This window comes from Oncorhynchus tshawytscha, linkage group LG13, assembly GCF_018296145.1.
Source record: "Oncorhynchus tshawytscha isolate Ot180627B linkage group LG13, Otsh_v2.0, whole genome shotgun sequence".
Classification (NCBI taxonomy): Eukaryota; Metazoa; Chordata; class Actinopteri; order Salmoniformes; family Salmonidae; genus Oncorhynchus; species Oncorhynchus tshawytscha.
The window spans coordinates 38,432,768-38,576,946 of NC_056441.1; the positions used below are offsets into that span (position 1 = coordinate 38,432,768).

Consider the following 144,179-nt stretch of genomic DNA (forward strand, 5'->3'; position numbering starts at 1 on the left):
AATACATTCATCAATGATATTTGTTGGAAAATGTCTGGTTATTACCACACAAATACCTGTTTGTTAACAAGGTCAAAGAGGTCTCTTTCAGAATGATCCATAAGTATTACCCTGTGAATCATTACCTGAAGAAACTCAAAAAAGACAACATTAACTGTATTTTTTGTGTTGAGCATCCAGCAACAGTTTGCAATTGTTTTGGCATTGTCTACATGTAAAGAAAATATGGCAAGATATTCATATTCTTGATTACATTTTCTTTTTTATGGGAGGATGTGCTGCTCGGTTTCCTTAACTATAATAATGATAAAGAAAAAATATTTTACATCATAAATCTAATTGTGCTAATGGAAAAATGTAATATTCATAAATGTGAATTCACTAATTAAAAACCACTCTTCCATGTTTTCTATAAGGAATTTGAGCAATACATTAAGACCATTCTACATTATACTAATAAGAAAGCTGTTAAAACAATCAATGCGTGTGTATCTTTTAAGGTCTTTGTATAATCTGTAATTAGTTGTACCCCCTAGCATATGTTATCATTGTCTGTTTGTATACTTCTTGTATGTATAGAGATTTAACTGCAAAAATAAAGAAAACTAAATTTCAAAAAAAGTCTAGTTAGAACAGATGTTTACTGCCATCTAATGTTTGATATCAATACAACACTCTTTTATCAGGGTGGGGTGGGAAGACAGCTGAGCTTAAACCGAAAGTACGTTTGATCTTATTCAGGCTCCATTTTGAGAGGATAGAGAAAAAATCATCTCGAGAGAAGAAAATAATAAAGTAAGTAATCTCCTTCAAATGTTGATATTTGGTTCCGTTGATAACCAAACACAATTTAACATCATAAATATCATTATATTTGTATGGTCTATTTTTAGTTTAATACTGTGTATAAGCAATTTAAGCTGTTGATGACAATAGATGCAAATGCTATAGAGGCATAAATAGCATGATTGATGACATACAGCATGACTGATAAAGTATGGTCACATTTAATTTGCTTTGCTAAAACTACTCTTTGTGGAGTGAATTTGATAGCTACAGTAAATCTTTTTTGTTATTAAATGGAGATCTCTCAACAATCATTCTCACGATATCACATTGGTAATAGTCAGTGACAAGTATCACAGTTAAGCAGGGTTAAAGCTGGATGGGAGAACAAAGGGTAGCTGATGTGGATATAACATTGAAGATCTAACGTTGTTTTAAAGTTACAAATTGAAATATTTTATACAAGGTTTGTCTGTGTTGTTAATACCCTCAATATGCCTTAGCTAGTCCTTTTGTTCCACCCCCCACACATGCAGTGACCTCACCTGGCTTAAATGGTGCCTCTAGAGACAAAACCTCTCTCATCGCCACTCAATGCCTAGGTTTTCCTCCACTATACTCACATCCTACCATACCCTTGTCTGTACATGATGCCTTGAATCTATTCTTTCGGCACCCAGAAATCTGCTCCTTTACTCTCTGTTCCGAATGCACTAGATGACCAGTTCTTATAGCCTTTAGCTGTACCCTTATCCTACTCCAACTCTGTTCCTCTGGTGATGTAGAGGTTAACCCAGGCCTTTCCAGAAACAAGTCTCTCACAGTTGCCGCTTGTTATAGACCCCCCTCAGCCCCCAGCTGTGCCCTGGACACCATATGTGAATTAATCACCCCCACATCTACCTTCAGAGTTCGTACTGTTAGGTGACCTAAACTGGGACATGCTTAACACCCCAGCCATCTTACAATCTAAGCTTGATGCCCTCAATCTCACACAAATTATCAAGGAACCTACCAGGTACAACCCTAAATCCGTAACCATGGGCACTCTTTTAGATATCATCATGACCAACTTAACCTTTAAATACACCTCTGCTGTCTTCAACCAGGATCTCAGCGATCACTGCCTCATTGCCTGCGTGCGTAATGGGTCCGCGGTCAAATGACCACCCCTCATCACTGTAAAACGCTCCCTAAAACACTTCAGTGAGTAGGCCTTTCAAATCGACTTGGCCCGGGTAACCTGGAAGAGTATTGACCTCATCCCATCAGTAGAAGATGCCTGGTTACTGTTCAAAAGGGCTTACCTTATATCTCTCGGCAGGTAGCCTAGTGGTAAGAGTGTTGGGCCAGTAACTGATAGACTGCTAATCAAATCCCTGAGCTGACAAGGTAAACATCTGCTGTTCTGCCCCGGAACAAGGCAGTTAACCCACCGTTCCTAGGCTGTCATTGTAAATAAGAATTTGTTCTTAACCGACTTGCCTAGCTAAATAAAGGTTAAATCAATAAATGGAGGTTGTTTTGCAAGCCAATGCTAACTAGCATTAGCACAATGACTGGAAGTCTGTGTATCTACTAGCAGAGAGAGAGAATACATGGATGTTGATGTAAGTGCTGCTACTTCAGTTTAGTTACTCAGTCTAATATTTTTTCAAAAAGGAAGTGAATCAGTTGTTCTTGGTTATCAGTAAAATGGCTGATAGTTGAAGAGCGAAAACAAAACAGGATTTCTGTCCATGTTTGTTTTTATTTGATGGGTATTTGTTTGCTCAAGGTAATATGTGTCATTATTTTCTGTTTGGTTCTGATCCAGACATTGTGTCTCTGTAGTCTTTACAGTACGAGTTTTGATCCAGGATGTGTATATCACTCTCCATTGTGTGTTTTCTACTGTAGGTCTGATGAGAGAGGAGGGGAGTGGGGCACTGACTTTAAAATGAGTCTCTCTGTTGACCGAGAGGGGGGCACTGCCTCTAACATGAATCTCTCTGGGGTACATGACACTAAAGCTATGAGGTAGGATGTGTGTGTGTGTGTGTGTGTGTGTGTGTGTGTGTGTGTGTGTGTGTGTGTGTGTGTGTGTGTGTGTGTGCATGCGTGTGCAATTTAAAGAGTGACAAAATTGTTTCACATTTTCATTAGGCAAAATATATTAGAGACTGAAAGTATGTCTCTGTTGTGTTAAAGCCCAATCCATCAGGAGAGACCCAACTCCCCTGTATGCACCTGTGTGTCCATGAAATGTGACCAATCTATGGATCTACCTCTCACGTTTAAAGAGGGAAACCTTTCTACTGAAAAAAGGCAAGAAGCCATTGGACTTGGTCAATGTCAATTTGGCCGAAATGTCAACTTGGTCAATTCGTCTATAACACTTTAACCCAGAACTCAAGTCTTGTGTAATTAGTCAGATGCTGGATTAAGTTTGGGGTCCATACGTGTTAAGAGAACAGAGAGAACTATAAAAGTGAACTGGAACGAAGAGAGAGAAAATGCAACAAAATACCTCTGTGTTTTTTATATTTATGTTCCATGTTATACATCTGATTGAAGAATGAGGAGTTTTGTGCTTTTGTCAGGATCGAACATCAGAGACCTGCCTCCCCTGTACCCAGCTGTGTGTCCATGAAGAGTGACAAATCTATGAATCCACCTATCATGTTCAGAGAAGGAGATGTTTCCATTGAACAAAGGTGTGTTTTATTAATAGAACATAGAGTAGATAATGAACATGATATTGTCTATTTCATACTGATTGTCCTTTTTCTTGATGTTTCCTGCCAACCAGATGAGTCTCAGTGAGTATACCAAATTGACTGCTTTCTTTGTGCTTTTGTCAGGATCGAACATCAGAGACCTGCCTCCCCTGTACCCAGCTGTGTGTCCATGAAGAGTGACAAATCTATGAATCCACCTATCATGTTCAGAGAAGGAGATGTTTCCATTGAACAAAGGTGTGTTTTATTAATAGAACATAGAGTAGATAATGAACATGATATTGTCTATTTCATACTGATTGTCCTTTTTCTTGATGTTTCCTGCCAACCAGATGAGTCTCAGTGAGTACAACAAACTGACTGGTTTTCTTTGTGCTTTTGACAGGATAAAGCAGCAGAGACTAGACTCACCTGTACCCAGCTGCATGTCCATGAAGAATGACCTGTCTATGGAACCACCTCTCACATTTAAAGAGGAAAACATTTCTACTGTAGAAAGGTAAGAACCAGTATGACTTGGTTGATGTTAATTTGGTCAAAATGTCAACTTTGTCACTGTGTTAAAAACACTACTGATTTATTGTTGCTCATTGGAGTATTTTGCTACAGCTACTACTACCAAAGGTGTACTGTATTAAAGTTGCTCTGATCTCTTTAAATTTTTGTCAGGGTCCAGCAGGAGAGACCAGCCATCACGGCACCCAGCTGTGTGTCTATGAAGAGTGACCAGTCTATGGATCCACCTTTAAGGTTCAGAGATGGAGTTGTTTCCGAACAAATGTGAGATATCATTGTTTTACAGATTCATGTAATGATATGCTGACAGTACGAGGCTTGGCCACATCACACCGTTGCAATTAATTCATGCATACCCTCTTATGTGTTATTGCTTCTGTGTGCATGCTGAATGTACAGATGTAAGCTCATCTTTTGTCCACAGAGCCCAACAGGAGCTATCAAGACAGTTCAAGACAGTGCTGAGTTCAGATCTCCCTGAAGGCTTTGAGATGAACCAGAAGGAGCTTGCTGACACACTGGAGAAAAGTAAGAACTGTCTGCCTTCACTGTTGATTGCTCCATTATGGGGGATGTAGAAAATCTGTACATAGCATTATAACTCAAGTATGTGTTGTGTGCATTAATTTAACTTGTAAAGAAAACATTCATGCATTTATACAGGCAGTTAAGAGGGGATATGATTACATTTGACTCATTCATAACACAATCCTATGTGGACCTGTCACCTCGATAAGTTGACTTGGCAGGTGAAAGAGGAGACTCGAGGCCATGCTGGGCCAATGTAACACATTTCATCCTGGACTTTTTCTGGATGCATGCATTTACATTCGATATGTAAGATACAAGAGCAAGTTACATCTTAGATGCAAGGGCGTAGTAGCAAATGCATAGTACAAAAGGACTATGGACTGTGTTTTACTGACACAGAAAGTTACAGAGTGGGATCTCTGGGATCTGTTTTGTTTTGACCAAAGATATGTATGATTAACTCCATTCTTCCAATTTTGAATATCCTCTGTGCTTCTTGTTTATTCAGGTGAGCTTGCTTTGATTTGCCAACGGGAACTCAAATCTAATCTAAAGACGAAATATCAAAGTGCATTTGAGGGTATTGCTAAGCAAGGGAACCCAACACTTCTCAATAAGATCTACACAGAACTCTACATCACAAAGGGTGGAAATGGAGAGGTCAATAATGAACATGAGGTAAGACAAATGGAGACAACAACCAGGAAACAAGCAAGACCAGAGACGGCAATCAAATGTAATGACATCTTCAAACCTTTACCTGGACAAGACAGACCTATCAGAACTGTGCTGACAAAGGGAGTCGCCGGCATTGGAAAAACAGTCTCTGTGCAGAAGTTCATTCTGGACTGGGCTGAAGGAAAAGCAAATCAGGATGTCCAATTTGTATTTTCACTTCCTTTTCGGGAGCTGAATTTGATGAAAGGGGAAAAACACAGTTTGTTTGAACTTCTCGATCACTTCTCAATGGAAACAAAAAAATCAAGAATCTCCAACTTTGACAAGTACAAAGTTCTGTTCATCTTTGATGGTCTGGATGAGTGCCGACTGCCCCTAGACTTCAAGAGGAACAAGAGCTGTTGTGATGTCACAGAGTCGACCTCAGTGGATATGCTGCTGACAAACCTCATCGAGGGAAATCTGCTGCCCTCTGCTCTTCTCTGGATAACTACTAGACCTGCAGCAGCCAATCAGATCCCTTCAGGATGTGTTGACCAGGTTACAGAGGTGCGAGGGTTTAATGATCCACAAAAAGAGGAATACTTTAGAAAGAGATTTAGTGATAAGAACTTGGCCAGTAGAATCATCTCACACATGAAGTCATCAAGGAGCCTCTACATCATGTGCCACATACCAGTCTTCTGTTGGATCTCTGCCACAGTTTTGGAGAAAATGGGTGAAGAAGGGAGAGAGTTGCCCCAGACTCTAACTGAGATGTGCACACACTTCCTGGTATTTCAGACCAAACAGGCGAATGAAAAGTATCTTGCAAAAGAAGAGACAGGTCCACACTGGAATAAAACAAGCATTCTGTCACTGGGAAAACTGGCTTTTCAGCAGCTTGTGAAAGGCAATCTAATTTTCTATGAAGAAGACCTGAAAGAGTGTGGCATTGATGTCAGGGAAGCCTCAGTGTACTCAGGAGTGTGTACACAGATCTTCAGAGAGGAGTGTGGGCTGTACCAGGTCAAGGTGTTTTGCTTTGTGCATCTGAGCATTCAGGAGTTTCTGGCTGCTGTATATGTGTTCCTCAGATTCAGCAATGACAATGAGAATCTAATAGCCAAACCACAGTTAATCTTCAAAACATTTTGGTTCAGAAAAATACCTGCAATTGACTTCCACAAGAGTGCTGTGGATAAAGCCTTGGAGAGTGCGGGTGGACACCTTGATCTTTTCCTCCGCTTCCTTCTGGGCCTCTCACTGGAGTCAAATCATAAGCACTTACGAGGTCTACTGACAAAGACAAGAAGCAGCCCACAGAGCCATGAGGAAACAGTCATGTACATCAAGGAGAAGATCAGGGAGAATCCCTCTCCAGAGAGGTGCATCAATCTGTTCCACTGTCTGAAAGAACTGAATGACCATTCTCTAGTGAAGGAGATCCAAAGTTACCTGAGCTCGGGAAATGTCTCCAGTGAAAAACTCTCACCTGCACTGTGGTCAGCTCTGGCCTTTGTGTTGATGACTTCAGAAGAGGATCTGGAGGTGTTTGACCTGAAGAAATACTCCAAATCAGAGGAAGGACTTCTGAGGCTTCTGCCAGTTGTCAAAGCATCCAGAACAGCTCTGTGAGTACATATTGTAGAATGACATTTAAGTATTAATCATTAGATATTCCATTTAGAAAAATATATGCACTATTGAACAACATATGGAATAATACATTGATGTTTGCATCAGTATAACAAGATGACCATACAATTCTAGGAGACGGAAGATGAATCTATATGTCGAGAGAATAAACCAAATACCATTCTACTTCTACACTACTCGTGTTAAATTAACACTGTCTATGTGAAATCATGATGATCTCTCTGTCAGGCTGTCAGACTGTGGAGTCACAGAGGAAGGTTGTGCTTCTCTGGCCTCAGCTCTGAAGTCAAACCCCTCACACCTGAGAGAGCTGGATCTGAGTAACAATGACCTGAAGGATTCAGGAGTGAAGATGCTCTCTGCTGGACTGCAGGATCCACAATGTAAACTTGAGACTCTGAGGTCCGTATTCCTATTTTTAGTCAACTTGTGATAACTGTTCACTGGATCCACATGTGTTTATCAGGCTTAAATTGTTTAATTTGGCTCTATGCTCCAGCATTTTGGATTTATATTAGGCAACAGTACAGAATAACACTTTTAGGGGAATTTCAAACATATCTATCTTACCATTTAGACATAAAATATCTTTATTATGTATCTCCCCCCCATTAGAAGATGTCATAACTATTTGGACAAATTCACTTTTGGTATATTAAAGTAGTCAAAAAGTGTAGTATTTCATCCCATATTCCTTGCACTCTGTGATTACATCCATCTTGTCACTTGTTGGATGCATTTGCAGTTTGTTTTGGTTGGGTTTTGGAATATGTTTTGCCGAATAGAAACCGAATGGTGAATAATGTCTGGTGTCACTTTTATTGTGATTAAGAATGTAAGATGTTCTGAACACTTCTGCATTCATGTGGATGCTACCATGATTATGGATAAACATGAATGAATAATGATTAATGATGTATGACAAAGTTACAGAGGCACAAATGTCTGAGGTTAGCATGTTTTGTTTTAGCCTCTAACTTCTCACTCATTATTATTCATGATTTTTCTAAATCATGGCATTATTTGAATTAATTTCAAATCAAATCAAATCAAATTTTATTTGTCACATACACATGGTTAGCAGATGTTAATGCGAGTGTAGCGAAATGCTTGTGCTTCTAGTTCCGACAATGCAGTAATAACCAACAAGTAATCTAACTAACAATTCCAAAACTACTGTCTTATACACAGTGTAAGGAGATAAAGAATATGTACATAAGGATATATGAATGAGTGATGGTACAGAGCAGCATAGGCAAGATACAGTAGATGGTATCGAGTACAGTATATACATATGAGATGAGTATGTAAACAAAGTGGCATAGTTAAAGTGGCTAGTGATACATGTATTACATAAGGATGCAGTCGATGATATAGAGTACAGTATATACGTATGCATATGAGATGAATAATGTAGGGTAAGTAACATTATATAAGGTAGCATTGTTTAAAGTGGCTAGTGATATATTTACATCACTTCCCATCAATTCCCATTATTAAAGTGGCTGGAGTTGAGTCAGTGTCAGTGTCAGTGTGTTGGCAGCAGCCACTCAATGTTAGTGGTGGCTGTTTAACAGTCTGATGGCCTTGAGATAGAAGCTGTTTTTCAGTCTCTCGGTCCCAGCTTTGATGCACCTGTACTGACCTTGCCTTCTGGATGATAGCGGGGTGAACAGGCAGTGGCTCGGGTGGTTGATGTCCTTGATGATCTTTATGGCCTTCCTGTAACATCAGGTGGTGTAGGTGTCCTGGAGGGCAGGTTTGCACAGGTTTGCCCCCGGTGATGTGTTGTGCAGACCTCACTACCCTCTGGAGAGCCTTACGGTTGTGGGCGGAGCAGTTGCCGTACCAGGCGGTGATACAGCCCGCCAGGATGCTCTCGATTGTGCATCTGTAGAAGTTTGTGAGTGCTTTTGGTGACAAGCCGAATTTCTTCAGCCTCCTGAGGTTGAAGAGGCGCTGCTGCGCCTTCTTCACGATGCTGTCTGTGTGAGTGGACCAATACTGTTCCATCGATGTGGATCGGGGGGTGTTCCCTCTGCTGTTTCCTGAAGTCCACAATCATCTCCTTAGTTTTGTTGACGTTGAGTGTGAGGTTATTTTCCTGACACCACACTCCGAGGGCCTTCACCTCCTCCCTGTAGGCCGTCTCGTCGTTGTTGGTAATCAAGCCTACCACTGTTGTGTCGTCCGCAAACTTGATGATTGAGTTGGAGGCGTGCGTGACCACGCAGTCGTGGGTGAACAGGGAGTACAGGAGAGGGCTCAGAACGCACCCTTGTGGGGCCCCAGTGTTGAGGATCAGCGGGGTGGAGATGTTGTTGCCTACCCTCACCACCTGGGGGCGGCCCTACAGGAAGTCCAGTACCCAGTTGCACAGGGCGGGGTCGAGACCCAGGGTCTCGAGCTTGATGACGAGCTTGGAGGGTACTATGGTGTTGAATGCCGAGCTGTAGTCGATGAACAGCATTCTCACATAGGTATTCCTCTTGTCCAGATGGGTTAGGGCAGTGTGCAGTGTGGTTGAGATTGCATCGTCTGTGGACCTATTTGGGCGGTAAGCAAATTGGAGTGGGTCTAGGGTGTCAGGTAGGGTGGAGGTGATATGGTCCTTGACTAGTCTCTCAAAGCACTTCATGATGACGGAAGTGAGTGCTATGGGGCGGTAGTTGTTTAGCTCAGTTACCTTAGCTTTCTTGGGAACAGGAACAATGGTGGCCCTCTTGAAGCATGTGGGAACAGCAGACTGGTATAGGGATTGATTGAATATGTCCGTAAACACACCGGCCAGCTGGTCTGCGCATGCTCTGAGGGCGCGGCTGGGGATGCCGTCTGGGCCTGCAGCCTTGCGAGGGTTAACACGTTTAAATGTCTTACTCACCTCGGCTGCAGTGAAGGAGAGTCCGCATGTTTTCGTTGCAGGCCGTGTCAGTGGCACTGTATTGTCCTCAAAGCGGGCAAAAAGTTATTTAGTCTGCCTGGGAGCAAGACATCCTGGTCCGTGACTGGGCTGGATTTCTTCTTGTAGTCCGTGATTGCCTGTAGACCCTGCCACATGCCTCTTGTGTCTGAGCCGTTGAATTGAGATTCTACTTTGTCTCTGTACTGACGCTTAGCTTGTTTGATAGCCTTGCGGAGGAATAGCTGCACTGTTTGTATTCGGTCATGTTACCAGTCACCTTGCCCTGATTAAAAGCAGTGGTTTGCGCTTTCAGTTTCACGCGAATGCTGCCATCAATCCACGGTTTCTGGTTAGGGAATGTTTTAATCGTTGCTATGGGAACGACATCTTCAACGCACGTTCTAATGAACTCGCACACCGAATCAGCGTATTCGTCAATATTGTTATCTGACGCAATACGAAACATCTCCCAGTCCACGTGATGGAAGCAGTCTTGGAGTGTGGAGTCAGCTTGGCGGACCAGCGTTGGACAGACCTCAGCGTGGGAGCTTCTTGTTTTAGTTTCTGTCTGTAGGCAGGGATCAACAAAATGGAGTCGTGGTCAGCTTTTCCGAAAGGAGGGCGGGGCAGGGCCTTATATGCGTCGCGGAAGTTAGAGTAACAATGATCCAAGGTTTTTCCACCCCTGGTTGCGCAATCGATATGCTGATAAAATTTAGGGAGTCTTGTTTTCAGATTAGCCTTGTTAAAATCCCCAGCTACAATGAATGCAGCCTCCGGATAAATGGATTCCAGTTTGGATAGCGTCTCTCCAGTGAGCCATGTTTCCGTGAAGCAAAGAACGTTACAGTCTCTGATATCCCTCTGGAATGCTACCCTTGCTCGGATTTCATCAACCTTGTTGTCAAGAGACTGGACATTGGCGAGAAGAATGCTAGGGAGTGGTGCACGATGTGCCCGTCTCCGGAGTCTGACCAGAAGACCGCCTCGTTTACCTCTTTTTCGGAGTCGTTTTTTTGTGTCGCCGCATAGGATCCATTCCGTTGTCCCGGTTGAAAGGCAGAACACAGGATCCGCGTCGCGAAAAACATATTCTTGGTCGTACTGATGGTGAGTTGACGCTGATCTTATATTCAGTAGTTCTTCTTGACTGTACGTAATGAAACCTAAGATGACCTGGGGTACTAATGTGAGAAATAACACGTAAAAAAACAAAACACTGCATAGTTACCTAGGAACGCGAAGCGAGGCGGCCATCTCTGAAAACCCACATTCCTGTGGGTTTTCAGTCCAACCCTTTAGTAGTGTTAAGAAACAAATTTACTCCATTCATCATTCAGTTAGGTTAAACATCTCTCAACACACAACCAAAACAAACTGCAAATGCATCCAACGAGTTTGTATAGTCACAAGCTAAATTTGGACTACTTTAATACATTATACAAATTAATTTGTCCAATACTTACAGTGGCTTGTTTTCCCTATTTTGTTGCCTTACAACCTGGAATTAAAATAGATTTTTTGGGGGGTTTGTATCGTTTGATTTACACAACATGCCTACCACTTTGAAGATGATAAACATGTCTTTATTGTGAAACAAACAAGAGATAAGACAAAAAACTTAACTTGAATGTGCAGAACCCCCCCCCTAAAAAGTCAATACTTTGTAGAGCCACCTTTTGCAGCAATTACAAGTCTGTTGGGATATGTCTCTATAAGTTTGGCACATCTAGCCACTAGGATTCTTCAAGCCCAAACTGCTCCAGCTCCTTCAAGTTGGATGGGTTCCTGCTGGTGTACAGCATTCTTTAAGTCATACCACAGATTCTCAATTGGATTGAGGTCTGGGCTTTGACTAGGCCAATCCAATACATTTGAATGTTTCCCCTTAAACCGCTTGGACTGTTTACTCCAGGGCTGCCCAACCCTCTTCCCGGAGATCTACATTCCTGTGGGTTTTCAGTCCAACCCTAATTTAACACACCTGATTCTACTTATTAGCTGCTCAACAAGACCTTCACTAGCTGAATCAGATACACTAAATTAGGGTTGGACTGACAACTTACAGGAAAGTAGATCTCCAGGAATGGGGTTGGGCAGCCCTGGTTTACTCAATACAATCTCAATCTGATACCTCACCTTCTTTCTTTTTGACTGATACTGCTTTTTAAACTAGTCTGGTCAGTCTACTCAAATATTTGTAATATACATTTTTCTCTCTACAGCAATACTTGAATAATTGTACATTTTTAATAATGATACATCCATATATTAATAGATATGGAAGGTTTAGGGACAGTGATTCATCTGAAAAGGTTGAAAACAATATAATGCCACTTCACCACCAAAAAATACCAAAGTGATTTTGAAATGATTTAAAACTATTTGCAGCCTGTCAGGCTGTCTGGTCACGGAGGAAGGCTGTGCTTCTCTGGTCTCAGCTCTGAGGTTAAACCCCTCACACCTGAGAGAGCTTGACCTGAGCTACAATCACCCAGGATACTCAGGAGTCAGACTGCTCTCTGCTCGACTGGAGGATCCACACTGCAGACTGGAGAGACTCAAGTATGTAGAGGATTTATGTCAATCCATGTTCATATCAGACATGTTTGAGTTATCAAGTTAGTTATCATAATTTACTGTAAGCCAAAGATTCTTACCACCACTTCGTAGCAGTTGTGTGTGTGTGTGTGTGTGTGTGTGTGTGTGTGTGTGTGTGTGTGTGTGTGTGTGTGTGTGTATGTATGTATGTATGTATGTATGTATGTGTGTGCGCGCTTGCACATGTATCACTCAATGACTGTCTGTTCTTCTGCTCACCCCTACAGTGTGGATCATGGTGGAGAACACACAATGAAACCTGGGCTTAGAAAATGTGAGTGTTGACCGTTGTGAAGAATATGCCTATAAATAAGTATTTTGTTTTTTTTATCACTTTGGTGCAATTTTCACACGTATGTGGTACATTTTCACAACTCTCAAACTCTACAAGACTCAAAACAGGTCATCAAGAAGGAAGGTGTTTCAAAACTCTAAGCACTTCAATTGACAACACAAAATCATATTCCCTTTTACACCAAACGTAATCAGTGTTTCACCTCGAAATACATGTTTCACATTGCAACACATGTTCATATAAAGTAATTGCCTTTCACAATTAAATGTGCACATTACTTTTAATATGATTCTCTTCTCTTTTGTTCAAATACATTTTACTATTACTTAAACCGACTGCCCTTTAATTGATGATCACTTAAACGTTTGGTAAACCTATAGATTTTACATGGGCAGTGCAAGTGTATTGCCTAATGTGAAAACAGTGTAATGTGATGATATGTACAGTACTGAAGCATACTACATTCAAAGGGCAATTTTTAAACATATATCTTACAGTTTGTTCTATTGGATTAACTGGTTGTTAAAATAGCTAAATTGAGAGGATATCATTATGTTTTGGTGATTAAACCGATGTACTTGTCATATTTCACAGTACATTTATATTTTGGATCAATTGTTGTGTGGTGAAAGATGTCTACAACAAAATGAATGCACATTGAAAGGTTTTGAATGTAAGACTGGCTTTGTTACAAGTGTTACTAGTTTAGTCATTGAGAGTACGTCATTGAGAGTGAGAAAAATGTGTTTGTGTAACGTGTGTTCATGTGTGCAACCATGTTTGAGTGTGTGTAATTACTGGGAATAAGTGTGTTTGACATTACCATATATAACATATGATCATTCAACACGTCTCAAGTTACCTTGACTGCCTTTTTTAATACCTAGAAACATCAACTTTAAATGTATGAATAAGTGAAAAGTGAATTAACATTCTAATTGTGAATGATGATCATTTGAAAATATTGTGTCTTGTTCCCATCCCTCAGATGCGTTTGAGCTCAAACTGGACCCAAACACATTACACAGAAACCTCTCTTGGTCTGAGGTGAATAGAAAGGTGACATGTGGGAATGGGAGTCAGCCGTATCCTGATCACCCAGAGAGATTTCAGGACCGTCCACAGGTGATGTGTAGAGAGGGTCTGTCTGGGCGCTGTTACTGGGAGGTAGAGTGGAGTGGGAAATGGGTTATGATAGGAGTTGCATATAAAGGAATCAGCAGGAGAGGACAACATAATGACTGTGTGCTTGGAGGCAATGACAAGTCCTGGTGTCTGTTCTGCTCTGCTGAACATTACAATGCCAGGCACAATAATGAGAGAACTGTCACCTCCTCCGGCTCCCACAGAGTAGGAGTATATCTGGACTGGGTGGCCGGCACGCTGTCCTTCTACATGTATGGTATCTCCACTGATACACTGATACACCTGCACACATTCCACACCACATTCACTGAGCCCCTGTATCCTGGGTTTGGGGTCAGTTGGTCCAAATCCTCAGTTTCTCTGTGTCAGATAGCCTCCTGAAGTCACACTCCTATTGAAACACAACTGGGTGACATGATGGGTTATTCTTCACTCAAAAAAATTAAAAATAAAGCCCTTTTGTGCAGAAAGTCATTCTGATTAGCTGGGCCTTGCTCCCCAGTGGGTGGGCCTATGCCCTCCCTCCAGGTCCACTGTTAGCTGTGCCCCTGCCCAGTCATGTGAAATCCATAGATTAGGGTTTATGAATTTATTTCAATTGGCTGATTTCCTTATATCATCTGTAACTCAGTAAAATCATTGAAATTGTTGCATGTTTTGTTTTGCTTTATATATATATATATATATATGTATATATATGTTTTTTGGAATTTGTATGAATTGTTATGAATCTAATTCGTACAATATTATGTGAATTTGTGGTGCTTACGATTCCGGACTGCATCTTTAACAGATGATAATTAGATATGTAAATAGATGACAGAATGTTTCTGTTGACCGTAGCATGTTTGTAAAATTGTTGACGCAACAATCCTGCTTCTGTGTGAACTCAATTGCACTGAATGTAATTGTCACAGTCTAATGAGGTTAATAAAAAAGTGGAAAGAGGTGTTTAATTTATTTGATAAGAATATGCATTTAAATGAAAGTTTGCACACACCTACTCATTCAAAGGCATGTATTTATTTTTTACTATGTATTTATTTTTTACTATGTTCTACATTGCAGAAAAATAGTGAAGCCATCAAAACTATGAAATAGCATATATGGATTCATGTATTAGCCAAAAAGGTGTTAAACACCTCCAAATATATTTTAGATTCTTCAAAGTAGCCACTCTTTTCCTTGATGACAGCTTTGCACAGTCTTGGCATTCTCTCAACCAGCTTCACGAGGAATGCTTTTCCAACTGTCTTGAAGGAGTTCCCACATATGCTGCACACTTGTTAACTGCTTTATCTTCACTCTGCCGTCCAACTCATCCCAAACCATCTCAAATGAGTTGATGTCAGGTGACTGTGGAGGCCAAGTCAGCACTCCATCACTCTCCTTGGTCAAATAGCTCTTACACAGCCTGGTGGTGTGTTTTGGGTCATTGTCCAGTTGAAAAACAAATGATAGGACCACTAAGCGCAAACCAGATGGGATGGCATAGCGCTGCAGAATGCTGTGGTAGCCATGTTGGTTAAGTGTGCCTTGAATTCTAAATAAAAAACAGACAGTGTCACCAGAAAAGCACCCCTACACCATCACACCTCCTCCATGCTTCACGGTAGGAACTACCCATGCGAAGATCATCCATTCACCTACTCTGTGTCTCACAAAGACACGGCGGTTGGGAAAAAATCTCATATTTGGACTCATCAGACCAAAGGACAGATTTCCACCGGTCAAATGTCATTTGGTCATGTTTCTTGGCTCAAGCAAGTCTTTTCTCCATATTGGTGTCCTTTGGTAGTGGTTTCTTTGCAGCAATTTGACCATGAAGGGTGGATTCACACAGTCTTCTCTGAACAGTTGATGTTTAGATGTGCCTGTTACTTGAACTCTGTGAAGCATTTAACTTTAACAAACTTTTCCTCTGCAACGGAGGTAACTCTGGGTCTTCCTTTCTTGTGATCATCATGAGAGCCAGTTTCGTCATGGCTCTTGATGGATTTTGCAATGCACTTGAAGACATTTTCAAAGTCCTTGAAATGTTCCACTTTGACTGACCTTCATGTCTTTAAGTAATGATGGACTGTCATTTCTCTTTGCTTATTTGAGCTGTTCTTGCCATAAGCTACTCCTGTCTTATGTCAATAGTACTATCATCCAGCTTCACACATGCAATATTTGATGAGACACTATGAATGAATAAATAATATTGTATGGCTTAATGGAATCTGGATGACTCATTATTTGTTTGTAGCTGCCTGCAGTATGTGTTTGTGTAGTGTAGCCTATCAGCAGTAAAGTTTCCGTTCAATTCGGTAGAGTGATTGGGTCAGGAATTCCATCCATGTGTTATTCTCTTGATGTCTGATTGGGTGGAATGTATTATAGAATGGAAGCTCGGGCTGATAGTGAGGACTCTTGGAGAATGGGAGTAAGGAGAGGGAGATCAGTACCCCGTGCACAAGTAAATACATTATTGTCTTCTACTGAATCTCCCAAGTAGTTCTTAAGGGATTACAGACTGTGATTTTAAAATATGTGAAATTACGGAGATGGCTTTCACTTCGTTTTTCAGTGGTACAACATTGCTCTTTGTTCGTAAATTCACTCTGGGATTCCAGAGTGCGCTCTAGGCGTTCGTAAATTAAGAGCATTGTCATATTGTCCGTTTGTAAATTCAGAGCGTTTCACTCTCTGAGCGTTCAGAGCGTACACTGGATGCTGTGGCGGAGGAGTAGGGGTTGATCCAAGCGTTCTGACCTGACAACGGCAGTCAGACACCCAAGCTAACTGGTAAAGCTGGCTAGCTACTTCTAATCACAAATGAGAGAACAACTCACTCTGACCACTTTACTCACCATAGCAGAACTGGTTAGGCTGATGTCATGCTTTCTAGAGCATTGATGACTGTCACTGTGCTGCTGGCAATAATTTAATTATGTTGTTTTTTTGCCGACGTTTAATGACACCGATCATATTCAACTGGCGTTGTGCGTTCATAAATTCATCAGTTATTCTGCGCTCTGGCACACTCAGACGAGAGTGCTCTGAAATCGGAGTAGATAGCCAGAGTGAATTTTACGAACGCATCTCTAATAGGATGTTGGAGAGCTTATTGACAAGGTTCTGTGTGGACAGAAGGGAGTCTGTTTTTTCTTCCCTCAGTGGGAAAGCTGTTGATATGAAATGGTAGGTGGGTGAAATTCAGCAAGAAAATATAAATAAATAATAATATTTTTGCTCTATTTTTGTATTTGGCAAGCATTTATTATTATTATTATTGTATTATTATTATTATTATTTAGTATTTGGCACATGACTGAATTATCTTCTCCTACCTGTTGATACATATGCTTGCAGACATGGGACACTCAGTTGTTGGATATAGCTTAGATGGAGATCAGAATTTGACCTACAGTGAAGAAGTGGTCCCAGCTATACCTACTGCCAAGGTTTACAAGGTATGAGGAAGACGATGCTCTTCAGTTGACATTCTGAGGACCAATCTATTTTGATTGTCCCTCTACGTAATCACTTCATATTGATTATGCCTTCACTGAAAATGTGCCTTTCCTTCACAGAGCTCAGATGGAAAGATATCCTTGTACCAGTGTGACCTATACAAATTCTCCAGCTAAAGATAATTTGAACAGTAACCCATTTCCTAAAAAAAAATATATACCTTTATTTAACTAGGCAAGGCAGTTAAGACCAAATTCTTATTTTCAATGACAGCCTAGGAAGAGTGGGTTAACTGCCTTGTTCAGGGGCAGTATGACAGATTTTTTTTACCTTGTCAGCTCAGGGATTTGATCTTGCAACCTTTTGGTTACAAGTCCACCGCTCTAATCACTAGGCTACCTGTTCAAGAGTAACATTCAAGTTTAAAAAAAAAAAATGAATGTATGCTTTTTAACAGTGTCATTGAGGGTGAGTTTGGAGGGATTTTGGACAGAGGCTCCTTGGTGGCCATCAACCCATGGGACAGAGAAAAGTATGACCACATGAACTGGTCTTCCCTCTGTGATTCAACAAGAAAGCCCAGATTGCTTTGACACATAATAAGTTCTGTCTGTTGTTTCACTGTATGCTACCGGTGTGCAGCACTGATCATGTCGTTAATGGACAAGGACTGCCGATACCACTTGGACACTTTTTTTTTTATACAATCCTGTATTGTTCAAAGGTACGATATTTCTGAAATAAGAGCGGAAATTCTATTTGTCTTCCATTCATTCTAGATTCATGCAAGTGTAACACATTGATTCAAACATACAGTACAGTATGCATGTATGTAATTAACCTTCCATGACCATTCTTTAACACCTCTCTATAGGTTCTCCATTTTATGTGCCTGATGAGGAAGTTAACAGACTTTTCAGAGTTTTATTAACACAATTACATTTGTCATTGATAATACCTTTATTACTCTTACTGCCTTTTAAAAAATATCTATCATTGAACTGAAATTGATATTTAACATAGAAACCAATTGAATGGAATATAAGAAGATGTTGTACGAGAGAATTGTGGTAAGGTAATTTAATGGTATTTTCTTTTAATGTATTCCAGGGAGGAGTTGTGGTACTAAGCTTATACAGTCTTCAAATGCTCTCCCAGAGGTTAAGGATAAGGAATGGGGCTTGGATGTCTTCATATAGAGAGTTAATCTCCTCACACCAAAGGCCTCATAAACATGATTTAATGGGCTTCTCTGAGACTACAGGGAGAGATAGTGCATTGAAAATGATTGTCAGGATATTTGGTGTTCTATTATTATATTTGATGTATTGTTATTTGCTTTGTTGACAGTTTGGAAATGAATGTCGAAATATGCCAAGTCAATTCTTTCATATGGATAATGAACTGAATTTCCAGTGTTTTTGAAACGTCTGCCATTTTAATATAAAATTGCAGACATATTGTCTTTCGTTTTTTATTGTTAGATGGTATCATAGATATTTTGTCTTATTGAAAACATTTCTCTATAGTGAAGGCAAGGAACTTTTAGATACTCTAGATACATTAGATACTCCATAGTAATTGTTATGATGATTCTGAACTGTCTTGAAATGCATAGGCCACCTCATTGCAAACACCCGATTAGCCACACCAAGGTACTGCATTGGATTCTGCGCTTCTCTCTTTTCAAGTGCTGCCACATAGACCCGATTGGCTGTTGCCTAGATACTAGACCTACATTTTTAGTAAACACTTCGAGGGTAGCAGGGAGGAAGATGAGCTTTATGGTATAAAGGAGAAATGCCGAAACCACAAAAGGAAACGGTACGTTTGTTAAATGTGACAAGGTTGGCCCAATGTGGCAGTTGAGTTTTAGCGAATGTCACAATGTAGCAGTTGTACGGTGTGCTACAAGTAGAACGACAAAAACAGATGCAGGTGTAGCAGCTGCCTGAGAGAGCTCGAGGTCAACATTTTAACAAGTGTACACCTGTTGCTGCAATAGTGACGCTCGATCGTGAACGTGTCAATAATTCATTTTTGAAGTAATGACAATGGTTACTTCATATGACAGATCAGCATACCTCCACCTGGGCGATGGAACTGGAATGATGAAACCCAAGCCCTCGAGTTCATTAGGTAACGTTAATGGGCAGCTATAGCAGTAGCAAATGTTACAATACTTTCTGGACCCATTTCTGTGCAAACGTTTTCTCACTATTATTTGCGGGTGTATATGGATGTATTTTATTATCTAATTAACTTATCGTTGAGTATGCACCTGTTGATAAGTAATTGAACTATTTTCTCATCCTTTTATTTTCAGTTTTAGTACATCTGTGGAGGTAAAAGATAAGAGAAAAAAGACTAAACCTGTCAATTTTCAAGATCTTGCCAGCAAGCGTCCAGAGAGGTAGCTAGCTATTCATTTCTAGCCTAAGCCAACAGCACTTTTCCTATCCATGCTGTTCAACTAGCAATGATATTAATAGATAGAGCATTCATTATATTACAAGTGATATGTATCCTTGATTGACACATAATTAAGGGAATTACTGTGTCCTGAACTCTTTCAACGAATACTTTTCTGTCTATTATTTGTAGGCAAACGCAGTCATCGGCCAAGAGGGGGGGACAAAGCAGCAGGAAGACTGTGGGTCCTGCTCAACTCAATGCCTACAAGTCCTCAGTAAAACGGGGTCAGAGGGACTATGTGACCATTGAGGATGTGAAACGTAGGTGTTGGTCGGTCATACACAATACGGATCTATGTTATGGAACACATCTTTTACAGTTGATTAGTTGAATATATGGTCTTTCTCTGTCTGTCTGTCTGTCTGTCTGTCTGTCTGTCTGTCTGTCTGTCTGTCTGTCTGTCTGTCTGTCTGTACAGTATGTACAGTGCCTTCAGACAGTATTCATAGTCCTTGACTTCACATTTTGTTGTGTTACAGCCTGAATTCAAAATGGATTAAATCAGTTTTTTTCTCCCACCCATCTACACACAGTACTCCACAATGACAAGGTGAAAACATGTTTTTATGAATGTTTGCACATTTATTGAAAATGAAATACAGAAATATCTCATTTACATTCACACCCCTGATTCAATATATGTTTGCATCACCTTTGGCAGAGATTACGTCTGTGAGTCTTTCTGAGTAAGTCTCTAAGAGCTTTGCACACCTGAATTGTACACTATTTGCACATGATTCTTTTTAAAAATTCTTCAAGGTCTGCCAAGTTGGTTGTTGATCATTGCTAGACAACCATTTTTTAAGTCGTAACTGTAACTAGGCTTGAATGAATTCACCTTTCGGCAAGATAATAACCTAAAACATAAGGCCATATCTACAGCTGTAATCGCGGCCAAAGGCGATTCTATAAAGTATTGACTCGGGGGTGTGAATACTGTGAAATAGGTATTTCTGTATTTCATTTTCAATACTTTTGCAGACATTTCTAAAATTATGTTTTCACTTTGCCATTATGGAATAAGTCAAGGGTTATGAATAGCTTCTGAAGGCACTGTATGTATGTCTGTCTGTGTTGCAGAGGTGGCACTCAGTTTGCTGCAGGAGAATGATGCACTCCCCATTCCACTTTGCTTCCTGTCTGTGTTGAAGTAAGGAAGCACCCACTGCACAGTATATCTGCCTTCTCTCTCCCTCTTTTGTCTGTCCATCTGTCTCTCTCAATCCCTCTCTCTCACACACACACCTTTCTTTATGGCTATGTTTTCAATCCATGCTACATCCATTTGCGTACACTACCATTCAAAAGTTTGGGGTCACTTAGAAATGTCCTTGTTTTTGAAAGAAAAGCAATTTTTTTTTTGTTTATTAAAACAACATCTAATTGATCAGAAATACAGTGTGTAGACATGGTTAATGTTGTAAATGACTATTGTAGCTGGAAACGGCAGATTTTTTTAAATGGAATATCTAGGCGTACAGAGGCCCATTATCAGCAACCATCATTCCTGTGTTCCAATGGCACGTTGTGTTAGCTTATCCAAGTTTATCATTTTAAAAGGCTAATTGATCATTAGAAAATCATTTTGAGACTGTTGTATTGCGGGTACTATTTAATGAAGCTGAACTTACCCTAAACTTACTATGGAAATTGACTGAGAAGAGAACACATTCTCATTCACAGCAACTTCTTTGAGGTTTTGTGGTGGTGTGCAAACTAATAAAAGGTGCATTCACAGCACCAATCTTGAGTAGAAAGGAGAGGAGATGGGTTGAATGAGCCAATTGGAAGGTGGACATGATTACGTGACCAATGATGGCCATAATAGTATGAGGGCCAGGGTGGCAATGTAGCCAGAACACCAGGGTTAACACTTATACTACTATATATTGTTTATTTAGCCAGAACACCAGGGTTAACACTCATACTACCAGTTGAGGACTTGTGAAGCATCTGTTTCTCAAACTAGACACTAATGTACTTGTTCTCTTGCTCAGTTGTGCACCGGGGCCTCCCAGCCAGTTTGCGCTGTTCTGTGAAGGGAGTAATACACAGCGTTGTACGAGATCTTCAGTTTCTTGGCAATTTCTTGCATGGAATAGCCTTCATTTCTCAGAACAAGAAGAGACCGAGGAGTTTCAGAAGAAAATGATTTGTTTCTGGCCATTTTGAGCCTGTAATCGAACCCACAAATGATGATGTTCCAGATTCTCAACTTGTCTAAAGAAGGCCAGTTTTATTGCTTCTTTAATCAGGACAACAGTTTTCAGCTGTGCTAACATAATTGAAAAAGGGGTTTCTAATGATCAATTAGCCTTTTAAAATGATAAACTTGGATTAGCAAACACAACGTGCCATTTGAACACAGGAGTGATGGTTGCTGATAATGGGCCTCTACGACTATGTAGATATTCCATAAAACAATCCAGCTACAAAAATCCAGTTTCCAGCTACAATAGTAATTTACAACATTAACAATGTCTACACTGTATTTCTGATCAATTTGATGTTATTTTAATGGATAATTGTTTTGCTTTTCTTTCCAAAACAAGGATATTTCTAAGTGACCACAAACTTTTGAACTGTAGTGTATATTGCTTAGGCTTTATGATTGCCCTGTGTGTGTGTGTGTGTGTGTGTGTGTTTAGGAGCAGAGAGCTGGATGAGTTCCTGGCTGCCCTCCTGCTCTACCTGTCCTGTTACTTTGAGAGGAAGTCTCTGGAGAAGAAGCCCAAGCCTCTCATGGCGTCAGTACCATACTCATTGTGCCGTGTGTGTTTGTGTGTATGTATGTATGTGTGTGTTTACATTAATTACCATTTTATATAGACTTGAGACTCTTCATTCGCTTGTATTGATGTTTCTCATGACTTTGCCTCTCTATAATGTATTGATTTGTGTCAGTGAGCAGAGTATCACAGAGAAGCAGGTGATGGCGGAGACCCTTGCTAAGGTGGAGCTGGCCCAGAAGCAGCTGGCCTTCTGCTACTCCAGCCTGGTCCTGGGCCTGGGCCTATCCCAGCAGCACCACATGGCCTGTGGCAGGTCAGTCACCTCGCCGCCATTTTGGCTCTGCAGGGGCAAGGAGGGGAAGTGACGAGTCAAGGGAATAGATACTCATTTGGTTATTAAGCAGATACCTTAGATCCAACGCGATTGACAGTTAAAGCCTATATTCAGAACAATCTACGTAGATTATACACAACATCTAATACATCCAGAAATTGTGAGTAGTGGCCTAACCTCCATGCACAAAACATTTCACTTGCTGCGTTAAACTATCACTTTAAGTGCTTTGTTTCTACAGGAGCCGTGTGTCATTGACCTACAAAGACAGGCAGTTGTATGAGGTTAGTACCAATCCCCACAGAACGGTGATTTGACCTTTGCGACTGTGTATTCCAGAGGAGATGTTGACTCGGTACTGTTTAACCAGAGGTGGTGGTATAGTGTAACAGAGTTATTTTAGGGTAACTCAGCACCCTGTGTGTCTGCATCTAGTGCCAGAACATTTGACATTTTTAAATGTATTTTGGAAAAAAAGAATGATGATGTGACACAGACCCAGATGCAGCTTTAGCACCTTGAATTAATTACTGGCTTGCTGGCTGGCTGACTGGCTGGATGAATGATTAAATGAATGAACAGGCCTAAACATTATTATTATTATCTCCAGAGGATGGAGCCATCAGCATTAGATATTAACAAAAGACGTATATCAAATGCAACTGTAGCATCTCATCTCTGTAATCTGTCCTATCTACACCAGTGTCTGTACAGCTTCTTCTGCTACGTGGCGTGGGTGACGTTCAGTAGGAAGGACCTGAGGGGCATCCAGGAGGAGGTGGGGCGCCTGCTGCGTTCTGACACCTTCAACCCCGCCCTCAGGACCAGGATAGATGCCACAGAGGACAGCCTGGCCCAGGACTCCTCCACCAAAGAGGGACAGACTGAGCCCAAAGTGCACACACAGAGCCACAATGCCCCAGAACAAAGGTGTGTGGGGAGTGGTGGAAGGCTGGGGTGGTGTACACGTGGCTATCTTATCAGCTCCCATTTTGAGTCATTTAAAAAAAAAAAAATTCCGGACAATAGTTTCTGCTAGCCTAAGTGACTGACTGACATGATGTGTTGCAGTAAAGAACAAAATGGTTTAGGCTGCAAAGCCATCTCTGCTTGAATGCTGTCTATCTACCTCCCAGACCATAGGATTGACTGAGACAGATTCATGACTTGTCAGATAAAACGGCCTGTCACTCTTATGTCAGCTCCCAACATCTGACAGATGACTGACAGTTCTGTAAGCGGTTTCAGGTCTCTTGCTCTTATGCTGTCAGGTCCAGGCCAAGTTGGTCTTGAAGTCTGTACTCCATAAGTAGAACCAAATTAATCAAATGTGGGGAGTTTATTTTGTTGATATCTTCACAGCTGCTGTCTACATATTTGATGATTAATAGTACAGCTGTATATATTTTATAATATCTGGTATTAGAATGACATCCGCTGGCATTTTAATTGCATTAATTTTTTTCCCTGCTTAAGGAAATTCTACAGTTTGACTTGTGAGATGTTGTCCTCCCGCTGTAGGATTTCCCCTAATGACTCTTCACTCTAATGCCCGCATCTAAATCAATTAATATCTAGTGCCTAGGCCCTAGGGAATAGGCACCAATTTGAAATTGGTTCTCAGTCTTCTGATTCTCGTCCTTTGACCTTTAACCTTTGACCCCAGGAAGTCCCAGCGTCGTCCGGCCTTGAGTAAGATGGTGGCCCAGCGCTCCCCGGTCATGGTGTCCCTGCTGCCATATCCGCGGGAGGAGGCTCCTCATCTGTTCTGCCGCTACAGACCCAGGAAGCAGAGCCAGGCCAAGCTGTGTAACCCAGAGACCCTGATGGAGGAGCTCAAAGAGCAGCTGGCCTCTGTCAGGTAGCTAACAGTCACAGCACAGGGAGGGAATAACCCCATCCCAGATCTGTATGTGCTGTCTTGCCAACTCCTATGGTCATTGTCACACCAACTGTTGGCAAGGTCTGGGACCAGGCTCGGGAAGGAATATGTTTGCTATATACATTTTTAGTCATTTAGCAGACGCTCTTATCCAGAGCGACTTACAGTTAGTACATTCTTAAGATAGCGAGGTGGGACAACCACATATCACAGGCATAGTAAGTACAATCTGCTGTCCTAGCTTTAGGGGGAAGGTGCCAGGATAGAGAATGACTTGGACTGGGCTGAGCGGGAGCTGCCCTCCCGGAGCGGTGGGTGAACCAAGAGACCAGAGGTGGCAGAAGGGAGTGCTCAGGTTGGGGTGTAGGGTTTGAGCCTAGCCTGAAGGTGTGTGTGTGGGGGGCAGTTCCTCTTGCTGCTCTGTAGGCAAGTAGCATGGTCTTGAAGTGGATGCGAGTTTCGACTGAAAGCCAGTGGAGTGTGCGGAGGAGCGGGGTGACGTGGACGAACTTGGGAAGGTTGAAAACCAGGCGGGCTGCAGCGTTCTGGATAAGTTGCAGGGATTTGATGGCACAAGCGGGGAGCCCAGCCAACAGCGAGTTGCAGTAGTCCAGACGGGAGATGACAAGTGTCTGGATTAGAACCTATGCATGTCGCCACCTGAATGTTGAAGGGGGGAAGACGAAAAGTAGTTTTGTGTCATCTGCATAGCAATGATAGGAGAGAACACGTGAGGATATGACAGAGCCGAGTGACTTGGTGTTTAGAGGGAAGAGAAGAGGGCCAAGAACCGAGGAGGATTAAGGAGGGAGGAGAAGGTGGAAAAGAGTTTCATAGGGTTAGAGGCAGAAGCATGACATTTTGAGTGATAGAAAGTATATCAGAAGGTTGAAAGAAAATAACAAACTATATGTGTAAGAGATTGATAGTATAACATTACAAACATTCTATTGAACTTTAATTGTCCCTCTCAAATTGATGAATATCTCTTGTACATGAAGTTAACATTCACAGCACTGTATTTCCACACCCCTGAACTGTCTGCAACACTCTTAGACAAAATGGCTGTCACCATAACTCTTTTGGGTTCCATGTAGAACCCTGTGTGTAAAGGCTTCTACCTGGAACCAAAAAGGGTTCTTCAACGGGTTCTCCTTTTAGATAGCACCTTTTTTTTTCTAAGAGTGTATGTTTGAACTTTGAAATCTGTTTTTCTAGCTTTGGGATTCTGGGGAAGCCTCTGAGCCAGTTCAGCTGCACCACCCTTATGCCCCAGGGAGCCAACAACGAAGACGAGGAGGAGGAGGAAGATGACGAGGAGGATGACGATGATGAAGAAGACTCCGGCGTCCATGTTCAAAGCAGTAAGAACACCTTCGTGGCTCAGAGACCTGTCGCATCAGCAGTGGACCAACGCGGCAGCCTCAGCCGCGCCAATACAGTCATCTCACGGGCCACCACAGAGGGAGTGTCCTCAGACACAGAGTGAGTGTATGTGCGCGTCCCCCAAAATTTGACCAATTAAAAAAAAAAAAAAAACATATAAAATGATGTATTTTTAGTCACCGTGTTTCATAATTGGCCTTCAATTCGCATATGGCTGAATGTATCTCACCAGAGAAAGCATCCGATCGAGCGAAACGGCGCCCCTCTGTCTCAGTATATGTAGCCCATCTATCTGATGCTGTCTGGCCAAAAAGAGTATGCCATTGTTGCAGCCTGTAGCATTGAATTTAATAGCAAGGGAAGCTAGCAAGCATTTTGCCTCCCTTGATAATGTTTAAATAAAAAAAAAAAACAATCAGCATTGAGCTAAACTGTGTGAGCTCAATTGTGAATGGTCCTGGTGCACCAAAAAAAGTGTCAATGGAAGCTAGTTTGGATGTGACTTCACACCAATCACATTGCATCAAAAGCATTGACGAAAAAAGGTGCATTTTTGCATCTCGTTGTGTCGTTGTCCTCCGGTGGCTAGCTAAAATCGACCCTTTTATAAATGAGCTTGGATGGAGAAAAGGAAAAATTGGATGGAGATAAGGATTTGGACTTGTGGACTTACTGTACCGGCCAGTGATTATACCGGTGATTCAGATCCAACCATAAATTCATACGTTGTGCCCCTGGCCTGAGAGGGTGGAAGTTCAATATGTAGCTAGATGTAGTAGGCTAACGTTAACTAGCTGGCTCATCATTGCCCTTGAAATTAAGTTAGGCTAGCTGGCAAGCCTTTTAGCCATGTAGCCTAATCGAGGACAACAAAAACTAAAAGTGTGTAGGCTACAGTATGACAGAGAGGAGGATTGCATTGGCGTTCCTCTACAAGTAAGGTAAATCATTGTGTTTTTCTACTTGCGCACACACACACACACCACACACAATCAGGACCATGGACAGCCACATGTTATTTACCTTATGTTGATTGGACTAAATTGTTTTTGGTCCTGATCTTTAAGTTGTTACTCTGTTAGACTAAGCATTGGTGATTTGATGATTTGGAAGTTCAAATGATGGTGGATTTACTTTAGCAGAGGCCTCTGCTGTTTTTTTTGCCACTTGTGATAACTCTGTGGTTCTCAATCAATAATTGTTTAGTAGTCAGACATTTTGCAAGCAAAACATCAAGTTTCATTTCCTGCAGTTTTACAAATTTGACCATGGGGTGTTTTTAAAAAACATTTTTAAAGCAAGTTTGCTGCAATTATACACATTTTGCCATGGACCAAAGAGAAGATTTACCAATTTCAGGCAATTCTTCACATTTTCCCATGGGGCATAGAGAAGATTTAGCAGTTTTACATCACATTTTCTGCAATTCTGGAGAGTAATGTTTGCACTTAATATTTAATATTTTTTTGTGAGAGTGACTAATTAAATCAATGTGGGCCCCCCAGTTGGTAATTCGACCATGATTACTACAAGTTTAGAAAGCTGGACATTAGACTAACAAAAAATGTTAACTGACATGGACTTATTGAGTGACTGTCAGTGACTGACATAACAAGAGAGAAACTGCTGAGGCACAACTACATTTTCAAAATGGCACCCTGTATATTCTAACCTCAATTGAGTTCTTAATGATTTATTTTTATTGATCCACGGGCGACCAGTTGCCCATCCCTGCTGTAGGTCATCTACCTGTTTGTTACATGCAATATGCTTTGTGGACTTCACCAGACAAATACGGCTCTCTGGTTTTGTGATGAAACAAATGTGTGGTTGAATTTATTCTGCCCAGTGGTGTAAAGTACTTTAGTAAAACTACTTTAATGTACTACTTAGTTGTTTATTGGTGTATCTGTACTGCACTTTACCATTTTATATTTTTGACAACTTTTACTTTACTACATTCCTAAAAAAAATAATGTACTTTTTTTTTACTCCATGTATTTTCCCTGACACACAAAAGCACTCGTTACATTTTGAATGTTTAACAGGACAGGAAAAAGGTCCAATTCACACACTTATCAAGAGAGCAACCCTGCTCACCCCTACTGTCTCTGATCTGGCAGACTTAGTTTGTACATTATGTCTGAGTATTGACGTGTTGGAGTGTGCCCCTGGTTAGCAATAAAACAAACAAGACAATTGTGCTGTCTGGTTTGCCTAATATAAGGAATTAGACATTATTTATACTTTTCCTTTTAATACTTAAGTATATTTTTGCAATTACATTTACTTTTGATAGTTAAGTATATTTAAAACCAAATACTTTTAGAGTTTTACTCAAATAGATTTGACAGGGGTGACTTTCACTTTTACTTGAGTCATTTTCTATTAAGTTATCTGCTTTTACTCGAGTATGACAATTGGGTACTTTTTTTCCACCACTGATTCTGCGCACTTTGTAACTTGTCTTCTTGTTGTCTCTGCCTTTTACACTGAGTGTACATAACATTCACCCCCTCAATGCATGGACTCTACAAGTTGTCGAAAGCATTCCACAGGGATGCTGGCCCATGTTGACTACAATTGAATGGCACACATACACAATCCATGTCTAGCCTAGTGGTTAGAGCGTTGGACTAGTAACCGGAAGGTTGCGAGTTCAAACCCCTGAGCTGACAAGGTACAAATCTGTCGTTCTGCCCCTGAACAGGCAGTTAACCCACTGTTCCTAGGCTGTCATTGAAAATAAGAATTTGTTCTTCACTGACTTGCCTGGTTAAATAAAGGTAAAATAAACAGGGCTTAAAAAATGTTTCTTAAACCTGTCTCCTTTGCTTCATCTACACTGATTGAAGTGGATTTAACAGGTGACATTAATAAGGGATCATAGCTTTCTACTGGATTCACCTGGTCAGTCTGTGTCATGGAAATAGAATGGAAGAAGGTGTTCCTAATGTTTTGTTCACAATGTATATCACAGTGGGGTTTGACCTAAAATGATTTATAGAGCAAAAAACGCAATTATCACAACACAGGTTGTGATATGGCTTTTTTCCTGAATTGGCTTCCCCAGTGATTTTTATCCACACACTGTGTGTGTGTGTGTGTGTGTGTGTGTCTGTCTGTCTGACATCTCTGGGCTATCATTTGAAACATCATTTTGATATCCTGTGTTTTCAGTGTCCCCCAGTAGACTGTCTAAAAATGTGTTTGGAACTATTATGTGTCACCAGGTGGCGCTGTTGTCTGAGATATAATGAAATTGGATTTCCTCATACAGACGGTACAATGAATCCATTATTGTATACAGTTCAGATTCAACTCAAAGCTTGGGAAAATATACAAGGATCACAAAATACCATTGTATGTATTCAATGCATCACTATCGTTCACGACATTTGCAACTACTAAGTAAATCTCATGCTTCAGTATGTAAATCCTGCATCATCTGTCACATTGACATAGACAGTACATCCTCTTTGACGTAAGACCCCTTCCAGGACTCTTCCCCCAGGGTGACTTGCAAGCCTTCCAGTCAATGCTGCCTGCATCCTAACCTCCCATAGCAAAGGGCCATAGCTACTAAGCATGCTGCAGCAGCACCAGCCGCTGTGGCAGAAGGGGCTTTGCCTTCACCCTAATTGGCTGGGTAATCTGGGATGCCAGAGCGAGAGCTAAGCCTGCTCAGGAGCCTGGGGGATGGGGCACAGGGGACAGGGATAGAGGGGGACGCTGGAGAGAGGCTGGAGCGTGATTCCTCTATGGCTCCTCCTTTATAAGGGCTGGATCTGACCAGAAAGGCAGGATGGCAGGAGTCAAATCCCCCTACAGATTTCATTCCACCAGCCTTGGCAGGGGCCAGGTTACGCCGCGCACCAGACTCCGAAGTCAGAAGATCCCCTTAATAAGAAGTAAGCATGGGAAAGGAGATTGGCAAAGTGATAGAGGGTCACACTTTATATTAAGTTACACAGATACTGTGGGAACCGGCACCTTTATTTTTTACAATTCAGTCATTGTTTCAAGCCCTTCTGCAGATACCACGTGTAGCTAAGTGATGACATAGTGGTTGTCAAAGATTCTGAGTTTTATTGAGATAGTAGTAAAGGGAAAATGACACACGGTATAGGTAATAAGTATGGAGAGTAGCAATTCAATATGTAGGCCAAAAAGTTGCATGGCTGTATGCAAAGCTATCCAAAAAAAAGAGAAACCTAAGTTGGTAAATTCTGGTAAACATTATGAGTTCAGTATACTAACTCAGAGTTGTTGCTGCTGCTATGGTTAACATTTCATCTTAGAAAATCTTTGTCCTGAACCAATACATCATCTTAGTTTTGCTAGAGAAAAAAAGCAAATTCACATTCAAGAACAGCACCACCAACTTGATCTATTCTCATTAAGTGTTTCTGACTCATAGTTCAATAAATTCCCACAAAGCCTCAAGTCTCCTCTATTCTCCATGCATTAGGGCCCCTGCCCTGCTCTTTAGAATGTTGCGGTCATAACGTCTATGCCCTCTGAAATAGTTTGCAGTTGAAGCATGTCACCTCTTGTAAAGGACTAGCCATGCCTGTAATTACAATCCATATTCAACAATGACAGGCGATGTCAAGGGATTTCTGTTTGAGGCAGACAACCAATAGCAGAGCACCCTGCTTGTGATGATAGGAAAGAGGCTAGGCAAACTGTGTTTCATAAAGCTAAAGGTTATACAGTGATGCCTGTTAAAGGGTATAGAACTATCGCACTCCTAATTTAAAGAGTGTTATGTAAAACTCAGAAGTTTTGCCAGAGTCCTTTCTCAGCTGATAGTGAGACTGAGGTAAGAGAAAATTCTGAAAGCAAGGTGACAAGGCGTCTGTTGTCCCAGTCGTTAATCCCAACATGTTTCAAGCTGACCACGATGGTCACTGTTCCCAAGAGCTCCCAGGTAACCTGCCTAAATGACTATCGCCCTGTAGCACTCACATCTGTATTAATTAAAGTGCTTTGAAAGGCTGGTCATGACACACATCAACACCATCATCCCAGACACCCTGGACTCACTCCAATTTGCATCCCGCCCCAACAGATCCACAGATGACGCAATCTCAATTAATCTTCACACTGCCCTCTCCCACCTGGACATTAGGGGAAATGACATGCAGTTGAAGTAAGAAGTTTACATACATCTCAGCCAAATACATTTCAACTCAGTTTTTCATTATTCCTGACATTTAATCCGAGTAAAAATTCCCCATTTTAGGTCAGTTAGGATCACCACTTTATTTTAAGAATGTGAAATGTCAGAATAAAAGTAAAGAGAATGATTTATTTCAGCTTTTATTTCTTTCATCACATTCTCAGTGGGTCAGATGTTTACATACACTCAATTAGTATTTGGTAGCGTTGCTTTTAAAATGTTTAACTTGGGTCAAACATTTCGAGTAGCCTTCCACAAGCTTCCCATAATAAATTGGGTGAATTTTGGCCAATTCCTCCTGACAGAGCTGGTGTAACTGAGTTAGGTTTGTAGGTCTCCTTGCTCGCGCACGCTTTCTTTTTCAGTTCTGCCCACAAATGTTCTATAGGATTGAGGTCAGGGCTTTGTGATGTCTATTCCAATACCTTGACTTTGTTGTCCTTAAGCCATTTTGCCACAATGTTGGAAGTATGCTTGGGGTCATTGTCCATTTGTAAGACACATTTGCGACCAAACTTTAACTTCCTGACTGATGTCTTGAGATGTTCCTTCAATATATCCACAATTTTATTTCTTTGTGACGCCATCTATTTTGTGAAGTGCACCCGTCCCTCCTGCAGCAAAGCACCCCCACAACATAATGCTGCCACCCCCGTGCTTCACGGTTGGAATTGTGTTCTTTGTCTTGCAAGCCTCCCCCTTTTTCCTCCAAACATAACGATGGTCATTATGACCCCCCAAAAAATGGTTTCATCAGAACAGAGGACATTCCTCCAAAAAGTACGATCTTTACCCCCATGTGCAGTTGCAAACCGTAGTCTGGCTTTTTATGCCGGTTTTGGAGCAGTGAATTCTTCTTTGTTGAGCGGCCATTCAGGTTATGTTGATATAGGACTCATTTTACTGTGGATATAGATACTTTTGTGCCTGTTTCCTCCAGCATCTTCACAAGGTCCTTTGCTGTTGTTCTGGGATAGATTTTCACTTTTCACACCAAAGTACGTTCATCTCTAGGAGACAGAACGGGTCTCATTCCTGAGCCGTATGACAGCTGCGTGGTCCAATGGTGTTTATACTTCCATACTATTGTTTGTACAGATGAACATGGTACCTTCAGGTGTTTGGAAATTGCTCCCAATGATGAACCAGACTTGTGGAGGTCTACAATTTTCTTTTGAGGTCTTAGCTGATTTCTTTTGATTTTCCCATGATGTCAAGCAAAGAGGCACTGAGTTTGAAGGTAGGCCTTGAAATACATCCACAGGTACACCTCCAATTGACTCAAATTATGTCAATTAGCCTATCAGAAGCTTCTAAAGCCATGACATCATTTTCTGGAATTTTCCAAGCTGTTTAAAGGCACAGTCAACTTAGTGTATGTAAACTTCTGACCCACTGGAATTGTGATACAGTGAATTATAAGTGAAATAATCTGTCTGTAAACAATTGTTGGAAAAATTACTTGTGTCATGCTCAAAGTAGAAGTCCTAACCAACTTGCCAAAACTATAGTTTGTTATTAACAAGAAATTTGTGGTTGAGTGGTTGAAAATTAGTTTTAATGACTCCAACCTAAGTGTATGTAAACTTCCGACTTCAACTGTATGTGAGAAGGCTGTTCATAGACTACAGCTCAGCGTTCCGGTGTATGTGACAATATTTATTTTTCTTCAAGCTCATCACCAAGCTCAGGACCCTGGGACTGAACACCTCCCTCTGCAATTGGATCCTGGACTTCTTGACAGGCCGGCCCCAGCTGGTGAGGGTAAGCAACAACACCTCCGTCACACTGACCCCTCTACATGGGGTCCCCTCGGGATGTGTGCTTAGTCACCTCCCTGTTCAACCACGACTGTGTGGCCACGCACGATTCCAACACCATCATCAGGTTTGCTGACAACATGACGGTGGTAGGCCTGACTACCGATGGCGATTAGACAGCCTACAGAGAGGAGGTCAGAAATGTCCACATCAGTAAGGACTTAACATGGTCCACAGAAAGACACACATTTGTGAACAGGGCATGACAGTGCAGCGGCACCTCAGGAGGCTGCAAAGAGATCTTGACTGGCTGCATCACCACTTGGTATGGCGATGCATCATTCTCGACCGCAAAGCACTACAGTGGGTGGTTCGGACAGCCCAGTAAATCACCAAGGCCGAGCTCCCTGACATCCAGGACTGCAATATCAGGCAGCAAGGAAGGCCTGAAAAATTGCCAAAGACTTCAGCCACCCAAGCCACAGACTGTTCACTCTGCTACGGTCCGGGCAAACGGTACTGGAGCATTGGCTCTCGGACCAACAGACTCCGAGATAGCTTCTACCCCCAAGCCATAAGACTGCTAAATAGCCATAAAACTGCTAAGTAGTTCATTAATTAGTCAAACAGACTATCTGCATTGATCCTGTCTTGCACTGACTCTATGCACACTAACAAGACTTTATACAGTGCTTTCTGAAAGAATTCACACCGTTTTTCCACATTTTGTTGTGTTACAAAGTGCGATTAAAATGTAATTAAATGTCATTTTTTATGTTAAAGATCTACACAAAGTACTTGAATGTCAAAGTGAAAGACCATTATGAGAAATAAAACACTTATCTTGATTCGATAAGTATTTAACCCATTGACTGAATACATGTTAGAATCACCTTTGTCAGCGATTCCAACTGTGAGTGTTTCTGGGTAAGTCTCTAAGAGCTTTGTACACCTGGATTGTATAATATTTGTCTATTTCTCTTTTGACAATTCCTCAAGCTCTGATAAATTGGTTGTTGATCATTACTAGACAACCACTGGGTGTATTGATACACCATCCAAAGTGTAATTAATAACTTCACCATGCTCAAAGGGATATTCAACGTCTGCTTTTTGATTTGTACCCATCCACCAATAGGTGCCCTACTTTTGCCAGGCATTGGAAAACCTTTGTGTCTTTGTGGTTGAATCTGTGTTTGAAATTCACTGCTCGACTGAGGGACCTTACAGATGTGTGTGTATGTGTGGGGAACAGAGATGAGGTAGTCATTCAAAAATAATGTTAAACATTATTGCACACATACATAGTGAGTCCATTATAAATTCAGAGTGTAACACAACAAAATGTGGAAAAGGGGGGTGTGAATAATTCCAGAAGGCATCTCAAATACCTCTTACCCCTGCACATTGATCTGGTGCTTGTACTCCCTGTATAAACCTTAATTGTTTTGTATCTTATTCCTTTGTTGCTGTTTTTATACATTTTTGAAAAACTGCATTGTTGCGAAGGGCTCATAAGCAACCGTTTCACGGTAGTCTACACCCATTGTATTTGGCGGCTGGTGAGAAATGAAATGTAATTTGATTTGAGCGAGGACGGCAAATATACAAGCATATAACCTGATACAAAGATTGAATACATGGTTATTCATAAGGTATAAACCATGTTTGCCATTCACAACATGAGAATGTAACACAATTTAAACATAGTGCTCATTTATTAAGATTCAAACGGTCATTTACTGACATTCAATGCGTGATATGATTCCAGGATTCATAAAGTAGGCCTACTAATACTGGACCCCATATAATATCACTCTACCGTTTAGGAGTGAATTATACCAGTAGGGGGAGACTTTGCATCGAAATGAACCATAGAAATGGGCTGACCGGAAAATTCCTTGAAATGATCCTCTGCTATAGTGTTTCCTAAACTCGGTCCATGCCCTAGCACGACACAGCTGATTCAAATAACCAACTCATCATCAAGCTTTGATTATTTGAATCAGCTGTGTGGCGCTAGGGCAACAAAAAAAAATGTGTGTGCACCCAGGACCGAGTTCAAGAAGACCTGCTCTATTGGACTAAAGAGGCCCTCAGGAAAAACAGTTGGTAGCACAATTAAAATGTCAAGCTGTCACAGTCATTTCAGTAAAGTAACTTTGTTACAGAAAAATAATAGCTGATGATATGTCTGCAGTGATTTAATGGTTGTTTTTGCCTCTCCATTGGACAGAAGATGCAGATATTTATAACCCACAAATTAAGATGATACATGTTATCGTTGGCTAATGGCAACTGGACTTTTCTGGAACATTTATGTAGGCTATTAAAAGGTATATCACGTCAAAGTGTATTACTTCAAATAAATGTAGATGCAAGCAACAGGACCGTTGATTTGATGGCAATTCATTTGATGGCAGTCCGTTGATACTGTATGATGTACAGAGAGGCGAAGCTCTTGGCTTGAACAATGCTCCCATATGGTCGGAGTTACTGTCAATCATTGGACGTGCTCTCCCTCATATGACCTGTATTTTCTTGCCGACTCTCTCTGCATACAGCAATGCGGTGTAACCTGTGACATGGCCGAATCTTAGCGCGTTATAGCGGAACATCTGACTTGCGTTTCTACTATACTCAAGTGAATACAGGGTATAGTTGAGTCCGGATTCAACTGTGAAACATCCAAGTCAAGTGTCCTACGCAGCAATTTGACTCGAACTACATTTTTTTTTGTACGAAAAAGTGCGTGGAGGAATAACAAAACGCAACACGTATCCGGTGGGATTCCATTCTAGAGTAGAGAAACGCGAGGGTGCAAAGGGGACAGGGGGTTAGTCACAAACAGAAGACGAAAGGGAGAGAAGGAGAAAGATTTTGTATGTTTTTGCCGTATCGACACATTTTATTGAAGGAATAATGAGGAACATTTGGATAATTTTGACCCTCGGCATAACAGCCTTTCTCTCGGGGGAAAGGGTAAGTTTTAAAAGCGATCCATGTCGATTTGTTTGAGGAGGTAGCTGGGAAAGCGAACAACTTCGAATCTTTGACCACTCCACTCTTTCTTGATTGTTGCATTGTAACGTTAGAGTACTCGGAGCAATTGTAAATGTAGCCTATTCTTGTCCTGAATTTGACACGTTGTAGCCTATCATATTATAACTTAAGAGCAATGTCAATTCAGTTTCGGCCAGAGGTATTTTTTTTAAACTATAGTCAATATTATTTAAAATTGTTTGTTTTTTTTGGTCTGGGAACCATAACGTTACTGTACTTGCACGTCAAGTTTGTCGATGTTGACAATGTTTCAGCGTTCAGAGTTTGCTTTGATTGATACACATTGTTTTTAGAGTTTTAGTTTAATGTCAGTACTTAGTATTTTATCTCCTAAACTATCATTTCGATGTACGTGGAAGGTTGCTGGTCAAAAATAGAGGAACCCTTTCTGTATGGAAATGTCAACTAGCATAGTTTTACAAATCAGTGCTTATAAGCTATCTGTTATCATTTGGTCTTTGGGGGTAATATAAAACCCAGTCTGGTTCCATTTATGCGGCTTTTGTCGTTAACCTATGAATTGGCCATTAATTCTATCTTATTGTGAAATGCAAATAAACACTTTTGCTGCATGTAGCCTATCCAAATTGCCTAGCCTATTCATAGCTATGGGAAGTAGGGGTGCGGATGATTCTGCCGCACCCCCTGAAAATAAGGTGTGTATGTATGTATGTATATATGTGTATATATATATTAGTACCATTCAAAAGTTTGGATACAACAACTCATTGCAGGGTTCTTTATTTTTACTATTTTCTACATTGTAGAATAATAGTGAAGACATCAATACTATGAAATAACACATGGAATCATTTAGTAACCAGGAAAGTGTTAAAAAACATCAAAATACATTGTTTGAGATTCTTCAAAGTACCCTCCCTTTACCTTGGCAGCTTTGCACTCTTGGCATTCTCTCAACCAGCTTCATGAGGTCGTCAATTAATAGGTGTTAAAAGTTAATTTGTGGAATTTGTGTTTTGTTGTGACAAGGTAGGGGTGGTATACAGAAGATAGCCCTATTTTGTAAAATACAAAGTCCATATTATGGAAAGAACAGCTCAAATAAGCAAAGAGAAACAACAGTCCATCATTACTTTAAGACATGGTCAGTCAACACAGAACATTTCAAGAACATGGAAAATTTCTTCAAGTGCAGTTGCAAAATCCATCAAGCACTATGATGAAACTGGCTCTCATGAGGACCTCCACTGGAAAGGAAGTTACCTCTGCTGCAGAGGATAAGTTCCTTAGAGTTACCAGCCTCAGAAATCGCAGCCCAAATAAATGCTTCACAGAATTCAAGTAACCAACACATTTCAACATCAACTGTTCAGAGGAGACTGTGTGAATCAAGCCTTCATGGTGAAATTGCTGCAAAGAAACCACTACTAAAGGACACCAATAAAAAGAAGAGACTTGCTTGGGTCAAGAAACACAAGCAATGGACATTAGACTGGTGAAAATCTGTCCTTTGGTTTGATGAATTTGAGATATTTGATTCCAACCGCCATGTCTTTGTGAGATGCAGAATAGGTGAACGGATGATCTCTGCATGTGTGGTTCTCACCGTGAGGCATGGAGGAGGTGGTGTGATGGGGGGGGTGCTTTGCTGGTGACACTGTCAATGATTTATTTAGAATTCAAGGCACACAAGCATGGCTACCACAGCATTCTGCAGCGATACACCATCACATCTGGTTTGGGCTTAGTGGGACTATCATTTGTTTTTCAACAGGGCAATGACCCAACACACCTCCAGGCTTTGTAAGGGCTATTTGACCAATAAGGAGAGTGATGGAGTGCTGCATCAGATGACTTGGCTTCCACAATCACACAATCTCAACCCAATTGAAATGGTTTGGGGTGAGCTGGACCGTAGAGTGAAGGAAAAGCAGCCAAAAAGTGCTCAGCATATGTGGGAACTCCTTCAAGACTGTTGGAAAAGAATTCCATGTGAAGCTGGTTGAGAGAATGCCAAGAGTGTGCAAAGCTGTCATCAAGGCAAAGGGTGGTTACATTGAAGAATCTTTAAATATGTAGATTTCATAGTTTGGAGTTCTTCACTCTTTTTCTGCAATTTAGAAAACAGTGAAAGTAAAGAAAAACCTTTGAATGAGTAGGTGTGTCCAAACTTTTGACTGGTACTATATATTTATATATACATACAAATGGGGGGGGTCATTTTTTCATGAAAGTATTGCAAAAGTAGTGCACCTTTTCTGTCACTTTTAGAAAGCAGAGGGCATAGAGAGTGACATTTGCTTTGCCTGTCAGCTGTTTAGGCATTGCACTGATTGCTTTGAATTTGGTTTTGGCATTTGAACTTGGCCTTGTAAGCCCTGTTGTAATCGTATAGCCAGGGGTTGCTTTAATTGGGAATTGGGAGGTGGGGATCCCTCCTTTTTGGTGACCATTCGAAACCAAAAGCTGTTTTATTTCTATTACAATACAGGCTGTGATAGCTGTAAGCCTAATTGTTATTTTTTATTTAGTCTCCTAGTAGGCTAGTGCAATTTTGGTTTAGTGTAGGTCTATTGGTATGAAAATAAACAACTGAACAATTTTCTATTTAGAGCATTTCCCCAAAATACATGTCATGTTTTTGGCATCAAAGACAACAATTGTAGGCTATAACACATTTGCATTGTCATGCATTGACAGAATGATAATTGAGATAACCTTAATGATTACCTAGTTGGGCTAACTTTTTGCTGTATGCCAACATCATCATCATCCTCTTCCTGCATCCAAACCTGCATCCCTACCTGTAGCCTACCTGCATCCCTACCTGTAGCCTACCTGCATCCCTACCTGTAGCCTACCTGCATCCCTACCTGTAGCCTACCTGCATCCCTACCTGTAGCCTACCTGCATACCTACCTGTAGCCTACCTGCATCCCCACCTGTAGCCTACCTGCATCCCCACCTGTAGCCTACCTGCATCCCCACCTGCCTAGCCTACCTGCATCCCCACCTGTAGCCTACCTGCATCCCCACCTGTAGCCTACCTGCATCCCCACCTGTAGCCTACCTGCATCCCCACCTGTAGCCTACCTGCATCCCCACCTGTAGCCTACCTGCATCCCCGCCCTGCAGCCTACCTGCATCCCCGCCTGTAGTCCACCTGCATCCCCGCCTGTAGTCCACCTGCATCCCCGCCTGTAGTCCACCTGCATCCCCGCCTGTAGCCTACCTGTAGCCTACCTGCAGCCCTACCTGTAGCTAACCTGCAGCCCTACCTGTAGTCCACCTGCATCCCTACCTGTAGTCCACCTGCATCCCTACCTGTAGTGTACCTGCATCCCTACCTGTAATCTACCTGTTTCTGGTGTAATACATTTCTACCTCACACTATATCAGTCTTGCTTGTCCATCTTCCTGAATTAAAACATTTGATATTCTAACAAATCAATCTTGTTGGCAAATCATAAAATATTACAAAGTTATTTAGATATAGTGTGGATGTAGGGCTGTTTTTTTGTGTGTGTATATAATGAGCACCCAGATGCTGCGTAGGCAACACAATATCAGACAGAGACAAGCTGGCCCGGTGAAACATTTCCAATGTTGGCTACTAGGTTGCTCAAAAATGTTTCAATATTCTCAGTGCAGCCTCATTCATTGATGCAATGCTTCAATATTGGCAGAATGTTTCCCTTACCTGGTGAATAATGCAGACAGGCAAATACAAAAAATGAGCTGGGTGCACACATAAGGAACACTTTTGGTGGGTAGCGCACGAAACAATGACACTGTCATAGTACACTGCATGCACCGTTCCACGAGGGTGACTTCATATAGCCTATAGCACGGGGTCTGCATCCTTTTTCATAGGAGTGGCAATTTACAATTGATCCTACAATTTCTAAAAGGTCTGCGTGCCAGTTATGATTTTCAGATAAGCATTGTAGGCTACTCAACTGTGCCCAGAAAATGTCTAATTGCCCACAAACTGAATAGCCTAATTCCAGCTGCCTACTAGACAGAGACGCTGTTCATTCAGCAACACTCCACGGAGCTCCACTACGCCTGCCTGTACCGAGGCGTTGTATCACGGGTGCGTCCTTAATGTGTCGATTTCTTGGTCGAGTTTCTTTGTCTTTATGCGTCCTTGTCTATTGAAAGCCTAAGTAATTCCTTAGATGTATGCCTTTTTATTTCAATGCATCTGGCATAGTTTTCATTTTGCCGCCAGCTGTTTTTCGCTCTGGTTACCTTCACATTGATGTCGGCATTTGAAGTGGGCCTTGCTAGTGTGTGTTATGCATCTGTTTCATGTTGCACGGTATATGTATGCACTGTTCCATAAGTAGGCTAAATTAGTAAATGTAGCCTGTGTATGATGAGGTTGAGTCGTACATTGTAGACGACATTCCACAGACCCTTTAAACCTAATATAAACATAATATTGTGGTGATAATGACCGGGGGACGTTTTTGTTTGTTTTTGCTGTTCTCCAAATAGGATTTTTTTTGTGTTTTAAAAATGTGTAGAAGTACAGTAAATGAGCTTCAACTGGTGGGTGTATTTCGACACACCCCACTTTGCCATACAATAGGCTAAGCTGAACTGCCCACCGCCCACCCCCAACACTACTGACCCGCGGCTATGGACCTTGTTCATAAACTTAACCGGGAAAGTAACCTAGCTATAGTCCTATCCCTATGCTATGTTGTGTGGCTCAGCACGGTTTACTGCTTGGTTATCAGAGTCAGACAACTCCAGGCAACCCAACAAGATACTGTGATGTTTACATTCACTTTAGTGAGGGCTGAATAAGTTGTTTGATGCATTTCCATTACAGGATGTACCCCCCCAGTGTTTCCTAAAAGGCTCAGACGTTTCTGTCTCCATCTACACGGGCCTCACCCGAGTCACTATGCCATTGGCTCTGGTGGACCTCTCACTAAGGGGCCAAACGCCAGGCCACTGGTACTTTTCAGCTTTCGTTTACATAACAATGGCTAATTGTGAACTTTAACACTTCAGAAAGCAACTGTTTTGATTATGCAGAGGTTGATTCTGCTCTTCACTGTCACCATTTGCTATGAAAATAATTTCCCTATATAAAGGTGTATACACTCGTAACACTGGTGTTAGTCGAAAAGCAGCATTATTGTCCAACCTATTAGAAATATGTATAGTATACTTTAAATGATAAAGTCCAAACGGATTATTATGCGATTATGTTGTTTCTATATCATCATGTTTAGTCATTCAATTGGGGCACACTGTTTATCCCATACATTGGCTAAAATGCCAGCATGGATATCAGTGAGCTTTTGTGTCTCATGTAGTTGGTGCTGTAACTGAACTCTTATTCCAAGCTGTTTTCTCTGTGGCTTACAGACTTGTCACTTGGTTCCGCTCCTCTATGAATGGTTGTCCAATTAGCTGATTCAGACATCAGTGTTTTTAATGAGTCATAATTTGGCATGAGGTCACTCCCAGACTGCACGTTTTTTAATAGACGAGCCTTAACCTGAAGCCCTTATGTCTGCTTGACTCAAAGGTGTCACTCCCTTGGATGTGATTGGGGAGAAGTCTCACTCTATTGGATATGATTGGGGAGAAGCTCAAATCTCACAAAAAACACAAGTGGTCATGTTACTGTGCATTTTTGTTGTTTCAAACAATGTTGTGATCCATGGTTGTGTGGGCATGACAACTACAGGCCCAACTGCTCACACTGTAATGAACACGAGGGGAGACAGAGCGCTGGTTTCAAGCGCAGGGCGCAGCAGGTTTTTATCACAAAGGACCACATGAGGAGACATGTAGCTGGTTCCAGGGGCAGGCGGAAGGTCATACACAGGGGTCCGAAATGGCAACAGTACAGGCAGGGAACAGGCTAGTAACCTAGTCCGGGAGATCAGACAATACAGGAACAGGAAATCCGATAGGCTAAAGTACAGGCAGGGAATAGGCAAACGGCGTCGTTAGTTTTTGCCTACCTCACTATCATAAACATGAGGAGTAAATTACGGGAAAACACAGAGCTCCGAAAGACGTGTGTCACAAAAAAAAAACTAACTCCGTGATGGGGTGCAAAGAACTGAACTAAATAGTGTGTGATAATGACATACAGGTGTGTGAACAGGTGATTAGAATTCAGGTGATTGGGATCTGGAGCGTGAGCTGCATTCAGGGGATCTAGGTGTTTGAGGGTGTGAGTAGGAAGCAGACGTTACACACACATTAATTTCTATAGAACCATGTATGGTTGACTATCATAACCCCCCTCCCCTATCAATCTATCACTTCTCTCTCTATCTGTATTTCCCTTCTTGCAGTGAGGGGTGTAGATATCCGCCTCAATGAAACTCGTCACGTGGCATTGATTCTCAATGTTGACATGGCAATCAAGTGGTTTGGCTGATAACCACCAGAAAAATCTATGTGTTAATTAGAAGGTTGACGTTTATTGTCATGAATCTTGCCCTGGACGTAGAACTTAGAGATTTCCGCTAGATGTGCCGGCTGGCTATAAGTGACCGACCGGCTTGCTACAGTCTTGTGTAGTAAAATTTGAAATGCTATTTCTGAAAAAAACTAGAGACTCAGAGCTAGAAAATGTTATATCATACCTTAGGTAAGTAATTCTGCTTTTGAATGTTGATTAACTTGTAACCCCACTTTTGAGAAAATGGCCCTTGAATGTTTTGTTACACCTACTAGAGAGCTCTTTGTCTACATCCATTCAGCATCGTTCACACCCTCTTAAGCCTGGGCCCCACCCATCTCTTTAAGGATTCACATGTGAGGCCATGTGCTAAACAGAATGAGTACAGTAGTGTACTAAACAACCAAATATTTCAAGACTAAAGGCTTGTTCATGGTACGTCTATTGACATGTCTCTAGACAGTTGTCACACTGACATCATGAATTTTCAATTGTTTTATAAATATATTTTTTAAATTACTTTTTACCCCTTTTTCTCCCCAATTTCATGCTATCCAAATCGGTAGCTACAGTCTTGTCCCGTCGGTGCAACCTGCCAAGCTGCACTGCTACTTGATACACTGTTTGCTTAACCCGGAAGCCAGCCGCGCCAATGTGTCAGAGGAAACATCGTCCAACTGGCGACCGTGTCAGCTTGCATGCACCCGGCCCGCCACAGGAGTCGCTAGAGCGCAATGGGACAAGGCCATCTCGGCTGGCCAAACCCTCCCCTAATCCAGACGACGCTGGGCCAATTGTGCACTGCCTAATGGGTCACCCGGTCGGGGACGGCTGTGACACAGCCCAGGATAGAGCCCGGATCTGTAGTGACGCCTCGAGCACTGTGATGTGCCTTAGACCTCTGCGCCACTCGGGAGGCCCTTTGAACATTCTATTCTCGTCTGACATCAAACTTGTTGTCATTATGAAAAAGTATTAACACAAAAAAATGTATTTAGTATATGTCAAAAACATGCACAGGTGTAAAAGGTACAGTGAAATGGTTACTTGTATAGTGGCTAGCTAGTTAAACAATTAACCAAAATCCCAACTCATAATGCATGAATCTCCAGGTAGCTAAATCTAACCAACTAGGTTCAAGCTATAACTAGCAATACAAATGGCTCTGATATACGAATAATATTACTACACAGATCATACACATAACGTTAGCTAACGAGCCAACCAGCTAATATTAGCTAGTTTGCTAACAGTGCTCTTTAACTTCAATGAAAACTACTTTTTGACAAATTGTAGTGAGCTAGACTCTCTTACCTGTATACATGGATGAACGCTTTTCCCTCTCTGTCACGGATGCCATAGTTGCCCTTAGTTTGAAGATGTAATCCGAAGACAGGTGTTTTATACAACATCCTTCTGTGTGTTCTCTTATGACTCCCTCCACATATTTGCAGTCAAATGCCACAATTTTCTCCTAAGCGATCAAACTCTGCTTCCACCGGACATTCCGCTGATTTCAAACCTCGGTCCTCCAGAAAGTGGAGAGGATTAGTAACACTTTTGCAGTTCTTCGTGATCTCTTTCAGAAAAGCTGCGTTAGAAAGGATTACCTACACATACTGAGCAGCTCATGTTATATGGCAGACCAATCCAAACTCATCTCTCGGCATGTCCAGCCCATCAATTATCTCAGCCAATCATGGTTAACGGGAAGGTTCCTGTATTTTTTCCGTAGCTAAACCAACTAGGCTCATAATTTGACAATTGAGATCGTATTTACAAATGGCATACACGTTTGTTATTAAAGCACATGAACGTTCACATGTTCCAGAAGGCATTTCTTCCAAAAAACATATTTAGATAAACTATTTACTTTCAAATGGCTCTCCTGTGAAGTAGTGACACACGACATACACCTAGTTTCTTGAAACGAGTCAGATATCGTAAAAAATTCATGAAAACCAAAATGAGCTTTTTGGTCTAAATGTAAGGTTAGTGTTAGGCTTTAGGGTTAGCAGTGTGGTTAAGGTTTAGGGTTAGGTTTCAAATAAGGTTTTATGACTTTATGACTGTGCCAGCTAGTGGCCACTCTGGAGAGCTGCCTCCAGGGCAAGATTCGCTTCACACCACCCTTTTCAGTGTATTGCGCACTACTTTTTTAGTTACACTGAAATGTATGATCCAACAATCGATTGCATGCTATTATCTCATGTTGATGTTTTGAAATGTATTTAGACTCCGGGCTTTATTCACTCCATATCGCGGATGTTCAGCATTGCAGCGTGATAGAAATTTAAAGGCAATGTTCCCGCGGTAAACGCTGGATGTGTCGGCTCAATCAGAAATGACCTTTTTACATTTCTATCTTGCAACGCTTCAGCGATACAGATTAAGTAGAGCCCTTAGTGTCATGCAATGCAGGACCTCAAAGGAATAACTCCGAAATGGCCTTGGCCTTGGAATCTTGGGACACTCACGGACAATGAGTGGGGAACCACTGAAATGCCATTCTATACACTTAGAGGGACTTTGCTTCCAACAAAATAGGTGATTGTTTACAAATTGTATATCATGAAGCATTACACATCTATAAGCACACCATAAATGCATGAATACTTACATTAAGTTGTAATAATGCTATGTAGCTGTAAAGAGATGTTTTTGATGTGCTTATGAATGTGTATTGTGTGCTTTATTATCCCGTGCCCTTAAATAACACGAAATCAAGGGGGTCAGGGGAGATGTACTACACAGCACATCAGAGCTTCATTTGTTGGCGTTTTTTTTTTTTTTTTTTTTTTTTTCACTGATTTAAGTAATGTTGTGCCTGAGTAGCACAAGCTGCTAGCTGACCGCTGCATCACCCCACACCCCTGACAGCTCATCACCTGAGGCTGTTTGGCTTCGGCATAAAGAAGAGGGTAACAACATCGATACACAAACTGCATTCGCTAGCAGGCTCAGAACCACAGATGCCAGGCCTTTTTTTATTTCCTAGTTATACAATTTTTGAAGAACTTTATCGATATTCCTGTAGATTCTTGCAACTTTCTTTTTTTAAAATTTTGACCGGAATATTTGTACACCCTGCCTTTTGTGCAATTTTAGAACCAGGCTCTTTTAAGGTGAGTAGAGGAGGCCTTTATCCATCCTTCTTTTATAAAAGTAAGCTATTTAAGAAGAGCATCATCTCTAATTTAAGGCATGATAAATAAATAAAAATGTGTGTCTGCAGTTTTACAGAATATTCACTTTCCTTAGCCTCCCATCCCATCTTGAACATTCTAGTCTTTATCTGGGAGCAAGCCTTTTAGGTACATACAGCCACATAGAAACCAGGGCTAAGTTTGTGGACCGTGTTTTTATAAACCTAGCACAAATCAAATCAACGTTTATTGGTCGCGTACACAGTTTAGCAGATGTTATAGCGGGTGCAGCTAAATGCTTATGTTACTAGCTCCTAACAATGCAGTAAAATGTCAACAAGTACACAAATAATAATAATATCTTTTTTTACAAGAGATTTTGAAATGTCGGAACAAATTTTATTCACCTAAATAGCACTAAGTGTAATACTATACTAACTGGAATACTAGATTGCATATCTTTACATATATACACCATATCAATTTACACAATATATATACTAAGAATGATATGTACAGCAGTAGATACAGTATTTTCGAAGAATCCAGGAAATAAATCCATATGTTGTGTGTGTAAGCAGTGTAACTAAAATGCAATATACTGTAGTAATAATAGAATACAGTATTTAATTACACACTACAAAACCCCATGGCAAAATGGATAGAATTGCAGGAATTTAGCTTCCAGACCAGAGCCTGGAATATACATAGTATGTGAATGGTGTGTATGGGCTGTATGTGAATAGAAAAGGTGTGTACAGCAGTGGTTATATAAGATGAGCCATTACTAGAATATACTATATACATGTGAAGTGGGTAAAAAAGTATGTCAACATTATTAAAGTGACCAGTGGGAATAGTCATTGCTGTGTGCAGAATCTACTTCATACTCCTTCCGGGGGTGTATTCATTTGCTCCCTATCTGACAAACATTATGTAATCTCTAATGGATTCTACAGGCCGAGGCTCCTTGGGCCTCTGAAGGAAGGCGTCCATCCCTTGTGCTCTTGCTTCGTCATCAGCGACGCAGCCCTGGTTTGTCGACGCAACCCTGAAGCTAAGATTCTGCTTGTCATTACCGCTGTCTATTTGAGTTGCGCTGAGAACAGTTGCATGAATATTCCCTTTAAGACAGCTGAAAAGAATGAAGGCAAAAGTTTTTTTAAAGAACAGAGCGATGCAGCAACACACTCTGCTTTGTGGACACTCAAGAAGCGAGTGTTTGTGTCGGCGTCACGAACATCTGCAGGACGTATGTGTGTTTGTTTGAAAGGAACAGCTTCTCCCCCTCACGCCTCTTGGCTGGTTGGAAGGGATTCTTTCATGAGGCTGAGGTTGTGTGTTTCCAAAAGACAGTCAGTCCAGCCTTCTAGGAATGGGGAAAACACATTGGGGAGAGGCAGCACATGGACAGTGGTTTAACTTTGGCGCCTTCCACCATGCATGTGGCAGGGGCAGTAAGAAGCCACAATTTGACAAACTAGTGACCCCTCATCTTTCTCAACATGGATGTCAAGTTTTTGTTGAAAACAGTAACTCATAGCAGCTTTTGTTTATAAAGCAGTCTCTCCGCGCTCTCTTGATTAGCATAGCAAATGGAAAGTTCCTTCAGCGGATTGCGGTGGAGGTTCTGTGGTTGTGACGAAGAGAAGAGGGGAAAACCCTATTTTCTTTGCTTGTTCAATTTACTACCCTGCATGCAGCCTGGTGACACTTTTTCATGGAAGAGAACAGTGTGAATTTGGTTTCCCTTTTGGCGAACAAATCTCCCTCTATCTGGTGCTTTACTGCGGGGGAACGCGTGAGTCCGTCTGACTTGGGTCTGCCCCCCCCATGTGCCGAGCAGGATGGTACTGGATTGGGCTAGTTAGGACAGTAAGAGAGTTAAGTGTTTGGCTTGAGCACAGCATCACAGATCTGCCTGATACTATCCCCAAGAAATCTGGGTTGCCAAGAGTAATAACGGCAATATTGTGTCAAAAAGCTATTTGTGCTTTCCCTCATTGAAATGAAAAATGTATGATCCAACAATCGATTGCATGCTATTATCTCATGTTGTTTTGAAAGCTATTTAGACTCAGGGCTTTATTCAATCCATATCGCGGATGTTCAGCATTGCAGTGTGATTGCCTTTAAATTTCAATGTTCCCGCGTTAGCGGTAAACGCTGCATGTGTCGGCTCAATCAGAAATGACCTTAGACATGTCTATCTTTCAATCTGTAACGCTTCAGCGATACAGATTAAATAGAGCCCTTACTGTCATCCAATGCATTAGATACTTCACTGCAAGTAGTGAAATCTGAGCAAGCCTTAAGGTAAAATATCTTGAAATGATAAATACATATATAAAATGTATAAATACATTTTTTAAATAGCTAAATGATCTGCCAATGATTTTAGATGAGTAAAAACACATTTGTGTTGAGTGAGGTAAAAATGTACAGTGCATTCGGAAAGTATTCAAACCCCTTGACCTTTTCCACATTTTGTTACGTTATATCCTTATTCTAGAATTGATTGAATAAAACATTTTCCTCATGAATCTACACACACTAACCCATAATGACAAAGCGAAAAGTTTTTTTTTTTTAAATAAATAAAAAATAACTTAAGTATTTGCTATGAGATTCTAAATTGAGCTCAGGTGCATCCTTGTTTCCATTGATCATCCTTGACATGTTTCTAAAACTTAATTGGATTCCACCTGTGGTAAATTCAATTGATTGGACATTTGGAAAGGCACACATCTGTCTATATAAGGTCCCACAGTTGACAGTGCATGTCAGACTAAATCCAAGCCATGAGGTCGAAGGAGTTGTCTGTAGAGCTCCGAGACAGGATTCTGGGGAAGGGTACCTAAGCATTTCTGCAGCCTTGAAGGTCCTCAAGAACATCGTGGCCTCCATGAATCTTAAATGGAAGAAGTTTGGAACCACCAAGACTCTTCCTAGAGCTGGCCGCCTGGCCAGACTGAGCAATCGGGGGAGAAGGGCCTTGGTCAAGAACCCGATGGTCACTCTGACAGAGTTCCTCTGTGGAGATGGGAGATCCTTCCAGGACAACCATCTCTGCAGGACTCCACCAATCAGGCCTTTATGTTAGAGTGGCCAGATGGAAGCCAACCCTGAGTAAAAGGCACATGACGGCACGCTTGGAGTTTGCCAAAAGGCACCTAATGAACCCAGACCATGAGAAACAACATTATCTGGTCTGATGAAACCAAGATTGAAATCTTTAGCCTGAATGCCAAGTGTCACGTCTGGAAGAAACCTGGCACCATCCCTATGGTGAAGCATAGGGAGAGACATGAATAAACTGTGCAGCGACCCTCCCCATCCAACCTGACAGGGCTTGAGAGGATCTGCAAGGAACTCCCCAAATACAAATGTGCCAAGCTTGTAGCGTCATACCCAAAGAAGATTCAAGGCTGTAATCGCTGCCAAAGGTGCTTCAACAAAGTACTGAGTAAAGGGTCTGAATACTTATGGCAATGTGATATTTCAGTTGTTTATTTTTAATGTGCAAACATTTCTAAAACATTTTTTGCTTTGTCATTATGGGGGGTGTGTGTGTGTGTGTGTGTGTGTGTGTGTGTGTAGATTTAGTTTTTTTTCCAATCCATTTTTGAATAAGGCTATAAAGTAACAAAATGTGTAAAAAGTCGAGGGGTCCGAATACTTAACAAATGCACTCTGTGATTGTGTAAAATTGTGTTTTTACTGTTGCCACATCTCCTTGGTTTTCCAGGTTCAGTAAAGAGGAATACATTTGGGTGGACATTCTTTAATCTGGGCCTCCTTTCACACTCAAATCATATTTTAGGTGCCACGGAATTACTCTGAAGTGAATTCAGTCACAACTGAAACAACAATTGAACAACACTCTCCAACTCCTTGCTCAGACTTGGGCACACGCACGCCACACCAGAATTCAGAATTTACAGAGATCTTTGTTGGTTCACGGTTTCATAGTTTGTGGTCAAGCTTGTTGGTCTGCCGTTTGTATATCTGCTGCCTGCTAAATCAAACGTTGCATGGAGGCCTCTCCTTGTCCCTTTTTGGCTCTGTTCTGCTGTATAGACAAGGATCTGAGTGGGAATGTGCTCCATCTGTGGGGTGTTATCCAAAGAATGGGGGATATATGAAGGCATGACGTCAGTTTAACTTTTTCCATCTCTCTCCCAAGATTGCTCTGGAAAACGACACGGTGCATTTAACACATCTGTGCTCACTCATATTTACGAGCCCGTTTTATCAGTTCTTAAAAGCTCCTAATTGAAACCTGTACTGTGCTCCACAAAGCAGAAGAATGTACTTTAATGTCTGGTGTTTCCATTATTTTTCCATGGCTTGATTCTATGCAACACTGAATCAGCTGCCGGGTGTACATCTTGCACTCTAATCAGGGTGTGTTAGGGACCACAAATTATACCTTATAATCTCGTAATGTTTTCATGAGAAATCTCCCAGATTCCAAAGGCATTTGAGGATCTTCCGTAATGAAATGGATAGAAATGTCAAAATAACACCTCTCATTCGAATGCTGTGGTCATGTGTAAACCTTTCTCTTTTATTCAATGGTACTGCATTTAAAGTCCCTGATGGCGCACTCATGAATATTCAGCAGAGTAGTGGTTGTCATAGAAACAGTTTTATAAAAACAGGAAGTACTTTAGTTCTCTGTCGAGTTACACCTTACCGTAGGGAAATCCTTTTCAAACCAATAATTGCTCTCTAAGGCACAGCTATTTTTTTAAAACTATTTTGCTCTCCTTCTAGCATGTAGGGAAATTGCCTCCAATTCAGATTCGGTTCACTTGTACAAAGACATTTTCACCTTTTTTAAAATAGCTACATTATTATCCTTAATCCTAGCCGTGTTTAGAATACAGCTTCCTCCGTCTTCTAATTTGGATCTAGAAGACAACCATGATGTCATGATTGAAAGGAACTAGAAGCACAAGCCTTTCGCTACACTCGCATTAACATCTGCTAACCATGTGTATGTGACAAATAACGATTTGATTTGAAGACTCTTTCAAAATATTCTGTAGTTTGGTTCTCCAGGGCAGCGGTGGCAGGCACACTGTCCAAAGCCCTAAACTCTGACAACACATCATCAAAGACCGACAACGCGTCATTCAGCAAAAGGCAAACCAACAGTAATCAATGGCATGGGATAAACATAGTACAGGTCAGATGTAAAGCCCGGCCAGACGAGACCGAAAGAGATTCGGTGGATCTTTTAATTAGCGCAGGTCAAAATGGACCTCAACCAAGTCTTTGGCGTGCTCAGACGCATTAATGCACCGGTCCTGCGAGCCTGTTAATCTTTACTAATGCATTCTGTTAACACCCATCTATGTGCTAAACACCAACTGTAAACCTGGCGCAGCCAGATAGCCATGTCCAGTGTCCCGTAGCGCTCCCATAACAGAGAGAAACAACGAGGGCACTCTTATTCAACAGGGGAGGAGGCTTTAGGGAACCGTGTCGGATGGAATCCATTTTGATTTGAAATGCAAATGCCACTGACACGCTCATTTCTCGCTGTCCTTTTGAGGCGACTGCACAGTCCTAATGGGAGGAACATTTCAAGGAGAGCCTCCAAACAAACAAGAGTCAAATGGGTGGCGTTCCACAGTCGCACAGTTCCCCCCCCATGACGTCATGTGAAAGTGCATTTCCAAATCTGTCACCTTTTGATAGTGTGTGTATATCATATCTCTGTTATAATCGGCTCCCCGTTTTTTTTCCCTATCCCTGATTTCGGAGAGACAGGGCCAAGGTCATTGCTATTTGAATCTGGGCATTTTCATGCTATGCGTAAACTTGTTAGCCTGGCGTAACGGAGGAGGGAGGCTTGATGACTTTGATGATCATTTTTTTAAATCAAGTGATTCAGTGGCTGGCTGGAATGAGGGCCGACTGCCCTGACTCCAGACCCAGGATGTCCTGCAGAGACAGTTGAAGCCTCATGGCTCATTTAGCTTCACAGTTTTGTCAGCGATCACAATTGCTAGTTCCTGACGGAGGACAAAACAGTACATTTAGGAGATTCTGGTCTTGTGTGTGTGCCTCTTGGTCAAAAGTGTGTTTTCTGTGTTGATAAAGTTGGCTTCTCCAAGGGTCCAGAGGGGGGGAAGATGCTCCTTCTGCCACACAATCATTAATGATGGAGAAAGCAGCCAAGATGTGGTACTGGTAAAGGACCTATTTCTGTTTCCACAGAATGGAATATGAATTGCCTCCTCTTTCTCAAATATGAGCTCAGGGCTAGAGCGCTGCTTTGAACAGTCAGACAAAAGCTCCATAGAAACCAAGCAAACCCGCTTTTTGTAAAAGCCCTGATATTTATATTCAGAGGGTAGCTTATATGCCTATGGGTTTTTTGACTTCATAACTTTATTGCGCGGAATACAGAAAACAGAGACCGGACAATTCTGGTCTGTTACAGCTGTTTTACAAAAGTTGTCTACATAATGTGCTGGAGATGATATTGTCCAGAACCGTGTGAGTTGTTTACCCTTGCTTTGTGAGCTAACTGTGGCTACATTTGTTTTTCTGTTAATTAGCTAGGAATGCAATCCCAGCAGCTGGCATGCATAAAACATGGAGTGGAAAATGATTTCCCCTTTGTTGTGGAGTGGTTTGTTTCAACAAACATGGAAACCAAATCGGATGGAGCGGTGGTATTCTGTCAAGCGTCACACACACACACACACACACACACACACACAAACTCAACTGGCTTCCTCTCTGTAGAGTAGTGTTTGATCTCTTCCTGTGTACGAGGCCTGAATCGCTCCCCGAACGCCGGCTATAGCAGCTAATCTTCAGCATATGTCACTTCCTAAACTGATAATCCTCCCAGTAATTGTGTGACTGTGTGAAAGGTTAGTATGTACTGTAAGTGTGTGTGTGTGTGTGTCCCCCACGCACCTTCTTGTTAACAAAACAGGAAGAGGCCACATATTTAAAGCTGTGGCATCATTCAGAGCAGCTTTGTTCTATGAGAGTCTGAGGTTAAGGTCAATGTTTCAATATGTCTTCATGATGCACTGTTGAATAGTATGTGACTGTGCAAACCTATAAGGTAACTAGCCCAGCTCCCAGGGCCTTGTCTCATTAATTGGCTATTAGATGACTCTTGGCTTCCCACTCTTCATATGTTGCCACTTGGTTTGAGCATGCCTTTAGGGCTGTTATTGTTTCGATCTTACCTCCGTAGTGCGGACAGTGTATGTAGGTTGCGGTGAGGGCTAACTGCCCCAGTGTGAAACTTTAGACCCGTCTCTGAATCAGTGTTTGAACGAAGCGACGGGGCATGGCTACCCCCCCCCAAAAAAAAATGGCTAACCCTCCTAGTCCTGGATCACAGTCCCTGCAGGTTGTGCTGAGACCCGGGTTGGTGCTCCAGTCATTTTATTTTATCTTGTGCTAGCGTTGGTTTTGTTCTCTGCTGGATTAGCTTTGGATAATGGGATCAGGGATCACCACCTGCTTCTCTCTTCCTCCCCCTGCCGGTACTGGCTGTGTGTCGCTCCCTTCATCAACCTCTCAACATTCATTTTCCTCTTCATTGTCAGCATCATAGTCCGCATCGTCATGCCCTCAGGTACACTAACAGATAAACAGGTCCACACTGCTCTCAGAGGAACAAGTCATCACCGCTATGGCAACTCCATCTCCACTACCTCTCTCCCTCGTCGTTATTTCTTTCATCTGGGCCAATCTCTCTCTCTCTTTTTCCCCCCGTCCCTATCTCTCACAGTCCACCCTCTTCCTACTGTCACCCCCACCCCCCACCACCAGAGTGTAGTGCCCTCCTGACTCCCGTGAACACAAATCCTCTTAAGGGAAGGGTTGGATGGGAATTCAATTGCTGCACTGTTAAGACAGAAGCAGATCAGCCAGTGAAGCGGTGAAATCACCCCCCCATACACATGGCCCATATCTATCCAGATAAGGGCCCATTTGCAGCAGTGGAGCAGTGAGAGATGAACTGAGCTTTGGAGGAATTTGGCAGGTCATATTTTTTTCTGCACAAATAGATAAGTGGGTGGGGAAAAGGCCATATGTATAAATGAGCTTGAGTGTGGGTGAAAGAGCATGAACATTTTCGCATCCCACTGGTCCGTTCTTAAAGTTTTCTTCCTGTAAATGAAAGGAATAAGATTGCAAACTCTAAATACTATGACCTAACACATTTGGGAAATAATCTTACGACAACTCAACTTGCCTGTCCATGCCTGTAAAATTGGATAAATTATCAAATAAAATGACAACAAATCCTCAAAAGGCACATTGCGCCTTGGCTATGAAGAGACAACGAAAGCCCCCTCCCAACGAGCCACTTTTCTGCTTTATGTTGTGAGAAAGACAACATGACATTGTGGTCAGGTCACCTTTGAACCCCCCCCCACTCCTAGGAGCTCTTTCATGTCACAGCCCTTCCTGGCTGCATGGGGTTAATGAGCTGGCTCTGAAATACTCATGAGTTTCCTGTTAAGAAAAGGGTTAAAAGCCTGGATGGAAGCCGGACAAAGGCTCACCACACAACAACTTTTTTCACCACTCTAGCCGAGGCTTAGAATCTGGATTAAATTAAACTTTGAACCAGAAGCTAATTTATCCATCACGCCCCCCCTCCCTGGATGCCATAGCTCTTTTAGGGGCCCGGGGAATGAAACACAAAGGCTTTGAGTGATGCTGATTGAAGCCATGCCTTTATCCTGACACGCTGAAGGGGATAGCAGACTGTTTGAAGTGTGAATGAGAAGTGCCTTGTGACACAATGGCAACAGTGGCATGGATCAGAGGTATTGCTAGTTAGCATAGTGGTTTAGTATAGCTGGCTTACGCTGAAGCACATGGGTTGAGGTGACTGGTGACTTCTTTGGTCGCCTTTGTGCCTGAAATTCTTTCCAAGCATGTTGAAAAGGCTCCGAACGGGGATACAGCCCCACAATACAAATAGGTCACCCTTGAGAAGGTATTAGATTCATCTACAGTTTTGAAATGTTTTGTATGCCTTTTGGAGTGGGAGAGGCAATGAAAATAAATATAAAAATCTGTATTACTGTGTGGGCAGTATGGGGGGGGGCACGCATCAAAATACATATTGTACAATGAATTTCTCACGCACATGCCCACGCTTTGTTTACAAAGTGCAGTCAGCAGTGCAGAACATGGGTCCGGGTGATACCATATGGTCCCCTTGACTGCTTATATATGCCGTAGCAGAGGGATGAACCCCCTCCCCCCTCCCCCAATTTACTCATCCAGGGGGTAGCTAGCTAGCAGCACCTGTGTTTGTAGAGGAATGGTGGAGATGGCAGACAGGCTGTGGACTGAAAGGATGCATTCATCTCCTGCTGTTGAGCCCTGCAGAGCACCTGAAACACCCCGACTAATAGAGGGGTCAGAGGGGGGTCGGGGGGGTGTGGCTGGGACATGCGAGGGAGCATGTTTCCCTGTGTCTGTGTGCATGTGTGAGAACACATGCCGCTTCATTTGTTTGCCTCTCTGCATGCCTCTAGGTTTTTGTGCCAAGGCAGTGTAGGTCTGCCGGGCAGCTTCCCCCGTGAACCAGGTTTTTGTTGCTGTTTTTACGTAACTTGTTTTCATTGCGAAAACCTTGAATCGAGTCCTTGTAATACGAAACTGAATACTGTAAGGAGGATTTGGTTCACTCATTGTCCATGTCAAATTATACATTGCTCTTCTTATTCAAACAATGCAGTAATCGGGGGGTACATCTTTGGTGAAAAGTCTCCACCCTCCTCCATTCCCTCCCTCTGGCTCGTATTAAAGATATAAGGAAAAAGGCCTGTTTTCTCTCTCCAAGAAGAGGACTTGGCAGATCCTCTCAGCATTCCTCCTCCTCCGATAGCTTTTCATCAGGGAGGAATGCCTTTCAGTCACTGACAGCTCCCGGCGGAACGGTACGAATCTGGACCACACGCTGTAAGCCAGCCCTGTGTTCAGGAAGAATCCAATCGTACCCGAGTGTTGCATATCAAACCAAAGAGATGAGCGCTTTGAACAGAACCCAAGGCCTGTTTCCTGCAATATCCATCCTTCATACTCTCCCTAATGTGCACAGGCCCCATCGAGAATAGTCAAGCATACTGGGAGCAAAAGTATTAATTTCCTTTTTCTAGAAAAAGCCGGCCTCTCTTCCACCTGTAGGCTAAAAATCTAAGATATTATTAATATGCTGCAGGTGAAGTCAGAAAGGTGGAATCTAACTCTTTCGAGGCCATAAGGACATTTAAACATTTTCCTCCACACGGCCACCAGGGATTTTACTACAGGAATGGAAATCCGGTCTGTGTTATATTAAGATCAATGAGTCATGGTAGAGTTACTCGGACTTGGAGAATGAGCTCTTGGGAAAGTGTTAATTTTCTTCAGCGTGATTATATGGAGCCGACCGCGGGGCAGGCCTGCTCATTTTCCCCATGACTGAAATGGCCTCATCTTGCTTTAATGTGCCTCTAGCCAAAAGTGCTTCAGTAGAGGTTACCGTGTGAGCCAGTTTTGGTCCGGCTATTAATTAAAGGTGAAACTGATGACGCCGTTGGAATTGTGTGTGTGTGTGTGTGTGTGTGCGTGTGTGTGTGTGTGTGTGTTGGCTGCAGTAATTGCTCTTACCTGAGGCTTTGAAATGCCCCCTCGTGCTTTCTCTTTTGTGCGCTCTCCTTTTTTAACATTCTCTCACTTTCCCCCTCCCCTCATCAACCTCTCTTTTAGGTGATATGAGCCATGATTTATAAGGCCAATGATTAACTGGCTGGAGGAGTAATTCAGTGCCTATAACCTGAATAGATTACATTTTGTCAACCGCTATTCCACTATCATCCTCATAGTAATTTTGCTGCATGATATGTGGCCTTGGAAAAGGTCTGTTCCAGACCTTTTTAGTGAAAAGTTTTTTTGTGATGAAGTGCGTGTTGCTGAGTTAGTCAGGGATGTGTGAAATGAACGCTAAGCAGGTACAAAGGCAGGGCGAAAGAACAGAGTGTCTCCAACGACATTCAGACAAGTCAGAGCCGGTCAAAATGGTGAATTTGCGAACATGGCGTGGTACTTTTCCACTTCAGACGATATCAATTAGGGGGTCAGTGGTTTGCTGAGGATTGAGACTTTTCTAAGCCCCTTCCCCTCTCTCCCCACTCGTGTTGAACAAGCAACATCCCTCCTCTCACAGATCTGCCCTCTGGAGAGACCTACCGTTCATGTTTACACGGGCACCATTTTGACTGGGCCAGTGTTATTTGTGTGGATAGTGGACTTTATATATGGTAGTCAAGTAAGGACGTTGCTCCTGGATGTGGGAATTCTAGATTACTGATGCTTCTGAACTCAATTAGTTTTTTTTGTTATAGCAAGAGACTTTGGGGTTATAGAACATTAGACCTGTTTTTATACAGGCCTAAGCACTTAAAACCACCCTGTGCTCGTTTCTGTTCAGCCTTGCCTCTGTTACAGCTTCCTATTTCCACTGTGACTTGAGGGAAGAAACCTGCCGTGCTGCGGCAAATCTTTCAGTTTCCCTCCTCACAAAAATGACTCGCAGGTGAAGCCCATTTCCCAGCATATTGGGTTTCCGAGCTGACAAAGAATCTAGGGTTTCCTGTGCGTATCAAAAGATGTTTAACGGGGCCGAGGAATTTCCCAATTCCCAACCCTGGGGGGGGCAGTATTCCAAATGGTAGACTTGGTGTTCCAGAGAGGGCTGTGTGCAGAAAGAACTCTGTCACTTTCTACGAGCTTAGACGCAATAGAGCTGAGGTCTTCACTAAAAACTTTACATGTTGAAACCTCGTGAGCCACCTTTTGCTTCTTATTGTTTCACTCAAGGTTTACATTTAACTTTACATTTAGGTTCATCAGGTGCCTCTGGGAATGAGTCAAGCAGACAGGCTTTAATTGGTATGCGAGTAAAATGTTTAGTGGTCCGAGGTGAAGTTAATTAGCCGTAATGTGTTGCAGCGAGTGTGCGTTCACACACATTGACACACCGATACCAGAGCGAAATTGGCACATATGTCGCATGTTATGTTATATTGCAAAAATGATTGTGTCTTATGAATCGTGTTATGGCTTGTTATGATTCATGGTCTCATTTAGGTTTACATTCAGACCATTAGAATACACATTTCTTGCCTTATTTTATCTTGCTGAACTGCGTAAATAGGATTGTACAGGCAGGTAGGTTTACTCTATTGTCCCACAGCCAGGCTATCAGTGAGCGTCTGTTTTCATTGGAAACCTTGAAATTGACTTTCTTCCTCCCAGGATGTTGTCTCTTATTGGGCGTCTATAGGAAAAACATTGGATTTTTTGGGCACAGGCGCAAAATAAAAGTATTTTGACAAAATACTTTTTTATTTTGCACAGTCTGTACTATCAGGTTCTTTATGATTCTTGCCTCGTTATATTTATGCAGTCTGAGGTAGATTAACCGTCAGTGTATGTGAAGACAGAATTAGTCAAGCGCTCTGTTCTCTTTTGTGAGACATTTTTTGCGAAAACTCCTGAGCCTGGTCTTATTTTGGTCAAACTGTAACAAAGGTTCCCCCAGCCAGCTTATGCAGCTTGTGTTTGTTCACATATGGATGTAGTTTAAGGTACTTCGAGCTGCTTGACTGAACTTTGTCACGTTGTTTGTTTGGAGGACTAAAGCAAAGCTTTATGCATCAGAACTTGATGGCCTTTTTGGGGGTATAGAATGTCCTAGCATTATGGAAGAACTATCTGTCAAACGGTTCTCAAAGTACTGAGCATATTTACCCAGCAGTATGTGGTGAGCTGATCCAGTTCCATAGATCAGCAAGGTCTGCTGGTTTTAATTCTAGCACAGTCCCAGACAGTTTACTCAATCTTTATGAGGACATAAAGATCAGCTAATGCACCCGTAAATGACTACTCTCCGCCATTAATTTGATGATGGAGTCCAAACTGCGCCCCGGAATGAAAAGGTAACAAATCCACCTATAAGCTCTCCGCGTCAACCCAAGCGTGGCACTGCTTTGAAACGGGAAGGAGCCATAGCATCTAGATTACTTACTGAAATTTCCAAAGGAGCACTTCAACTGGGTTCATTTCAGTGTTCATCATTCAGTTTATTACGAGTGGTGACCGTTTTGGAATCTCAGATCAACCACCGATCAATTGTTCAAAAGCTAGTCCTAGATATACTGTCAATGCTCGTCTGTAGCTCTTCTTAGCTGTGTCTTTGTATTCCAATTAGGATTATAAAGGCTTTATATACTTTTAAAAAAATTAACCAGAAAGCCCTGTTGTGGATGCATTATTTATGCTGTTATGCATGTTGAAAAAGGAACATGTGGCAAAGTGAGCTACTAGCAACAGAGCCAGATGAACAGATTCTGTTTCCTGGATTTTGTGGTAAATGTCAACACACACACACACTCACCAAGCTACAAAGCTGTCCCCCGCACTCCGGGAATAGCTCCAGGGCACACAGTCTGGTTTTAGGGAGAGTTTGATTTGTGTCAACTTCCTGCAGTAACAGCCCCTCCCCTCCAGTGTCTCAAAGACCATCAATTTGTTTCTTATTATGATCCCAGGAGGGCAATAAAAGTTGAAGGTTCTGAAGAGCGCGAAGAGACATCCGTCCACCCAACTCCCCCTCCTTTCCTTTACCACCACAACCATTTGCTTAGCTTGTGGGGTCAGTTTTTGAACTCCCACTTCGTTGCTGTAGACTTGTAACCTTTATGAACTAATTTCTCAAACCCAATTACATTCGACAAACAAATCCTCACCAACAAACATCAATTATGAAGCCAGCTTGCTCCTGCCGGTTGTTTGTTTAGCATTAGCATGTGCTAGCGTTAGCCTACAAAATGGCCGCCAACAGGTGCCAACCTAGCAGTCCATTTGCTGTTGTCATTATCTCTTAAGACAAAAAGTGACACACTAAACACCACACAGAACCGATAATAAGAGTAAAATCTTCGCTATTGAAACACTGCATCTCGAATCCAGCCATTCTAGCCCACTCAAGCCAATTGCTCTCACCCAGTCACCTCCAATCCTTTCCTCCCAGCCAGGTCCGGCACCGGGAAAAGCCGTAGCCATCCATCCGTTCAGGGCCAATAAAAGCCACCTTGTAAATGTGCCTGTGGGAGAGAGATGGGAAGGAGGCCAGGCCAGAGTGGTGGCAGTATTGATCACCGTATGGATCCGTGGCTCGCTGAGTTTACAGATAAACTCACATCTACCTGCACTACTTTGTTGTTTAACAAAGAGACACTCAGGCTTTTTGTCCTTCAGAGAAATCATTGACTTTCAGGGTTCACGTTTGTTTTCCCCAATCCTGGGGAGAGGAGACATTTCTTTTGATTGTACAGTGGTACCCAATGGTCTTACAGAAGTGGACTGTAAGACCACTGAAGACTTAACTGTACTGTGAGGTACAATGACTGGCATCAGTGAATATCCTTAAGAAAGACGAAATGACAGCATAGCAAGTCAAGTGCTTTATGTGGTATTGGTTCTCTCAGGTTAACTCAAGTTTTTGAGCGGGAGCAGAGCAACAGACGGACAAGGAATGTCTGAGGCACTGTTTGCCCTCTGTCTCTTGCTTTCCACTCCTGTCAATGATGTAAGCCGTACTGTGTGTACGAGCCCATGCGTGTGTGAGCTTTTTCGTGTGTGTCTTTTTTTTCTCCCCTCTCTCCCCTGTTTTGGGGTGGGATAATATTGACCGTGTAAGAAGTGAATGCAATGTGTCTACACGGATTAGAGACTGGGCAAGATGGCTCACCCAAGTTACCCTACACTACCCCCATGACCCATAGCCACCCACCCTACTCTAACTACCTCCTCTCACGATAGCGCTAGCTTACTGCTAACTGCACACGCCATAAAGAGAGCCTCTGACTTTCGGACACCGCCAGCCATGGGCTTGGCGGTTTAACAAGCTTTTAGCAAAGCAACCTGCAGGTCACAGATTGTCTACTGCAGTGCATAATCTCCCTCTCTCTCTCTCTCTCGCCCTCCTACCAGTCTCTCTCTCCTCTTTCTATGTCACTCTCCCTCCTTGTCACTCTCGCTCGTTTCTGCCTCTCCTCTCTTCTTCCTCCTCCTGTGTGTTATATTTCTTTCCCTATGGACGTTCTCCATGGAGACTGACTGCATTCACCACCAAGCCTCCTGCTGGTCACTAGTTGTTCATTAGGTGCAGACAGACCGTAGCTCTGTTCTAATAAATGCCACAGTGCTGCTTGTTATCGCAGGTCTCGCTGTCAGTCAGGCGCTAGGCTAGGTGCTGCTTGTTAGGGTCTCGGGTAAGGATTAGGCAGCTACGGCTCTGACTGGCTGGATTCTTCATGGGCTTTTTTCCCCCATTCAAACCAGTGAAGAGAGATTGTATTTTTTTGTATCTGCCAGCTCTGTGTTAGTTAGGGTCATACCTGGAAGTGGACAATGACCCCCGGATGTAGTCATTAACCCTTTGGGGGGGGGGGGTGGTATATTTACAAGCACAACGTTTGTGTGTGTATGTGTGTGCGCTTGAGGCATTAACAGATGTCTGTCCGCACTCTAGAGCCCTCGTCTTTCTAAAGGAAGGAGTTATTTAAATAGCCCGCTCAGAAGAAACCCTTTATCTCTTGAGTTCAAATAATGCCAGTGCGTAGTAGTCAAAGCATGTGTAGATTAGGCTTTGTTTGGGAAGAGAACCCGGAGGGTGATTTTTATGGAGTCCCACTACACGATTACCACATCTTGAATGTCAGTTGCTATAATAGGCTAATTGCCGTTTACACGAGTGGCGTTGACCAGCTGAAAGAGATCCCGACGCTCTGTCTGGCCTCTCACTTTCTGTGGAAGGAAAGTAAACAGATAGCATGGCCTGGAAGGAGAAGAGGGTTTTTCATGCATGAGAGAATGGCCATAGAAATGGAATTACTAGTAGCCTAATTCTAGAAATTATATTTCTATGAGGAGGGTGCTCCTTTGTTATGGGGTTCCAGGCTTGAACTCCCAGCTTGTGATAAGGATTCAAAGGCAAGTCCTCCTGGAAGGTTAAACATGTCAATAGTGATAAGAGGCAGGAGTTTACGGACCATTTCCGCTCCAGAATGAACATCTGATTTGATTCACCCCTTGTCTTGCTCTTTGTGCCATGCACGCTACAGTTGTTTAGTTTCACTTTCTTTAGATTTGTGCTGTGTTGAATAATGTGGGTACACGTGTGGCCTCAATTGCCTCTATCTCATTAGGCTCTGTTTTTTGTGGCTTGATTTGTGGGCTCCACCCTTTGGTTCGTTAATTGTATTATTACTGATGTGTAGGCCCAGCTAGTGAACTGAACTGGGGGGTTGGTGAAACAGAATAGGCAGCGAGGTTAAAATAAAGTTGCTTTGATCAAATCCAGCCTTTGATCAGCCAGCTCTGGCCTGAATGCCTTTCTGTTGGAAAGTCATTGCTCCTTTTTGGAGGGGAGGCAGATATCGTTCTGTTTTATCATCCCCTGCCTTTTCACCAACCGCTCACCGCCGCAGACCTACCCCTTTGTGACGGCCGCGAGTGTCAGGCAGACAGACCTTCAAAACACACACTTTACCCCCACACCCCGAGGCATTTAGTTGCTATGTTCACTCATTCCCATAGGCTCAGTTTGCAGTTTTATACAGTCAGTTGTACACCTATTGCAATCAAAGTAAAACAGGCAACCATGCATAGATACAGACACACATATGCGAACGCGCACACACATACACGAACACACACAGGTTTTGTTCTTCTATCCTGGTGAGGACCGAAACAAAAATTCCATTCAAAACCCTAAGTCTAACCCTTAAAATAGCCTTTGTCCTCATGAGGATGTGGGAAATGGTCCCTCACATGGTTAGAACACACACACACAAAACAACACAAACCTACTTATCACAGCTTCCTTCTGAGAAATGTGTCATCCCTTATGTTATGTCCTCACTCTCTTTCTTTGCCTTTTCTGCAAAAGCAATGAGTGTAAAACTGATCCCAGGTCATTTATTTCTAGGTATATAAGCTGAACAGCACAAGAGCAGGTTTGAAACGTGACAAAAACATTGGTGCACCAAACCAACGAGCACCACCGCTACCACACAAGCACCAGCAAAGCAGGGATGATTTATTGTTGGCCCTCTTTTGTGGCCCTTTTTCTAAAGCAGCATCAGTATGGAGGGGACATCACACTCGGACTCAGACTGAGGTTGAATGGAGGTTGCCATGGGTCCTACCTAGCTATTCCACTTAATGCACACACGCACGAAGGTGCGCACTCACACACACACGACAATGATGGCAGTGTTTTGCCCATTGTGCAGTAATTTCACTGAGTTTGTACGAAGTTGTTGTTTGTAAAGGAAATTGCGGATGGATGACATTTTTATTTACTAGCATTCTATAGTCTTGAGGTGGGTTGATGTCTTTGCAAGTCACACGAACAGCATTGTTCAATTTCAGCTTTTCTATTGGCCAGTCCGATAAGCTGTAAAGACAAACGCACGCGCGCGCTTCTATGAACTTTTAACCCGGCAACGATGGTGGGAGGAGCTAGATGTTTAGAGAGGGGTTGTTTGACTCCGACACAGTGACCATAGTCCGGTGTGGTTTGTTGAGACACAAGTGGCCTCTGTGGTACATGGACTACGATGTTCAAGCACATAACGATGGGTCTACTTGGCAGAACATACTGGAGTGCTGTAACGACTAACTATCTTTGGGTCAACTATGGCTTTGAGTCAAGTGATAAGCCCTTCTTGGTGTTCACTTTTCATTGAAACGCGGTGCTTTCTGCCAAACAATCAGACCGTGGTATCCAGAAACGTGTTCACTGCTAGAAGTATTTCAAAGACAAAAGTGGTGACTATAAGAAAGTTATGTTGGACTTGCGCATTGAAAAGTGGCCTCGGGAACAGTCTAAATGCCCAGTACTTTGTCTAGATTTCTGTTGTTCTCCGGTTTCAGATAGCGGTCGCGGCCAAGTCGTCCTCCGAAGTGGATGACCTTTTCATTGACGACACAGGGTCCGGAGGTTACTACCCCGAGGACGACGACGACTTTAACTCGGGGTCAGGATCAGGTAAGAGTCTGGTCACAGTAGTCTTCGACTGGGTCGGCAGGCAGGCAGGCTGGCTTTTCACCCAGAGTGGGCATGTCTGTAGAACTGAGGTCTTACTTAGGTATTGAAGCCCCTTTTTACAAAACTTTTAACAACATGCAGATGGCCAAAGCAAAGCAGGCTGTAAGAAAGAGCTTTGATAACTGTGGCGAACACTGTGCCCGGGTAAAAATCATACCAGACTCACTTTACCTTCACCTGATCCCATTCTAGAATATCAGGAGGTGGTCTTGTCTGTTGTGATTGAATTATGAATGTGAACGTGAGGTACTTTATGAAAAGCCTGATTTCTCTTAGGTACAAACTCAAACATAGACTGACAAGCAACTGAAAGTAATTGAGTGCTGGTGAAGTAGTACAAACAGTGCTATCTCCTCATCTTGCTCTGCAGGCACTGCTGAGGAGGTGATCGAGGAGACGGTGACCGTGAGCACGTTGTACATTGCGCCCAAAGCAGTACCCACCCAGGACTCCACCAAAGACTTCACTCCCAGAGTGGAGACAGACACGCCCAGAGAAGACCTGCCTGGGGAAACGCCCTGGAAGCCAGTCAGAACTGAGGTGAGGGAACATGACAACCTTTTAGACCGGCCCACTAAGCTAACGATGGACCGGCCCACTGGGCATTTGCCCAAACTGCCCTAGGACCAGTCCCTTTTTTCCCCCGTATGGTAGATATTGAAAGATTGGAAATTGTGTGGTAGTCTGTGGGAGCCTTTCCCCTCCCAAAATAACAGTTGAACATGCATTGACCCCGATGCTGGAATGCTATACATAAAAGTAGTAATTGGTAATAGAGCCCTAATAACGCACTAATATTATAGCATTTTGCTAGACAGTGATCTATGCTCTTTGACCTCACCACAGATGAAGAGTATAAACCATCAGCCATAAGTCTTAACTCGTTGACATAGAATGTCATCAAATCCCTCTAATGCAGTGATGATAATACCCTCCAAGAGGTTCCTCTGGGGATAAGGATCAAGCAGTCATCTAGGCTCCTGATGTTGCTCTGGTTTTGTTGTACATTATGCTGGATTACTGAATCAAACAGTCATAATCTCCCGTTTTAGAACACTACAGAATCCGCTCTTGTTGGGTGATGGCCTAGATTCTTTCTGGCCTGGTTCCATTGTGGTCCCTTTCTCCTTCCCCTAATCCCTTACCGTTCAATATTTACACATGAAGACACTAGGGAGGTGACAGCAATACAGTGACGACTCCACCAACCCCTCCAATAGTTTTAGTGTGGCTTCTGCCATGTTGCTTTCACCTATCCAGTCTTTTCAGATCTGTTAACACGGAAGGTGTAGGGCAGGTGATTTTACTTGGCCCTGGTTTCGGAGCTAGAGACCCAAATATGGACCCAGGCATCTATGTTAGTACATAAACTATATCCCTTCACCTCTAGCTTCCATTCTCCTGGCCTTTTATGTTTGTAAAAAAATTTTTTTTTTTAAACGGTATACCACCATCGTGTCCTTCCATTCTCTCCTCCCAGCCCCCAGTACCCGTCACCGAGGATGTACGCAAGAACCAGATCACCAGCACCCCCAGCTCCCCCCTGGAGCCCATCGATGTTCGCTCGGAAAACCTCTTCCAGAGGACGGAGGTGCTGGCAGGTATGTACGGCAACAGCAGCACAGGGGTTCACCATTTTCCACACTCGTCGCAGGCAACAGTGTGCAGTCTTTACACCTGTGTCTACCCATCTAAATGTTGATTATGGGTTGTTGAGCTGTTGAATGGGACATTCTGTCACATCCAGGTAATCACACTGCCATGTTATTTCTGAATGTCTTGATTACAACGCTGATTATGAAGTAGGTCAGGTGGCGGGTCTGGAGCGTCGCTAAAGTGTGTCTGCTGCCCAGATTGATGACAAGAAAATCTGCGTTTGGATGTCTGGCGAGTTTTGTTGGTTGGATCTTTGCTGCATCTTTAGCATATGTAGCAACTTCATATATCCTCTGCCATATAACACCTAATAATCTGTAATATAATTGCTATAACATTGCTGTTATACACTGAGTGTAAAAAAAAACATTAGGAACACCTTCCTAATATTGAGTTGCACCACCTTTTGCCCTCAGAACAGCCTCAATTCGTCGGGGCATGGACTCTACAAGGTGCCGAAACCGTTCCACAGGGATGCTGGCTCATGTTGACTCCAATGGTTCCCACAGTTGTGTCAAGTTGGCTGGATGTCCTTTGGGTGGTGGGACCATTCTTGATACACACGGGAAACTGTTGAGCGTGAAAAACCCAGCAGCGCTGCAGTTCTTGACACAAACCAGTGCGCCTGGCGGCACCTACTACCATACCCCAATCAAAAATCAAATTTAGTGTTAATTCACTTCTACTGAAATCCAAACTAGGAAAATGATCTGACTGGCAATCGCACTTTCTGATGCTGTTTTCCTTTCAGTGTTGGCGATAAACATGTAGAGTGTTACAAATGGACTGGCACTTCAGTTCCCCTTTGTTCTGACATCCGTCTGATAGTTACTGTGAAAAAGTGACATGAATGAGGACAAGTAGGGGACGTCAATACAGTCATGCTGGAAATATATCCCACAAACATCCAACCAGTTAGCTGCCTTTGCTCGTTTGGATTTTGTTGTTTATTCCAAAGTTTGCAACGTAGAAAACATGGTTTAACTTGTATTTCAAAATTGCTCAAATTACTGGTCATGTAGACAGACATGTGAGGCCCTGACTTTTCGAACTGTCTGCTAGCTAGAATACTTTTTTCTGTTTTCAATTATAGTCATGTTGGCCACATCCACTAAAACCCTGGCCTTGACAGGGCTGTATATACTGTGGATTAGAGTAATGTAAAACTCTTGGGTTCAGGAGGCCCAGGCCCACTGTGTAGAAACAGATCTGGCTTGCTAACCTCCTCCTGTCCTCTCTACCCTCCTACCTTTCCTCATCCTGTCCCCTATGGCTCCCACAAACTCAAATGGTCTGTAATCTAATTTACATTTATCCGCTACACACCGAGGAGCCGCACGGTTTCTGGCTGTAAGCGTGCCAGATATCTTTTTACCCATGGGGCCGAGGCGCCGGTTCAACATGTGGAAATATAATTGGAGCAGAGGGGAGATTGTTTCGCCACAAGAGCCCTAAAACAGATTAAGGGCTGTAAAAAAATCTTATACAAGTATAATTGGAAGAATGATGAAATCCTATGTAAATAATTAGCATGCCGGAAACAAGGGCATGTCCTGGGAGTAATCTTGAGTAGCTTGATAGGGGGATTGTGTAAGAAAGGGCACAGTGCATTCAAAGTTCCCTCTCTAGATGCTATAAGCTTTAATGTCCTCCCGAATAGCCTTTGACCTCTAACCTCTGACCTCACCCTCTCTCTGTCCACAGCTGTCATTGCGGGTGGAGTTATTGGCTTCCTCTTCGCCATCTTCCTCATCCTCCTCTTGGTTTACCGCATGAGGAAGAAGGACGAGGGCAGCTACGACCTGGGAGAGAGGAAACCCTCTGGGGCAGCCTATCAGAAGGCCCCAACCAAGGAGTTTTATGCATAAAGCCCCGCCCCCTCATGAGAAGATTGACAAATCGGAGTGACAGTTTATAGCAGTCCATGACAACAAGAAAAAACCTGTTCAAATATACTGTAACAACAAAAAATAAAAAGTTAATTGAGGAAAAATTACATAAAGGAAAGCTTTTGCATAGAGTATTGTAATTAAGACATTTTCTTCTTTTTTTAATGAAAAGCCATTGCTTATTTTATGGCATATCTCAGTGTATTTAAACATTTTGTGTATTATTTGAAGAAAAGGCAAAAAAATATAAAAACCTTTTAAAAAATCTGTTACGGTGAGAAAAAGCTATTGCATCTGTCTTCTGTCAAAGGAGCTGTTTTTAGTCGCTGACTACTATTTAACTGTAGCAGTATGTATTTGTAAAGAAATGTTTTAAAAGTGGAAATAATTGAATATAATTATTCTGTATCAATCCTATAAAAAAATATTGTCCTAGCATGTCTGGCGTTGATCTTTAAAAGGTGTATTTCATTCATTTATATTTTTTTCTCAGATGTAAAAAAATATATATATATATGCCTTTTGTAGTTTTCATGAAGCTTTTTCATCTTCATATTAATGCTGATAACAGTCAATGTAAATGTTCCACCTTCAGGTTACAATGTCAATCAATCTAGTTGAACTTGAGCGTTTCATTTATTTTTTTGTTTGTCTTGTTTGTTTTCTTTCAATGTTTGTTTTGGTCAAAACCATTTCTTATACAGCATACATGTTAAAACACAGTAATCGGTCTTAAAAAGCTAAGATGTGTCAGGGGCTCAAGAAAAACACAAGACTTACTTTACAGTATGTCTTGTGGATGTTTTTTTTAACATTTAATTTAATTGCATACGACTTCTCATATTGCACATTCACCTCATTGCTTCTTTGCTGGTCTCGTTCAGCTCTGAGTGTTTACGATGTTTGGGGTTAAATTTGGCTCTGGGGCAATGTTTTCCCCTGGTTTACTCTGCCTGTCCCATCTGCCTTTACTCCTCCCTCTCATCCTCAGCATTCTCTCCATCTCCTCCATGTAAGCGGTCGGCCTCTCCCCTTTTTCTCACTCCACTGTGTTGCCAGTGTTTTTGTCTCCCCTATGTCGATGGTTTAGCCCGGAGATCCTCGATTCTCAGAGAGCGCGAGGTTGGTTACCAGGAGCAAGACAGAGAAATACACCATGGGATTGACCTGTTGTTGCCATCCTCTCTCATTGAAACAGTCACCTCTGCGTGAAAGGTACAACAGGTTGTGACGTTGTCTTTTGAGCTGTACACAAATGTGAAGTGGACGTCATCTGAACTCCCAACCACCCACATGAGGCCATCCTCCCTGCACCCCCTCCTCCCTCATTCCCTCCTCCTTTCTGCTATACCCTCCAGCTTCTGCCTGCAATCTCTTCCTCTCTCATATTATCATCATAGAAAAGATAGGTACTAAACTGCAAACCAAAACCCAAAGACACAGTATTCTCACCATTGCTTGAACTTATTCCCATTATGGCCACGTTACTCTCTCATTTTCTTTTCCTTCATTTTTATTTTTATAGCTTTTTATTTTATTAGAGACTTGACCATTGAGTCCAATTGCTTATTAGTATACAAAAAGATATATATTATATATATAAATGCATATTCACAAATGTTTTAAACCTTCAAAGTGCCTACCATTTGGAAATGTACTTGCTCTCTCGGAGAGCATAAGGAGATGCATACGTTACACCAGGAGGATGATGATAATGACTGGCATTCTGTGAGCACAGATGACTGTAATGGTCACCACCTCTTTTTTTTTTCTTTTTTTTTAAGTCTTACAAAAGCAGACAGTATTGTACCTATACGTTGAAACAACACTACTGAATAAACATTGTGGCCTAATATCGATCTTGTGTGGGCTTTATTGATCCCTGTGTCTTTTTCTCTTCACGGTTTCTTCTCCCTCAGGCCACAACCAATGACTGAGGAATACTGTATACTGGTCTCCCAAGACGCCATTTTACAGATGCTTATATCTCGGTAATGATTAACATCAACTATATATCATAAAAGCATCAATTACTTATCTATTAGCACATACTGTATATCACCACCCGATAACCATTAAATAAGCTTTGGGCTTTGATTGTCGGTGGTGATGGGTGAAACATTATCATTTTACTGAACTAATCTGATGGATTCTGGATTGAGATTAGTATAATGGGGATGTAAAGTGCTAACTGGGAGATTATCCTGCCTCATGTTTCCATATCTGTCACAGAGATTTATTTTTTACCTTTATTTAACTAGGCAAGTCAGTTATGAACAAATTCTTATTTTCAATGACGGCCTAGGAACTGTGGATTAACTGCCTTGTTCAGGGGCAGAACGACAGATTTGTACCTTGCCAGCTCGGGGATATGAACTTGCAACATTTTGGTTATTAGCCCAACGCTCTAACCACTAGGCTACCCTGCCACCCTAAATATACAGTAGTGCCATAGTGTTCCTGAGGCATCCGGATCTCTTATAGATGGTGAGATTAAGAGCAAGTAAAATCGTGGCTAGAGCGCCAGCACACTACAGCTACTGTAGCATGTGAGCAAGGTTTGTTCATTCAGAATGGGGTTATTAAGGCCTTAGTTGAGCAATGGTTGTGAAGACCCTGACGCTTCAAAGTGTTGAAATGGAAGACACCATATTTTGGTGTTTTCTTGGAAGACGTGGTAGGAAAGGGTGGATGTGTGTGCACATTAGTGGGTAGCGTGGGCATGTTTGTGTGTGTCTTTGCTCGCTTGATCAATGGGTTAACAGACCCATGCTATCACTAGTTAAAGCACGTGTTGTTTTGCTGTACGAATACACTTCTCTATACAGAACAAGGTCAGTACGTGTAAGTATGTGATATTTGCCCAAGAACGATATATGTACGACACATCCCAAAGAGAGGCATCTCAATAGGATAAAGCAATGAGCCAATAGGATAAAGCAGAGTCAATAAGAGAACGTCTCTCCAACTCTTGCTCAACAACACTGATCGATCCATTCCCTACACATCCATCCAGTTTCCCCACTTCTGGTTGTGTGCCTATGTGTCTGGGTGTGACCACAATTTATAGCCCCCTGAATGGTTGACTCTGTTGATGTTTGTGTTGGGGTTAGGGTCCGTGTGTGTCTATGTCAGAGTGTAGAACATAAATTCATTACCCTTTCAATAGGAGAGAGACTAGGGAAAGGGGTTTGGGTGGATGTTTTTAGGGGATAAAAACCACTACGTCTCTCTCTCCCTCTCTCTCATGCTCTGAGACAGAACTAATTCAATAAAGAGGCCGGCCATCAACTGTTAGTGAGCGCCAAACCATGCAGAAACTTCTAGGAAATGGAGTCCAAAGTAAACACGCTGTCAAGCCTCATAAAGACTCATGGCTGGAGGCTAAGCCGTGGCCGGCGTGGAGACGTAGCACCTCAGTGACCCAAACACAGCCGACCGACACTCCACTGGGCCACTGCAATGCACTGTAGTACTATATGGCCACAAACTGGGTCAGACATTACAGGATTGGATGTGTGTCTATACCAAACACCACAGGAACCTTACCGGACAACACCTATCATTGCCAAACGTCTGTGCCAAGAAGAGGTGGATAGAATGAATGGATACTAGGCATCTGTGGAGTTCAGTTCGAAGCTGTTCTGTGCCAAGTTGCAAGGTACCTAAATGACTGCATCACTGGACTGATACTTCACCCGAAAAGACCACACCGTTCTAATACCAAAGTCAGCTGAAAATGTGGTAGGAAGGTGTGTGACTGCACCACAGCCGCTCTCTGAAGCACACTGAGCAAACTGAGGCCTCTACCATTGAAGTACATAATAGTACTTATTGTTTTTGCTGCCACGTCCCCCATGCTGTCTGAACGCTTCTCTCGATTGCCCACGTTTCTTTATTCTCAGGATTGCGAGGAATTAGTTGAAAGAGCTGTTGATTTGTTGGAGGCACTTTATTGGACTCAGGTTTTGACAGGCGAGGAAGTGAAAAGGAGAAGGAAAAAAAGGAAGTCTTCCCCCGCAAAATGTTCCCTGTGGGGAGGTGAACTACTGTTTCCTCCCGGTTGATTGTACCAATGAGACACAAGACATTTATGGATAAGGTGAATGATGTCATCTAAGGTTGCACAACAATTTCTATAGCACATATATCATGCACTGTCTTTCTCCAGGCAAGACTTTCATCATCATTTGAACAGTTAGCTACTTGAAACTACGTTTAGTGTCAGAACCCTGTGAATAACACAGTTGGTGATCTCTGAAATCTTTAATGGCTTTCGTATTCAGATTAACCTACGGTAATGACAATATTATGCTTACAGATTTTGCTTGATACACAAGGGTTTAGAATATTTCTGATGCTCAGAAGAGGGCGGTGTAAATGTATCACACACCTGGCTATAACTCCTTTACTCATTGAACCATCTAAAGCACTGGGGAATAAATCTTTCAATAACCAGAAATATTGTATTTTCAACTGAAAGTAAAAGACGCAAAACAGATCGACCACTTCTTAGACTTACTATACTTTTAATGAGAATGACAGATCTATAACAGATCTTACATATTGCATCTTTTAATCTGGCAATCCAATTTGGTTCAAATGTCAAGCAGAAGTGTTAAAGAAACAAGTCTTTAGTCTCGTAAAAATAACAGAATTAGAACCTTACTCATAGAACTGCTGTGAGATGGAAACGAATAATAACCCTTGCTCACACACACACACAACAAACTCAATTTTCGAGAAATGACAAGCTCCTCAATTTGCTACTTAATCACTCCGGCTCTTGATTAAACACTGACTGATAATGAATGCCAATGTGCCACCTTGGTTCCCTCTGATAGGATTTAGAAATCATCATCCGCCCAACACGCTCGGCAGCATTCTCATCTTCCCCCTACCAAGAAACACGATAGTGCGCTTCCTTTTAATACTACTAGATCATTGGAGGCCTATTTTGAAAAATGAAAGTTTTGTTTTGATTAAGGCCTTTCTGATGGGACCGTTTATAATCATTATATTCTAATTAAGTCGTCGGCTCAGGAGAGAGAGAGAGAGAGAGTGAGAGAGAGAGTCATGGATTTGAGCTTAGAGCCCATGGGAATTTGTTGTATAAGTCACACTTGAAACTTGGTAATTTTGTAATCAGGGTTTAGTAAAGTTACAGGTCTCTAGTTCTAGTATCTGAAGCGGTGTTGGAACTACACTGTACCATAGAGCAGTGTTCTTCAATTCTGGTCATGGGGAACTTCAGCGACTGGCATCATAGACTAGACGTAACATTGCAAATGTACATCCGAAACACTCAAATTAGTATGATATGTTATTTTTGATATGGCACATTTGAGGAAGGGGATGACCATCCTCAGTGAATTTCAGATGTGATTTTGTGAAACGTTAAAAAAGTTAGACTTTTTAGATAAAACTACTACTAAATATATTCAAATGTCACAAAATAATTTATTAAAACACACTGTTTTGCAATGAAGGTCTACAGTAGCCTCAACAGCACTCTGTAAGAAAGCACCATGGTGTAGCTGGAGGAGTGCTAGTTGCCGTTCTCCTCTGGGTATATTGACTTCATTACAAAACCTAGGAGGCTAGTGGTTTTCACCCCCTTCCATAGACTCCCGCAGTAATTATGGCATCTTCCGGAGGACATCCTCCAACCTATCAGAGCTCTTGCAATATGAACTGACATGGCTATGGCTATCCAACACTGGAACTATTCCAAGTCAAGGCAAGATTTTGGATTTATTCATTTATTGCTACGGGTCCTGCCGGTGTAACTGCTAAACTGCTCGATGCTGACTATAAACTGTACAGCATGATTGTAGCCGGTTTACTAGCACATTAGTTCTAGTAGCTACAGTGCCTTGCGAAAGTATTCGGCCCCCTTGAACTTTGCGACCTTTTGCCACATTTCAGGCTTCAAACATAAAGATATAAAACAGTATTTTTTTTGTGAAGAATCAACAACAAGTGGGACACAATCATGAAGTGGAACGACATTTATTGGATTTTTCAAACTTTTTTAACAATTCAAAAACTGAAAAATTGGGCGTGCAAAATTATTCAGCCCCTTTACTTTCAGTGCAGCAAACTCTCTCCAGAAGTTCAGTGAGGACCTCTGAATGATCCAATGTTGACCTAAATGACTAATGATGATAAATACAATCCACCTGTGTGTAATCAAGTCTCCGTATAAATGCACCTGCACTGTGATAGTCTCAGAGGTCCGTTAAAAGCGCAGAGAGCATCATGAAGAACAAGGAACACACCAGGCAGGTCCGAGATACTGTTGTGAAGAAGTTTAAAGCCGGATTTGGATACAAAAAGATTTCCCAAGCTTTAAACATCCCAAGGAGCACTGTGCAAGCGATAATATTGAAATGGAAGGAGTATCAGACCACTGCAAATCTACCAAGACCTGGCCGTCCCTCTAAACTTTCAGCTCATACAAGGAGAAGACTGATCAGAGATGCAGCCAAGAGGCCCATGATCACTCTGGATGAACTGCAGAGATCTACAGCTGAGGTGGGAGACTCTGTCCATAGGACAACAATCAGTCGTATATTGCACAAATCTGGCCTTTATGGAAGAGTGGCAAGAAGAAAGCCATTTCTTAAAGATATCCATAAAAAGTGTAGTTTAAAGTTTGCCACAAGCCACCTGGGAGACACACCAAACATGTGGAAGAAGGTGCTCTGGTCAGATGAAACCAAAATTTAACTTTTTGGCAACAATGCAAAACGTTATGTTTAGCGTAAAAGCAACACAGCTCATCACCCTGAACACACCATCCCCACTGTCAAACATGGTGGTGGCAGCATCATGGTTTGGGCCTGCTTTTCTTCAGCAGGGACAGGGAAGATGGTTAAAATTGATGGGAAGATGGATGGAGCCAAATACAGGACCATTCTGGAAGAAAACCTGATGGAGTCTGCAAAAGACCTGAGACTGGGACGGAGATTTGTCTTCCAACAAGACAATGATCCAAAACATAAAGCAAAATCTACAATGGAATGGTTCAAAAATAAACATATCCAGGTGTTAGAATGGCCAAGTCAAAGTCCAGACCTGAACCCAATCGAGAATCTGTGGAAAGAACTGAAAACTGCTGTTCACAAATGCTCTCCATCCAACCTCACTGAGCTCGAGCTGTTTTGCAAGGAGGAATGGGAAAAAATGTCAGTCTCTCGATGTGGAAAACTGATAGAGACATACCCCAAGCGACTTACAGCTGTAATCGCAGCAAAAGGTGGCGCTACAAAGTATTAACTTAAGGGGGATGAATAATTTTTCACGCCCAATTTTTCAGTTTTTGATTTGTTAAAAAAGTTTGAAATATCCAATAAATGTCGTTCCACTTCATGATTGTATCCCACTTGTTGTTGATTCTTCACAAAAAAATACAGTTTTATATCTTTATATTTGAAGCCTGAAATGTGGCAAAAGGTTGCAAAGTTCAAGGGGGCCGAATACTTTCGCAAGGCACTGTATATTGACTATGAAATTAATATGGTGACAATGAATTATACTACGATTAAAAGGATCATGCTGTTTGTATGTGGCTGCTATGAAAGTAAACTGTGTTTGAGTGTGATCAGGGGTTTATTCATTCTGCTGATTCTGTTGAAAAACGTTTCTTAAACGGAAGCAAACGGAACGAAACAGGTATAATCATACCTGAATTTGTCCAATAGAAACTCATGCAGCCTATAATTGTGGTTGCCACCCATTTAGTGAGTTTCCCCCTCACTCCTGGCTCTCTCTTCTCTTGTAGCTCCAAGGCATAGCAATTGGTCTCCTCTACTATGTCTCCCACCAGCTCCTCTGTCAGAAACAACTTGAAGCACTCTGCCTCAGAGGGAAATGGCAAGGGTCGTTGCTCTCCAGACTGGGACTCATCAAAGCAAACAGCAGGGCCAGGAGGGGTGAAATGGCTGGCGGCCTTCCAGCTACCACAGACCTCCTGTACTTCATCCACTATTGGTCTGCCTCCATCACCACCAGCATTTTCAAAGGTACCTGGGACTTCGTCAGTAGACAAGGAGTCCTCAGATTCAGGGTTCTCAATGGCTACAAGGTTGGGGGGCAGCTCCTCACTGTCAGAATCTGATTCCTGACTTTCAGACTCATTGTCAGAATTGATAAAAATCTCCAGAATTTCAGCATTTGTGAGTTATCTCCTTTTGAAAGACATTGCTCATGCTACAGCTTAGCTACATACATAAACAACAACACTGAATAGCTCAGAGTGGGAGTCAGAGGTTACGTGATTGACTGCCGGCACGCGCCACTAGTATCAATAAATCACTATCATAAAGTGTTTTTGTGTGGTAATTATTTATATATTTACTGTTTTGTTTTATTCACGTTTTCAGTTACCGGTGACAAATCATGCATTCCGATTCTTGCATAGATTGTAAAGGGCACATATTATGTGTGTAAAATAGTTTTTTGACGGTTGTACTGATTATGATGAGCTTAGCTAATTCTAGCTATGTGTGGGGCCATGTTTGTTGACATACAATGCATTCTGGGTTCCACGTAATCGTCTGTTAGACCAAAGATGTTATAACAAAATGAGGTGAGTGAGGGTTCACAAATTTTTGAGAACTTCCGGAAATTAATGGTGGAATGATGTGTACAATGATAGACGACACACCCCCTTCAACATGCATACTATAAACAGACCAAACTCATCTTGTCTTCTCTTATTATCTTTGGTTTCTGTGAGAGAAAAAAACATGACAGAGAGCAGAAACTACCCATCGTCGGATTACTGATGAGGTGATTAATAATAAATAGCCATTTCTATTAGCTAATTCATTTTGTAGTTTATGTTAGCTGAGAGTTGTCTAAATATGACCGCTTGTGTTAAGTAAATCTTTCCTCAGTTAGCGCTAGGACAAAATGTAGCCTACATTTTTCCGGTTTGGATGATTGTGTTATGCTATAGATACTTCTGTGAATGTCTGAATAATGCATCCAAAAATAAACTGCTCACATTTGGACATAACTTTGTTATGTGTTTTTGAAAAATGTTTCTGAAAAAAAAACAGTGTGGCCAGTTTCGAATGTTGCATCATTCGAAACTGTCCGTTCTAGATAAGCGCTCTAAATAAATGTTCTAATCACACCGGTGTGATCGTATGCTACAGGGACCACTGTAGAATGGGTTAAACAAATCAAAATATATTTGATATTTGAGATTCTTCAAAGTAGCCACCATTTGCCTTGATGACAGCTTTGCACACACTTGGCATTTTCTCAACCAGCTTCATGAGCTAGTCACCTGCAATGCATTTCAACTAACAAGTGTTAAAAGTTCATTTGTGGAATTTCTTTCCTTCTTAATGTGTTTCAACAAATTAGTTGTGTTGTGACATGGTAGAGGTGGTATACAGAAGATATCCCTATTTGGTAAAATACCAAGTCCATATTATGGCAAGAACAGCTCAAATAATCAAAGAGAAATGACAGTCCATCATTACTTTAAGTTTCTTCAAGTGCAGTTGCAAAAATCATCAAGCACTCTCATAAGGACCGCCACAGGAAAGGAAGACCCAGAGTTACATGTGCTGCAGAGGATAAGTTCATTAGAGTAACCAGCCTCAGAAATTGAAGCCCAAATAAATGCATCACAGAGTTCAAGTAACAGACACATTTCAACATCAACTGTTCAAAGGAGACTGCGTTAATCAGTCCTTCATGGTCGAATTGCTGTAAAGAAACCACTACTTATAGACACCAATAATAAGAAGAGACTTCCTTGGACCAAGAGACACGAGCAATGGACATTAGTCCAAATTTGCGATTTTTGGTTCCAACCGCCTTGTCTTTGTGAGACGCCAGAGTAGGTGAAGGGAAGATGTCTGCATGTGTGTGTCATACCTCAGGATGAGTCCCAGATGTAGACAGTTCAAAATAACAAATGTTTATTTATGAAACAGGGGGCAGGCAAACGACAGGTCAAGGGCAGGCAGAGGCTCAGGAGACCGAAAAGATTTGGCATGGGTCCCTAGATCCTCAAAATGTTCTACAGCTGCATCATCGAGAGCATCCTGACTGGTTGCATCACCGCCTGGTGTGGCAACTGCTCGGCATCTGACCGTAAGGCGCTACAGAGGGTAATGCGTATGGCCCAGTACATCACTGGGGCCAAGATTCCTGCCATCCAGGACCTACAGTATATTATCATTGTTATTGTTATTTTATAGTGTTACTTTTTATTAGATTTTTTACTTGAGTTTATTTCGTAAATATTTTCTTAACTCTATTTCTTGAACTGCCTTGTTGGATTGTAAAATTTTTGTAAAATTGTAAAATTAAAATTGTAAAATTAAGCATTTCACGGTAATGTCTGCACCAATTCAATTTGATTGATGAGGTGAATAAAAAATATATATATTCATTTTAGAATAAGGCTGTAACATAACAAAATGTAGAAAAAGTTAAAGGGTCTGAATACTTTCCAAAGGCACTGTATATGACATAGACAAGCTACAGTAGGCTCAGACCATCCTTAACCATTGGCAGGGATCCAATTTAAATTCTTCACTCAAGCTCATGCACACCTATTGTTCTTTCTGTAACCCAACCATAGAGCATAACAAAAGACGATGAGAAAGGATTCAGAGGCGTACATGAGCAACCACAAGAGAAAACAGTTCCTAAGAAAATACATTATCCACTCCGAAGACCCCTTTCGTTGCCTGACTGATCTCTCTCCTCTTTTATCTCCCTCTTTCTCTCCTCTTTTTCCCTCCGTCCTTCACTCCCTCTTTACCTTCTGTCACTGTAGAGAGAGGGGAGAAAGAGGGAGAGAGAAGAATAGAGGGAGAGAGAAGAATAGAGGGAGAGGGGGTTTCTGGTTCCCAGGCGAGGTTTTGATGAAGGCTTTTGAAGTACGCCATGATTGTCCATGAAAGGGCCCTACGTCTCGCCCAAGATGCTATGCTCTCCATCGCCTTCTCTCCTTCTCCCGCCGCCTCTTTCCCTCTCGCTATCTCCATGATCAGGATATGGATCATGTGTTAACTAAGCACGCAGGACCCGTCTAATTACCTACAGGACTTTGGTGCATACATGTGTGGATAGAGGGTTGAGTCGTTGGGACACAGACGGAAGCAGAAAAGAGAGATGGAACCCCGTGGGATTCTGGGAAAGTGCTGCCGATTGTCCGACGACTGCGGTGACAGCGCTGCGGCAGTGGCACTTTGTTATCTCGACAAAGTGGGGTCCAGGGGCTATTTTACAGTACTCCCTCCTCTCTCCATCTCTCCCCTCCTCATCCTCCTCTTCCTCCTCCTCCTCTCCATCACTCCCCTGCTCCTCCTCCTGCTCTGCCTCCTCTCTATCTCTCTTTTTCTGTGTACTGTCCAATTACCCCTCCCCATACTTTGAACTACAATTAATTCCCATCCTAAGGCGCATATTAACATCATGTTATCGAGAATATTTTTTTATACTATATACTATATACAATTTTATTTTCATTTGAACTGAGGTAAATATGTGTTATCAATGAGAGGCAACTATATAATCCATCTCTATGGAAATATACAGTAAATTCAATGAATAATTGATTCTGCAATCTTTTTTTCTCCATTTAGGCTCTACGTATCATCATGTGATGTTGTCTTTAACCGGCTGGGGATGGCATGTGTAAATGTAACACTTGGTTGCATGGTGTGGAAGGGAGACTGGGGAGGGTCCAAGCCAGTGTGTAGAATGAGAGGGGTCTAGAATGTTGTGTGATTTTGTAGGGCGCCCATTGAGAGATGAACGTCTTGAAAGAAAACATTTGTGCGGCAGCATGGTTTAGTCTCACCTCTTTATACAGTATATATCTCTCTCTCTCTGCATTCTCTCTCTCCCTCTCTCTGTCTGTATGAGTGCCTGTACAGAAGGTTTAGGCACTCAGTTGGAACACCTCACGCCTCCTAGCTATCCAGGAACACTGAACAAACAACCTGACCTAACGTCCAGCCAGAGAGGGGAGAATTTGAGAATGTTCCAAAGAGAACTAAATAAAGAAGGGATATCATCCATGCTGTGTTATATGATGATCATCATGACGATGATAACTGTGATGGACGTAAAGGATGCATTCATAACGATATTGCGATATTTCATCCATAGATGGTATGAGAATATATCGAAGTATAACAATCACATTCAACATGCAGTTTCACACAAAGTGTAACTTGACAGCATCTTGATACTCAGTTTAGCGATATTGTCCCTAGATAAGACTATTATTCCCATATTGCCTCTTCCCAACTGCTACAAATAGCGCTTTTTCATTTTCAACAACCCTATTCTGTGACTCTAGACTTTTTCAATGTAGTTTTATTCACATTGCTTGTAACACACTATAAAGCTGTTCTTTGGGAGCAGTATAATTTGGGTGAATGATCTGCTGCACCTATTTAACTCAGGCAATAGCTATAGGAGGTGGCTGGGTGGGTCAATAATGACTGAGATCAACACTTATTCCAAATAGGCAGTGTGGAGAGAGAGAAAAAAGCTGTTCCAAAGTGTTTTCAGACTGAATGTAGCGGAATTTCCCGTAGTGACTTATTTCCCCCGTTTATTGCTCCTCTCATTGAGCAGCTTGCCAAAGCAATTTCAAAGGGTTTTAAGTCCTGTGGAGCTGCCTTATGCTTTGCGAACAAGCAATTTTTAAATGACGTATTCATCAAATAAGCAGTTCGGCAGGCATTTATATTCAAGTTGGCATAAAATTGGTAAAACACCAATGTGATTTAACTATGGGTGTTTGAAATATACATTTAATGGGTTTGCCTTGGTGGATTTCGAAAGACAAGCACTTAAAAAAAAAAATTGGTCTTTTGAGATGTAAATTAACTAAAAATAAAACACTTGACTGTCTATAAAATGTGGGTCCTTAGTCACTTGAATCACTGGTCATTAATAAAAAGCAATTAAGTTTTAAAACTGTGTTGATAACCCCTGAGGGTACATATGTTTTATGGAAACTTTCCCATAAGTAACTTTCGGCCAATTAGAAGTCACTCTGCCCAAGAGAGGAAAGAGGTTTGATTAATCTCGCCCGGGCGCCTGTGGAGCCCTGTTTTGCATCGGCTGAAAGTTGATTGCATTCGATTTGGATCCGGACTGCCACCGGGCATGAGCCAGGTGCCCCGTTCAAAGCCCACGGCGAAGTTGTCTCAAAACAAAAGTGACGTAATGCATAGAAAGGATTAGAATCCCGTGTTTCCCCATGCAAAAGTGATTGCTTTTGATAACAAGGCTTTATCTGCCTTCCGAATGAAATCTAGTTAGAACATTTTAACATGTATTTTATGGAAAATGTGTGTTGTATGTTTCTGGAAGATGCACGGTGCTGCCTCGTCGACAAAATTAAAGAGCGACAAGGTTATAGCGCTCCTCCCTCCCCGCTTTTACCCGATGACGTGATGTGCCTTTGCCTGGTACCCCGCGGCTCAGCATAATGGAATCCGTCCATAAATATCCAGTAAACTGCATCGGATGAAAGTTCAAAGGTCCATTTCTAAAGGACCAGGAAGTAAGTCTGATCAACAATATTGGCATAATAACATTGACAGGAAGGATTTCAGGAAATGTTCGTAAAATACTGTAGCAATGTACAAAAGGTAAGAATAAATAAAAGGTAAGGACTGCAGCTTTGAAACTTTGTTTTACTGTTGTTCATGATGATTATAGGTCCTTGCAATGAATGGTTTATACATTTATTCATATGCATGTATGTTGATAAACATGAACAAATCATGATTGTAAATGGTTTAGAAACTGTTCAATAATGCTTTAAATAACCATTTATTTCTTCAAATGAATATGAAAGCCAGTATCTTATAACTTTTTGTGTTCTGTTCCCTCCCTGCGAAGCCAGACAAAGGTCACTTGTATTTCACAGTAACTATGAACATCAAAGAAGGGTGTGTGTTTGTGCAAAAAGTCCCATCTCAAATGTTGATTGAACTTGCACTGACAAGTATAGGCTTGCATGCAAATGTGCAGGAAAAACAGTCACATTAGGCACTCTGAATGGCAAGTCAAAAGAATGTATGAAATAGAGGCAATCGGGACTGCATTGTGAAGTTATGCATAACCTTTGTCAAAGAGAAGTGTTAAAAGCTAACATGAAAGGGGGAAATCTGAATTCTTCTTCATACCATACTCGGTGTGTGATTTTCAGGAGTTGCTCTTTTTGGGAAATCACCTAGACAGAGACTCTATGTTCAATGAGAGCGAGAATAATGTTCTACTCTAGCCCAATAATGGACTAAAGGAGCCTAATGTTACTCTTTATAGTCCAAGACCTTACATGTTTAGAGGCAAATTGGCTCTGGCAGCCAAAACAACCAAATACTCCATCTAAACGGGAATTGCGGTATGGTTCTAGCAACATTAAGCCCTCTACTTTCATACCCTCTACTTTCATACTTTCATTTCACAAATGCAGTATAAACACTTACTACACTCCAGTGGAGGCTCCTTAGAGGAGGAAGGGGAGGACCATCCTCCTCAGTGAATTTCCGAAAACGTAAATTCTGAAACTTCCGGAGGACGACGTCCTCCAACCTATCAGAGCTCTTGCAGCATGAACTGACATGTTGTCCGCACAATCAAAGGATCAGAGAATCACTCTAGTACTGAAAGCATAAGCTACTGCTAGCTAGCAGTAGTTGACTTAAAATTATACAAAAATGAAGAAGAAGCAAGATTTTTTTTTCACTTTCACTTTCTTAGCTGGCAAATGCAGTTAGCTAGTTTAGCCTACTCAAACACCCAGCTCAAACAGAGAGGGGTGCTATATTAGCTAGCTGAATATGGCTATCCAAAACTGAAACTCTTCCAAGTCAAGGTAAGCTTTTGGTTCTATTCATTTATTGCCACCAGGACCCGCTGGTGTAAATGCTAAACTGCTTCCTGACTGTACACTGTACTACATGACTCTAAATCCAATCAAATCAAATCAAATTTTATTTGTCACATACACATGGTTAGCAGATGTTAATGCGAGTGTAGCGAAATGCTTGTGCTTCTAGTTCCGACAATGCAGTAATAACCAACAAGTAATCTAACTAACAATTCCAAAACTACTGTCTTATACACACAAGTGTAAGGGGATAAAAATATGTATATGAATGAGTGATGGTACAGAGCGGCATAGGCAAGATACAGTAGATGGTATCGATTACAGTATATACATATGAGATGAGCATGTAAACAAAGTGGCATAGTTAAAGTGGCTAGTGATACATGTATTACATAAAGATGCAGTAGATGATATAGACTACAGTATATACGTATACATATGAGATGAATAATGTAGGGTATGTAAACATTATATTAGGTAGCATTGTTTAAAGTGGCTAGTGATATATTTTACATCATTTCCCATCAATTCCCATTATTAAAGTGGCTGGAGTTGAGTCAGTGTGTTGGCAGCAGCCACTCAATGTTAGTGGTGGCTGTTTAACAGTCTGATGGCCTTGAGATAGAAGCTGTTTTTCAGTCTCTCGGTCCCAGCTTTGATGCACCTGTACTGACCTCGCCTTCTGGATGGTAGCGGGGTGAACAGGCAGTGGCTCGGGTGGTTGTTGTCCTTGATGATCTTTATGGCCTTCCTGTGACATCGGGTGGTGTAGGTGTCCTGGAGGGCAGGTAGTTTGCCCCCGGTGATGCGTTGTGCTGACCTCACTACCTTCTGGAGAGCCTTACGGTTGTGGGCGGAGCAGTTGCCGTACCAGGCGGTGATACAGCCCGACAGGATGCTCTCGATTGTGCATCTGTAGAAGTTTGTGAGTGCTTTTGGTGACAAGCCGAATTTCTTCAGCCTCCTGAGGTTGAAGAGGCGCTGCTGCGCCTTCTTCACGATGCTGTCTGTGTGGGTGGACCAATTCAGTTTGTCTGTGATGTGTACGCCGAGGAACTTAAAACTTACTACCCTCTCCACTACTGTTCCATCGATGTGGATAGGGGGTGTTCCCTCTGCTGTTTCCTGAAGTCCACAATCATCTCCTTAGTTTTGTTGACGTTGAGTGTGAGGTTATTTTCCTGACACCACACTCCGAGGGCCCTCACCTCCTCCCTGTAGGCCGTCTCGTCGTTGTTGGTAATCAAGCCTACCACTGTTGTGTCGTCCGCAAACTTGATGATTGAGTTGGAGGCGTGCGTGGCCACGCAGTCGTGGGTGAACAGGGAGTACAGGAGAGGGCTCAGAACGCACCCTTGTGGGGCCCCAGTGTTGAGGATCAGTGGGGTGGAGATGTTGTTGCCTACCCTCACCACCTGGGGGCGGCCCGTCAGGAAGTCCAGTACCCAGTTGCACAGGGCGGGGTCGAGACCCAGGGTCTCGAGCTTGATGACGAGCTTGGAGGGTACTATGGTATTAAATGCCGAGCTGTAGTCGATGAACAGCATTCTCACATAGGTATTCCTCTTGTCCGCTCTAGCTAGCGGGTTTACTAATGCGTTAGTTAAAGTAACTATGTTGACTATGACATTAGCTAATGTGGTGGCAACAATGAAACAGTTATGAAATAAAGATTCTGTCATGCCCTGATCTGTTTCACCTGTCCCTGGGATTGTCTCCACCCCCTCCAGGTGTCACTTATTTTCCCCAGTGTATTTCTCCCTGTGTTTTCTGTTTCTCTGTGCCAGTTCGTCTTGGATGTTTTCCAAGTAAACCAGCTTGTTTCCCGTTCTCCTGGTTTTTGCTATTCTCCTTTATCTAGTCCTCCCAGTTTTGACCCGTGCCTGTTTCTGGACTCTGTGCCAGCCTGCCTTACATTTCTGCCTGCCTTGACAACGAGCCTGTCTGCCACTCTGTACCTCCTGGACTCTGATCTGGTTTTTGACCTTTTGCCTGTCCACGACCATTCTCTTGCCTACTCCTTTTGAATTAATAAACATTGTAAGACTAACCCTCTGCCTCCTGTGTCTGCATCTGGGTCTCGCCTTGTGTTATGATAGGTTTGGCTTAGAAACGTTTTTTTGCCTGGTTATAACGTGCACTGAAGTCCACAAGCGAAGGGAAAAGGTGAGAGAAGGAGAGCGCGTAGATGCGAAAAGGAATTCTATAACGCGCAAAGTGATCACGCTGCTTGTATGTGACTGTTATGAAAGTAAACTGTGTTTGTGTGTGATCAGGGGAGTGTTCATTCCTCCGATTCTGTTGATAAACTTTTCTTAAACGGAAGCAAACTGAACGCAACGGGGATAAACAAACCTGAATTTGTCCAATAGAAACTCTCGTTTGCCACTGCTGGACTAATGATTACACCCTAGATCAGCTAGATGCAAGCAAGGTGGTATTGAATGTGTCACTGTCTGTCACCTTGATAACTCAAGTAATTCTCTCGACCTGTGCACCTACGTTGTAAACTTTCATCCATAGGCTAGGTTGTAGCAATCTTATGATGGATAAAGGAAAAATGTGAGGATCATGTCGTGGCCTAGACCCATATACCTGTATGTTACACTGAGCTGGGTGAATGGAATATGAATGATGGTCATCCAAGATGCTGTAATAGAGTAATACTATAATACCCATAAAACCTAGTTGTCAAACAGGGAAATGGTTCCAATCGTTTTCCACCACTCTTTTTTCCCATAGGGTTTATTAGAAACACTTAAAATAAAGGCTGTGTTTTGTGTCGGATTATCCTGATGTGACGTTTTGATAACCGTGCAAATCTCTTGGACAAGGTGACTTTTATTACACACACACACACAATCTGCCAAGTTGGTTACTGTTTTGACTTATTTCTCTGGGTTGTCATTGGATTTGTTTATTATGCTCGAGTGTTTATAACGTTATTACGTTTGATTGTAGTGAGACAACAGTTGAGAGGTGTTTGGCTATTCTGCCAGTTATTTCTCATATTGTTGGAAAGTTTCAATAGGAAGTGTTCTGTTGCAGTGGTGTATCTCTGGCCTTGGGGCCTGACTTTAGTACTCTGACCCACTTGATGATGATAATGCATTTCATCGCTCTCATTCTCTGTCATGCAAAGCCAGTAAGTAATTGCCAACTTTTCATTTTGTTTTAGTGTGGGAGGGAGTGGGAGTAAAAATGAACACTCTGCTGTTTGTCCCATTGCACTATAATGTCGCCTAATCATCCAATGTTCTCTTTCCCGACAGAAATCACAACAGTATTTACAATACCTTCATAAAGTATTCATACCCCTTGACTTATTCCACATTTGGTTGTGTTGGATTGGTGACATCTTTTTCTCAGACACCGACACACAATACCTCATAATGACAAAGTGAAAACTTCATTTTAATATTTTTGGAAGTTTATTGAAAATGAAATACAGAAATATGTCATTTACATAAGTATTCACACGCCTTTGCTATGACACTCAAAATTGAGCTCAGGCCCATCCAATTTCCTTTGATCATCCTTGAGCTATCACTACAACTTGGAGTCCACCTGTGGCCAATTAAATAGTTTGGACATGATTTAGAAAGAAACACACCTGTCTATATAAGGTCCTACAGTTGACTGCATGTCGGAGCAATGAACTATACCATGAAGTCCAAGGAACTGTCCGTAGATCTTTGAGATATAATTGTGATGAGAAGGGTAGTGTATCAAATCATTTCTAGAGTGTTGAACGTTTCCAAGAGCACAGACGTCTCCATCATTGGGAAATTGAAAAATATTTAACTACCGTACCTCTGCCTAGAGCTGGCCGTCTGGCCAAACTGAGCAACTGGCCACAAGGACCTTGGTCAGGGAGGTGACCAAGAACCCAATGACCAGAATTACAGAGTTCCTTGGCTGAGATGGGAGAACCTGCCAGAACGACAACAGTCTCTAAAGCACTTCACCAATCTGGGCTTCATGGGAGAGTGGCCAGACAGAAGCCACTCCTGAGAAAAAGGCACATGACAGCACGCCTGGAGTTCGCAAAAAGGCAAGGGAAAGACTCTAAGATCATAAGGCAAAATATTCTGTGGTCGAATGAGACAAAAATGTTAATCTTTGGCCTGAATGCAAAGTGCTATGTCTAGAGAAAACCAGGCACAGCTCATCACCCGTCTAACACCATCTCTACCATGAAGCATGGTGGTTGCAGCATTCATGCTATGGGGATGCTTTTCAAGGAAGGGAGACTGGTAAGGACAGAGGGAACAATGAATGGAGCCAAATACAGGCAAATCCTGGATGGAAACCTGCTTCAGAGTGCAAACAACCTAAGACTGGTGCTCAGATTTACATTCCAACAGGACATTGACCCAAAGCAAAGTGCTGGAATGGCTTCAGAACAAGAATCTGAAAGTCCTTTAGTGGCCCAGCCAAAGCCCAGACTTGAATCCTATAGAAAATCTGTGGAAAGACTTGAAGATTGCTGATCAGCGCCGCTCCCCACATCTAACTTAAGAAAATCTGCAAGGAAGAAACCACAAATCCCAAGATGACTCACAGCTATAATTGCCGCCAAAGGTGCTTCTACAAATGATTGACTCCGGGGTGTAAATACTTCTGTTACTGATATAATTATGTATTTCATTTTCATAAAATGTCACACTTTTTAAAAAATCATGTTTTCACTTTGTATTTATAGGGTATTGGGGTGAGCGAGAAAAATACATTTAATGCATTTGAATTCAGGCTGTAAAACAACAAAATGTGTAATAAGTCAAGGGGTATGAATTCTTTCTGAAGGCACTGTAGGGGAATGTATGTATATAGCAATCCATACTTTCAATCCCATTTCTGTTCATCATGATGTATAGCAGAACTATATTACTACTTCTCAACATAGATGAGTATCTAATTTTGATTTTCTTGACTGGTGTAGCTCTAATCTCAAGTGTACACGCATCAGCACATATCCAATTGTTCCTTTGAAAAAAACACCCTGACATCCTTAATTATTTTCTCTAGCAAATTTATAGGGAGAATGTTTGAGAGTGTAATTCATATTTGATTCACTGGTGGTGTCAGGGAAGGTAATGTAATAGTGGATGAGCAAAGTGATCTTGTTGCATAAGTCACTTTTATCCCTGCTGTCAGCACTATATCTATCATAGGGCTTTAGAGTCTGGTTCATAAGAAAATGGAGACTGTCAAATTATAGACCAGGGAATAGTATGTTGCATAACAACTGCCTTTAACGTTTAAAAAAACCATTGTAAAGTAGTATGCTGCCTTTGCGTTATGGGTTAACACAACACTCCAAGGGCATAAAATCCTTTTTTATATTTGTTTGTCGTTTATGACAACCTGTCATGAAGCAACGTTTTGGTCCTTGAACCCAGCGTAACACCAATTTCACTAACTTTTCACTCAATGAGAAAATTGGACTGTATGCGAAGGTATTTAAAAAAAAAAAACGCCATGGAATGTTCTAGCGGCTGAATACGACAGCTTATAAAAACAGAACGTCGCCTATTAGCACCAAATTATGCTCAGGAGCCCAGGAGTTGCCAAAGGAAAAGGAGGTGAGGGCAGAGGGTGGTTGGCCACTTTCCTTTCTCTTTCATTCTCTTTCTCTGTCTCATTTTCTCTTTTATTTTCTCTGCCCTCTCTCTTTCTTCCTCTGTCTCCTTCACTTTACAGAGCTCTCTCCACCGCTCTCCTCGCCTTCCTCCTTATTTCCTAACTCTATCCCCCTCCTTTCTCTCTTAATTTCTCCCCACTCTCACCATTGGTTAGTAACCTCTAGATGACACCCCTAAGTCCTTAAGACAGAGTCTGTCTGTTGCTAGGTTACCCTTGCTGCCCTCGCCGTACTATTTTCATAACACTCTATTTCAAGGAAATTGAGAAAGGATGGGAAAACGTTTGGTCAGCTGGCAAAGATCCATGATGTCATCTGGGTTAACCAAGATCCCTGGTATCTCTGACAAGTCAAAATGGACCTTAAGACACCAGTACGTCTCTGTATTTGAGGCTTATACAGAGAACAGATTGCTGCTTCTCCATAGCTTCAAGAGAAAGTACATTGTATGAAATAACATCACACATCATTGCCGCTTGGTCCCCATGATACAACTTTACCTTTCCCACAGTCAGTGGGCATAAACCAGCAGAGAGTACCATTGTAGAGTTTACGTCTCTAAAATGTCTGCCAACTTCTGAGTTTCATAGGTGGACTGGTGGTATGAGTCTATTGTTGGAGGGAGTGAATGGAACCTTTGTTTGCCGTAGATGACAGACATGGGTGCGCCACCATGACTTGAAACACTCGTCCTTGTCAGGTTTTGTTTGAGCTCGACGTACAGTTGAAGTCGGAAGTTTACATACACTTAGGTTGAAGTCATTAAAACTGGTTTTTCAACCACTCCACAAATTTCTTGTAAACAAACTATAGTTTTGGCAAGCCGGTTAGGACATCTACTTTGTGCATGACACAAGTAATTTTTCCAACAACTGTTTACAGACAGATTATTTCACTTATAATTCAATGTATCACAATTCTAGTGGGTCAGAAGTTTACATACACTAAGTTGACTATGCCTTTAAACAGCCTGGAAAATTCCAGAAAATGATGTCATGGCTTTAGAAGCTTCTGATAGGCTAATTCACATAATTTGAGTCACTTGGAGGTGTACCTGTGGATGTATTTCAAGGCCTACCTTCAAACTCTTTGCTTGACATCATGGGAAAATCAAAAGAAATCAGCCAAGACCTCAGAAAAAAATAGGAAGACCTCCACAAGTCTGGTTCAGCCTTGGGAGCAATTTCCAAACGACTGATGGTACCACGTTCATCTGTACAACCAATAGTACGCAAGTATAAACACCATGGGACCACGCAGCCGTCATACCGCTCAGAAAGGAGACGCGTTCTATCTCCTAGAGATGAACGTACTTTGGTTTTTAATAGTGCAAATCAATCCCAGAACAACAGCAAAGGACCTTGTGAAGATGCTGGAGGAAACAGGTACAAAAGTATCCATATCCACAGTAAAATTAATTGTACATCGACATTACCTGAATGGCCGCTCAGCAAGGAAGAAGCCACTGCTCCAAAACTGCCTTAAAAAGTTAGACTAAAAAGTTAGTTTGCAATTGCACATGGGGACAAAGATTGTACCTGTTGGAGAAATGTCCTCTGGTCTGATGAAACAAAAATAGAACTGTTTGGTCATAATGACCATCGTTATGTTTGGAGGAAAAAGGGAGAGGCTTGCAAGCCAAAGAACACCATCCCAACCGTGAAGCACGGGGGTGGCAGCATCATGTTGTGGGGGTGCTTTGCTGCAGGAGGGACGGGTGCACTTCACAAAATAGATGGCATCATGATGAAAGAACATTATGTGGATATATTGAAGCAACATCTCAAGACATCAGTCAGCATGTTAAAGCTTGGTCGCAAATGGGTCTTCCAAATGAACAATGACCCAAGCATACTTCCAAAGTTGTGGCAAAATGGCTTAAGGACAACAAAGTCAAGGTATTGGAGTGGTCCTCACAAAGCCCTGACCTCAATCCTATAGAAAATTTGTGGGCAGATCTGAAAAAGCGTGTGCGAGCAAGGAGGCCTTCAAACCTGACTCAGTTACACCAGCTCTGTCAGGAGGAATGGGCCAAAATTCACCCAACCTATTGTGGGAAGCTTGTGGAAGGCTACCCGAAACGTTTGACCCAAGTTAAAAAATGTAAAGCCAATGCTACCAAATACTAATTGAGTGTATGTAAACTTCTGACCCACTGGGAATGTGATGAAAGAAATACATCTGAAATAAATCATTCTTTCTACTATTATTCTGACATTTCACATTCTTAAAATGAAGTGGTGATCCTAACTGACCTAAGACAGGGAATTTTTACAAGGATTAAATGTCAGGAATTGTCAAAAACCGAGTATAAATGTATTTCGCTAAGGTGTATGTAAACTTCCGACTTGAACTGTACAATAAGGGCGTACTTCAGACACACTTACACAAGGGGGACCAAGGATGAGTCTGCGGTCTCCGATCTTCCTAGCTTTTCATGTGGATGAGGATTACAGATGTTTAAAGTAGAGGTTGCCCGTAACGACAAATGTAGGATCAGTTTACAGAATTTATGTAGATAATTAGACCATCTGGAAGAAAGCATAAATGATCTTAGATCGGGCCTCAGTGGCATCTTCATCCTACAGTTCACCATGATAAGGATGTACTGTTGTAGCTCACCTTGCTACATTTCAGAAGAGGAAAATTAGAGCAAAAATATGTTGTTGTTTTTTTATGTCAACTCACAAGGACAGAGCACACATGTACTTTAATTATGCTGGGGAATGAGCGTGTGTGAGAGAGAGAATTTCTGTTACACACACACACAAACACACACACACACACACACACACACCAGCTCTCGGGACACAAATCCCATTCCCATCTCAGCCTTTTTTAATCATTGCTGTGTTGGGGGGAGGAAGAGGAGATTTGTGACGTGTTATGTCACTCGGAGATGCTTTCTAATGAAGAGGGATGGGAGGAAAAGCACTTTGGGTAAATGGAAAAGTGCTGGACTAATGAAGCCTGTCATGAATGAGCTGAGCCAGGGACATTTCAGAGTGGACGCTCTGTGTTACAAACAGTAGGGTGATGTGTCACAATGTACACCTCGCCTCCGCTTTTGGTTTACTGGAGTTCATATATGTTGTACCTGTTTGCCTGTCTGAATTGTATGTATTGTATGATAGGATGACCATGTGCCGTGACCATGTGTAGGAACAAGAAATGCTGGAGACATGATGATGATGATCATAAAAATCAAGAGATTCACATCCATGGCATAATAAGAACCCAGTGTTCCACTCAACATTTGAAACCTAAAAGAGTTCAAAAGAACCCTCACTCTTAGAAGTGTTTGTCCAGCTATTCCAATGGACTTCACTGGTCTCAAGTTAGCATCCTGTTAGCATCATATAATACCCAGCTGTTGTTCGGTCTTTGCAGTGATGCTACATTCCCCACTGTACAGTGGGCTCCCGAGTGGCGCAGCAGTCTAAGGCACTGCATCTCAGTGCTACAGACACTCTGGTTCAATTCCAGGCTGTATCACACCTGAACGTGATTGGGAGGCCCATAGAGTGGCGCACAATTGGCCCAGCATCTTCCTGGTTTGGACAGTGTAGACTGTCATTGTGAATAAGAATTTGTTCTTAACTGACGTGCTTAGTTAAATATATATATTTTTTAAATAAAATAATAAGAAGAAAGTATTCATACTATTGCGCATTTTGTTATGTTGCAGCCTGAGTTCCAAATTGATTAAATATATGTTTTTCTCACCATCTACATAGCGCCTCAATGTTTGCACATTTATTGAAAATTAAATACAGAAATATCTAAAGAAAAGTATTCACACCCCTGAGTCAATACTTTGTAGAATAACTTTTGGCAGTAATTAGAGCTGTTAGTCTTTCTGTATAAGTCTCTAAGAGCATTCCACGCCTGGATTGTGCAACATTTGCCCAATATTCCTTTCAAAATTCTAAAGTTGTTTCAAATTGGTTATTGATCATTGCCAGACAACCATTTTTAGGTCTTGGGATAGATTTTCAAGTAGATTTAAGTCAAAACTGTAACTCAACCATTCAGGAACATTCACTCTCTTCTTGGTAAGGACCTGTAGATTTGGTATTGTATTTTAGGCTATTGTCCTGCTGAAAGGTGAATTCATCTCATCTCATCTCATCTTCCTTCCTCTCCAGCCACTGAGTTAGGAAGGATGCCTGTATCTTTGTAGTGACTGGGTGAATTGATACAGCATCCAAAGTGAAATTAATCCTTAAGAGTCTATTGACGCACCCGTGCATCAATCTAAGTGACGAAATAAAACAAATACCCATCAAAATCCATCAATTTATACCAGTTAAATGTAACTAAATGTAATCATTAATGTAATCTACATAATCTCAAAAAGTTATTATTTAGCATGAGGGCCATAAAAAACAACTAAACTCAGCAAAAAAAGAAATGTCCTCTCACTGTCAACTGCATTTATTTTCAGCAAACTTAACATGTGTAAATATTTATATGAACATAACAAGATTCAACAACTGAGACATAAACTGAATAAATTCCACAGACATGTGACTAACAGAAATGGAATAATGTGTCCCTGAACAAAATCAAAAGTAACAGTCAGTATCTGGTGTGGCCACCAGCTGCATTAAGTACTGCAGTGCATCTCCTCCTCGTGGACTGCACCAGATTTGCCAGTTCTTGCTGAATGATGTTACCCCACTCCTCCACCAAGGCACCTGCAAGTTTCCAGACATTTCTGGGGGGAATGGCCCTAGCCCTCACCTTCCGATCCAACAGGTCCCAGATGTGCTCAATGGGATTGAGATCCGGGCTCTTTGCTGGCCATGGCAGAACAATGACATTCCTGTCTTGCAGGAAATCACTCACAGAACGAGCAGTATGGCTGGTGGCATTGTCATGCCTGTCAGGATGAGCCTGCAGGAAGTGTACCACACGAGGGAGGAGGATGTCTTCCCTGTAATACACAGCGTTGAGACTGCCTGCAAAATAACAACAAGCTCAGTCCGATGATGCTGTGACACACCGCCCCAGACCACGACGGATCTTCCAACTCCAAATCGATCTCACTCCAGAGGACAGGTCTCGGTGTAACATTCATTCCTTCGTTGATAAACGTGAATCCGACCATTACCCCTGGTTGGACAAAACCGCGACTCGTCAGTGAAGAGCACTTTTTGCCAGTCCTGTCTGGTCCAGCAACGGTGGGTTTGTGCCCATAGGCGACATTGTTGCCGGTTATGTCTAGTGAGGACCTGCCTTTAAACAGGCCTACAAGCCCTCAGTCCAGCCTCTCTCAGCCCATTGCGAACAGTCTGAGCACTGATGGAGGGATTGTGCGTTCCTGGTGTAACTCAGGCAGTTGTTGTTGTCATCCTGTAACTGTCCCGCAGGTGTGATGTTCAGATGTGCCGATCCTGTGCAGGATCCTTGTTACACGTGGTCTAACACTGCGAGGACGATCAGCTGTCTGTCCTGTCTCCCTGTAGCACTGTCTTAGGCATCTCACAGTACGGACATGGCAATTTATTGCCCCGGCCACATCTGCAGTACTCATACCTCCTTGCAGCATGCCTAAGGCACGTTCACGCAAAGAAGAAGGGACCCTGGGCATCTTTCTTTTCGGGTTTTTCAGAATCAGTAGAAGGGCCCCTTTTAGTGTCCTAAGTTTTCATAACTGTGACCTTAATTGCCTACCGTCTGTTAGCTGTTAGTGTCTTAACGACTGTTCCACAGGTGCATGTTCATTAATTGTTTATGGTTAATTGAAAAAGCATGGGAAACAGTGTTTAAACCCTTTACAATGAAGATCTGTGAAGATGTTTGGATTTTTACAAATTATCTTTGAAAGACAGGGTCCTGAAAGTTTAGTAATGCTGCGTACTCCAAGAAAGGTTCAAATCTCACCTTTCTGGTTAAAATTATTATAAATTGCTGAGGTCAATTTTGAGGACGAATGCTCAATTACACAGTACAAATATGATACATCATACAAAATATTTCATATTTGTATTTCCTATTCAACAAAACTGTATGAATAAGACTTGAAATTACTTATATGCTTTCTAAATATAGTATAAACAAATTATAAAATGACTAACTGTAAGTTTTCACCTTCATTGTAACTGTAAAATACATAATTGTATATAAATGTTAATGTTTTCTAAATGTCTCTCTTGATCAAAATGTCTGCCCACATCGCTGTGAACGTCTCATAGAGCTCTAGCTTAGCTTCCTGAACTCGTTCGGAACTAGCCTTTCATCTCACATTAATCTTGTCAGTCAATGACAAACAGAACGGGTTTTTTGTTTGTCAATTCATTATTTTATATTAATGGATATAAATCAATCTCTGAATGTGCTATAGTTATCAGGAATCAAGGTAATACCCAAGTGCAGACTGTGTAGAAGTAACAATGTTTATTGTAACAACAGGAGCAGGCAAACGACAGGTCAAGGCAAGCAGGGGTCGAAAATCCAGAGTAGTGGAGCAAAGGTACAGGCAGGCTCAAGGTCAGGGACAGGCAGAGTGGTCAGGCGGGCGGTACAGGTTCACGACAGGCAACGGTCAAAAACCAGGAGGATGAGAAAAAGAGAGACTGGGGGAAATAGGAGGTGAGACAAAACACTGGCTGACTTGAACAAACAAGATGAACTGTCACAGACAGACAGAAAACACAGGTATAAATACCCAGGGGATAAGTGGGGAAGATGGGCGGAACCTGGAGGGGGTGGAAACAAGCACAAGGACAGATGAAACAGGTCAGGGTGTGGCAATAGTGATATAACCACTCCACTGCTACGCTACAGTTTAAGGATTACAAGCATGTGCTTTGTCAGTTGTTGTGACGTAGGGTCCGTGGGAACCAGGGCTATTGCTTATTGCAAGCCATTTCGATCTATGGATCAATTTATAAGTGAAAGTGTTGGTCGGTACTGGTACCAGAACCACACAGGTCTCCTAAACAGGGGACTTTACATATTTAAGCTAGAGATATCCGTTTTTTTGCATGGGCTGTGTCTCAATCCACCGCATCCTCCTATGTCGGCCTTCCGCATCTGCTGTGAAAAGTGGGCGAGCTACAGCAGTGTTTGTCAGACCAGGAGACACGAAAACGGTTTCCCCTGCAAAATAATATGAACACAATATTGTTCTCCATTTTGCTCTACTGGACTCATCTGAAGGTAACCCGTTCAAATTAATGGACATTTTTTAACTATCTTTTTTTTGTTGCCATTAATGAATGTGTTATTCAATATGTTTCTATGGGCTATAGTAGTAAAGTCCAAATTCAACCTTAACCCTTAATAATACTGTAACTTCACCATGCTCAAAGGGATATTCAATGTCTACTTTTTTGTTGTTGTTGTCTAGAAATAGGTGCCCTTCTTGGCGAGGCATTGGAAAACCTCCCTGGTCTTTTTGGTTGAATCTGTGTTTGAAATTCACTGCTCAACTGAGGGACCATACAGATACTTGTATCTGTGGGGTACAGAGATGAGGTAGTCATTCAAAAATCCAGTTAAACACTATTATTGGACACAGAGTTAAACTTATTATGTGAATTGTTAAGCACATTTTTACTCCTGAACTTATTTTGGGTTGCCATAACAAAGGGTTTGAATATTGACTCAAGACATTTCAGCTTTTCATTTTTATTAATTTGTAAAACAAATTTGACATGACAGGGAAAGCCCTGTCATGTCAAATTTGTAGGCCAGTGACCACAAAATCGAAAATGGAATCCATTTTAAATTCAGGCTGTAGCACAACAACATGTGGAAATAGTCAAGGGGTGCGATTACTTTCTGAAGACACTGTACATTGAGTCATTGAACACTGGTCACTTTAATATATACTGTATTCTAGTCCAGCCAGGTCACCCGTGATACAAATCAGTATTCGACTTCCATCCATGTGTGAGGACGTTGGGAGATGACGTGGGAACTGGCCACTAAAGGCAATGGTGAGGCGCTGTTGCCTTCAAGTAGGTTTCGGGTTTTGTTAGAGCATTGTGGACGGGGATGGCGGATGGGCGTTAGCATCTGCCTCTGTTTTTGCATGTTCAAATCCAGCGATAGAAAGTTGTTTTTGTGATTTGTTTTAAGCCTATCCCAAACCTTAACACTTACCTTAACCATTCAGAGTTAATGCCTAACCTAAAGATTTCTGAGTTAATGCCTAAACTTAACCCTAAGCTTAAAATGCGGAGATAATACCTCAACTTATCCTAAAAAACACTTTGAAATGTCACGTTTGGAACAACTTCGAAATTTGGAGTTTGAGAAACCTGGAGTCTAATTCTGACGTGAAACTGTGAGAGCTTGTTGTTCTAGTCATGGCTCATCCTATGTATAAAAAAAACCTTTGGGGGGGGGGGATTATGTGTCATGATGGAAATGGTTATGTTTGTGCTTTTCTAACAACTAATTCCTGTGTGTTTGGGTTCGAGATAAGTTTCCTGTGGAACAATAGATATTAACTGAACTCATACCGGCTGTAATGGACAGAGGTATGAATAATTGAATAAGAGATGTTTTTGACAATTTCCAATTATTATTACTCAATTCTATACTTTGGGTAGCACCAGTGATATAAGTAAGAAGACAACGTAATCTAAAATAATAATCCGTTCCCATCACGTGGAACTGTGTCCAAAATTGAAGTGAATCCAAGTACAGTGCCTTCGGAAAGTATTCAGACCCCTTGATTTTTACACATTTTGTTACGTTACAGCCTTATTCTAAATTGGATTTAAAAAATAGCAAATCTTCAGCAATCTACACTCAATAGCCCATAATGACAAAGCGAAAACAGGTTCAGATTTTTGGGGCAAATGTGTAAATAATAAAAAACAGAAATACCTTACATAAGTATTCAGATCCTTGCTATGAGACTCAAAATTTAGCTCAGATGCATCCTGTTTCCACGGATCATTCTTGACATGTTTCTAGAACTTGATTGGAGTCCACCTGTGGTAAATTCATTTGATTGGATGTGATTTGGAAAGGCACACACCTGTCTATATAAGGTCCCACAGTTGACAGTACATGTCAGAGCAAAACCCAAGCCATGAGGTCAAAGGAATTGTCATGAGAGCTCCGAGACAGGATTGTTTCAAGGCACATATCTGGGGAAGGGTACCAAAACATTTCTGCAGCGTTGAAGGTCACCAACAACACAGCAGCCTCCATCATTCTTAAATGTAAGAAGTTTGGAACCACCAAGATTCTTCCTAGAGCTGGCTGTCCGTCCAAACTGAGCAATCGGGGGAGAAGGGTCTTGGTCAGGGAGGTGACCAAGAACCCGATGGTCACTCTGACAGCACTCTACAGATCATCTGTGGAGATGGGAGAACCTTCCAAAAGGACAACCATCTCTGCAGCCCTCCACCAATCAGGCCTTTATGGTAGAGTGGCCAGATGTAAGTCACCCCTCAGTAAAAGAGACATGACAGCCCATGTGGAGTTTGCCAAAAGGTATCTAAAGACTGAGACCATGAGAAACAAGATTCTCTGGTCTGATGAAACCATGATTGAACACTTTGGCCTGAATGCCAAGTGTCACATCTGGAGGAAGCCTGGCACCATCCCCACGGTGAAGCATGGTGGTGGCAGCATCATGCTGTGGGGATGTTATTCAGAGGCTGGGACTGGAAGACTAGTCAGGAGTGAGGGGAAGATAAGCAGAGCAAAGTACAGAGAAATTCTTGATGAAAACCTGCTCCAGAGCGCTCATGACCTCAGACTGGGGTGAAGGTTTACCTTCCAACAGGACAACAACCCTAAGTACACAGCCAAGACAACACAGGCTTCAGGACAGGTCTCTGAATGTCCTTGAATAGCCCAGCCAGAGCCCGGACTTCAACCCGATCGAACATCTCTGGAGAGACCTGAAAACAGCTGTGTAGCGTTGCTCCCCATCCAACCTGACAGAGCTTGAGAGGATCCGCAGAGAAGGATGGGAGAAACTCCCCAAATACATGTGTGCAACGCTTGTAACGTCATACCCAAGAAAACTCTACGCTGTAATCACTTCCAAATGTGCTTCAAAAAAGTACTGAGTAAAGGGGCTGAATACTGATATTTAAGTTTGACATTTTTTTAAATTAGCAAACATTTCTTAAACCTGTTTTAGCTTCGTCATAATGGAGTGTTTTGTGTAGATTGATTTAGGCTTATCCAAAATAGTTTTTTTTGTCATGTCAGGTTGATTGTGGAGGTATGCACTGCGAAATTCATAGTAATTTAGACAAAGAACTGCATTGAGATACCGATCTGTTATTAACTTGCCACTGGCGACAAAAGCTCCAGCTGAAATGTCATTGTCAGAATCCATAAATGAAAGTGTGTAATGAAGCACATGTGTAACTGTATGAAGCGACGGTCTTAAGCAGTGGTTTTACAAATCCTATTGTACAACCCAGAATGAAGGGTTTGAAAGTGTCTGTGGTTTTATGCATTGATTTTGTTTACTTACTACTTTGATTGTAGATTTTGGTGTTAGTATGTATATGAATTCAATTAGATTCACTCCTGTTAATAGAAGTACAACCTTTTATTTTGATTCATTATAATGATGTATTTTGATATAGAAGCTAAAATCGAATTGCTTACATTAACATTTAATGATAATTATCACAGATTGAGTGATAAGAGGAGGGAATGTGATGGAAAATATATGTCTGTGCTTTTCTAATAATCGATTTCTGTGTTCATGCAAGTGACTGATCGTGCCTGGCAGGAATCCTCACTATCGGTATCTGCAATTTGGCAGTACGCCCAGAACCTTGTTTTGAGGACAACATATATCTCAGTTTCAAGGTCTCAGCTTGGAGAGAAGAAGCCTCATAAGGTATTGGTCTGGCGCATGCATGACCCAGAATTGGTCGGTCACATGCATGAACCAAACGCTAATGATTCATTCATTTTGAATGACGAATAAGCTAAATCATGCCTATGTAAGTTGTCTGTAAGCAGTATATAAGAGATCTAACGGGACTATGGTGCATCAAGTTTGTTGGAACATCTCCAGTTAACTTTTAATAAACAACAATTCATTTAAAGACTTCGAGTGTCCCTGTGTAGAATTCACACGACAGTGTGTATTGCTTTTTTATTTACAGCTATTACTGCACTGTCGGAGCTAGAAACACAAAAAATGTTGCTCCACCTGCGATATTGTCTGCAAATCTGTGTAAGCAACCAAAACACTTTGATTTGATTTTGAAGGTCTCACATGTACAGAGAGGGAGACACACACACACACACACACACACACACACACACACACACACACACACACACACACACACACACACACACACACACACACACACACACACACACACACACACGGTCCCTTCTCAGCCACAGCCACGGATGTGCTTGCTTGCTTACTCCAGTGTACATTTCATTCCAGCAGCAGGGAGTTAGTTGAGGTATCAGTTGTTCAGCCCTCTAAATGAAAGGCCCTCAGAAGCACATTACGTAAGTGCAGGTCCCATGCCTAAGCTGATTATGTGTCAGACTCATTCATTTCCATGTCTTTTTAAGAGCATAGTGGTGGCTTAGTGACCCTCACTCACTGAGGGCCTCATACATTCATCCACTCCCAACACACGTGTCCCCCCCTGACCTCATAGGGTGATGGCTAAAACAGCATTAGTCGTAGTTTACAGGGACATGACTGTCTGTCATTGATGTACAGGATAGATATACAGTACCTCACATAATGCCAGACCAGGTAGAGGACACATGTTATGGAGCAGGACAGGTGGGGCTGCTATGCCTTTGTTTGGTGATGTAAGTATGTGGTGTGTGTATGTGTGTGTGTCTATGCAAGGACGTGTGTGCCTTTATGTTTGTGTGTGTATGGATTGGATAGAGGGGACAGTCCTTACACCACATGGGAGATTTGACCCGCTGTTGTTTGGGTTGGTGCCAGCCAAGTTCAAGGTGTCATGCTCTGTTTCTATCATATAGAATAGCAATGTGACTAGAGGATGATTGGAACAGGATGGAGGTTCAGGTCGTGACTGAGAGTGAACAGGGGCAGGTGGTAGAAAAAAGAACTCTGTTCTTTACATTATGATAGAAAAGGCAGGAAGTGGATGACGTGTGTCTATGTGTGCTTGTGTGTGTGTGTGTGTGTGTGTGTGTGTGTGTGTGTGCACACCCAACTAAGGGTCTGTTATTGTACAGCTAATCCCCTCCAGAGGCCACCATAATGTATTATGAGAACCACTGAAAGACTGGTTTAAAGTCACAGGGGCCAGAGTATACATCATTCCACAAATAATAAAAACCTCCAGCCTAATGTAGACTCTGCATTGTGTTTACACAAAAGAAGAAGGGTCAGAAGTTTTTCCTGACCATGTGATCCTACCAGGAAAAATGTATTTTAGCCTTTCGTGCAGTTCAAACATCCATGCGTATACAGTGCCTTCGGAAAGTATTCAGACCCCTTGACTTTTTCCACATTTTGTTACGTTACAGCCTTATTCTAAAATTGATTAAATCTATGTTTTTCCTCAGCAATCTACACACAATACCCCATAATGACAAAGTGAAAACAAGTTTAGACATTTTAGCAAATGTATTAAAAATGAAAAACAGAAACACATTATTTGCATAAGTATTCAGACCCTTTGCTATGAGACTCGAAATTGAGCTCGGGTGCATCCTGTTTCCATTGATTATCCTTGAGATGTTTCTAGAACTTGATTGGAGTTCACCTGTGGTAAATTCAATAGATTGGACATGATTTGGAAAGGCACACACGATCTCATAGCAAAAACCAAGCCATGAGCACAAAGCAATTGTCATTAGAGTTCCAAGACAGGATTGTGTTGAGGCACAGATCTTGGGAAGGGTACTAAAGCATTTATGTAGTACTGAAGGTTCCCAAGAACACAGTGGCCTCAATCATTCTCAAATGGAAGAAGTTTGGAAACACCAAGACTCTTCCTAGAGCTGGCCGCCCGGCCGAAATGAGCAATCAGGGGAGAAAGGCCTTGGTCAGGGAGATGACCAAGCACCCAATGGTCACTCTGACAGAGCTCTAGAGTTCCTCTGACAGAGCTCTAGAGAACATTCCAGAAGGACAACCATCTCTGCAGCATTCCATCAATCAGGCCTTTATGGTAGAGTGGCCAGATGGAAACCACCCCTCAGTAAAAGGCACATGATAGCCAGCTTGGAGTTTGCCAAAAGGCACCTAAAGACTCCAGACCATGAGAATCAAGAATCTCTGGTCTGATGAAACCAAGATTAAACTCTTTGGCCTGAATGCCAATTGTCACATCTGGAGGAAACCTGACACCATCCCTAAGGTGAAGCATGGTGGTGGCAACATCATGCTGTGGGGATGTTTTTCAACGCCTGGGATTGGGAGACTAGTCAGTATTGAGGCAAAGATGAACGGAGCAAAGTACAGAGAGATCCAACTTAATATTACGAAGGTGTTCTTAATGTTTTGTACACTCAGTGTATATTCTCCATACTTACAGTTCAATGGCAAGACATAACACTGTGATTAGTACAAATTTGAACATATGCAGTACTTACTTTGCTTTGACATACACTATATGTGAATTCAGCTATTTCAGCCACACCCGTTGCTGACAAGTGTATAAAATCGAGCACACAGTCATGCAATCTCCATAGACAAACATTGATGCCACCTTTCCAACAAGTCAGTTCATCAAATATCTGCCCTGCTAGAGCTGCCCTGGTCAACTGTATGTGTTGTTATTGTGAAGTAAAAACATTTTGGAGCAACAACGGCTCAGTCGCAAAGTGGTAGGCCACACATGCTCACAGAACGGGGCCGACGAGTGCAGATGCGTTCTCTGGAGTGATGAATCACGCTTCACCATCAGGCAGTCCGACAGACAAATCTGGGTTTGGTGGATGCCAAGAGAAGACTACCTAACCCAATGCATAGTGCCAACTGTAAAGTTTGGCGGAAGAGGAATAATGGTCTGGGGCTGTTTTTCATGGTTCGGGCTTGGCCCCTTAGTTCCAGTGAAGGGAAATCTTAATGCTACAGCATACAATTACATTCTAGATGATTCTGTGCTTCCAACTTTATGGCAAGAGTTTCAGGAAGAAACGTTCCTGTTTCAACAAGATAATGCCCCTGTTCACAAAGCGAGGTCCATACAGGAATGGTTTGTCGAGATTGGTTTGGAAGAACTTGATTGGCCTGCATAGAGCCCTGACCTCAACCCCATTGAACACCTTTGGGATGAATTGGAGCACCAACTGCAAATCAGGCCTAATCGCCCAATGTTAGTGCGAGACCTCACTAATGCTCTTGTGGCTGAATGGAAGCAAGTCCCCGCAGCAATGTTCCAACGTATAGTGTAAAGCCTTCCCAGAAGAGTGGAGGCTGTTATAGCAGCAAACTCCATATTAATGCCCATGATTTTGTAATGAGATTTTCGACGAGCCGGTGTCCATATACTTTTGTGTAGTGTACTTTGAAACACTTCAAATTGACATAATATTACACATGCAAATGTTTCCAATTATCCAAAGAGTGAATAAAAGCCTGTCATATATAGCCTTGTTTCTTCAGAGCTGCTCAAACAGATAAGGCCTGTCATTGGTACTTAGTTCAGGTTAAAGCAGAGGACTGACCGGGATGTCATGGCCTTCTGGTTCTGATGACACACATGGATGTGTGTCCCAAATGTCACCCTATTCCCTAAATGTGCCCTGGTCAAAAGTAGTCCATTAGTCCATGCCATCTGTGTACACAGCCTGGGACACAGTAAGTCACTTATTATGTGATAGAGGGGATACAGTCTGAGTCTGCAGGTGGTTTACCATTTTTGTTCCTCCTTTGTCTGTTAAACACAGGTTAGGGGTTAAAGGTTATAGGTGTCAGTGGAAAGATTTTTGGGGATTTGATGCTCATCCCAGCAGTGCTGATATACAGCACATCTGGGCAATAGGGAAAGTTAATGTTAGTGTGTGTATGTGTGTGTGTGTGTGTGTGTGTGGGGGTGGGGTGTGCGTGTATGCCTGTGAATAGTTGTGCGTGCAATGGGAGTGGGGGGGCATTTTTGGATCCGCAAGGAACTTTTGTCCCGTGCTTTGTTTGTTCCAACCGCATCAAGGCTATGTTTCACACATGACAAATGACTCCAATGACTTTATGTGGGACAGATGGGGGGGATGAGGGAGGTAGGGTAGAGAGATGTTGGTTGGTAGCAGCAGCTGCGGGTGGAGATTTAGAGATAGCTTTGCAGAATGTGACGTTCCTTCCTTCCTTCCCCCCTGTCGTCTTTTGAAGCACATCTGTGAGCAGGCAGGCATCCCAACAATGGGGGACAGTCAGGCGCTCCAATGAACCCTACCCCCCGCTGCGATCTCTAGCTAGCTAGCTCACCCCATGGACCATGAAGGCATCATCTCCAGACCTGGCATGTCACTACGCTCCTCTTTCACAACCACCACAAAGAACACCGTGACTTTCTCCCCACAAACATATTCTCTCTCTCTCTGTTTCTCTCTCTCTCTTTCTCTGTCTCTCTCCCTTATCTCTCCTATCTCCCTATCTCATTATCTAATTCTCTCCTATTTCTATTTCTCCATAAGACTTTTTCTCCACAATGGGAAATGTGTTGACAGTGTGAGAGAGAGTGAGCACATGTAGTTTTATGAACCCCGTCTTCTCTTTTAAAATATTTGATTTGATATATCATAATGTGGACTTGGATATTGAATGTGAGTTGCCACGCGGTACCCTATTGCGTCTCTATTGCTACTGTGGCTGTGGCGTTCTGTCATTAGTAATTCAAAACAAGCAATCAAAATAGTTATGTCTTCATTAGTGGAATCCTGGATTAGACACAGCCACGGTAACGAGCTGAATCCTCTATTAAATGACATCATTAATCTAGTTTCCCGGCAAACATATAAATCTGCAGCAAACATAATCCCTCTACCTATTGGAAATACTCTTTAAACCTAAACAACAGACGAAAATCTATCTGTTTTACCCTTTTCCGTCTTAATCCTAATAATTTGATGAAAATACCCCGTTGACCCCGTTTTTTTAAAAATGACGTGGTTAAACATACAAGTGCAACACAGACAGCAAAATTGAGAGTACTAAGAGAAGAGCACTAAGATTGATTTAATTTGCCTAAATTGGCTAACAAAACACACGAGGGACAACGTTAACTGTTAGCATTGTTACCTCTTCGGGGCCCGTAACTGTGGTCTCGTTGTGAACGAGTGACCTGCGCTATTAAATTACTGTGACAAAACGTAGAGCGATGTACAGGCAGGTCAACAGAGACCAATAGACAAACAGTGAAGCTTGACTCACAAAAGGGATTAATGACCTGAAGGCTAAGTAAATGCCAACTGGATGAACGTGAAGCAGTTCAGTACATCCTGCGATGTTATGAAGAACATACGAGGTGATTGATACAGTATGCTTCAATGCTTTTACTTCCTCTGCTTACAGGGCAGTGAGGGCACAATTCTGACTTGAGGTCTTGCATGCGTAACTTCAATTTACGTAGGGCCAAAGGTTATGATTCCACCCACAGTACATATGGAAATATCTTGGATTCCTATCCAAAAGTGTCATCCCTTACATTTCCCTTGTGTGCTCAACATTTCCCTTATCCTAAAACCAAAAAAACAATGACCCGTAACTTACGGTATACCGGTATGTGAATATATCGGCCATAAATGACTGCAAATTAAAGTAATTGAGTGTGTTTTACAATTCTCCATACATCAACCAATGGATTATACAGCTCTTAGCTATGACTCACATTTTCCAGGAATTGAACCTTATAGGGAAAACTCCTGCATACATGATACTCAAAGTTCATGACAAGCTCAAGGTTCTTCACGTTATACACTGCGGCTCAAAGTGCCCTTGTCCTGGCTATCGAGCTGCATGAGGCCTACGCTGTTCTGTTGGTGCAACCCAGAGTGATCCAAGCTGGCCTGCTCAGGAAATGACAGCAGGGCGATTCCACACCAGGAAGGCCCGGAAACATTTTTGGCATCTCAGATTGTTGTGAATAATCTCACATAAACATTTAATTGGGAGGGAATGTGTTTAATATGCTCTTGACATTTGTATTACAAACCAGGGGTGGCAGGGTAGCCTAGTGGTTAGAGCGTTGGACTAGTAACCGGAAGGTTGCAAGTTCAAACCCCCGAGCTGACAAGGTACAAATCTGTCGTTCTACCCCTGAACAGGCAGTTAACCCACTGTTCCTAGGCCGTCATTGAAAAGAAGAATTTGTTCTTAACTGATCTTGCCTACTAAATAAAAAAATAAAATTTGTGAGACGTTCATGATGGAGGTGTCCATTTTAGGCCCTTTTTAGACCTGTACATGCCTCCTCTAACCGCACATGATACAGACAACATCTGGGTGTCAATGTAGGCTACTCTATATAGGGTGCTCGCCCACCAGCCTCTTTAACTAGCCCTTAGATCTATCCTCCATCCCAATGATCTGCAGAATGAAAGAGGGAACCTAAGAAGGCTGGAAATTGGGCTGGAAATTGGGACGACATCTATCAAGAACTATTCACTCCGCAACGATTCCTCTGGATGGGCCCAGTGATGAATGAGCATGCCCTTAGGATCATGTGACACCTTTATTCTTCACCCTCTCTATCTCTGTTTTCCTCTATTGGTTCACGGTGTGCTTGTTGAAGAACTGAGAGAAAATAGGGGTCTCAAATGTATTCAGATGCCTAGAACTCCACTCCTCGGCAGGCTTCAACATAGTTACCAAAGCCATGGATTTCTTCGCTCTGAGAGGAAACAGAATATTGTTAGCTAGGTGTTAAAGGAAAAATACACCCAAAACCACTCGCTCCTTTAATGTACAGTGTTAAATACATAACTCATATGTGAAAACAATATTTTTTGTGAACAAATGTTTAATGATGGCATTATAATAAGGTTGGTAGCAACATGGAAAATTGTTGTGGAAATCTGTTGCAGCTGAAGTTGACTACAAAATCCACAATGCATTGCTCTCTTTACGGATTTCGCCAAAAAGAAGTACAACATTGCAAATCTTTTCTGAGATGTGAGATAATTAACTTGCTGTCTGTAATATTGTATCATTTTGGAATCATTAAATTATGTACTTTATAGGAAAATAGGCACATTTCTCAACATATACACTGACTTTGAAAAGGTATTGCGTGAAGATGATCTTATCAACCATGTGACACAGCATGACAATGTGAATGCGATTGGTCTACAGTCTGCTTTGTGGGGCATTATACGTTCCTTCATTCATTGGATTCCTATCTCCTTTCTATAATATCTCTGGAAATGGCACCATGGACTAAAGAGGCAGACAAATAGGAAAAATGTTGTAAACCCTCCATTAAATTACACATTTCTCGAGGTAGGAATATGATCAATGGCTCATTCGAGAGAAGGCATCCTCCTGAGTTATGACATTGGTCGGTATTGAAGTGTACGATAGACGTTTTCGCCATCTAAAAGTTGTATTCCCATTAACTTCCAGTGTAGTGACAGCGACTTTATCACAGTGCTACATCATACCGTCCGGATTTCTGCCTGCTTGATCGCCAATAACTCAAATACACATGAAAACATGAAATAACCCAAGGAATCGATAGAACATCACTCAGAGATGCACAAAAACAATATAATGTAACAATCCTGGGTTTATAAGCGCGGAAATCGACTCTGCACTTCGAGCATGCTTTTGCGGCACAGCCGATAGCACGCCAGACCTCGGGCTAGAAGGTCAAGGGTTCGAGACCTGCTCCCTGCTGTTTCATTACAATAACATTAAAAATGGGTGAACCTTTCCTTTAATGAAGGCCTCCATCTAGGCAAACTAACCCATATTCTCCTCTGCCAAGGTCTGTCTATTAGTCATACATGGTATTATCACCATGTGTCAACTGAGAACACCTGGACAATGTATGTTTTCACTGAGCCCTGGTGCACATGGTGGTGATGGTGCCATGATTATACATCATTGGCTTTAAATGGATATACATTTAAATGTATGAATATTTACTTTAGCTTCAGCAGAACATAGTCTACTTAAATTAGGCGTTTCATCAAGTCCGGTACACACTGAGCCACACTTTCAGTAAGGATAGGGTCCACCTATAAAGTACACAGCATACGGTACAGCCTACAGTGCTTACACACTAGCCTGCATTCTCCTCCTCCCTCACTCTCAAACCAAGAGGTCACTGTAAAAGCAATGGGCTTCCATTGACCTTGAGAGATTTTTACAGTTGTGGTAAATTGCCTCACTTTGTCTCATAATCCTCTCCCAGACACCCATCTCTCCTCCCACACTTAGGAGCTTTATGTCACAGAGGATATCACCAACTCAAACAAGAAACTTCAGTGTCTCTCTCAAATAGCAGGGAGCAACTCAAAGATGAAAGGCATGACTTTTTCCACCACAAAAATTGTCAGAGTTTATCTTGAGCTCCTCCTGTCAAAGCTCTCTGTAATTGCATCCACCCTGTGTGTGTGTGTGTGTGTGTGTGTGTGTGTGTGTGTGTGTGGGGGGGGTTGTGGTGACAGGGTGATGTGTTTTGTATGCTGCTGCTTCATCACAGCTCTCTCAACCCACGGGCGCTCCGTTTTGTCAAACGATCCCAACAAATAGCGCCACAGTGGCAGTCTCTGCACTTACGCTCGAAATACAAACTTCTCCTGAACTGAGGTGAACTGGCCGTTCCATGTCATTTTAGCAAGCCATGACACCCATCTCGGATTTTTCTGAAATTCTTTCTGTAGATAGAAACAGATTAGCATTCCTGAAACATTCTTTTGTTGAAATGTAATTTTATCTCTGAGAAATTAAGCTTATTGATTGCACCAAAATTTGGCATTTTACTGTATAGGATTCAGGTAATATTCAGTAAATATCCATTTGGGTGCAATCAATTAGTTTAATTTCAAAATAATATTTTCGCAAAATAATGTTTCAGGAATGCTAATCGTGTCTGTTACTAACTACAGAAATGATTTTCAGAACAATCGGAAGTCCTGTGTATTGTGCTTTTTGAGGTGGAACCACCCTGGGAGAAGGGAAGGAGGGAGGAACGAGGGAGGAGAGTAGAAGAGAGGGGCTTTGAATGTCTCCACCTGGAAAACAACACTCGGTAAAGAATTGTATTACATATTTTCCTTTTGCCATGCTTTTGTGAGACACCCGGCTTTAAATAGCCTTGGCATGTTTTTTATATTTCTGGGTCAGTGTCCAGGTTTTCAGGGCAGTGTATTTTTGAATGCCTGTATTTGTGTGCGAGTGTGTGTGTGTGTGTGCGCGCATAGACCTACAGTATATGTGCCGTATCTGGGAGTAGCCGTAAGCAGGCACATTGTGGAAAGAGCTGGCCCGTGTATGTTTGGTTATAGGAGCCTGGGTGTACGTGTTTTCGGAGGGAGCTAGCATATGGTTATGGGATCATTCACAGCTGAGAATGGCATCATGGCTGAAACCCTAGCTCTCTCCCAGTCACCACACCCAGAGTGCAATGAGCACAGCCCCCTGCCAGAGACCACAGTTAATGAGGCTAGCTGGGACTGCTGCCCGGAGACTACCCAGGCCCACTATATACACACATGCTCACATAGCCGACACACTCCCACCCATCGACAATCCCACCCATGTCTAAATAGATGGGTTGGTTGTTAAGCAACAAAAACGACGCGTTTCGCAACAATGGGGCAAAACAGACAGGGTTGGTTTAGATTGTTCACAACATGGAAATTAGATTTCGTCTCCAATGTTTACGGAAAAAACATTAATCCATTTGGACAATGAGCACTTGGTGTCTCTCAATTGCATCGTTACAGTTGTTGGTTAGCTAGCTAGCGAATTCTAGCATAGACGTGACATCAGTCGGAAACACCTCAACTCAGGACACGGTGTCAAGAACAAGATAAAACGAGCTGAAATGAGTCACCTACAACTCCCCACATGGCAGCTTCTTGTCATTGCTGTTGCTAGCTTTCTGCCCCATTGAAGCGTGTGCATAGTTTAGGTGACATTGGCAGCTACACTATACAGTGTCATCCTATATATGTGTAGAAGTATAGGGTATTTAGCACAATACATACAGCATCAGCATGCACGTACGCATGTATGGACACGCACTCATGCATACAGTATTGTGAACAAAATCCAAGTGCAAAGCATGTAGCCATGCTAGGTTACAGCTAGCCATGCTAGGTGTTTATTCAACAGACTGTGGTTACACACTTGGTGTCATTGTGTGAATGTGTACAGGGTAACCCTGCACCCTTTTAACTGGCCACTAAATGCATGTGTGGATAATTGAGTACAGTGCTTGGGGTAACCCTGCCCCCCAAGCTTTCATTGGTTGGTTGCTAATCTCATCCCCCTTGATCCCCCTCTCTTATTTGCCCTCTCTCTCTCAATTGAATTCAAAGGGCTTTATTGGTATGGGAAACATATGTTTACATTGCAAAGCAAGTGAAATAGATAATAAATAAAAGTGAAATAAACAATGAAAAATGAGTAGTAAACATTACACTCCCAAAATTTCCAAAGTAATAGAGACATTTCAAGTTATGGCTATATACAGTGTGGTAATATTGTGCAAATAGTTCAGGTACAAAAGGGAAAATTAATAAATATGGGTTATATTTACAATGGTGTTTGTTCTTCACTGGTTGCCCTTTTCTTTTGACAACAAGTCACAAATATTGCTGCTGTGATGGCACACTGTGGTATTTCACCCAATAGATATGGGAGATTATCAAAATTGGATTTGTTTTCAAATTCTTTGTGGGTCTGTGTAATCTGAGGGACATACAGTACTAGTCAAAAGTTTGGACACACCTACTCATTCAAGGGTTTATCTTTATTTTTTACATTGTAGAATAATAGTGAAGACATCAAAACAACGAAATAACACATATGGAATCATGTAGTAACCAAAAAAGTAGTAACCAAAAAACAAATCAAAATTTATTTTAGATTTTAGATTCTTCAAAGCAGCCACACTTTGCCTTGATGACAGCTTTGCACACTCTTGGCATTCTCTCAACCAGCTTCACCCAGAATGCTTTTCCAACAGTCTTGACGGAGTTCCCATCAATGCTGACCACTTTTTGGCTGCTTTTCCTTCACTCTGTGGTCCAACTCATCCCAAACCATCTCTATTGGGTTGAGTTCGGGTGATTGTGGAGACCAGGACATCTGATGCAGCACTCCATCACTCTCCTTCTTGGTCAAATAGCCCTCACATAGCCTGGAGGTGTGTTGGCTCATTGTCCTGTTGAAAAACAAATGATAGTCCCACTAAGCCCAAACCACATGCTAGTTAAGTATGCCCTAAATTCTAAATAAATCATAGACAGTGTCACCAGCAAAGCACCCCTACACCATCACACCTGCCCCTCCATGCTTCACATTAGGAAACCACACATGCGAAGATCATCTGTTCACCTACTCTGCGTTTCACAAAGACACAGCGGTTGGAACCAAAAATCTAAAACTTGGACTCATCAGACCAAAGGACAGATTTAAACCGGCCTAATGTCCATTGCGCGTGTTTCCTGGCCCAAGCAAGTTTCTTCTTATTATTGGTGTCCTTTATTAGTGGTTTCTTGGCAGGAATTCGACCATGAAGGCCTGATTCACGCAGTCTCCTCTGAACAGTTGATGTTGAGATGTGTCTGTTACTTGAACTCTGTGAAGCATTTATTTGGGATGCAATTTCTGAGGCTGGTAACTAACTAAACTAGCGGAACTAATCCTCTGCAGCAGAGGTAACTCTGGGTCTTCCTTTCCTGTGGCGGTCCTAATGAGAGCCAGTTTCATCATAGCGCTTGATGGTTTTTGCGACTGTTCTTGTCTTAAAGTAATGATGGACTGTTGTTTCATTTTGCTTATTTGAGCTGTTCTTGCTATAATATGGTCTTGGTCTTTTACCAAATAGAGCTATCTTCTGTTGATGAATCTCAAATCTCAAATATGTTTTGATTTGTTTAACAATCATGTTACTACATGATTTCATGTGTTATTTCATAGTTTTCTGTCTTCACTCCTATTATACAATGTAGAAAATAGTACAAATTAAGAAAAACCCTTGAATGAGAAGGTGTGCCCAAAATTTTGACTGATACTGTAGTTTTTTGTGAACTCTAGGGCAATGGTATCTAGATGGAATTTGTGATCCTGGCAATTGGACCTTTTTTGGAACACCATTATTTTTGTCTTACTAAGATTTAACTGTTAGGGCCCACGTCTGACAGAATCTGTGCAGACAATCTAGCTTCTGCTGTAGGCCCTCCTTGGTTGGGGACAGAAGCAACAGATCATCAGCAAACAGTAGACATTTGACTTCAGATTCTTAGTAGGGTTGCAGACTGTTTTAGTGCCCTCACCAATTCATTGATATACTGTATGTAAATGCAATATGTTTATTTTATATTTTTAATACATTCACAAAAAAATTCTAAACAGTTTTTTGCTTTGTCATTATGGGCTATTGTGTGTAGATTGATGAGGGAAAAAACAATTTACTCAATTTTAGAATAAGGCAGTAACGTAACAAAATGTGGAAAAAGTCAAGGGGTCTGAATACTTTCCTAATGCACTGTATATGTTGAAGAGGGTGGGGCTCAAGCTTGCATCCCTGTCTCACCCCACAGCCCTGTGTGTATTTTTTACCCCACACTTGTTGTTTGTGTACATAGATTTTATAATGTTGTATTCCCCCCCCCTCCACACTACTTTCCATCTATTTGCATAGCAGACCCTCATATCAAAATTATTCAAAAGCTTTTTTGAAATCAACAAATAATGAGAAGAGTTTGCCTTCATTTTGGTTGGTTTGTTTGTCATTTTCAATATATATATGTTTTATTTTAAATGTAACCTTATTTAACTAGGCAAGTCAGTTAAATAACATATTCTTATCTAGGATGCTGTCAACACCACAGGCCTTTTTGGGTGGGAGGGTTTGTATTTTGTCCTGTACTTCAATGTAATTGAAGAATACTGTGGGTTCTGGAAGTCTTTATTAGATTATTTTAAGATCTGTATTTGATTTACTGTTTGTTCCTTGTTATAGAGCCAAAAAGATTGGAGAAGTGGTTTACAATACATCTCCGTTTTTGATAGATAACTCTTCATGTTAGATAACTCTCTCCCTTGCACCCAATACCAATTTCCTCTCTCTTTCACTCTCTATTTCACTCTCCCACCTAATTATAGTTCTATCTATTTACCCCCCTTTCTTTTGCTTTATCTTTGATTCTAAATCCGAGCCCCTGAAGCCATTCAGAGGTGGGCAGAGAGCCAGAAAAGTAAACAGTGTGTAAATCTCTCTATTGTCCTCTAAGGAAGCTGTCTGGATCTGCCCTATAGGCAGAACTACTGAATCAGGAAGTGTATTGTATATCTTCAGCATACTCATTACTCACTGGCTTCTTTTGTTTTGTGTCTGCATATTCGTATGTAAATCTGACTGGAGGATGAAATATCTTACCAGGCAAAAATAGAAGTACAGCTTTTAAGTATTAGTTTAAAATGCATGCAAGGAAGGAACAATTTAGCTGCGCTTCAGGTAGCAAAAGATAACACCCCAGCTACTGAATTAAGCCTTAAAAGGCCACAAAGAAACCCTTCATTTATAATAAAAGACCGTTTCTCTGCATGTGGCTAATATATAATGTGTTACTTATTTATAGAAAGGGCGTGCAAAAATCTGAGTTAAAGACAGCCTGGCCTTAGGGAAATGCATCTTGTTTTTTAAGACAGTAAATGAATGCCATGATAACATTTCTGTCTAAACAGTTTCCCCTCCTGCAAGATTTGATGAGCAGGGGGCTTCTGTGGTCATGGAAAAGCTATACTCCTAATCCATAAATCTGCTTCTGGCCCCTGGGTAAGTTAAGCAGTGGGATGACTGCACTGATTTGTTCCAATAAGTCTTAGGTCAGACATTCGTTCTGCTGGGTATCCAGTGTCCTCCTCTTCTTCTCTTCCTCCATATTTTAATGTGGTTGGTTTGAGTTCTCCCGCTTCTCCCAGGGACTTTATCAACCTGGTATTGTGGTTGATCAATGGTGTCTCCTGATGTTTGTCATGTGGCTCTATTCATTGCCCTGATGAATGAGCACTAGGGATGAATGGCGGGAACCCGGTTACCGAGATTTACCGGGATTTATTACCCAAAATCACTCCCCTTTCCCAGGATAAATAAACCTTTATATTATAATAAATTATTTATATGAACAGCATGGCGTGAAAAGGAACTGTTAAATTATACTGAACAAAAATATAAACCCAACATGTAAAGTGTTGGTCTCATGTTTCATGAGCTGAAATAAAAGATCCCAGAAATGTTCCATATGCACTAAAAGCTTATTTCTCTCAAATTTTGTGCACACATTTGTTTACATCCCTGTTAGTGAGCATTTCTCCTTTGCCCAGATATTACATCCACCTGACAGGTATGGCATATCAAGAAGCTGATTCAACAGCATGATCATTACACAGCACACATAGAACAGATCTACTGCTTCATAGACTTGTTTTCAATGAGAATTAAAGATCTATAATTCGCATTTCTGTGAATTTTGTGTTGAGTACTTTTCTTGTGCTGGGGACAATATAAGGCCACTCTAAAATGTGCAGTTTTGTCACACAACACAATGCCACAGATGTCTCAAGTTGAGGGAGCATGCAATTGGCATGCTGACTACAGGAATGTCCACCAGAACTGTTGCCAGAGAATTGAATGTCACTTTCTCTACCATAAGCCTCCTCTAACTTCCTTTTTAGAGAATTTGGCAGTACGGCCTACCGACCTCACAATCGCAGACCATGTGTAACCACGCCAGCCCAGGACCTCCACATCTGGCTTCTTTACCTGCGGGATCCTCTGAGACCAGCCACCTGGATAGCTGATGAAACTGAGGAGTATTTATGTCTGTAATTAAGCCCTTTTCTGGGGAAAAACTAATTCTGATTGGCTGGGCCTGGCTCCCAAGTGGGTGGGCATAAAAGCTGCACCCCTGCCCGGTCATGTCAAATCCATAGATTAGAGCCTAATGAATTTATTGAAATTCTGATTTCCTTATATGAAATGTAACTCGTTAAAAATCATTGAAATTGTTGCATGTTGCGTTTATATTTTTGTCAGTATATTTGCGATGTCGAAATCTGGCTTCTCTATGGCCTCTGCATGATGAATCAATGCTCAGTGTGGGGACAGACAGCCCATCTCAGTATGGAGCACAGTTCACAATGCAAGTAGACCTATCATCTCATCATGGCCTACGTTTGCTGCAACATAGCCTATGTTTCAGTAATATAGACCGAATGTGCGTCTAATTTACCCATCGCCATCTGGCTTTCGGGGGTCACCTTGTTATTTAAATTGTAAAGATTATACTTTTTAAAAATTGCAGCTCCAGAGTTTTAAAACAGCCTATTACTCACTAGAACTCTCTCGCAGTTGAGAATGGCGCCGGAGGGGATGGCTGCTGTTTTATGGACTCCTAACCAATTCTGCTATTTTGTGTGTTTTTTCGCATAGTTTGTAACTTATTTTGTACACAATGTTGATGCTATCGTCCCTTATGACCTATAAGAGCTTCTGGATATCTGTTCTGGACCTGTTAGTTGTTTAGCACCCCCTAGTGGTAGTTTAAGTGCAGCAACGTAGAATTTACCTGTTTGTGTCATGTGACAGGAAGCCATTTCAGAATTGAAGCTTTGTGTAAGATGTGCAAGTGTGACATCCTTCTTCATAAGCTTTGTAAGATGCAATGTCTAGCAATATCAAGCATACAATTGCATTCTAATAACTTTATTTTATATTTGACTCTAGATTGAGTACTTGTATTCCTTATTTCATACATTTAGAGCAGTTATTGTGTAAGACATTCTGTGCTCTGTACTACTGTAACTGAAAACATGTACTTTGTATTTGTTGCAGTTTCACACTGTGGATGCACCAGTGGCCTGGTCTATAAAAACGTAGTCAGATGAAGCAGATGCTAAACTACAGGATTGCTTTGCTAGCACAGACTGGAATATGTTCCGGGATTCTTCTGATGGCATTGAGGAGTACACCACATCAGTCACTGGCTTTATCAATAAGTGCATCGAGGACATTGTCCCCACAGTGACTGTACGTACATATCCCAACCAGAAGCCATGGATTAAAGGAAACGTATGCACCAAGCTAAAGGCTAGAGCTTCTGCTTTCAAGGACTGGGACACTAATCCAGATGGTTATAAGGAATCCCGCTATGCCCTCAGACGAACCATCAAACAGGCAAAGCTTCAATACAGGACTAAGATTGAATGCTACAACAACAGCTCTGATGCTCGTCGGATGTGGCCAGACATGCAAACTATTACGGACTGCAAGGGGAAACCCACCCATAGACACGAGCCTACCAGACGGGCTAAATGCCTTTAATGCTCACTTTGAGGCAAGCAACACTGAAGCATGCATGAGAGCACCAGCTGTTCTGGACAACTGTGTGATCACGCTCTCCGTAGCCGATGTCAACAAGACCTTTAACTTGTTATGGCTGCATCCCTTGTTCTCAATTTCTGCCTGAAGACATACCCTAATCTAACTGCCTGTAGCTCAGCCCCAGAGGCAAGGATATGCATATTCTTGGTATCATTTGAATGGAAACATTCTGAAGTTTGTGGAAATGTTAATTGAATGTAGGAGAATATAACACAGTAGATCTGGTGGAAGAAAAGAGAAAGAAAGAGCATACGTTTTCTGTTTTTTATTGTTGTAGCATCGTCTTTTACATGTACTTGTCACGCCCTGGTCTTAGTATTTTGTGTTTATATATTTATTTGGTCAGGCCAGGGTGTGACATGGGGTTATTTTGTGTTGTGTTGTGGTATTGGGGGTTTTAGTAGGTATTGGGATTGTGGCTGAGTAGGGGTGTCTAGCATAGTCTATGGCTGCCTGAGGTTCTCAATCAGAGTCAGGTGATTCTCGTTGTCTCTGATTGGGATCCATATTTAGGTAGCCTGGGTTTCACTGTGTGTTTGTTCCTGTCTTTGTGTTTGCACCAGATAGGGCTGTTTCGGTTTTCATTATTTCATTTCGTTAGTTTTGTAGTTTCTGTATGTATAGGTTTTCCTTCATTAAAATATATCATGAATCATCATCATGCTGCATTTTGGTCCGATCCTTGTTCTACCTCTTCGTCAGAGGAGGAGATAGAAGAGAGCCGTTACAGTACTAGAATAGGATGCTGGAGATAATTTTGATGGATAACACAAGAGGGCAACTGTAGGTGTGCAAAGTTTCAGACTGATAACTTCAGGAATGGGTGAGCTACATGACATTTAGCATGAAGTCACCCAGGTGTCCCACACAAGTTGCCCAAATGTACCCAAGTGGCCAAATTGGTGAAATGACCTATAACTATATACAACAGTGCAAATAACTATATACAACATATCAAAAAGCAATTCTAACACACACAAAAAAATAAAAAAATGTTTTAAAAAAATATTAGAAAAATTGTTTTTAAAAAAACCCTTTGGAAGGGTCTACCCCTGTGCTGTTCCATTCAACTCCGGCCATTGTTGTGGGCCTGCTTACCCCACAACAGCACCCAATGGCTATTTCATATGCAAATTTTTTTATATATATTTCATATATAAAAAATTAATATATATATATATATATATATATATATTTATATTTCATAAAACGGCATTAGCACTTACCAGTCCAGAAGTACGTCCTGTCCTTGCAGAAACAGCTCAATGTTTGAATCATAACTGTGTTCACTCAGATTCCTCAAACAAAAAATCTGTCTCACTTTCCCGATCAATCTCTTCTATAATCTGGTGCAAATCTGTATACTTAGACTTGGACTTTGCTTTTCCTGATTTATTTGCCATGATGTCTTCAATGAAATCGTTGAAAAAACACTTTCCAAAATACTACTTTCCAAAACACTGCTGTGCGTAAACAAGCTTGACTGCAAATAGTCTGATGGTCAATGGCGAGAATGAAGTTCATTACGCGTGCGTTTACAAACAAGGGATGGTGGTCCAACCCATAACCATCACATACTGGTGTTTACCTCAGCTCATTGGCTATCTACCCAGCTAGATTTCAAGAAGATCAGTGGTTATTGGGAAGAAATACAGTCAATCAATGAAGCTTCGCTAATATTATTGATGCGCAACGAAGTCATTGCTCGTTGTCTTCAAATCAGTTCACTTCGGTCAATACTCCCCGCAAAAAAAAAACAATCAAGTTTGGCTGTGTTGCAAACATCCAGAGGATTGCACTGAAAACAACTATGACTAGATACACAATTGTTTAGTGTGTGTAATTACTTCAAATGCTTCGTCAAAAGTTGATAGAGATGGAATTCACGACACAAACGGTTTACAAAATGTTTCGTTTTAGGCTATAAAAATGAATTTATCAAAGAAAACGGCACTTCATTTGATCACTGGGAACCCCAAGAAGAGAAATAAGAGCAAGATATCAGAATGTAAGTCACAATTTTACCTTCAGATGTGAATGTGTCAAAACTGTCATGGCGGAAAATGTTTGATGTTGATGATCGCTCTTCTCAAACAAAAGCATGGCATTTGGGGCGGCAGCGTAGCCTAGTGGTTAGAGCGTTGGACTAGTAACCGAAAGTTTGCAAGTTCAAATAGCTGAGCTGACAAGGTACAAATCTGTCGTTCTGCCCCTGAACAAGGCAGTTAACCCACTGTTCCTAGGCCGTCATTGAAAATAAGAATTTTTTCCTAGTTAAATAAAGGTAAAAAAAAAAACAACAAAAAACATTTTGATTACCAAGATTCTAATCTTTTGAAGGATGTAAGACACTTGCATTTTCAAGAATGTTTAATGTTACAACGTTGTATTTTTAGTTAGTCACTGAAATTTCCCCTGATGTTGATCCCTGTATGGGGATCGCAGCCATACAGGTCAACATTCACAAGGCCGCAGAGACAGACAGATTACCAGGATGTGTACTCAGAGCATGCAAGGACCAACTGGCAAGTGTCTTCACTGACATTCTCAACCTCTCCCTGACGGAATCTGTAATACCAATATGTTACAGACCATTGTAGTCTGTGCCCAATATAGCGAAGGTAACCTGCTTAAAGGACTACCGCCCCATAGCACTCATGTCGGTAGCCATGAAGTGATTTGAAAGGCCGGTCGTCGCTCACATCAACACCATCACCCCGGAAACCCGGAAATGTCTTCCCTGTGTTTTTACATTAAAGGACTCTGTTTTTGTTAAACCGCTTTTGGGTCCTCACTCAAGTGTACAACAGAAGAATCTGACCAAGAATGGACCCAGCGATTTCGGATCCTTTCCACTCAGCCGTCGAGATCCAGGGAGCGATGCTAGGCAGACACGAGCAGGAATTGTCTGTTGCTCGACATGCCGTTGAGACCCTGACCGCCCAAGTCTCCGACCTCACAAGACAGGTTCACCATCTCCGCCTCGATCCACCGCACTTCCAGGGCTTCCGAATCTCCGGAGCCCAGAATCAATAACCCGCCGTGTTACTCTGGGGAGGCCACTGAATGCCGCTCGTTCCTCACCCAGTGTGATATTGTGTTTTCTCTCCAGCCCAACACTTACTCCAGGAGCACAGCTCGTATCGCCTACGTCATATCTCTCCTTACTGGACGGGCTCGTGAGTGGGGCACAGCTATCTGGGAGGCGAGGGCTGAGTGTACTAACCAGTATCAGGACTTTAAGGAGGAGATGATACGGGTTTTTGATCGTTCTGTTTTTGGGGAGGAAGCTTCCAGGGTCCTGTCTTCCCTATGTCAAGGTAATCGATCCATAACAGATTACTCTATTGAGTTTCGCACTCTTGCTGCCTCCAGTGACTGGAACGAGCCGGCTTTGCTCGCTCGTTTTCTGGAGGGTCTCCCGCGGAGGTAAAGGATGAGATTCTCTCCCGGGAGGTTCCCTCCAGCGTGGATTCCTTGATTGAACTCGCTATTCGCATAGAGCGACGGGTTGATCTTCGTCACCGAGCTCGGGGAAAGGAGCTCGCGTTCTCCGTTGCCCCCTCTCCGCATCACTACCATCTTCCTCCGCCGGCTCGGGTGCTGAGCCTATGCAGCTGGGGGTATCCGCATCTCGACTAAGGAGAGGGAACGGAGAATCACCAACCGCCTCTGTCTCTATTGCGGTTCCGCTGGTCATTTTGTCACTTCATGTCCAGTAAAAGCCAGAGCTCATCAGTAAGAGGAGGGCTACTGGTGAGCGCTACTACTCTGGTCTCTCCTTCAAGATCCTGCACTACCTTGTCGGCCCATCTACGCTGGACCGGTTCGTCAGCTTCCTGCAGCGCCTTGATAGACTCTGGGGCGGAGGGCTGTTTTATGGACGAGACCTGGGCTCGGGAACATGACATTCCTCTCAGACAGTTAAAGGAGCCCACGGCCTTGTTCGCTCTGGATGGGAGTTCTCTCCCCAGGATTCAGCGTGAAACGCTACCTTTAACCCTCACTGTCTCTGGTAATCATAGCGAAACCATTTCTTTTTTAATTTTTCGTTCACCTTTTACACCTGTTGTTTTGGGTCATCCCTGGCTAGTTTGTCATAATCCTTCTATTAATTGGTCCAGTAATTCTATCCTCTCCTGGAACGTCTCTTGTCATGTGAAATGTTTAATGTCTGCTATCCCTCCTGTTTCCTCTGTCTCTTCTTCACAGGAGGAGCCTGGTGATTTGACGAGGGTGCCGGAGGAATATCACGATCTGCGCACGGTGTTCAGTCGGTCCAGGGCCACCTCTCTTCCTCCGCACCGGTCGTATGATTGTAGTATTGATCTCCTTCCAGGAACCACCCCCCCCCCGGGGTAGACTATACTCTCTGTCGGCTCCCGAACGTAAGGCTCTCGAAGATTATTTGTCTGTAGCTCTCGACGCCGGTACCATAGTCCCCTCCTCCTCTCCCGCCGGAGCGGGTTTTTTTTTTTTGTTAAGAAGAAGGACGGGTCCCTGCGCCCCTGCATAGATTATCGAGGGCTGAATGACATAACAGTTAAGAATCGTTATCCGCTTCCTCTTATGTCTTCAGCCTTCGAGATCCTGCAGGGAGCCAGGTTTTTCACTAAGTTGGACCTTCGTAACGCTTACCATCTCGTGCGCGTCAGGGAGGGGGACGAGTGGAAAACGGCGTTTAACACTCCGTTAGGGCACTTTGAATACCGGGTTCTTCCTTTCGGCCTCGCAAACGCTCCAGCTGTCTTTCAGGCATTAGTAAATGACGTCCTGAGAGACATGCTGAACATCTTTGTTTTCGTTTACCTTGACGATATCCTGATTTTTTCACCGTCACTCCAGATTCATGTTCAGCACGTTTGACGTGTCCTCCAGCGCCTTTTAGAGAATTGTCTTTATGTGAAGGCTGAGAAGTGCACTTTTCATGCCTCCTCCGTCACATTTCTCGGTTCTGTTATTTCCGCTGAAGGCATTAAGATGGATCCCGCTAAGGTCCAAGCTGTCATTGATTGGCCCGTTCCTAAGTCACGCGTCGAGCTGCAGCGCTTTCTCGGCTTCGCGAATTTCTATCGTCGTTTCATCCGTAATTTCGGTCAGGTGGCAGCTCCCCTCACAGCCCTTACTTCTGTCAAGACGTGCTTTAAGTGGTCCGATTCCGCCCAGGGAGCTTTTGATCTTCTCAAGAATCGTTTTACATCCGCACCTATCCTTGTTACACCTGACGTCTCTAGACAGTTCGTTGTCGAGGTTGACGCGTCAGAAGTGGGCGTGGGAGCCATTCTTTCTCAACGCTCCCTCTCTGACGACAAGGTCCACCCTTGCGCGTATTTTTCTCATCGCCTGTCGCCGTCGGAACGTAACTATGATGTGGGAAACCGCGAACTGCTCGCCATCCGCTTAGCCCTAGGCGAATGGCGACAGTGGTTGGAGGGGGCGACCGTTCCTTTTGTCGTTTGGACTGACCATAGGAACCTTGAGTACATCCGTTCTGCCAAACGACTTAATGCGCGTCAGGCTCGTTGGGCGCTGTTTTTCGCTCGTTTCGAGTTCGTAATTTCTTATCGTCCGGGCTCTAAGAACACCAAGCCTGATGCTTTATCTCGTCTCTTCAGTTCTTCAGTAGTCTCCACCGACCCCGAGGGGATTCTCCCTGGGGGGCGTGTTGTCGGGTTGACTGTCTGGGGAATTGAGAGGCAGGTAAAGCAAGCACTCACTCACACTCCATCGCCGCGCGCTTGTCCTAGGAACCTTCTTTTCGTTCTCGTTCCCGCAGAACGGGCCAATCAGGCTATTGGTCGCATCTTACGCAGTCTTTCTTTTCGTAACCCTGCGTCTTGGTCAGAACAGCTCCCCTGGGCAGAATACGCCCACAACTCGCTTCCTTCGTCTGCGACCGGTCTATCTCCTTTTCAAAGTAGCCTCGGGTACCAGCCTCCGCTGTTCTCGTCTCAGCTCGCCGAGTCCTGCGTCCCCTCCGCTCAGGCTTTTGTCCAACATTGTGAGTGCACCTGGAAGAGGGTCAGGTCTGCACTTTGCCGTTATAGGGCGCAGACTGTGAGAGCCGCTAATAAGCGTAGAACTAAGAGTCCTAGATATTGTCGCGGTCAGAGAGTATGGCTCTCCACTCAAAACCTTCCCCTTAAGACAGCCTCTCGCAAGTTGACCCCGCGGTTCATTGGTCCGTTCCGTATTTCTCAGATCATTAATCCTGTCGCAGTGCGACTTCTTCTCCCGCGATATCTTCGTCGCGTCCACCCGGTCTTCCATGTCTCCTGTGTTAAGCCCGTTCTTCGCGCCCCGATCGTCTCCCCCCATCCTTGTCGAGGGCGCACCTATCTACAGGGTCCGTAAGATTTTGGACATGCGTCCTCGGGGCCGTGGTCATCAGTACCTAGTAGATTGGGAGGGGTTACGGTCCTGAGGAAAGGAGTTGGGTTCCCTCTCGGGACGTGCTGGACCGTTCGCTGATCGATGATTTCCTCCGTTGCCGCCAGGTTTCCTCCTCGAGTGCGCCAGGAGGCGCTCGGTGAGTGGGGGGGTACTGTCATGTATTGTCATATTATGTCTTGTTCCTGTTCTTTCTCTTCACTCCGTTTCCCTCTGCTGGTCGTATTAGGTTACCTTCTCTTCCTCTCCTTCCCCCAGCTGTTCCTCATCTTCTCTAACTACCTCGTTCACCCTTTTCCCACCTGTTCCCTTTTTCCCTCTGATTAGGTCTCTATTTCTCTCTCTGTTCCTACTTCTTTCTTTGTCAGATTCTCGTTTGAGTTTCTCATGCCAGAACCAAACTATCGTCTCGTTTGCTTCACCCTTGTCCCATCCTGTCGGAATCTGCCTGTTCTTCTGATGCTACGTGTGATCAGGTACCTCTGTCCGCTACGACCCGCGCCTACCCAGAGAGACCAGCAGTCTGTCGCCGCAACCCAGCTATTCTCCTCTGCTGCTAAGAAGGGGACTCTTTTGTAAATATCAGAAGGACTTTCTGTTTCATTTGTCGCCCTCTCTGAGGGTTGTCTATTTTGCCATTTTCTACATCTGAAGAGGATCTATGTCTTCCCTGTGTTTTTACATTAAAGGACTCTGTTTTTGTTAAACCGCTTTTGGGTCCTCACTCAAGTGCACAACAGCTAGTTTCATTTATTTACCCAAGAGAGCATAGACCTAGCTATATCTATGGGCTTTTATGTTTTTCTATAGTGCATAATGTGCAGTAGCCTATATCATATACAGTATGTATTGGATAATGGCACAATCATTTGGGCTTCTTTGGGCTTGAGCTCAGGTAGCATCTGGTTTGAATTGTCATTCTAATCAAAGCTAAAGTCAAATGCAGATATGTATATGCTTTATATTTATTTTGAATGACACTGTCACATGTGCTCCCTCTCTGGCCTCTAGGTCACCAGGCTGTCCATTATGGCACACACCTGTCACCATCATTACGCGCACCTATGTGTCGTCAGACTCACATAGATTCCATCACTTCCCTGATTACCTTCCCTATATATGTCACTCCCTTTGGTTCCTTCCCCAGGATTCATTGTTTCTGTTTCATGTCTGTGTGCTGTTTCTTGTTTTGTATTATATTCCGTTAATTTATTAAACACTCATTTACTGAACTTGCTTCCCGACATTCGACGCACATCGTTACGCACTTCTGGTTTTGGCGGGAAATACTGGGTTACCCGGAGAAAAGTGATTTATTCTCGGGATGAAACATTTGTAAAATACCTGGAAAATATTCAACCCTAATGAGCACTCTGCGGTAACCCAATCTCCATCTGGCCCCTGCATACCTGCATAACAACCTGCATAAAGGGAAATGTAGATGGACGGATAGCGGGACAACCTCCTGCTGGCCTGAGGTCATGACCTTACAGTGACCTCCACTTAAGCTCTGAACATTACATGCGGGAGATTGTCATGGCGCCTAGGGAGGAGGAGGATATGGGCCATCTTGGTTCATCGTGGACTAAAGGACATTTGTCTTAAGGATGGGATCTTTCCATAGGGACTATCGATCAATAATGTCCAAATTCATGTGTATCGAAACACTGTCATACCACATCTAGCTATGTAATCATTAGTTATATACACTAGAAACTGCTCTAGCCAGCTGCGAAGTCATAAGTTGTATACTCCAGATACTCACCTAGCCAGCTGCAAGGTCATTAGTTGTATACTCCAGATACTCACCTAGCCAGCTACAAAAGTCATAAGTTGTATACTCTAGATACTCATCTAGCCAGCTACAAAAGTCATAAGTTGTATACTCTAGATACTCATCTAGCCAGCTGCAAAGTCATAAGTTGTATTCTCCAGAAACTCATCTAGCCAGCTGCAAGGTCATTAGTTGTATACTCCAGATACTCACCTAGCCAGCTACAAAGTCATAAGTTGTATACTCTAGATCTAGATACTCATCTAGCCAGCTGCAAAGTCATACGTTGTATACTCTCCATTAAAAAAAAAATTCAGGTAGTTGGCAATAATAGTGGGTTTTGTGATAAATTAGACATCTAATACAATGAATGATGGAGCTGAGTTTGCCTTTTTGCTCCAAAGCTTTTATTATCATTCTTTATATAATTTTTCTTTGTTTGTAGTGTAGTTTCTTATTCTTTGTATTCAGTCATGTCATTTCTCATTTTACAGTATGTTTGCCTCATCCCTCTCAACCATACAATTACTTATCAATCCAAAGGGATTTAACCAATTTTACAGTCATTTTCTTAGTGGGTGCATGCTTTCCCAGGACATAGACATATCTGATATTGGCAGAAAGCTTAAATTCTTGTTAATTCTAACAGCACTGTCCAATTTACAGTAGCTATTACAGTGAAATAATACCATGCCATTGTTTGAGTAGAGTGCACAGTTCTGAACTTGAAAATGTATTAATAAACCAGTTAGACACATTTGGGCAGTCTTGATACAATATTTTAAACAGAAATGCAATGGTTCATTGGATCAGTCTAACACTTTGCACATACACTGCTTCCGTCTAGTGGCCAAAATATAAATTGCGCCTGGGCTGGAATAATACATAATGGCCTTTCTCTTGCTTTTGAAAGATGGATGGTACAAAAAAACATAACATTTTATTTTACCAAATCTAATGTGTTATATTGTCCTTCATTCATTTCACATTTTCACAAACTTCAAAGTGTTTCCTTTCAAATGGTGTCAATAATATGCATATTCTTGCTTCAATGCCTGAGCTACAGGCAGTTAGATTTGGGTATGTCATTTTAGGCGAAAATTTTAAAAAAGGGTCCGTTCCTTTTAAAGCAAATTTCTGCAGCATTAGTAAAGATGTGATATCAATACATGTTGATGATTTCATTCCTGTTCTGTTTGTAACCAGCCTGATAGGTTGACTGATAACCTGAACCAGATTGCAGGCACTGGTTACAGTTTGAAGCTTTGTGGGCAGCTTGACGACAGCCAGTCAATATTGAAATCACCCCAAAAATATACCTCTCTGTTGATATCACATACATTATCAAGCATTTCACACATATTATCCAGATACTGACTGTTAGCACTTGGTGGTGTATAGTGGTGTCCCACAAGAATGGGCTTTAGATGAGGCAGATGAACCTGTAGCCATATTACTTCAACAGTATTTAACATGAGATCCTCTCTAAGCCTTACATGAATGTGGTTCTGAATATAGACCGCAACACCACCCCCATTGGCATTTCTATCTTTTCTGTAGATTTTATAACCAATACAGCTACCACTGTATCATCAAAGGTATTATCTAAATGTGTTTCAGATATATAAAGTCAAAATATGAATAATCTATAACTAGCAAGTTATTAATTTCATGAACCTTGTTTCTTAGGCTATATACGTATGTTAATGCAGACCATTTGTTTCCAGAGAAGTTAATGGGACAAAAATTAAGTTAATTACATTGTGTCCCCTAGGATAATGTACATTTGCTGCAGCATTATGACAACTCAGTGACACAATGGTAGGGATTAACTGAGCTATTTAGCGCACACTGCTAACAAAGCTAGCCGTTTCACATCCGTTACATTCTCGGGTCATTGATGAGTCATTGTCTCAACGCAGCCTTGAAATGCATGTCCTGAAGCCAAGATCATTTGGATGGACTCTGTCATTCCTGTAGAGAATCTTTGTTTCCAGAAGGTGTCGAACTGCCAATGATGACAGCTGGTGCAATGGTTGAGGAGGTCCTGCCATTCTTTCGCCTCAAGTGGTTTTGCAAACCCCTCGAGGACCAAAGGGCAATGGGGCCCGATGCACCCGAGCCAGCTGTAGTATACATCATGGATGATGAATGTGCCAGAGTCTCAGACAGCCTCACGGTCTGATGAGGATGGGAGCTCTGAGGATGTGAACCCAAGGTAGAAGCTCCCGTTGCCAGAGGACGCTGTTTTCGACTTCCACGGCGAGTGACATATCTCCATGGCTAGTTGGTAGGATCGAGAACAGGAATATCCACCAAGTCATCCAGGAGCATCCTACTAGCTCCGTTCTCCAGGGAAGGTGGAGACCCCTTCAGGGAGGAATCCCTGCAGAACACCGGCCACAGCCGACACGGCGGCAACACTTCCACCAGGCCAGAGTGGCGTCTGGTTACTGGGATAGAAGAGAAATAAAAAGTAGCCAGGTGTGAATTCCCCAGTAGCTTCTGTATGTTTGCTACTTGTTTTCTAAGAGTAGCCACTTTGACCTTGTAGTCCTCTGCAACAGAGTTTTTACATTGAAAGTCCAGGCAGTCCATAATGAACAGGAATAAAGCAAAATAAACATCTACTGCAGCACTGTAAACACTATACTTCTCTCTGTACCTTCCTCTGTTCATCTTTCCCTCGATCCTGACTAGTCTCTCAGTCCCTGTCGCTGAAAAACATTGTCACAGCATGATGCTGCCCCTACCTTGCTTCACCATCGGGATGGTGCCAGGTTTCCTCCAGACGTGACACTTGTCATTCAGGCAAAAGAGTTCAATCTTGGTTTTATCAGACCAGAGAATCTGGCTTCTTATGCTCTGAGGTGCCTTTTGGCAAACTCTAAGCGGGCTGCCAAATGTATTTTACTGAGGAGTGGCTTCCGTCTGGCCACTCTAGCATAAAGACCTGATTGGTTGTGTGCGGCAAAGATGGTTGTCCTTCTGGAAGTTTCTCCCATCTCCACAGTGGACCTCTGGAGCTCTGTCAGAGTGACCATCGGATTCTTGGTCACCTCCCTGAAGAAGGTCCTTCTCCCCGGACAGCTCAGTTTGGGTCTTGGTGGTTCCAATCTTCTTTCATTTAAGGATTATGGAGGCCACTGTGTTCTTGGTGACCTTCAATGCTGCATAAATGTGTTGGTATCTGTGACGACCATCCCACTATGTCTGCCAAATTGTTTCTCTCTGTTGTTTTTTTTCTTCTTTTTTCGTAGTTGCATTTTGGGGCTTATTTATTTTGGCACCTCTCATTATCAACATCTATGCACGCATCCACTCACTTACACTACTGACTACACACACCATTGCAACCTGTATATAGTTATTCTTTGATCTCCACGTTGTCTCCCTCTTTACTACGGGCTACGAGCCAGTTCATAACAAGTGGGGGCTCGTCTGGGATATAAGGTTGGTTCCTTGACATTTTGGCGTATAGTATTTATTTGCATTACGATGGATTAATGCCAATTGGGATGTGCTTTGGTTGGTATTCACTGCCTAGTCTTGTCGGTATAGTGCCTTAGAGACGTATCAGTGATTTTGGTTGTCCGTTGATATCATCTTATAGGTGCATTGCCTGGAAAAGTATGCCAATAGGCCTAATACTAGTGTTGTTAAGCTAACTGGTAAGTGTATTTTGTTTGGGAGAAAATGTGGAGTTAGTGTATTGATAAATTCTGTAGGTGCTTTGTTTGCATCTTTTGTTACAGCTTTTTTGAGTTGCGTTGTTTGGTAGGCCCAGTGTTGGTTGCCTTTGTTTATGTTTTCTGCAGCGGATAGTTGGTTATGTGTTGCGATGGAGAGAGGAACATTGGTTAGTTTCCAGGCCCCTGCCCAGGATGGAAACTCTTGCTCTACTCGTTGTTGGGACATTGGTCAGAGGAGGTGAGTACAATCTGCTGTGTACCCCAGTGGGAGATTTGGGTAGGGTAGTGTCATTTGCTACACGGACCTATAGTCTTTCTTTTCCCCTCTTAGTCTTAGCGGTGTGTTCCACTTTGGAATACTTTGGGCATGGTTATTTTGGTGTCCATGGACAGAGCAGTTATCTCGGGTGCAGATCCGTGGTTCGGGGGGGTCCATGCTGGGGGCAGGGGGCTACAGTGCGTAATTACCCACTGTGAAGCCGCAAAGACTATGTTTGAGCTACTGTAGGATTTGGGGAAGCTCCTTATATACACTACCATTCAAAATGTTGGGGTCACTTAGAAACGTCCTTGTTTTTGACAGAAAATACAACTTTTTGTCCATTAAAATAACATCAAATTGATCAGAAACACAGTGTAGAAATTCTTAATGTTGTAAATGACTATTTTAGCTGGAAACTATTTTTAATGGAATGTATACATAGGCGCACAGAGGCCTGTTATCAGCAACCATCATTCCTGTGTTCCAATGGCACGTTGTGTTAGCTAATCCAAGTTTATCATTTTAAAAGGCAAATTGATCAATAGAAAAACCGTTTGCAATTATGATAGCACAGCTGAAAACTGTTGTCCTGATTAAAGAAGCAATACAACTGGCCTTCTTTAGACTAGTTGAGTATCTGGAGCATCAGCGTTTGTGTGTTTGATTGCAGGCTCAAATGGCCAGAAACAAAGAACTTTCTTCTGAAACTCCTCAGTCTATTCTTGTTCTTAGAAATGAAGGCCATTCCATGTGAGAAATTGCCAAGAAACTGAAGATCTCGTACAACGCTGTGTACTACTCCCTTCACAGAACAGCACAAACTGGCTCTAACTAGGTAAAAAGCAAGATTTTCTTTGCAGATATTTTTGACTATTTTGTCTAATGTAGACGGGTTCATTCGCGTTCCATCAGAGCAACTGTTAGAATTATGTACTAAGGAACAGCTGTTGAAGATTTTTGAACACTACCAGATTAGAATGAGTGATAATCGTCTTAAAAATTCTGTTGATATTGAAGGCCAATCTGATGGAGAGTGGTATACTTGTAGTTACCACTGTGGCAGCCTCTTCCGAGGACTCGTCGCCCTCACCAGATCCTTCTGTTAGCCCTACTAGTCTTCCTTTTGAACAGCAGAAATAACTGCTTCTGTTACAGCTAGAGTATGATCGTGTTAAGTAGAATTGGAATTTAACCAGGATTTGAGGTGCGCTTAAATCAAGCTGCCACAAGAGCGGCTAGAATTGGTTAGGGATGGAAAGCTCTCGGGGGAGAGTTTGCTTAGGGAAGGTGACCCTGATTTACCTAGGGGTCGCTCTTCACTCGATCGTGCCCCGGACACATTTGACAGGACCCTGAGACGTTCTTTTTGTTGCATATTCATCTCTTTCTGTAGCTGACAGAGTCAGCTATGCTAAGGTTACAATTACGGTTACAGATTTACGAATTGGTTCAGAAAGAATACCGCCAACAATTTAGAACTTTAAAATGGGCTGATAAACAGACTCGTAATGAGTGTGCGCGAGAATTATCTTCACAGTTTAATCGCTGGTGTTCCACCTTTGCGCTTAAGACTGCCCAGGCGCTGTGTGATCTCATCATTATAATAGAGCAATTTATGGACAGAATCCCTGATCGAATAGCCACGTACATTAACGAACGAAAAGACTGTCTGTGAAGTTGCGATTTTGGCAGACGAGTATGTTTTGACTCACCAAAGTGGCTTTGCAGAGCCCCGTATTGAGTGAGTGGTGGTTTTCGGAGAGATTTAGGCCTCGCCCACCAAGACACTCTGCTTCAAGGCAGAGTTTCTGGGGTTGAGCCTGTCTACCGTGGTAAAGCTAACTTCAGTCAAGAGTGTCACTACTGTCAGGGTTCAGGTCATTGGAAATAATCAAATGTCCTGTTCTCAGTGCTAAAGGAAAGTTTAGTACTCGCGCTAACGTTAAATCTTAACCTACGGCGTTAGCAGCGCCGATCCCACATCCGTTCACTCCTGTCCCTCCATCTTATGCCCAGGTGCATGTGAAAGTCCCAAAGTCCCAGTCTAAGAATGGTAGTAGTAACCTGTTCCCTGTGATGTGTCAGACCGCTAGGTTTCCTGCTGCCTATCCTCTCCGGTCTATCACAACTAAGTCCCTGCTAAAAGCTTTGACTCAGTTTGTCTCACTGTTTGGAATCCCTAGCTCCTTATTAAACACAATTTGGCTAGCACCTATCACGCACAGAGTCACGGAACCCTGGAACGTTTCCATCAAACACTTACGTCTTTGATGAGAGCTTATTGTATGGCGATGGATAAGGCTTGGGAGGAGGGGTTGCCATGGTTACTGTTAGCCGCCAGGGAGGTTTCAGAGGAGAGCACAGGTTTCAGTCCAAATGACCTAGTATTCAGACAGTGTTTGTGGGCTTCTAGCAGTGTTCCAGGATGACTGGAAGTCTCCCAAGCCACCTCAATAATTGTTATCTTATGTGTGTGATTTGGCTAAAGAAAAGCTGTAGTCTTCATGGGAGGATGAGAGGAATATTTGATCGGCGAGCTGAGCGTCGTCAATTTAGCCCAGGTGACCAGGTTCTTGCTCTGCTGACAATTGTTGGTTCTCCATTTCAAGCCACGTTTCAAGGTCCATATATGGTCGTGTGCCAGTGCACTGAGCAAAACTATTTAGTTGCCACTCCGGAATGGAGGAAAGTGCACAAACTGTGCTATGTAAATCTGCTAAAACCCTATTGCGCACATTCATTTGGGGCTGAACAGTGTGAGTCCGCAGAGGACGTTAAACTTGTTGTTTAGGCCGGTACTGTTACATCGCTGGGATCTTCTTTTTGTCATGCTGTATCCATGCATGGTGAGGAGGATGTTCCTGGTCCCGACGATTGTGTACTGCAGGGTAGATTGTAAAACTCAGAGTCACTGGATGTTTTGGATAGCCTTCTCGCTCATTTACCTGCTGATAGGCGAGATGAGTTGGTCGGTCTGATTCTGAGTTTTCCAGTTTTGTTTTCTGATACGCCTACACATACAAACTTAATAGAACATATATTGACGTTGGGGATGCTGACCCCATCCGTCAGCAGTTGTTTAGAGTTTCTTCAGAGAAACTGAGCCATCTGGATGCTTAGATCAGATACATGCTGGAGAATGATATTGCCTTCTTTCTCCAGCGGGGCTTCTCCCTGTATCTTGGTCAGCTATCAGTGCTTTTCCACGACCAACCACTAAAAAATAACTGATGCATTTCTTGGGAATGATTGGTTATTGTAGTTTCTGTAGGAATGTCTCTACCGTAGTCGTTCCCCTGACACATTTGCTGAAAGCTAAGGCAGTTTACGTCTGCTTTCCTCTCTGTCAGCAGGCTTTTGATGATGCAAAGAAGTTGCTTACCTCAACTCCGGTGCTTGCTGCTCCTCACGTGGATTTGTCACTCACCCTGCAGGTGGATGCAAGTCACGTGGGGGCAGGTGCAGTTCTGCTGCAAGAAGATGTGTCCGGTGTTGAGAGGCCTGTTAGCCGGGTATAGTACCTATTGTGGTCTACACTGACCATAACCAACTCACCTTCTTGAGGTCTATGATGTATCCTAACCAGAGGATAATGAGATGGATTGCCTGTAAGAACAAACACCATCTCGATGTGTGGCACATCAGGGCGCCTGATAATGTCATTGCTGACACTCTCTCTCGTGCGCCGTGTTCCTGAATGCATCTGGTCCTATTGATCGGTGGACACATGTATATTATCATGCGAGTTGTCCCCATGTTTTGTGACGTATGCGTGTCGATGTGACCGGCCACTGTTTATTTTTTGGCTGTTTTGTGTTGTCCTGTTCCTCCTGTCATCTGTTCCCTGCTGTCCTCATTTTTTTTCTTTCCCCTTAAAAGGTTTCTTCCTGTGCACAAAGGTTTGGGGAGGACGAGGTTGGCTCGGGAGTGGGGTATCTTTAACCAGGGAAGTATGTTTCCGGGGTCCTCACCTCCACCCTCCCATACATAGAAGAGACTCACCACGCAGACACACTGTATTTTTTCCGTTGTCGCATTTTGTGGCTTCTTTTTTTTGGCACCTCTCAACACCCCTCATTATCACTATCTATGCATGCATCCACTCACTTACACTACTGACTACACACACAATTATTACTTGTATATAGTTTACTTTATTTAATAAATATATTTTTGTTATTCCTTGATCTCTGCGTAGTCTTCCTCTTTGTTATGGGCTGCCTTGACACAATCCTGTCTCGGGGCTCTACGGACAATTCCTTCGACCTCAAGGCTTGGCTTATGCTCTGACGTGCACCGCCAACTGTGGGACCTTATATAGACAGGTGTGTGCCTTTCCAACTCATTCCCAATCAATTGAATTTCCCACAGGTGGACTCCAATCAAGTTGTAGAAACATCTCAAGGATGATTCATGGAAACAGGATGCACCTGAGCTCTATTTCAAGCAAAGGGTTTGAATACTTACAGTATGTAATTAAGGTATTTCATTTTTATTTATTTTTTATTTTCAAGAAATTCTAAACCTGTTTTCACTTTGTTATTATGGGGTATTGTGTGTAGATTGATTAAAATGTTTAATTTAATCAATTTTAGAATAAGGCTGTAATGTAACAAAGGTAGAAGAAGTCAAGCTGAATACTTTCCGAATGCATGGAGATGTATGGAGACTGTTTAGTGCCAAAAATAAGGGGTTAAATACATGTCTAACAAACAAAAAATGTTCTCTCAGATATAGGACAGACACTTCAGAACAAACTTCCTTTCGATTTGTCTGGGGGGGACATGTAGTGAATCTGCTATTCAATGCGATTGTATGGGCCAAATAAAAAATGTAATCAAATAATACAACATTATTCATAATTGATACTTCAAGGGGTCTTAAAATTCAAAATCAAATAGCAAAATGATTATTTTGGCTTAGACAGGGCTTAGCCTCTTATGGGTTAAAGAATATCTGTAGAAGTATGATCATATCTCTTCATTCTTTGCTGCTACTGAAGGCTATGTGAAGGCTGACATGACTTGATATCAAGTTTTTCCCACCCTGTTTTTATATGCCTATCAGGATTTTATTCCCACTCTCACACTGCAATAAGCCATTCGTTGTGGAGTATGGCCTTGAGAGGGAAACCATAGAGCTTGTCACAGAAGTGATAATATCATATTCTTTCAGCGGGTAAGAATGTCAACATCACTAGGAATTGCTCACTGTTTACTGTGGCTTCCTGGAGATGAAGCCAACAATTTTGTGGCAGGAACTGACATCACTGAGAGCTCTTCAGATGTATATTTATATTCAGCTCAGCGCTGCAGTTTATGGAAAAATGTCATGGCGTCATCCTAAAACGACTGACTTTCCCTGGAACATAGATTATTGGTGAATCTATGAAACATTTTAATTTACTTTCCTCTCTTTTCATGGTTTTCTCCATCAGTCACTTCCTGGTTGCACTGCCCACGTTTCCCCAGAACTTGCTGCAGAAGCAAAAGGGAAATGAACATGCTGGCTTAAGGCATCACCGACCTTGTGTAAGGTATGACACTTTGACATGCCCTCAGAGTATATACAGCGCATTCGGAAAGTATTCAGACTCCCGTTACAGCCTTATTCTAAAATTGATGAATTATTGTTTTTCTCATCAATCTACACACAATACCCCATAATGACAAAGCGAGCACAGGTTTTTAGATTTTTTTTGCAAATGTATGTATAATTTTTTTTTAAATACCTTATTTGCATAAGTATTCAGGCACGTTGCTATGAGACTTGAAATTGAGCTCCGGTGCATCCTGTTTCCATTGATCATCCTTGAGATGTTTCTACAACTTGCTTGGAGTCCACCCGTGGTAAATTCAATTGATTGGACATGATTTGGAAAGGCAAACACCTGTCTATATAAGGTCCCACAGTTGACAGTGCATGCCAGAGCAAAAACCAAGCCATGAGGTCGAAGGAATTGTCCATAGAGCTCCGAGACAGGATTGTGTCGAGGCAAAGATCTGGGGAAGAGTACCAAAAACTTTCTGCATTATTGAAGGTCCCCAAGAACACACATTGTTCTTAAATGGAAAAAGTTTGGAACCACCACCACCCATCCTAGAGCTGACCTCGTAGACAAACTGAGCAATCGGTGGAGAAGAGCCTTGGTCAGGGAAGTGACCAAGAACCCGATGGTCACTCTGACAGAGCTCCAGAGTTTCTCTGTGGAGATGGGAGAACCTTCCAGAAGGTCAACCATCTCTGCACTACTCCACCAATCAGGCCTTTATGGTAGTGGTCGGACTCCTCAGTAAAAGGCTTATGACCGCCTGCTTGGAGTTTTCCAAAAGGCAACTAAGTGGCTCTCAGACCATGGGAAACTATATTCTCTGGTCTGATGAATCCAAGATTGAACTCTTTGGCCTGAATACCAAGCGTCATGTCTGGCAGGAACCTGGCACCATCCCTACGATGAAGCATGTTGGTGGCAGCATCATGCTGTGGGATGTTTTTCAGCGAGTGACTGGGAGACTAGTCAGGACAGAGGGAAAGATGAACAGAGCAAAGTACATAGAAATCCTTGATGAAAACCTGCTCCAGAGCACTCAGGACCTCAGACTGGGGAGAGACAATGCAGGAGTGGCTTTGGGACTCTGAATGTCCTTAAGTGACCCAGCGAGAGCCCGGACTTAAACCCGATTGGACATCTCTGGACAGACCAGAAAATAGCTGTGCAATAACATTCCCCATCCATCCTGACAGAGCTTGAGAGGATCTGCAGACAAGAATGGGAGAAATTCTGAAAATACAGGTGTGCCAAGCTTGTAGCGTAATACCCAACAAAGTACTGTGTAAACGGTCTGAAACATTTCTAAAAACCTGTTTTTGCTTTGTCATTATGGGTTACTGTGTTTTGACTGATTAAGTAAAAAATCTGCAACGTAAAAAAATATGGAAAAAGTCAAGTGGTCTGAATATTTTCCAAATTCGCTGTACATATTCCCATTGAAAACTTCAGATGGCACATTTCAATTTGAAGCATGCCATATTGATGAATGGCACAACAAAATTGCTAAGGATCATGGTGAAAGTAACTACGTACATAACTACGTACAAATCTGTTGTTCTGCCCCTGAACAGGCAGTTAACCCACTGTTCCTAGGCCGTCATTGAAAATGAGAATTTGTTCTTAACTGACTTGCCTAGTTAAATAAAAGGTTAAAAAAAAAAAAAAAATGCAGCAGCCGACCAGCAGAGCTTGTAACTTCACGATCCAGACCAGACACTGGGGGCCTGAGTATATAACATCTCATCCATCTGAATTGATCTAACCTATATGGTGATATGAAAGGTTCTTTCAATCCTCAGTAGAGCAGGTGACAGAGGAACACATTTTCCCGCCCCATTTTGTTACACTACCTCATTGTATGATGAGGACAGAGAGTTAGTATGTGTCACAATGATGGACCTCGTAGGTAATTCAACTGGTCATTCAGCATTCACCGGTAAACTCCCTCTGAATTGAGGCAAATCAAAAATAAATAGAACATTTAGCAACACTGCTAATCTGAATAGCAGACACACACAGGGTTGCATAAGTTGCACAGAAAGCTGCTTATATCTCGAAAGAGCTTGGTGTTTGGGTCATGGGAGGGGTTGACTGTAGAGGAGCTGAACAGAAAGTTCAGGGTAGCAGCCAGGGATATAATTTCACTACCTGAGCTTCAGCAGTGGAATACTTGGCATGTGTAAATCACCCGGGGAGACGGCAGAAGTCATGAAGGTGACACTTATGAGGCACTAAGGGTTCACAATGGAAAGATGTGGCTGGACACACTGTCTGCGGGTACATTTTTACCCATAACACATTGCTCTCATGTACCCTTTTGTAATCCCCTCTGATTCTGAAGCAATACAGAAACTCACTCACTAATCCTTCAGACCCATGACTCACCACCCGGGCGCTTTTCGTTATCAGATTCCTGTATTGTGACGGAGGTTTAATGCGTCTTATTTTGATTAAAGTACATTTATATTAACTGAGAGATATACTGATTTTATTAATTTCGAAAGCACTGCTGAGCGCACTGTGGCTTTTAAAGCAGAGGGATATTCTATAGCGCTATAAGGAATGCCTGCAGCTTCTTGAGTTCATTAAGTTATAGCTCTACAACCCACAATTCATACCAATATGAGCAGATTTTAAGTGGGTGTGTTGATACTGAACAAGCGCTTATTGGAACCCAGCTTAGACCCAAGTCGCTAACATTAACAATGGAGAGTGATAAAAATCGGAGAATGTCCAACCCCAGCACTTTCCATGGGGTGCCGTCTCAGGTTTTGGGGCTCTTAAACTCAGACTGCAGGGCTTTAACAAGAGGGTGGCCATGACGAGGGGATGACTGTCAACAATAGAGCTGTCATAAACCCCATACTCCTAACACAACATGTCTGCCTAAAGCACTGCAGGATAATAGTGTGTGTGTGCCTGCATGTGTGCGTGTGTATGAGGGTGTTCTTGTGTGTCTGTACTGTGTGTGTTTGTGTGTGTGTCAGATCCTTTCCCCTCCTGGGAGGAGCTGGTCATTAGTGTTTTCCTCCAGACAGCCAAACAGAGGTGTATGTGTGTGCTCCAAATCCTGTAATACAGTATGGATTGGACCACCGTCTCTACAGGGCACTAACAGGGCCCCTGATTCAAATGTTTCTGAAATCAATCAAATTATCTTTTTTAATCCAGACGTACTGTACCTCTCCTTCACATTCAATATCCTTCCAACTTGAAGACACAGGGCAGAGTCATGGATTTAAAAGCACCTAATCTGCTCAGTAAAAATCTGCAAAATATCAGGACAGAACCTGTTTTACTCAGACCTAATGAGAAGACCATTTCTGTTGAAAATGACACAGCCTTCTGTCGGATAACATCACTGTGAATGTAAAAGAAATTACACTAAGCTCGATGTCCACAGTCGCATAGAAATCTAATTTCACCGCAAGTCATAAACTGTCCTCTCTGCTACCGCCGATGTTGACCTTCCGCATCTGTGGTGGAAGGTGGCAGAGCTACAGGGGTGATTTGTCAAATCAAATCATACAATTGTATTTGTCACATGCTTTGTATACAACAGAAGTAGACTAACAGTGCAATGCGTACATATGGGCCCTTCCCAACAATGCAGAGAGAAAGAAAATATAGAAATAATAGAAAAGTAATTACATGTAATAATAAAATTACGAATAAATGCACAATGAGAACGATAACTTGGCTATATACACGGGGTACCAGCATAGAGTTCATGTGCAGAGGTATGAAGTAATTGCGGTAGATATGTGTATATATAACTAGGAATAAAGTAACTAGGCAAACAGGATAGATAATAAAAAAGTAGCAGCGGGATACTTGTGTGTAACAGTGATAACAGCAAGTAAAACTGAAATGATATCTTAAAAACACAAAATATAAATATTCATTAACAAACGTATAGCTTATTAGACACATTTCCACTTCCTGAACACATATTACTTAAATAAAAAGCATACAGCCTTTTCTTAATGTGATGAGTAAAATAAAGTTTGTGCAAAAAGGGTCAATGCAGATAACCCGGGTAACTATTTGGTTAACTATTTAACTATTTAGCTGTCTTCTGGCTTGGGGGTAGAAGCTGTTCAGTGTCCTGTTGGTTCCAGACTTGGTGCATCGTTACGGATTTCCATGCGGTAGCAGAGAGAACAGCTGGAGTCTTTGACAATTTTTAGGGCTTTCTTCTGATACCGCCTGGTACAGTTGAAGTCAGAAGAGGTACAAAATTATCCACAGAAAAATGGACATAACCGACATAACCTGAAAGGCCGCTCAGCAAGGAAGAAGCCACTGCTCTAAAACCACCATAAAAAAGCCAGACTACGGTTTGCAACTGGACATGGGGACAAAGATCATACTTTTTGGGGAAATGTCCTCTGGTCTGATGAAACAAAAATAAAACTGTTTGGCCATAATGACCATTGCTATGTTTGGAGGAAAAGGGGAGGCTTGCAAGCCAAAGAACATCATTCCAACTGTGAAGCACGGGGGTGGCAGCATCATGTATGACTGGTGCACTTCCCAAAAGAGATGGCATCATGAGGAAGTCAAATTATGTGGACATATTGAAGCAACATATCAAGACATCAGTCAGGAAGTTAAAGCTTGGTTGCAAATGGGTCTTCTAAATGGACAATGAACCCAAGTATACTTCCAAACTTGTGGCAAAATGGCTTAAGGACAACAAAGTCAAGGTATTGGAGTGGCCATTACAAAGTCCTCACCTCAATCCTATAGAATTTTTTTGGACAGAACTGAAAAAGCGTGTGCAAGCAAGGAGGCCTTGCAAACCTGATTCAGTTACACCAGCTCTGTCAGGAGGAATGGGCCAAAATTCACCCAACTTATTGTGGGAATCTTGTGAAAGGCTACCCGAAATGTTTGACCCAAGTTAAACAATTATTGATTTATTGATTTATTTGTTTTAACCCCCTTTTTCTCCCCAATTTCATGGTGTCCAATTATTAGTAGTTACTGTCTTGTCTCATCGCTACAACTCCCGTACGGGCTCAGGAGAGACAAAGGTCATGCATCCTCCGAAACACAACCCAACCAAGCTGCACTGCTTCTTAACACAGCACGCATCCAACCCGGAAGCCAGCCGCACCAATGTGTCAGAGGAAACACCGTACACCTAGCCAGCGTGCACTGCACCCGGCCCACCACAGGAGTCACTAGTGAGAGTTGTGCGCGGCCACACATTCGTGGGTGAACAGGGAGTACAGGAGGGGACTAAGCACGCACCCCTGAGGGGCCCCCATGTTGGGGGTTAGCTTGGCGGATGTGTTGTTGCATACCTTCACCACCTGGGAGCGGCCTGTCAGGAAGTTCAGGTTCCAGTTGCAGAGGGAGGTGTTCAATCCCAGGGTCCTTAGCTAAGTCATGAGCTTGAGTGTTGAAAGCTGAGTGTTAATCAATGCACAGTAGTGCCTTCAGAAAATATTCACAGCCCTTTACCTTTTCCACATTTTGTTGTGTAACAGCCTGAATTAAACATTTAATAAATGTTGATTTTGTGGGACTGATCTACACACAATACTCCGTTATGTCAATGTGGAATTTTGTTTGGGGAACATTTTAGAAATTAATGAAAAATGTAAAGCTGAAATGTCTTGAGTCAATAAGTATTCAAACCCTTTTTTTATGGCAAGCCTAAATAATTGTGTTATATAATAGTGGTTAACATGATTTTGTTTAATGACCACCCAGTCTCTGTACCCCACACACGTTCCCTCAATCGAGTAGTGAATTTCATGAACAGATTCAACCACAAAGAGGAGGGAGATTTTTCAATGCCTCGCAAAAAATGGCACCGATTGGTAGATGTGTAAAAAACAAACAAAAAAAACAGACGCTGAATATCCCTTTGAGCGTAGTGAAGTAATTATTTAGGTTTTGGGTGGTGTATCAATACAACCAGTCGCAAGCAAATGCAGGTGTAGAAGCACGGTGGCTAGGAAAAACTCCCTAGAAAGGCCAAAACCTAGAAAGAAACCTAGAGAGGAACCAGGCTATGTGGGGTGGCCAGTCCTCTTCTGGCTGTGCCGGGTGGAGATTATAACAGAACATGGCCAAGATGTTCAAATGTTCATAAATGACCAGCATGTTCGAATAATAATAAGCATAAGATTTGTTTGATAATGTCCATTATTTATGTCCAAGTAGCTACTTCTGTTAGCGTTAGGTACACATATCCAAATGCTTGTGCATTACTTCGGACAAAAACTTCCAAAAGTTATATTACAGGTCGAAGAAACATTTAAAACTTAGTATAGAATCAATCATTGATTGAGGATGTTTTTAGGATGTTTTTATCATAAATCTTCAATAAAGTTCCAACCGGAGAATTCCTTTGTGTCTAGAGGGGCAACGGAACACAGGGCGATAATCATGTGGAATGCGCATGACCAGGAAATGGCTCTCTGCCAGTAACCTGACTCATTCAGCTCTTATTCAGTCCCACAACACAGTAGAAGCCTCATTCAAGTTTCTAAAGACGGTTGACATCTAGTTGAAGTCCTAGGAAGTGCAACTTCATTCATATCGCAATGTGAATTCAATAGGGCCTGGGTTGAAAATATACCAACCTCAGATTTCCCACTTCCTGTTTGGATTTCTTCTCAGGTTTTTGCCTGCCATATGAGTTCTGTTATACTCACAGACATCATTCAAACGGTTTTAGAAACGTCAGAGTGTTTTCTATCCAATACTAATAATAATATGCATATATTAGCAACTGAGACTGAGAAGCAGGTCGTTTACTCTGGGCACCTCTGGGCACCTTTCATCCAAGCTACTCAATACTGCCCCTGCTGCCATAAGACGTTTTAAAGGTCTTACTTACATCGGCTACAGAGTGCGTGATCACACAGTCATCCGGAACAGCTGGTGCTCTCCTGCATTGTTTAGTGTTGCTATCCTCGAAGCCAGCATAGAACCGTCTATGCTCGCGTCACTGGGCAGCTCGCAGCTTGGTTTCCCTTTGTAATCCGTGATAGTTTGCAAGCCCTGCCACATCCAACGAGCGTCAGAGTAGGATTCATTCTTAGTCCTGTATTGACGATTTGCCTGTTTGATGGCTCGTAACAGGATTTCTTATAAACGTCCAGATTAGTGTTCCAATCTTTGAAAGCGGCAGCTCTAGCATTTAGCTCAGTGCGGATGTTGCCTGTATCCATGGCTTCTGGATGGGTTATGTACGTCAGGAGACAACCAATTTTCAGGATCTCATGAAAACGAACGTAGCATTCCAAAAAAAGCTGAAAGGTTTGAGCTATGAATTAATATGACACTACCATCAAAATTGAGACTCTCATGAACACGAAGGTGTTCTCTGTTTTGCTTCGCGAGACTCGTCTCATTGAAACCCGGTACCGACTTGTAAAAAAATGTATCAAAATGAGTAGTATTTTTTGGGACCAGGGTTAACCCATTACATTTTTTTATTAATGTTTTAATCCTGATGCTTTCCTATATCTCTCAGATGCATTTCAGACACCTCAAACCATACTTTTGAAGTGTTTTTTTAACTTTATGTTTAGCCGTGTATGAATGAATGTGTTATTCAATGTGTTTCCATGGACTAATAGCAAGGCCAAACGTAGCATCCCAGTATGTTTGACCAAAGTATAATAAAACAGCAAACATCATAGCTACTGTAAATGAACCATGGTATGACCATATTTAACAAATTCCAATTAATTCTAGTCCACAACAAAATGCACACAGAACGGCATAGAACAAAAACCTTAGTCAATGTTTGTGTTTTCCTGTTTGAACTGTGTAGTCTGTGTAGTCGTGTTTGACAGATGGATGCCTGGCTCGCCTGATTGTGCATTATGATTTAAACGACTGGTCATTTCCACGGTGGACAGACAGAGAATGCATTTTTGTTTCAACAGTTTCCCCTTCCGTTTGAGGCAGAGTTGACAGCTGATGGGAAGAAAAAAGGGGGAGGAAGAAAGAAAGAGCGATTTTGGAGGACCGTGCTGAACAAATAGGCCTAATTTGCACACAAGCAGGAAATAACCTTTCTCATTTGGCAGGCAATTTGTGGGTGAAGTGGCTATAAAGTGCTGAAAAGATACTAATAAATCAGCATAAACAGTGTCTACAAATTTTATTGAGTTTTATCAAGGTAAGCATGGGCTGACTTGTGTCAGCAGCTAGTGGTTTAAAATGTACACTGAGGCATCATGGACTGATTTGTCAGTTTATCTACATTTTACATTTTAGTCCTTTAGCAGACACTTTTATCCAGAGTGACTTACAATTAGTTAATAGCTATGTGAGACAACAACCCTTCACATTTTCCTCCAACAAAGTATTTCTCAGCAAAGTCAGTACTAGTAGTAAAAAGTGCCTACTTTTTTTGTTTTTTGTTTGGGGGGGGGGTGTCACATTTCATAACCTGACTTCCAATTATACGTGTTAGTAAAAACGTTGACACCTTTCATAACAGGTAGTTAATCTCTCAAAGACTGTTTTGACAGTCAATCAGCCCACACAGTAATCTTGAAATTGAATGTCACTATTTTGATTTAATCTGTTATATTCATGTTTTTACCTCCCATCTCCTGCCTTTCCCAAGTTTGATGACTTTCCTTAACTTACCTAAAAATGTCCCATTGTCAACATATTACAGGCTATTCGAAGAGGTTATTACTGCGCTAGCACATGAAGTACAGTCCACAGCAAGTTTGGTTCATTCCATTTTGTAGGCGTGTTATAAGAGATCTATTTCCCCTGATAAGGTGCTGAAATCTTGCTCTGTGTCGAAATGTGTTTTCAATTGAATCTCTCTTTTTTTCCTTTTCGTGGCTGAGGGGAGTAAGTCTGTGTCTGACTTGAATACGTAATTTAAAGGAAAATGTCAACATTTTTCAACTTCATATTCATCATCTCCAGCACCACCCTAACATCGACATATGTGAAAATTGCATGTTTATATGTTTTGTAGTAAAAAAAGATAGAAGATAAGTGTTTCCAATGACATCATCATTGTGTCTTGTGTGATTTTAACCAATTACAAGTAGGCATTGCCCGAATTCTACTAATTCGTTGATGAAGTCATTGGAAGCACGTATCTTCCTCTATATTTCTTACTACAAAACATAGCAATTTTCACATGTTGGGGTGGTGCTGTAGACAATGAATATGAAGCTGAAACATTTAGACATTTTCCTTTAAGCCTGTTAACTCTCGCAAGGCTGCCAGCCCAGACGGCATCCAAAGCCTTGTCCTCAGAGCATGTGCAGACCAGCTGGCTGGAGTGTTTACGGACGTATTCTATTCCTCCATATCTCAGTCTGTTGTCCCCACTTGCTTCAAGATGTCCACCATTGTTCCAGTACCCAAGAAAGCGAAGGTAACTTAACTAAATACTTATCGCCCCGTAGCACTCACTCCTGTCATCATGAAGTGCTTTGAGAGCCTAGTTAAGGATCATATCAGCTCCATCATACCCTACATACTGCCCCAACAGATCCACAGACAAGGCCTTTGCACTGCACACTGCCCTGTCTCACCTGAACAAGAAAAATACCTACGTAAGAATGCTGTTCATCGAATACAGCTCAGCCTTCAACACCATAGTTACATAAGTTCAACACAAAGCTCAGGGCCCTGGGTCTGAACCCCTCCCTGTGCAACTGGGTCCTGGACTTCATAACGGGCTGACCCCAAGTGGTGACAATAGGCAACAACACCTCCACCATGCTGATCCACAACACGGTGGCCCCACAGGGGTGCTTGCTCAGCCCCCTCGTGTACACCCTGTTCACTCAACTCAATCATCAAGTTTTCCGACGACACAACAGTGATTACAAATAATAACAAGACAGCCTACAGGGATGAGGTGAGAGCCCTGGCAGAGTGGTGCCAGGAAAATAACCACTCAACAAAACAAAGGAGCTGATCGTGGAACACAGGAGACAGCGGAGGGAGCAAGACCCCATCCACATTGACGGGGCCGCAGTGGGGAGGGTCAAAAGCTTCAAGTTCCTCGGCTTGCACATCACGTAAGCTTAAATGGTCCCTTCACACAGACAGTGTGGTGAAGAAGGCGCAACAGTGCCTCTTCAACCTCAGGAGGCTGAAGAAATTTGGCTTGGCACCTAAGACCCTCAAAAACTTCTACAGATACACCATTGAAAGCAACCTATCAGACTTTATCACCACCTGGTACAGCAATTGCACCACAGGGCTCACCGGAGGGTGGTGCGGTCAGCCCAACACATCATCAGGGGCACACTACAGGCCCTCCATGACATCTACAACACCCGTTGTCACAGGAAGGCCAAAAAGATTGTCAAGGACCTCAGCCACCCAAGCCACTGCCTGTTCACCCACTACCATCTAGAAGGATGAGACAGTACAGGTGCATCAAAACTGGGACCGAGAGACTGACAAACAGCTTCTATCTCCAGGCCATCAGACTGTTGAACAGGCACCACTAGCCAACTTCCGCCCAGTACCGTCCGCTGAGCCTTAGTCACTGTTACTAGTCGGCTACCACCCGGTGCTCTACCCTGCACCTTAGAGACTGCTTTGTTTTATGCATTCGGAAACTATTCAGACCCCTTGACTTTTTCAACAAAAACAATGTTACAGCCTTCTTCTAAAATTGATTAAATCGTTTTTTCCCCTCATCAATCTACACACAATATCCCATAATGACAAAGCAAAAACAGGTTTTTAGAAATGTTTGCAAATGTATTATAAATAAAAAACTATCACATTTACATAAGTATTCAGACCCTTTTACTCAGTACCGTGTTGAAGCACCTTTGGCAGTTACAGCCTTGAGTCTTCTTGGGTATGACGCTACAAGCTTAGCACACCTGTATTTGGTGAGTTTCCCCTATTCTTCTCTGCAGATCCTCTCAAGCTCTGTCAGGTTAGATGGGGAGCGTCGCTGCACAGCTATTTTCAGATCTCTCCAGAGATGTTCGATCGGGTTCAAGTCCAGGCTCTGGCTGGGCCACTCAAGGACATTCAGAGACTTGTCCCGAAGCCTCTTCTGCATTGTCTTGGCTGTGTGCCTTGTCCTGTTGGAAGGTAAACCTTCTCCCCTAGTCTAGAGGT

The 144,179-nt window shown here is 42.3% G+C and overlaps 3 protein-coding genes across 5 annotated transcripts; all 3 read left to right on the forward strand.

Annotated features, from left to right (window-relative positions):
• Positions 1 to 725: 725 nt before the first annotated feature.
• Positions 726 to 14,420, forward strand: LOC112264887 (NLR family CARD domain-containing protein 3). The gene is made up of 12 exons (XM_042295716.1): positions 726 to 795; positions 2,686 to 2,805; positions 3,369 to 3,482; positions 3,630 to 3,743; positions 3,892 to 4,005; positions 4,176 to 4,286; positions 4,447 to 4,550; positions 5,062 to 6,844; positions 7,098 to 7,271; positions 12,163 to 12,336; positions 12,600 to 12,646; positions 13,656 to 14,420. Exons 2-12 carry the CDS (start codon positions 2,726 to 2,728, stop codon positions 14,192 to 14,194), a joined length of 3,354 nt encoding a protein of 1,117 aa, XP_042151650.1. The 5' UTR covers positions 726 to 795; positions 2,686 to 2,725; the 3' UTR covers positions 14,195 to 14,420.
• Positions 14,421 to 16,068: 1,648 nt separating this feature from the next.
• Positions 16,069 to 26,530, forward strand: LOC112264888 (protein phosphatase 1 regulatory subunit 36). Of its 3 annotated transcripts, none has more exons than XM_024441787.2 (12): positions 16,069 to 16,274; positions 17,171 to 17,271; positions 19,347 to 19,411; positions 19,599 to 19,685; positions 19,877 to 20,007; positions 20,828 to 20,897; positions 22,396 to 22,494; positions 22,652 to 22,792; positions 23,055 to 23,097; positions 23,517 to 23,743; positions 24,480 to 24,674; positions 25,914 to 26,530. In XM_024441787.2, exons 2-12 carry the CDS (start codon positions 17,173 to 17,175, stop codon positions 26,182 to 26,184), a joined length of 1,428 nt encoding a protein of 475 aa, XP_024297555.1. In that variant the 5' UTR covers positions 16,069 to 16,274; positions 17,171 to 17,172; the 3' UTR covers positions 26,185 to 26,530. The 3 variants fall into 3 exon arrangements, with proteins under 3 accessions (XP_024297555.1, XP_042151651.1, XP_024297556.1); XM_042295717.1 differs by lacking the exon at positions 16,069 to 16,274 and adding an exon at positions 16,327 to 16,999; XM_024441788.2 differs by lacking the exons at positions 16,069 to 16,274; positions 17,171 to 17,271 and adding an exon at positions 17,655 to 19,096.
• A 9,030-nt stretch (positions 26,531 to 35,560) lies between these two features.
• sdc2 (syndecan 2) lies at positions 35,561 to 69,205 on the forward strand. The gene is made up of 5 exons (XM_024441790.2): positions 35,561 to 36,008; positions 63,633 to 63,747; positions 64,178 to 64,347; positions 65,288 to 65,408; positions 67,168 to 69,205. The coding sequence occupies exons 1-5, from the start codon at positions 35,949 to 35,951 to the stop codon at positions 67,329 to 67,331; spliced, it is 630 nt and encodes a 209-aa protein (XP_024297558.1). The 5' UTR covers positions 35,561 to 35,948; the 3' UTR covers positions 67,332 to 69,205.
• Positions 69,206 to 144,179: the final 74,974 nt, after the last annotated feature.

Bases quoted from the DNA above. Each gene is read 5' to 3' on its own strand.
- LOC112264887 (XM_042295716.1), top strand. From the start codon at position 2,726: ATGAGTCTCTCTGTTGACCGAGAGGGGGGCACTGCCTCTAACATGAAT. The intron at 6,845-7,097 runs GTGAGTACATAT...TCTCTCTGTCAG, and splicing joins AAAGCATCCAGAACAGCTCT to GCTGTCAGACTGTGGAGTCA. The intron at 12,337-12,599 runs GTATGTAGAGGA...TCACCCCTACAG, and splicing joins TGCAGACTGGAGAGACTCAA to TGTGGATCATGGTGGAGAAC.
- LOC112264888 (XM_024441787.2), top strand. From the start codon at position 17,173: ATGGGACACTCAGTTGTTGGATATAGCTTAGATGGAGATCAGAATTTG. The intron at 20,008-20,827 runs GTAGGTGTTGGT...TCTGTGTTGCAG, and splicing joins GACCATTGAGGATGTGAAAC to AGGTGGCACTCAGTTTGCTG. The intron at 22,793-23,054 runs GTCAGTCACCTC...TTGTTTCTACAG, and splicing joins CACCACATGGCCTGTGGCAG to GAGCCGTGTGTCATTGACCT.
- sdc2 (XM_024441790.2), top strand. From the start codon at position 35,949: ATGAGGAACATTTGGATAATTTTGACCCTCGGCATAACAGCCTTTCTC. The intron at 63,748-64,177 runs GTAAGAGTCTGG...CTTGCTCTGCAG, and splicing joins TAACTCGGGGTCAGGATCAG to GCACTGCTGAGGAGGTGATC. The intron at 65,409-67,167 runs GTATGTACGGCA...CTCTGTCCACAG, and splicing joins GAGGACGGAGGTGCTGGCAG to CTGTCATTGCGGGTGGAGTT.